General features: G+C 39.8%; 3 protein-coding genes across 5 annotated transcripts; 2 read left to right on the top strand and 1 right to left on the bottom strand.

Annotated features, from left to right (window-relative positions):
* Window positions 1-18,732: 18,732 nt before the first annotated feature.
* Window positions 18,733-25,730, bottom strand: rdh8a (retinol dehydrogenase 8a). Its single transcript, XM_040047933.1, has 6 exons — window positions 25,353-25,730; window positions 22,962-23,123; window positions 21,517-21,696; window positions 20,638-20,731; window positions 20,355-20,538; window positions 18,733-20,248 (listed from the first exon to the last, which is right to left on the bottom strand). Exons 1-6 carry the CDS (start codon window positions 25,456-25,458, stop codon window positions 20,021-20,023), a joined length of 954 nt encoding a protein of 317 aa, XP_039903867.1. The 5' UTR covers window positions 25,459-25,730; the 3' UTR covers window positions 18,733-20,020.
* A 9,866-nt stretch (window positions 25,731-35,596) lies between these two features.
* Window positions 35,597-80,056, top strand: col5a3a (collagen, type V, alpha 3a). 2 transcript variants are annotated; one of them, XM_040047911.1, is made up of 67 exons: window positions 35,597-35,878; window positions 45,650-45,814; window positions 46,068-46,281; window positions 46,485-46,647; window positions 50,924-51,046; window positions 52,461-52,874; window positions 53,329-53,448; window positions 53,557-53,673; window positions 53,772-53,825; window positions 53,912-53,953; window positions 54,153-54,215; window positions 55,605-55,679; window positions 55,847-55,930; window positions 56,073-56,129; window positions 56,514-56,567; window positions 56,715-56,768; window positions 56,893-56,946; window positions 57,522-57,575; window positions 57,821-57,874; window positions 58,402-58,446; window positions 59,691-59,744; window positions 59,941-59,985; window positions 60,178-60,231; window positions 60,720-60,764; window positions 61,124-61,177; window positions 61,978-62,022; window positions 62,369-62,422; window positions 62,901-62,945; window positions 63,084-63,137; window positions 63,247-63,354; window positions 63,793-63,846; window positions 64,188-64,241; window positions 64,373-64,417; window positions 64,632-64,685; window positions 64,985-65,029; window positions 65,142-65,195; window positions 65,304-65,357; window positions 65,489-65,542; window positions 65,660-65,767; window positions 66,026-66,115; window positions 66,336-66,389; window positions 66,586-66,693; window positions 67,006-67,113; window positions 67,199-67,252; window positions 67,411-67,464; window positions 67,566-67,673; window positions 67,778-67,831; window positions 71,148-71,201; window positions 72,778-72,831; window positions 72,959-73,012; window positions 73,122-73,229; window positions 73,339-73,392; window positions 73,497-73,550; window positions 73,703-73,756; window positions 73,874-73,927; window positions 74,023-74,130; window positions 74,246-74,299; window positions 74,422-74,475; window positions 74,564-74,671; window positions 74,757-74,810; window positions 75,247-75,282; window positions 75,739-75,792; window positions 75,885-76,185; window positions 76,404-76,516; window positions 76,643-76,711; window positions 77,456-77,689; window positions 77,922-80,056. In XM_040047911.1, exons 1-67 carry the CDS (start codon window positions 35,794-35,796, stop codon window positions 78,066-78,068), a joined length of 5,619 nt encoding a protein of 1,872 aa, XP_039903845.1. In that variant the 5' UTR covers window positions 35,597-35,793; the 3' UTR covers window positions 78,069-80,056. The 2 variants fall into 2 exon arrangements, with proteins under 2 accessions (XP_039903845.1, XP_039903853.1); XM_040047919.1 differs by lacking the exon at window positions 52,461-52,874.
* An 18,382-nt stretch (window positions 80,057-98,438) lies between these two features.
* Window positions 98,439-143,712, top strand: olfm2a (olfactomedin 2a). 2 transcript variants are annotated; one of them, XM_040047899.1, is made up of 6 exons: window positions 98,439-98,856; window positions 127,032-127,181; window positions 134,094-134,249; window positions 139,792-140,011; window positions 140,880-140,986; window positions 142,722-143,712. In XM_040047899.1, the coding sequence occupies exons 1-6, from the start codon at window positions 98,800-98,802 to the stop codon at window positions 143,394-143,396; spliced, it is 1,365 nt and encodes a 454-aa protein (XP_039903833.1). In that variant the 5' UTR covers window positions 98,439-98,799; the 3' UTR covers window positions 143,397-143,712. The 2 variants fall into 2 exon arrangements, with proteins under 2 accessions (XP_039903833.1, XP_039903824.1); XM_040047890.1 differs by lacking the exon at window positions 98,439-98,856 and adding an exon at window positions 117,333-117,786.
* Window positions 143,713-144,179: the final 467 nt, after the last annotated feature.

Below are 144,179 nucleotides of genomic sequence, written 5' to 3'. Positions count from 1 at the left end.
AGATAGAGCTGTACTGTACATGTGTCAGCCTTCAGTGCCAGTGAATCTCTGGGAACTCAACGGTTGATTGTAGGATAAGATAGCAACCTGTCTATACATGATTTTCTATCAGCTTATCTTTATTACTCATCATGCTCAGTTTCTTAAAAACACTAATTCATTTTCTTGCATTCCACTTACTGCCTGATGCTGTTGTTATACGATTCACCACTGTTGGTTCTCTGTCTGAATGTCACATATCATCCCTACACCCAGAGTAGAGTAATTCTCCCAGGGACTGGTTTTCAGCCTTGGCTTTGCTCTTCTATCTGTATCGCAGAAATGAAGGTCTTCGCTCTCAGCATAATAGCAAATATATATCACCTTTAAAAGGCACACATTCCAGTGCTAGCACCATGGGAAAACACATCACATGAGCAGAACATTTTTGTGAGTGAGCACACTGTAGTTAAATCAAAGAAAAAAGGCTGTGAGTTGGTGAAGGGATTGGAGTAAAGAAACAGGACAAAAAAGACTTTGAAGCCTAAAATTGTGAACATGTCAAAAGTGAGAAAAATAAATCCTGTCTTGTCTTTTAAATTAATATAGAAAGAAACTGAGTGAATAAAAAAAGTCACACTGATAGCATATGCATAGTGAGTGTGTCAGTCTCTGTTCTGGTTCTCCTTTGTGGTGCCTGAAGAGGCCCTGTGTGTGGTCTGAGTGGTTCCTGTCTTCGAGGAGTGAACCAGTCTCAGACACTTCAGACTGCAGTCTCACACACACGCACACACACGCACGCACACACAGACACACAAGCGAGCACGGATGCACGCACACACACACACATACACACAGTGATGAGTGCAAAGAGGGAGAGGTCCAATAAACAAGGCCTTTTTGATCCAGCCGCAGCCCAACAGCCTGCCAAGTTGCCTTTGTCTTAGAGAGGACACCACAGCCGTCACACAGACTGCTGTCTACCCACTGCTCTTAGCTGTGGTAAGGGGCATCATTCACATGCTGCTGTGCCAGAACCAGGACTGGAGAGAAAGAGAGACACGCACACAGAGCTGAAGAAAGACAAAGCCCAAAGACAAATAGAGAAATAAAGTACGGAAAACAGTGTCTATGTCTACTGATTTATTGCACAACCAGATGTAAATGTCTGCATTTCAGCTGTTTTCATCACCCAGTGTTCTCAAACAGCTGCAGGCTGTTGTGCAACATTAAGGTGATTAGGTGGCAATGATTTTTCAGAGCTGTTGCACATGGTCTTCATCACTCATATGCCAATACAGTCCACTGATGTGGGGGAGCCATTGGGGGATTCAGATTGCAAGCCCTTGCAGAATATAAAAATGGAAAAGCCAAATCCAAGTAAATTTGATATTGGGGATAAGTGGAACCAGAATACTTGAGCTATTGTTTCTTTGTACAGAATAATTTTTTTTAAAAATTGAACCCATTCTTGTAATAAGACCCAAATGTTAAAGAAAAAAAAAAAAACACTTCTTCGAATGTGTAGAGTAGACTGTTTCCTATTAGTTATGAATGTGTTTCTCATTTTTATGTATTCTTAAGGTCCATCTTGAAGAAGGAATTGGAAATTACCTTAGACTAGAGTAGTAAATTACTAACTGTGGTATGTGGCATTGTCCCTAAAAAACAGTTCTCATTAATGAAATATTTTGTGACACAATAGGACTAACTTTTTGATGTTTCTCTCTGTTTTCTTTACAACAAAAAGTGAGTGAACTATCACTTTTTGAAGCTGTTTTTGTGAATTTTGTGAACTGTGAATTCAACCTGGCTAGTGAACACACCTTACCTACCTGATCCTTCAGCATTCATACAATGAATCTGGCCTGCCTCTTCAGTTTCACGGAGCAATATAGTCAAAGTGTGATACTGGATACTGGAAAAAATGTTCAGGTAAAAATGTGTTTTATGCTCCCTTGAAGAAGCAGTGAGTTGGTAGAGGTTTACTTATCGTAATTAATCATTTTGTAGTGTTGGCCTTCTAATTTGGGTTTTGTGTGTGTTAGATCATCCTGTTCCTCTTTAGACAAGAGGAAACTCTAAACTGAGCCCTGGATCAGGTGTAACCACCATGCCCATTTCCCACAGTTGAGGCCCAGGCTGCAACAGCCAGATATCTGACACTAATCACCCATTAAAAGTATAATGCAGTTCTACGCCAGACTGGACAGAGCGACACTGGCAGCTGCAGCTACTACATCCAACTAATTCTAGAGCATAGCAAAGGCTTGTCGAGTAGACTGGACAATTTCTTTGTTTTTTTTTCTTATTCGAAACCTGTAATGGAAATTTGCTAAATAAGAATTTGAGTGAGTCAGACTGTAAGCACTAAAGACTATATGAACAGAGACAACAGAGGTGGTTGTGAGATTATCAGTGGAATAGAATAATTGGAATTCAAAGTACAAGTTAATAGACCAGAATAAGGATGATTATTTGCTCTTTGCCATAGCATCGATTTTCTTCTTGAATGTTTACTTCATCTTCTTGCCTTTAGTGACTGTCTAGAGGCCTGACCTGATGCTGGTTTTTGCTTTGGTCACAGATTGGGATTGGGTTTAATAGCAAGCTAAAGACAGTGCCTTTCCATCGGCGTCTGCAAGAGGGGATCAACATTTAGATAGGGGTTTCAAGACAGTTATAACACAGCACCTGTTAGGGCTCAGCTCAGGCCAGGATTCTGTACGACCCTGCTGTGCAGCTGTGGGTCCAATCTGAACCTCAGCCAGGAACGCAGAACAGGACCGGCTCTGTCTCCTCCCACTGGCTTCTGATCTGACACCACACATAACAATGAAGCTCCTCTGTGAGTGCTTTGACCTCAGCAGGTCTGTAATCGAATGATATGGAATATGTTTGTGGTGATCTAGTAGACCCTGGAATGTAACTTGCACAATAAGGCCTGGTTTTAAAACTTTGTCATGGAGTTGCAGTATGAGGCAGCACAATTGTGTAACAGGCACAGTTTGTTTCAAAATATTCTGATGTTACAAGTTTTCCTTCTCACTGGAAATAAAGAGGAAGACTATGGGGAAAAAAGAGGAATCAAGAAAAAAAAAAAAGCAAATTAGAACTCTGACCAGGCCTCTGGGGACTACGTGTTTTGGACAGTTTAAATTACTATTGTAAATATCTCAAGTTAAACATACACTGAAAACATAGTGGTGAATTTTTTCCCACTCTCTTGAATGGAAAAATCTGTGCCCCCCAGCACCTCTCTCTTGGAATTCTGGTCTCTTGAGATAGGCAATATTAAAGAGGCTAATGTGACTAAAGGGCTCTGGGCTGTCCTTCTAGGGCTGCCTGCTTTCAATGTCCATTTATAACTAGATTGGTCCAAATAAGCAGAGGAAGCAAGAGCTGCACTTTCCCACAGTACTGCGAGGGGACAACATGACTACTCCTTTATAGTTCATGACTGCATGGAAACTGCACTCCCACTAAGAGCTCGGAATGGGTGGACTGGTGGACCGTAGCAGCCCAGATAACACAGCTTGACCAACACAGAATCTGATTTGCTAACTTGAAACCAACCATGCACACTGATAGCAACAGTGCTGGACAGAATCATGCGAGGAGCCATCGCTTCAAGCATAAGATTAGTTTTCCATTCCACAAAAATCCTTTTTTAGTTCTATGCAAAAAATAAAATATACAATTTTACAACATTGCTATGTATTGTGTGGTTTCAGGTATGCAGACGACTGTTTCAAATGTGTTTTGTAATTATTGTGAGTACATATAGACTGAAGAAATTGTTTACATTGAGTTCAGTCACTTTCTTAAAATTCAGTTAAATGCTGACGATTGTACCCAGGTGCATGATAGCTTTCTTGTGCAGGTAACAATATCTGCTCACCACCTGCCACGACCCAATTGTGCCAAGAAATGCTCTCTAAGACAAAGCCTGGGTGACCTCCACATCAGTACATCTTATGTTCCCTTACTCAACATGACTCCACTGAGATGCCTCATCTGCATGCCTGTGTCTTTGAACCCCCTTTTGTGCTTTTTCTGCAGCAGGTCCATTTTGTGGGTATCTGATTTCTTATGCTACAGCTTGAGACCTGTGGCTGGACTGTGACATTTTCGTTCTGGTTTTTAAAACTTCTGTAGCCATACACTCTGGAGGTTGTGACCTCTGTATGTGTGTGAGTGACAGGAAGGAACAGAGTCTTTTAAGAGGATTTACTGTGAATTAGCACGCTGATTTGATGCTCTTTTTCATTGTGCTCTGTTCTGACGAGGACAGACTAGCCTGGCCCCTTTACAGATGGGTAGATTGCATTTCACCGACTTTTTAAAAGCCATGCACTCAACTGATATTTTTTTGGCAATGTCACTGTTCAGCTGTCACATCTGTCAAATTCATTTTTTTGAAGGAACATTTTAGGAATATGGAAATTCAAAAACTTGCATCATTTTTTCCAAATTTATCTTCTGTGTTTACCGACACATGGTACACTAACTTCACAGACATCAGTCATTCACAAGGATGGATTGTCTGCTCACATTTGATATCCCAAACATAGAAAAGACAGTGAAAAGCTGAACCAAAGCAACCTTTCTTGTGCTTTCAAATTTTCACCAAGCTCAGACTGAACAAAGGAGCACAATGGTTGCTCAATGGTGAAGTGAGCCAGCTCTCTCTAATCAGTTTGGAGGGCAGCTGTCTAGCAAAGACTTGACAGTTACCATCCAGCTGGCTCAGACTCTGGGAACCAGTGAGAAAGGCTAAGATGCACTTTGCACCATTATAAGCATACGTTGTCTCTGTCTTAGTTGTTTTATTATTATTTTATTTTTTTTACTTTCTTATTCCTCACACTATCTCTTTCTCTTTTTCCTCGAACACACAAAAAAGTAGCAAGATCACACTAGCGTTTTTGACTTTTACCCCCTGGTTAAACTATAATCTGTGGTTTTGTTCCAGGACTTCTTCCAGTATTTACAGCGTCATGTGGTTCAAGTTTCCCACATTATAGGGAACTGCATGTGGTGTGGGCTGCATGTGCAGTTTCCTGCAGATTAACTTTGTATGCCTCCCTCGTTACTGTGACAGACTGAATCAGGCTAATGTAAATAAGCATTCCTAACTTTCAACAAACCTATGGCCCCCTGAAAACCAAAAGCCCCTCTTGGTTGAAAGTGAGAGAATTCCATCAGGAGATCTAAACTTCCCTCTCTCCCAGATCTCAGGCTTGCCTTCCCACAGACGCCCGAGGCTCAATGACTTTGACTTCCCACATTTAAGAGTGTCTAAAAAAAGCATCTTTAAATTGCAACCATGAGCTGTGTCTCTTTCCCTCCTCCCACACACATGTTCTTACAATCTTGATGAGGGTCTTAAACGCAAGGGAAATTCTGATCTCCAGTGAAAAGTGTATTTCCTATTCCACCTATCATTTTCTTCATACACAACACAGCAATAACTACTGTTGATCTGGGGGATGCATGCAATAAAACAAGGAAGTGAAGAAGAAAGAAAAGGTGTGCTTAGACAGGAAGCCGTCTGTCTCACTTCACCAAGATGGCAGTGGTCTGTTTCTAAAGAATCTAAGAGTTTTACCCCTCCACACAATGAACTCACTTCCTGTCATTATTTACCGGGTGCCAAAAACTTGACCAACCGCGTCACACAGCATAAGAGAAGAAAAAGAAACTGAACTTTGTATATGTAGCTTGTTAAAGAGATTGAATATATATTTTTCAAAGTTTAGCTGTCAGTGTGTAAGTAATTAATCTTACTGTGAAAATTTTAAAACTCTTTGTAAATGTATCTACTCTGCAAGCTTTATCTTGCTCTGTGAGTTTTTCTTAGGCATGATAGTGTAGTTTGGAACTTGATCTCTGTGAGATAGTCTGTTAACACTCATCCCTTCAGAGATAGAGGGGGAATAGAGTGTTGAAGGTGTGTTATTGTTGCACTTTCAGCAAAACTATGCAGGCTCATTCAGGGGGCCTGTATGATAAAGCTGGCATAAAATAGATTATACCACAACCAAAGTCTTATCATGCATACCACGGAGTAGGCCCACATCAGGGTTCATGAAAGCATCTACAAGCTTTCATAGTTATCACCAGCAGAAAGTAAAGAGCTGAGGTTGGAGATTTCATGGTCAACAGCAAGGCCAATGTGCACCTGGAGAGGGTTGCAGTAACAGATTCAGCGTGAAATGCATAAGCACATTTAGTCATGTGCTGCACTAAAGGACATATTCAAGAAGTTTACTTGAATAGTTTTTCTTTTTACGTCTACTTAACAACTGCTTAAGACCTCTATTCTTCTACAGAGAAGAATTTAGAGAGAAACATTGAGCTTTTAATTTAGCTACATTTACCTGCCAGCTTTCAATTCTACAATAGAAAAAATGATGATGTATTGAAATTAGCTACACCATGACAAGCTGCAACAATGTGTTAGACTGCGACAGGCTGGTGACCTGTTCAGCATGTACCCGCCTCTTGCCCTATGACAGCTGGGATAGCACCCCCACACCCACCCACCTCCCATCCCAGCCCTCACATCCCTCTCAACATCACCCTGAAGAAGAATATGGAGCGATAGATTGGTGGTAATAAGATATAAATATAGATAAATTACATTTTTCCAAAATTGATGTTATGTTGTTATGGCTGTTATGTTATGTACTGAATGTGAATTTGTACAACTATTAGATGTAAAATTCATCTAAGGGCATATTTTCTCAATTGCTATCAGATGTTGAATCCCAGCATTGCTTGATATGTTATCTGGCTCTGCTGTTTATAGATTTCTTTTCCCCTTGAAATAAGATAAAAAGAAGTTATCAGTGACTTTGTTGTGGGTGAAAAAGTAAGCACTTTGATGGATATTTAAATTTACTTTTCCTATTGAAAGTCTGTGAAAGCTTAGTTTGTGGTCAGAGCAAAACTGTCACCAGTCAAGCATTATGTCACACATCACTGCTGCTAAAAGCCCCTGTTTCATCTCACAGACTGCTTTCAAAAACATACAACTCTATGAGGGTCTTAGCCAAACAGAAATATTTAATAAAGTCTGTCATGGTCCATGATTCACAATCCAAATGGCCCTTAGTGACCCTTTTATCTTTCCCCCTCAAGTCATTCATTGACACACACTGTTAAATAATGACAAATCCATGAGAGAGAACTAATTAGGTGTAAATGTTCCCAGTCTTTTCTACGTCTTGATTGCTTAATGAACATGATTATCGCCAATCAGTCTGGGGAAAGCAAATAAGTGTGTTGACAAATTCTACATGAACTCACTGAAAGAATATTAGTGTACTCTATACTGCTGTCATTATAAAACTTGCAGGTTAACAAAGCTATCATCGCTGATTTGTAGGGCCACATACAATTACAGACAAGTCAAAAATGATAGATAGATTGAGTCTGTACTCTTCCTAGCCCTCGTATTGCCAAACTTGCATTTGTATACTAATTTCTGGGTCACCCCTGCAGACAAAGAAAAAGAAAATATGAACAGAAATGGATAATAACCTCAGAGTCTTGGCCCGTTTTAGAAGATATGTGAGAGAAACACTTCCCCAGGGTCTCTCCCATGCCATTATCCCATTTCCCCTCTCCCCTTGCTGAATAGGACAATAACTGTAAATGGCAGCTACATAAAGCTTGCACCAGTACAGAAGTTCAATCTGTTACAGTGAAAGGGTTAGTCAGACCCACTTTTTGAAATAGGTCACAGATATGGATGTTTAGTCATGGCCACAATGATGGTTTGGTGTAAGGTTTTCAAATCCTGATGCAATGAATATTCAGAGTACAGTCACACACTCAGGCATGCAGACAAGCTCACACCCCTCCTTCTCAGTTCCCTGACATAAAGGCCAAAAACAACTATACACGTCCTCTCTAGGGTTTCATTAGATGGAAAAACATAAAAGATAAATAAATGAACTAACCCCAAAATTGTTGTGCTTGCGTGGGAGACTTCAAAATGCTCCAAAATAGTGTTCCGTAAGGCCAGAAGAATGAGGGTCTGCAACATTTCACCATACATGGGCTTGTTCTCAGTTCTCAATTCTCTGTCAAAACCGTCCACCACAGTCACTGCGGTGACCAGGGTCCTGCCACAGACTGCTGGGGATTGTGCATGTTTTTTGTGGGTTTTTTCTTTCTTTTTTTTTGGGGGGGGGGGGGGGGTTGTGCTTTTGTTCTGAAATTCTCTTTTGTGTTTAAAAACACTTCGTACACATACAGCCACATTTGAGCACATGTGTAAGCTTTTTTTTGACTCTCTTGAATAGCATGATTGTCACTGTGTCTGTTCCTGGGGTTCTACTGACTGAAGTGGCTCCTGATAGACACAGATAGCTGTGATGAGGAATGGCCATGTTTCTGTTGTAGGACGGATAGACGGACAGACAGATACACACAGACAAACACACACACACACACACATACACACACACACACACACAAGGAAAAAGGAAGTAGTGATATGAAAAGACAAACAGCAGCAGGTTGCACATGTATCAGTTTCTTGATAACGGGAGTAAATGTTTAAGGAGTAACTTTAGGAGTCATTTATGGGAGGCTGAGAGACTCCCACAAGTCAGACCTTTTAGACGCTAGAATGACTCACACACACACATACACATGCACACATAGACCCACACACAATCACACAATGATCAAGTTCAGACACAGCTGTTTTCATCACCTCAGACTTGCTGTGGTGTCATCGTACGTCCTGCATAATCCACTTTTTCTGTTTGTTTGAATTTATGTGCATGCAATGCATGTATTTCTTTGCGTGCGCATACATGACTATACATGCAGATCAGTGCTTTTGCAATCACAATGAACCCTCTTTGAAAGCTGTGTTTATCCTCCAATAAGCAACAGATGAATCCAAGTGACACAAAAATATATAGTGACAAAGCCAGCTAAAATACTCGTCCTGCTCAAGAGAATCAGTAGTGATAATCCTGTATTCAGGGACCTTCTGACCTCCAGACTTTTAGTAGTGTTGGCACGTAGCAGTAACTGTCAGCCCTGCATCTATGGGAGATCTGTGTTTAATTTGCAAAAGCCAGCCTTGCCAGAGCACAGAGAGAGTGAGAATGAAGGAGACAGAAGGAGCTGGGGAAATAAAGCCAGTACTTTTGTCTGTGTATTTAAATGTTGAGAGAACATTTCTGAATGTGTTTTTGAACACTGAAAAGGGTGAGTTGGGAAATCTCTGCAATATGCGCATAAGATGCATAGAGGCACTTTGAGACTTTTAGTGGTTGTGGTGTTATAAAAGAAATGTGCAAGTGGCTGTTTCAGTATGTGTGAAAGAAAGACGGGGAGTTACTGCAAAACTGCATAATTAATAGTCTGTGTATGTCTGCCGATTACATTGGCACAGGTCTGTGCCCACAAGCTTGGGAGAATCCTTTGCTATCCAAGATTACCCAATTGCAAGAACAACCTATTACAAACAGACATCGTAGCAATCATCAGGAGCTGCTTGTAGCAAAACCATGCACAGACAGAACAACTTACCCTCACGGAGGGTTTTTATGTTGAAATTATTGCTTTACTCTCAGTTCCTTGGATTGTGTGTACAGACTTGTGCAAGTAGGTGTGTAGAACTGGAAACTGTGGATGAAACTGACAGATAACGGTCATTTCTGTCAAGTTTTTCTGGTTCTGCTCAGTCACTGGGACTGTCAAGCTGAGGCATGCCCTTTTCCTTCCACCCTGGGAACCAAAACACTGAAGCTCGCTTGCCTAAGTGCCTGGCTGCTCTTACTGGGAGCTGTTCCCATCCTACTCATCTGTTTATTATTTTCCTGTGAGGGCTTGTGTTGTAAGAGGAGCAAGAAAGGGGGAGGTGGGGATCATATTGGAGGGAATATTCACTCATGTTTCATTGAGAATACCTCTAGAGATTGAGATGACAGATTTTTGAATACGAACAAGCCATAAAAATATCAGGAACCTGGGAAACATGTTCTGTCCAAAAGATTTGGTTAACAACTCTGATCGTGTAATAGTAAGCATTCCTTTTACTAGGTTTGGATTTTATGGAAAGTGGCTTTGTGAGGTAGTCCACTAGTTGGCTATGAACAAGAAAATGAGAACCCCTAACCTCAAGAACCAAGACAATGAAAAGATACAGGAATGTCCCTGTTTGTACTATGTCGTCCTCCCCTGTTTCCAAGATTTGGCTGCAAGTTTCAACACCTAGTATTTCTACATGACTGATGAACATTGCTCATTCGTCACACTTGAGGTCACATTGACAGTTAGGTTACGTGAGCGAAACCCACAACAGCCAGACAGTCGCAAACACAGATGCATTTGTCTATTTGTATGATCAGCATAAGTAGAATTGAGTTGCTAGCTGTGCAATGAGCTGTTTCCACTCCTGCCCCGAGGGCTCCTGGATGGAGTTTCACCATCAGCTGTGGGTTTTGTGTGCTGCAGCGAGTGGGCACTGGGTACATCCAACCTCTGACCTCCCCCCAGCCTCAGGAGAAGAGGGCTTTTTCCTGAGAAAGGGAAGACCCTCTTTCTGGTCCCACACTGTCCACTCAAAGTCACATTCCAAGGGATGCTTTTCCCACCATGAACCAAACATGTTACTCTGTTCATTTTTGAAAAAATGCCAAGGGAGTGGGCGATCACTTGAGTGGGGTCCTGCCCAGTACTCATGGCAGACTCGACCTTTGGCAAATACCACAGTTAGGCCATTCTCCATAGGTCAGGGAAAATATGGAGAGGGCCCTGATCTAGGTGAAAGGTCTGGTCCTTCTAATTTGATATAGAAACATTTAATTATAATCTGGTTGAAGACATTTGGGTTTTTTGGGATTTTCGTGACCAAATTCCTGTACAGGACCTAAGCACAAATGAACACTAACAATAGAGATCCACAGTGAAAAGTATTTGTGCCCTTCCAGATTTTTTTAACAAACATTTGTCATATTTGTCACACTCACATGTTTCAGATGATCAAACACATATTAGAGAAAGATAAGCCAAGTAAATGTAAAATGCAGTTTTTGAAATATGATTTCCTTTATGCCTAATAACCTGTTGTGGCACCCTTGGCAGGAAGAACTGCAGTCAAGCATTTGCAGTAACTGCCAATGAGTCTTTCACATCTCTGTGGAGGAATTCTAGCTCACTCTTCTTTAATTCAGCCACATTGGTGGGGTTTCAAGCATAAACAGCCAGTTTACGGTCATGTCAGATAATCTCAGACTAGGCCAATCAAAACTTTCATTTTTTTAAGATTTTTTTTATGTGTCTCTGATCATTGCCCCAAGCCTGCTTCAGATTCACTGCACAAACTGATGGCTGGTCATTCTTCACGATTTTCTGGTAGAGAGCAGCATTCATAGTTCCATTAGTCATCCAAGCAAGTCATCCAGGTCCTGAAGCAGCAAAACATCCTGTGACCAGATCACACTAATACTGCTCTGTTTGACTGTTGGTATGAGTTCTTTTTATGAAATGCTGTATTAGTTTCACATCAGATGTAATCGGTGCAAGCCTTTCAAAAAGTTCAACTTTTGTGTCCCCAGTCCCCAGAATATTTTCCCAAAAGGTTGTGGGGCTCTTCAAGCTGTTTGGTAGGCCAGTGACTCCTGATAAGGTTCCCCACTGTTCCAAGTTCTAGCTGTTTTACTTTTTTTTCTCACATTGCCATTTGAGGAGTGTTGGGTCTGCCATAATCACACATTTGTCAGTATTGCTGTAATGTAACTAAAAGTAACTAATTACTGCACTAAATTCAGTAATAACATTACAGTTACAACCTGCTTCTGTGGTCTTGTGCTACATTCACTTGTTTTCAGCTTCAGCTCTTTGCAAGCATCTGTACAGACAGCATGCTAATTCAAAGCTAGCCAAGAACCCACAATGATGATAAATCTGAGTCCATTGCCAACCTCAGCACAGCAGCCAGACCCTGAACTTCAACAGGTAACAAAAGCAATGATGAACAGTCAGTCTGCAGCCTCCATTTCTAGCTGTGCATGATTCTAGAGTGGAATCGGTTTGTGCTCGTATGTAAATACTAAAAGAAAGATCCTATGTGTGTCCTCATTAACACAGGGGTTAGCGTTGGGGTGTGGGACTGTAGCCTCAGGCTTATATTATTAACTGGTAATTATGAGACAGTGTGTTTAAGGTCATTTTATGAAGTAATGAGAAAGTAATGTAACTATTAGTGCAATAAAATACTATAACATAGGGTATTGCTTTTAAAAAAAAGTTATGAGTGATCTTAGCAGTCCATCTGCATCTTAAGGATAAAGGACACTCTTTCGAGGATGCCAATGTTCACATTTTGGACAGAGAGGACAGATGGTTTGAAAGAGGAGTGAAAGAAGCCATCTATGTTCACTGTGAGCGACCATCTTTGAACAGAGGCGGTGGTTTGCGACACCAACTGTCTGCCATCTATAATCCAGTTTTGAGTTCCCTCCCCGGACGCCTTAATGCCCACTCACATCCTGGGCCATCTGACCTCAGAAAATTGCATGATAAGGTGGGGCCAGGTTTCACAATGAGCTCATCCGAAACCCTGGCTGATTGGGACCCACACCCAGTTTCACACCTTGGCTCAGGTGATTAGAGAATCATCAGGGGGTCCTTTTGTCCCTCTTTGGGGGGATACTCCCACTGGGTTTAAATCTGGGACTCTCCGCCATTTGACCTTAGAACTGAAGAAGCTTCTCGGAGGGAATATTCTTGAAACGTCTTCAAGCAACTTAAAGAAGTCCAGACGCTTTTCTTTGCAAGCTCCTTTGACTACGATGACCTGGATGACTGAGAACCTTCACAGACTTATGAGTGATCTGTTTTCTTTTCCCCTAACAAATCAAATCATAATTTAAACAACTATATTTTGTATTTACTTGGATTATTCAGAAGAAACAGAAATACCCCACACAGCTTTCTCAAGTTAGTTTTAACTCAGGCCCTAAATATATACAGTATACAAAATATAAACAAATGTAAAGGATATAGGGAAAGTTATTCAAATTTAGTAATTTATTTATAAACGTTATTTATAAGGACATGTTATATGCTGCTATTATGTGCAGGATGAGTGATTAGTCTTTGAATAGTCTTTGAATAGCACTACTGTAGCATACAGAAAGGTTTAGAAATTTAACATAGCCTACATTCAGCCAATGCCACAGTAGTATCTCCCATGCAATTTAGTGAATTTCAAGTATTTACCAGCATGGAGATCTCTTTACCCTTGGCTCTCACAAGCAGCTGTCTAGCTATACATCCATTTTTAACAGCTTATCCAGTTCAGGGGATTCTTTTCCAGTATAAAAATTTACACCCACACTCATGAGCAATTTAGAATTATTAATTAAGAAGACATACAGATTCTAACCCAGAACTTTCTTAAGGCCACCATACTAACATCTCCACCACAGTACTGTCCATCTATCTAATTTATTCATGCAACTGATGTCACTGCACTATTAAGTTTGCAAAGTTAGATAACGAACATTGAACTAAGCTGAGCTTCACAGCGGTGTCTGTTCTGTAATAAATAAGTTATTACATCCAGTTAAGCTAACCTCTTTGTTCCCTACCCTCTCCTAATTTAGTCCATGATAAATATTATACTTAAGTGGAATTTATAGTTCAGCAGGGAGAGTGCATTCCCAGTCTGTTGGCAGTCCAGATACCTGCAGAGAACTGCACCCCTTTTGCGGTTTTGCCATCCCCAGTGAACTCCATTGTTGCTCTTTTACTCATTACAGCCCAGTAAGTATTTGGCAAATGCCTACATAATCTGCTTCTAGCATTATGCAGAAACAATTATGAAAATACCCAAATCCAACTGTGAAAGAAATATTTTAAGTTTAGTCTGGCACAAAGCTGAGATGCATTTTTTTTTTTACCTGTGATATTTAAAATGAACATGTGTTTTATTTTCATTATCAAAAGATTTTTTTCACAACACATCTACACTATCAACATTATGAGCACCTCCCTCTGCCTGAAGGCTTGAAGTTTACAGGGAGAGCAGTTGCAGTCGCGCATATTGTCCTTGCTTTGAAATACGAGGCCCTTCCCAATAAGATTTTAAATATTTAATACTGAAAACTGTGAACTATTTATTTCTGAAAGTGACATTTGAAAATCTAAAAAGTGCTAGCTTTATACATACAAATTTATGTTGTATATACATTTTGGGTTTCAGTGATACTGCCTTAAATTCTGTGTAAATTTTCCTTGTCCAGAGCATTTCTGAGCAGGTTTTTTGGCATTTTGTTTTGATCCTTGCTCATGTAGCTACCTTTACCTGCACTATAAGCTTGAACAAGAGTACTTCTCCCTCAGGGGTGCCCTTTACAGTGCAACACTTCCCCCCCAGCAACCGCAACCAGGCTTTTCACATACAAGCGAAGTTAATGTGTGTGAGGTCTCTCTGTTAGAGCCTCAGGGAGATACACATCATCTAGTAGATTAGATAGAAAGAATGTGAAAGCAAGAAAACAAATCAGAGAGAAAAAGAGAGCCGTGGTGTGATTTTTTTTGCTTAGAGTTAGGAGGAGAAATAATTTAAAATCCAAAAATGAGGAAGCAGGGGAAGCAGAAGAAAGTCATTGAAAGTATCTGTTAATAACAGACACACTGAGAGAGAGACAGAAATGGAGAGGGAGTCCGGCCAAATGACAGAGGCGTGTTTGTATTCTGATTAGACTGAGCCAAATGGAGGTGGCTACACCAGTGGAGATAACAACAAAGACATCTCTTCACTCGGCACAAAGCTATGAACATCTTTTCACGGTCAATCGGAGGAGGCATTCTTTTGTTTTGATAAAATAAATAAATAAATCAAATCGGGGGTGTGTGTGGGGGGGGGGGTGAGGAGAATCAGTCTTGCTGGAGCCATAAATGCCACACAAAGAAGACTGTTCATCTCATCTTAAATGAAGGAGATGATCACATGCCTATTGGTTCTGCATTCTGTGAGCATGTTCCATATGCTTAAGTGAGGGACTTTTTTAAACTATGTTATAATTAGGTTCTTATGAACTTGGATTTTGAATGTCTATTCACTCTCACCGTTGCTGCCAAAATGTGATGCACTCAAGCTGAATAAACAATGATCTGGCCTCTTTGGGTTAAGACAGGCTTCCTGGCGTGGGTGTGCCTGAACCCTTTTAGGTTTCTCATCTTTGGCGACAGTAAATAGATCATACCCATGGCAGGGCTGATCAGAGAGGCTGGGATACAGCCAGGGTTGCCAGGCAAGGGAAAACTTCAACAGCAATAGATTCTCTGATGAGGTAACTGTGTATCACACAGAGAGTAAGGACTAAGGGCTATCTGTGTAGTCTTCTTTCCATCTGACTCATCCATGCATGCACATGAACATCCACTAAACTCTGGCTGCCAGAGGCATAAGGGAAAGCACAACCATCCTCGAGAAACAAATTAAAAGCATCCGATGGTTGGAAATATTCCCTCCTCTGTGTTGGTTGAACCAGAAGGCAAAGCCTGTTGTTATTTTTCTGTAAATTAAAAATATAAATGCTTCACAGCATGAAATTCCCAGACACTAAATTAAAACACAGAGTAAGAGAGACAGGAAGATGTAGTGAGAGATTATAACTTAGAGAAAGAAACAGGAGTTGTCTAAAAAGTATGAAAAGAGAGATTTGTTAATCTAACTGTTCATACTGGTGATTGTGCTTTTGTTCATTTCTCTTTGGACTCATGCTTCTTGCCCTGTCTTGCCCTCTCAAACAGGAGTTTCTGGTTTTGAGTAAGATTTGTGCAATGACGCCAGTGGCTTTGCTGTCAGGCTTATCTTATGGAATATTACACCAGGCTGACCTCACTGTCCAAAAAAAAAAAAAAAAAGCTGATCGTGTTACCCCAGCTCAGATTACATCATCTTTAAGCCCCGCACAATCAACCACCATCCCCTTATTTAAGATGTATAATGCCTGTACACAGATTGAACCCTCTAATCACAGGACGGCAGTCTGTCAAACTGGTAATTTTGAGAATATGAACAAAGCAGAACAATATGACTTGGTAGTAGGCAAACTGAGTCGTGGTCTGGAAATTCCTGACAGAGTGTTTATGTTCTGGAAGAGCTGTGGTGAAAGTGGACAACACTAATGTTATAATGACTGTGACAATAGGAGTTCTGTGTCTGTAAAACAATTTGTATGGCGAGGGCCAAGATTTTTTTTTTATTCTAAATAATCCTGAATGACCTTGAAAACAAGCTCTACTCAGAATGTGAGATAATGACGCCCTCTCCAAGTGACCCATGTTGAGTCTGTAAGAGGTCATTGCACAGTGGAGCTATGGAGGACAGCGGGAAGGGGAGCCAGACAGTGTGGCTCAGATATAACGCACAGGAAAGAGAAAGGGAATGTCAGAAATCAAGAAGTGACAGAAAACAAGGGAGATGGAGAAGAGGTTGTGTTTTTTGTTTCTCTCTGTGGATTATGCTGCCCTAATGAACCCAGCTACCAAAAGTCAGCCACAGGGCAACTAGGGCTTCTCCTGTTTTTATTATATGAAGACAGATAGTTCCCCTCAGACCTCACTTCAACTTTAAGGATAGTAATGTGCCCCATGTGGCTACATCTCCATTCACAGCCTCGTTCACCCTATGCAGCCTCGTTCCAGGTTTTCTCGGCCACTTAAACCCATTTCTCCCATAAGCATTAAACCTTTAAGAACTGTTGCTTTAACTTAAATTTTGTCTAATGTCTACTGCGTACCAGTAAAGCAGTTTCTGACTCCTTTGAACAAATTGCAAATTCTTGGTTGATATGATGATGTTCAATTGTTTCCTGTACACACAGGCTGTGTTGTTCAAAATGAAATAAATTGCAACAATTTGTGAGGAGGAGGAGCTTGCTCAGATAAACTTTTATGAGGACAGCAGCCTCCTGTGAAAAAGGAAGACGAGTAAGGATGTGTGCAAGGAGAAGACAACAGAGCACAGAAAGATGCAGAAGAGTACAAAGTATTATGGCATACACAGTTAATCTCTCAATTATACCTTTCTGTTCCTATGGAAATTAATGCAGCCGTTTTAATTATTTTTTCTGTAATATTATTCACAGATAGTCAAAATGTTTTTAAATAGAAATTGGAGTAAAAATAGAAGTTGGATAATCCTAGCTGACCTGGGATCAAACTGAAGCACCCTGTCTAGACGTCAGCATCACTTTGAGTAGCATCCCACGGCTCTGTCTCTTTCCCTTTCTCTTTGCCTTTTTGCACTTCCCTTCTCTTCCTGTCTGCCCTCATTTTCACAGCTTGGTTCTCACAAATTTCTGCCCTTTGCATCTATCTTTTCTTTTTGATCTTTGACTCTCTGTTTTCTTATTACTGTCAGTTTCAGGCTTAGGTGTGGTTATTTGGTGGTGAAGATGACAGTGAAAGCTGGATGTGGTAAAATGCCCATGCAGACAGATTGAAAAGAATGTATCCCACTAACATGCCAAAGATAACTACTGAGGTTCTCCTTCTTTCATTCAGCTGTTTGTACTCATATATTTTCTGTCCGAAAATGCAAGTGGTTGATTACTAAGTACAGATCAAGGCTGCATAAGGGCAGAGCCAGAGTATGTTTACAGGCTCAGAAATTGTGACAGGGTTACAATTAAGGGAAGACCTAACCACATCGCATTACCCTCATTATATTGCAATGACATTCTCAATTGTGAAACAAAGGTACAAAACAATGGTTTAATAAGACCTCTTGTTTAATGAGACTTTGCTTTAACTCTTGTGTTCATTCAGTTAGTAAATAGGTCTTCCATTCAGGTCTAGGCACCCTAATTCTCATTTTCCCAAGTGCGACACACCCCACCCCCTGCCATTAGCCTTCGGTGTCCCACATTGGGTCTTGGCATCCCCCTGAACATTCAGAACATACAGACTCCTCCCCCAACCTCCTCAGATTCCCTATTCCCCTTCCCCTCCAACCCCTGTACACACACCCATTTGATTGTGATTGACAGTGTCTTTGTTCCATTGTGCTGAGCTGTCGCCTCTGATGAAGACACATACACAGAGCCGAGGCACTGCACTCATTGTACACTGTGCAGAAACTACAGGTCTGCAACCAGTTGCACTGTCCGTGCATTCAGACTAGGTGTGTGTAAACAGCTTTGTGCATGGAAGTGTCATAGCAAAATGTGACAGGGCAGAGTGCGTAGGAAGAAAGGCTAGACTGCTTTGGCCATACTGCAGGCCTCACCCACTGTGGACCAGGACCAGGGGGTCCAGGCCTGATAGGCTAAGAGGGCCAGCTGGAGAGGGAGGCTCGGGGCTGCGCAAAATGTGTCTGAGGTTGTCAATAGTTTTCACCCCTCCTCAGGGATGGGAACCAGGTCACATTCTCTCACACGGCACAAAGCCGGGTGTGTGTGTGAGAGGGTTGGGGGTTCAAGGGAGGGGTTTTGATGGGGAGCAGGCCATGACCTCTTTATATCCATCAACAGATCACTATCTTGGCCCATAGACATGGTCTTATAACACATTCACAAACACATTCACATGCATGCAAACACATGCTAATTTTTGTGCATGAGCACAGACAATTTGTCTCACTGACAAAAATTTAAGTGTGTGCTCAAAAATTGGCCTTATGCAGGAGTTTTTGTTTTGACCTGTGTATGAAATTAAAAAATGATTTTTGAACACATTCTCTTATTATATTTTTTAAACCAGTGTTTTCAAAATATCCATAGGGTTTGACCTTGATACATTTATTACTAATAGATAAATTGTTACAAATATAGCTAGTGAAAAATAAGTGTAATGGCCAGTTTCTCAAATTAATTTAATTAAATATTGTCCTACTTGTCTGTCTCAAGTAGATACCAGTTCCTGGACAACTTCAGCTGCTTCTCAGCAGTAGGAAAACACAGGTGAAGTAAATTTCACTGCACCAGATGTCTCAGTAAACCATACTGGTGAGCCAGAAAGCACAATGTCAGGACCCCAGAACTACTTCAGGCAAATGGAATATTTTGTTGAAAACTGTGCTTTTGTGTGAATAATACTGTAAAAATCAGTGCATGTCCCGTATAATCCACAGGTTCGGAATCAGGGTAAAACAGTGAAATGCCGCCCCCCTGTGGTGTCGACTGAGTCTGTCAGACAGAGAGCTTTCAAAGTCAAAGTGGTCACGTTTTTTGTTATTTGTGTTCTTAAAAAAACATTCAGAGTAAATCAGAATTCACTTTATTTTTTCCATTAATTTGCTTGGTAAAAGTATGTGATCCAGCCCTTTGTAAAACTTGAAAAAAAAAACCCCCAAAACAAACAAACATTCGGTTTATCAAAGATTAGAAATATGATTCAACAGCAGTTATGACCATGAGAACATTATATTAAGGTGAACATAAAATTAAGGGCACTGAAGAACAAAAGATGAAATATTTATATATATATTTATCATATATTCTGACTCTGTCTTATATGTCATTACTCTGATGAGTAATGAAACAATACCTAGGTTGCAACTTATGGTATTGTGATTGTGATATTTATTATAATTTTATGGTTTCTCTCATCATCTTAATTTATTTCTTGTGCTTTGACATCTGTCCATGTGTTTCAATCTTAAGTTCCATCTTTACGTTTTCATTTAACAACATATATATCCAACAACTTACAAAGCAGCTGTTCAGTTCTTGTCATACTACCCAGACTCTGGCATGAGTTCCTCGTCATATTATATATACAATAATCCAATGTGTGTGTTGTTTGTATGTGTGTGTTGTGGTGTATGCATGTTTCTGTGTCAGTACATGAGGTCACCCTATATATAACATCTCTGTGACAAACTTGTGCAGCTGTGCATGTTGTCTTGAGAAGCTTATTGTGGCTCTGTCTTTAAACTAAAAGGTGGCTCTTCTCTCCAGGTTACTTGCTCTAGTCTAGTCTGTTCAGAAAACCTCCGCTCAACAAACTGGGAGGTTAAAGTTAAGTGACAGAATTACACACTCCATCTTCAGTTAGGTGAGATGGTGCGTCTACGCAGGCAGCTGCACGTCAAACACTTGAGGATGCTCATGGTGATGTGCATGAGAGGGCCAAAATTGAAGAGTAGATTGTAGAATGTGTTTACAGACAGGCCTCCAGTCTCATCGGCATATTTCAGGGCCACAATGGGTGTGTAGAGGCTGTTGGTCAGATTCCTGAAGCGAGGGTTGTTTGACTCAATAACCTTTTTAGTGCACTGGAAAAGACAAGAAGCAACAGAACATTTTAACGGCTGCACGCAGAACATCAACACAAATTCCTGAACTGGGTTCAGTGTAGGGGTTAGAAACCAATTCTTTTACCTTAGCTATGTCATCTGGTGTTTGGCCCATGGCCTCAAATATATCTATTGATGATGGCAGGTAAACGTCTTTAAAATAACGAACTGTGTCAGCATCCGCACCCGGATACTCCATCTTAGCCACATCCTCCATCATTTTCGTTTCAAATTCAGTGTGCACTGGGCCAGGCTCAATCATGGACAACCTGGGGTAAGTTAGATACAGTGTGATCAGTGGGGATGGTATTTTCAGTAGAAAATAAAGACACATGTGAAGGAAGAATAGCGGAAAGAGGGTAATCTACCTGATATTGAACTTCATCAGTTGCACAGCCAAACTCTCACAGAAGCCCTCCATTGCAAACTTAGAAGCAGTGTAAACATCGTTGAATACCACACCTGATTAAAGAACAACAAGAGGAGATAAAGAAGCTCAATGCACCGTAGAATGAGATTTCAAAGTACTCAATCAAGAATAGAAATCACTCACTTGATTTACAGATAAAGGACTAGGGTTAAAAAAAAGTAGCAGGCAGGACAACACAAGTGGCAGACATTATGCAAGCTAATTCAGCAGTTTATCAGAAAGCGTCCAACCTGCTTTGCTGGAGGCCACCATTATGCTACTTCAAACAAGTTAAAACAAACACTAAAAATTCTTTGCAAGAACTTGCAGTTTGACTCAAATTACTGTAAGTTGTCAGAGCTTTACTGGAAATGTGAAACAGAGACCAACGAATAATAATATTAATATAATAATGAATTTTAAAAAATCATTTAAATTACCTAACAGTTTCATCTACTAAATCTACAGATATAACCTCAAACCATAAAGATAAAATTGCTGTTAACTTTCCTTTTGGATAAAACAATTTCAGCTTATACCAAGCTAAAATTTTGGAACACGTACAGAGTGTTTTGCAAGTCATTATGAGTGATTATGGAGAGTGTTGACTGTTTAATCGTCAAAATGTATATTCAATATGTTCTCTTTTGATATGCAGGAATCCAGTAAGCCTTATACCAACCAAAGTTGCCAGATTTAGAACCTACATGTAGCTTAATAGATTACAATAAACGGTCTATTACACAGTTTATTGTAATTTGTCATTCTCAAAATGTTTTTGACGTTCAGTTAGAATAGCACTACAAATTTTCTTATGCATAACTAATTATACTCATACCCTGAAGACCCATGACGCTGCTCATGACGATAATGTGCCCTGAACGCCTCTTCTTCATGTCTGGCATCACTTCTTTGATCATACGAACCACTCCAAAGAAGTTGGTCTCAAATACTTTTTTCATCTCCTCAATGCTGATGCTTTCCACAGGTCCAAGCAAGCCCACACCTGCATTGTTGACTGGCAGGAAACAGACACACAGATAATGCATTGTCCATAAATGCAATGATCAAAAAACAAAAACAAACAGAAATAGAGCGATATTTGACTTTATTACTTCATTTGACCATTTGTTAGTTAAAGCTGGTTTTATGTCTGTGAAGGTTCTCAGTCATCCAGGTCATTGTAGTCAATCTGGGACTCTCTGCCATTTGACCTTAGAACTGAAGAAGCTTCTCGGATGAGAGGTGAAACGTCTTCAAGCAACTTAAAGAAGTCCAGACGCTTTTCTTTACAAGCTCCTTTGACAAAGCTGGTTTTACTTGATAATGCCACCAGATGTCAGTATGTGACAACAACATGAAGGTCTGACGTAACACCAGGCTGAAGAGCCTTTGGGTCTTGAGTAATTAGGCGAAAGGGGATTTAATGCTGGATTTAGACTAAGATGGAGACAGGTTTATAAATAGATACTTTATCCAGGCTAAAGGTTTAAGGACCATAAGTGAAAAGCGTTACGTATTCAGAAGATCTGGTAAAATGGACTTTACTGCACTATAAAATTACTTGATAAATTCTGGATCACACATTGTGAGATTTTAGTTGTGAGGATTACTATTCAGAAAAATAAAGTAATGCAGCTGCACAGTGCTGTAAGCTTAGCTTCAGCTATCTTTCTCTCGGGATATTAATGTGGTAGCCCATTCAGTTTTGGTCCATAATCTTTCTGACCACTGGAATTTTAAGACTCCGACTCCTCCCTCCACATACTCTAAGTGTCAACTGCGCAGTGCAACTACTGTTTAAAATATTTGTTTCACGAATAATCAAAGCCTTTGTCCTGAACTGTTGTTATAACTTTAGCAATAGCACAGGGCTTTACTTTTTATAAATACATGTATATTATTATCATTCCCACTGTACTTTATGTACATATTGTAACCATCTGTACATATTATAGTGTTTTTGCATACATCTCTAATTCTTGAGCTGCTGTAAACAGTTGAATTTCCCCAGTGTGATTAAATAAAATCTATGTCTATGATATTATATTTATTGAAATCAAAAGCAGCTCTCCCCAATAATAGCATAGACTTTGTATTGAATACGCAAAACTAAAAAATGAAGCAGAACGATAGTGTTCCATCATATGTTAAAAAAATAATTCTGTGTATAAACTCTTGTAAAACACATAATAAAAAAACAAACATATGCTTATCCAAGGACAGGGAATCGATCATCATGACCTGCTTTTTAAAGAGATATACACTTTGTGTCCCACTCACTCAGAATATCAATATGGCGGTCCTTAACGTTATTGACGCACTGCCTGACGGACTCATCGCTACACACATCTAATGGAAGCAACGTCAAGGTCTTTCCATATGCGTCTCCAGCTGCCTCCACCAACTTGTCCTTCTTCTTCAGGTCCCGCATCGTGGCAATGACTGATAGGGAGACACAGAGAACTGTATGGAGATAATGTGGCTTCAGACTTTGCAAAAATAGATATGATAGCGGAAAAGTGTCATCTAACACAACTTGAAGCGGCAAAGAAATGTTTAGGAATGTGAGGAGCACTTAAAATTATCAGTACTGGAATAGTTTATTATTTTAAGATATTAATGCATTTACACATTTTTCTGACTATCACTGTTGCATTTAATATGAAAGTATTAATGCAATCATTATATTTTTAATGCCGAGGAAGTGACAGAGGACTCAAGTGACGTTACTAAATTAACTTTTTTTCTTGGACAAACACACCAGTGTAAAAACAAACAAGCACCCACACATGCTCAGATAGTGACACTCAGACGTGTCGGTCAGAGTTCCTGGAAAAGACCACGCCTGTTAGTTTACAGGGGACAGAATTGATTTCCTCTGAACTTTACCCGCTGGGGAACATTAACCTACATAAAGCGGCGGAATCTACCATGACCAACAACAATGAATATAAGCGCCGCTGACTTGGCTTCCACAGCTTCTTCCTTTTTGTGTGCTCTGCTTACACTTGGCAGACTGGCGTTATGTAACTGAGAAAACAGAGGCACTGGTGTTGCACAATGGCAATAGGCAGGAATAAACAACCTCTTATTCAAACATTCACCTAAGTCTACCTGTTGTCATTGGCAGACAAAAGCAAATCCTCACCTTATTCTCATGTGAACAGAGATGAGGTTGGATAAGTAATCAGATTTGGACCACTTTGCTGTGGAGGCTTGGACTGCTGTGCAGTGTTACTGATGCAACATGATGTATAACAATGTCTATCTATCTATCTGTCTGTCTGTGTGTCTGTCATATATGCTCTATGCATAAACAACATCTTGTGAAGAGTAATTGGGTCTACGTGAGACCAGGGTGTCCAGGAAGGGTTTCAAGGAAGCAACAGAAAGCTTTGCGTTTTGATTGAGACATGAACAAGAGGTCTATTGTTCTAAATGCTCCTGAAGGAATTACAACTGGGCAGCTTAACTATTCTTGAATGAACCACACTGCAAACACAGGGGTATTTTAAGGCCTTCTCTGAATTTCATCCATGTCACTGCAACTAATTCCTACTTTATGCACAATGCAATATTTAATCTCGGTTGGATTTCCTAAGGAATAGAGCAGATCAATGCAATCGCCAAGATGTGGCCTTATTGAAAGCAGGTCACACTGTTCAAACCAAACCAGTGTTGGGAGGGAGGGAGGTTTTGTTTTCCTCATCTATTTCGCAGTAATAAATCCCATCATATCCCAGTGGCCCCTAACAAGAGACAGAGAAAAAAAACAAACAAAAAAAAAAACAAGGTTTACTGAACCCTGTCCAGTTGTTCATACCATGTTAATAATGACAATTCTAACTGTCCATAACCTGTCAAAGTAAGAAAGGGCTGACTGTAGCTTTATGGCAAATTACACAGTTTAGAGTCATAGCTAAAAACAAAATCTGGTCACAAGGCTCTTGGTACAAACCCCTCTAACATAATTCTGTCTGAGGCTCCACAGATTGACACAGGAGGATTTTTTGATTCAGTTCTAATTCCTCCAGTGACATTAATAATAGCTGGGAAGCAGGAGAGGACCAACAGTGTCAAAGTGTGAAACCTTAACTCCACTGCCTACCAATGAAGACTTCAAACAAGGCCCTTGCTTTAGAGTGAACCCTCGCTTGTACAGGTCTCAAACTTTGTCCCCCTTTCAACACTCGCTCCAGTGAGGGGACTATGGGCACATTAGACACGGCACTAAACCGGAGCAGGCGGTCTACAATTCACTGCAATAAAAGGGGGCTTTGTGCTGGAGAAGTCACTTGAAAGAGAACTGACAAGACCTCTTTTATGAATCCTGCCTGGCAAGCGGCATCCTTGCAGAGCCCTACCCTGGAAACTGCGCTTTCAGATGATAATAGTCGAGTCAAAGGGGCGACTGAATCCCAGTGCTTACAAAGGGATATGGATCCGATATTACAGGGGTTAGCATTTTAATTTAACCCACGCTAGATCACGTATGAGCGTTTAGACGGAGCGTTGCGCATGAAACTTGATCAAACTTTATGCGTAAAGGAAGCTTGCAGCGTGTTGCAGGGAAAAATAAGCACGAAATTGTATTTCAAGCGAACCACAATATTACAGGCTTGTTACAAACAGGTCCGATCAAACAAACAATGTAGAAGAAAGCGCATTTACCATGGTAACGACTCTTTTCATCTTTGGCCAGGATGACGGCAATTCGTAACCCGATGCCGGAGGAGCAGCCGGTGATCAGCACAACTTTCTGCCCACTGTTCGCCATGATTTGTCCGTATACGCGCAGTGTTTTTCAGGGGTCTTCTGCTCCAGATGGTCCCAGCCGAGGGAGCTACCGATAACCGAACTTTAAAAAACTAAAGCCGATCATGCAGCCACAGCAGCCATATGAGCGCCTAATTCAGTCACATGTTTCATAAAAATCAGTAAACACCCCCCCTCAAAAAAAGACGTGATACCGCAAACACCCCTTGCAGTTACTTGATAGGTGCCGACTGCCCTAGAAAAAGTAGCCTAGTTAATTTCCTTAAAAATGTGTGGACGTGCACGCGCGTGCGTAGAGGGGGCAGTGCTTATTTGATTTCTGAGTTGGTGACCCCAGCAACTGTAACAGTAATCATGGAGTTAATCGTCACAATGCTCCAGATAAAACCTTGATCAGGGCTTTTTCGATAAGTTGCCTATCCTATGATTCAACACTGTAATACGTTAATTTAATTAGAATCTACTTAGCATAAACTAAAAATAAGCTAAAGCACACTATTTAAACGGGCTTTTAAAATAACAGGTCCACATATAGCTTCACACACAGACACACGGAGAAATACACACACATATACTCTCCAGCTTTAGGTTATTTATAAAACATTCCAACCTTTGCTGAAATTTAGTTTGAAAGGTATTTACTTAATGCTCTGCGTTCCACTGACACCTAGTGGTAAGGTAGGCGCAGCGCACTGAAATAGCACTGAGGCTTTCTGAACTCATCGTGCCCCCACAAAATAACATAAACAATGTTAACTGCGATATTGTTGTCCATTCAGGTAATAAGGCTATTAAAAACATAGGAAGAATATTCAGAGTTTGTTTTTCAGCAGTGCTGTTACCAAATGGCTGTTATGTTGACCAGTGGACTCTGTTCTTGGCTCATGTTGTGAGGGGTCAAAGGTGCTCTGATAAGACCTCAAATGAAACTTGCTTCTGTTTTTGATGAAATACTGTAGTGCAGTACTCAGCGTCTGTCATGTTTGGGCCTGTTGCTAAATGTGATGCAAGCATGTGCAAACTGTTACACTGAAAAAGGAATGATTCTCACACAATGGTAGAAGAGTAAACATTTATGCTTTTTGATCAAAGTTTTGACTGGTTGTTCAGGAAGATGGTGTATGATTGGGGAAGAGTGCACACATAAAATTAGTGAATTAGTGTTTGTAATACGTCTGTTCAGAGGTTAATGTCGTTTTGTTTGGTTGATTAGTTAAGGGTCATTATTTGATGTCAGCTGCATTTGTTAATGTCAAGAAAGATTTGTCAGCTGTGATAGTCAGAAGAAGAGATGCTGAGAAATGGTCATTTGGTGTCATTCTGTGCTGCTTTATATGGTCTGACATATATGGTGGATGCTTCTAGCCCTTGCTCTAAAGAGTAATCTAAGGTAATTATCCATCCATCCATTCTCTTCTGCTTATCCATATCAGGATCACGGGGGCTGGAGCCTATTTTAAAGTGACTAATAAGTGAATAAGCTATTGAAAGTAATCAGTATTTCACATACTTCCACTTACAATTCTTATGGTTACATTTCCCTTTTACAAAAGTCTTTGCATTTATTTAACTACTATGTGGACCTGGATGGTGTAAACTTGTAGCTGCCTGTAGCTGCTTGTTTCCCCTGTATTGCTGGTTCAGCTAAGAAATAGAATTAGCATTTTTCCATTGACAACAATTATTAAATACATGAAAACATGACATTAGGGATTGCTACTGTATTTAAATAAATCAAATAAGAACCTTAATTCAACATGATAATTAAGGGCTTTTGGCACCTATTGGCACTCAGTAGCATTTTTTTTTGGTTTAGTCCCTACAAGATTTGCACTGCTGAAATAGAACAATTTACCTATTTTTACACAATTTTACACTTTTTTGGCAAATCCTGTCAAAGTTAATCTAACTGATTCAAAAGCAGCTGCGAAGTGCCATGTTTTCTTTTAGCTCTCTAATCACCCTGTTCCCACTGCTGCAAAGCACACCACAGTTTGATGTTTTCACCACCACACTTCAACAACAGATGATATTAGACAATGATGTGCAGTGCCTGGTTTTAAGCAAATGTAATGTTTTGAGGTCTGCTCAGATCAACATTTCACTCACTGGACAAAAGAAATGTCATCTGTGTCATCTGTCAAATGCTTTAAAATGCTGTTTTGGAAATATACCTTGAGGCCTTCTGCTCAGGGACTGTTCAACCGTAAAGGCCAGACTGGTTAAATTCAGCTAACCTTGTTGAGGTGCTGGCATGTTCTTCCAGGTCCTGAAGCTCTTTGAGAGTGATTTTTGCGTTCTTGGTCACCTCCCAGTTTGCTCTTTTACTCAATACAGCAGGACAACCAGTAGCTTCAAACCTCATCCATTACTGAGGCTACTGCGCTACAAACAATACTTAAGAAATGCTTCTGAATTCCTGGTTTTATTTGCTTTACCCTGATCTATTCGTTTCTTTCTAAATTATTTAGTTTGAAACAGGTGGGCTCCAGTAAAGCTGTATATACATCATGAGGATATTTAAAGCAAACAGGATGCACCCGACTACAGACCAGAGTGCCACAGCAAAAAGTATAAAAACATCTACATACTGTATGAGAGATTTTCTTTTTTTTTCTCTTTAATAAATTTCTAATCCTTTCTATAAACAAAATTGCACTATTATCATGAGTTCATAAGAGTACATTGGGAAAATGCCAATTATATTCATTTAAAATGATAGTGGAAGGGGTCTGAATGCTTTCTGTGACTGTTTTATTCAAAATTAGAACACACAGTACAAAAGTGATTGTCATAGACTTCTAGTCATCACTGCTTGTGATAAAGACCATATTTTGCTGACAACACAGAGCAGACTTTCAGCCTACACTGATTGAGACCCAGTTTTTTTCTTGCTGTCTCACAAAGCTAATGACAGCTTATTTAAAACCTAATTGTCACAGTGAAAACAGAAATTAAAATTAGATCATTAAAGTAACAGAATTTGCATTGTCAGATAAACCAGACTTTTACAACAGCAGGTGTTTCAGTGTAAATTAAGCTTATATACTTGGTTATACTCGATCATTTGGCTTACTGATATTTAAGTGCCAGAACAGATCAGTAAAACCATAAGCAACCAAAAGTAGTAATATATGAAAAAAAATGCCTATATATTATTCATGGTTCTGCAAAATAAGAAAAAAACTGTGCAATTATTAGCAACAAATTAATGACCTTTTATATTATTTATGGCCCATTGAGGCCTGAGCATATATATAATATATAAAATTGAATAAAACATCACTCAGACGTTAGGAGAAACTAGTCTTAAAGCAAGAGTCGTCTTCACAAAAGTAAGTCACCACATAGGCTACTCATTAAAATACATGGACTTTCCAAAATGCATTATTTTTATGTTACAAATCAAATTCAATGAAGCATATATATGGTTCCCTGTCTGTTTATGATATATATAAATGTGTATATAAAAACTACCTGCAGAAACTACAGGAAAATAAATACATATAAGTTTAAAGGAACATTTATTTATGAACATTTTCCTTGATTCACTCTCATAAATATAACACACAGATCAAAATGCAAAGTACAAAAACATTTATACTTTTCTTTAAAGCTTTAAGTTAGTTCACTGAACTGAGCACACACATATAGCCTAATACAGGCTGAGCTATTCTATGACATAGCACTTGATGGGATGGCTTCCATAAAAGAGCCAGGTAGACAGCTGCAAAAGAAAATTAAGTGGATTTTTGGGTCAGTGTCCAGCCAAATTTAAAAGAAAACAGTGAAGTGTAGATCTTCTTACAACCAAAATATATTAAGATCGAAATTTTAAATACATAACAAGAACTAAAAAATAGCATTATAACTACTGGTGGTACCCCTTATTGTTTTTTTTATACATAATTAAATCAAGGTGAAATTAGTTACAAATAGTGAATTATAAAACGAATAGGTCTTATTAAGAAGTGATAAGACCTAAAGAAAAATAAACACCAATATATGCAAAATAATTAGGATTTCTTTTTAATTAAACAGATGATAAAGTCAAAAAACATACAAAATCCCCTAATTTCCTTCGGGATTAATAAAGTATTCTGATTCTGATTCTGATAACATACTCCGCTATTTCTTGCTTGAAAATATCTATAAATAGGTTACATTTTGCATTGGATCCCTGCATAGTGATACACGAAGTTGTGGCAACATTTAATACACTATTGACTACTACGTTCTACATTCATAATATCTTTTTTGTTCTTTTATTTTTTACAAAAAAACATTGCCTTCTAGATACATCTGCTGCACATCTAAAAACTCTACCATCAGTTGTGCTAGTTTTAGGTCAACGATTGAATTTTTCTGCCACAAAATTTCTTAATTTATATAAATTGCTTTCCTTTATATAAATCCAACACAAACAACACCTATCTCAACATTAACTATATGATGCATGGGTTTCATCAAGTTACCACAGTTTGATAATAGGTAGGGGTATTGGGAGTAAAACCCAAATTCTTGCCCATTATTGATGGTTGGATGCAAGAAAACAAACATGGTTCCTGACCAATTAAACTGCCGTTAAAGGTGGTTGTTAGGGGGGGAAAGTGTCCCGCATCTGTTAAAATCATTTGTCTATATTTTTTATTTGTTATTTTTCTTATGGAGTCAGTTGTGCTCCTCTGAGAGAGCCCAGATGATCATCTGCCACTGGATACAAGAAGAACTGTACAAGAAAAATTAATGTAAATGTAAATTGCTGGAGTAATGCCTGGACATTCCTCGCATGCTTTTTCTTGTGCCTCTGGACAAAATGGGCAGGTGTAGATGCAGAAAAGGAGGTGTACTGGACAGTCAGTGATGTCCGTCAGCCTCTGAGCTATTTGTGTGGAATGTCAGAGGACTGAGGTGCTAAGACAAAGAAGGAATTAGGAGAGACAAAGGGGAAGGTATAATGCAAGCCCATGCGTGCGTTTCCATGCCATAGGCTTTCTCTGCTTTAAATGCCTTGTTGTAAACCCTCCTCCTCATTTAACCTCAAATGTTCTCCTCTCCACCTTCTCTTCTGCACATCTATACTTGTATGCCTGCAGCATCAAATCTTCATTTCAAGCAGAATGGTTTTCATTATACTTGCTGAGAACTTTTCACCTCACTCAGACACCTCTGAGCACAGCTGTGCCCTAAAGACCCAAATCATCTCTAACCTCATTGCCAAAGTCCAAGTCATGAAAATGGCACTCCTATTCCCTCTAACCCTAACTTTTATAGCTTAATAGTCAATTTCCTGTATACAGACTTTAAGGATACATGAACAGATGCTCCTTGAGCTTCCACTGTTTTTCCAGCTGACAGTATAAAGTTTTCCTCCTTCATAATTGAACATACATTTAGTGATTAGAGACACTGTTCTAAATGTACAGTGAAATTTAAAACTTGTTATAACAAATTAATAGCAAAGCATTTAAACATTTTCCTCTCATTTTTTTTAATTTTATGCTTAAAATGTACATTTCTTTCTCTCAGTAATATTTTACGACTCCACATCAAACAGTACCAGGCGTACTTTAATCGTTTTAACCCTCTGTTAGTTGTATCTCAGTGCAGTAACATTAAAACAAGACAGCTCTGGCTGATGCTCCTGAATGGATAATGGACTCTAGCTGTTTGTGAAAAGGTCTAGAGGACTGGAATGTTTGCTACAGGTCAGGAGTGGCGCTTTCTGCTCTTTTGTGTCCAGTCTGCAGAGGAGGTGTGGAATGCAAACTTCATGAGAACAGAGGCGAAGAAAGAGAAGAAGGGAAAGAGAAGCTAGGGGTCGATGCACGGGAGGGAGACTCGAAGAGGGGAAGAATGGGTGCAAAGAAAGCAGTGAAAGTGTTTGTGGGCTTCTGGGGCAAAAAAAGTGTTAATTGAAGTGCTAAAAGAAAAGCTCACAGGCTGCACCAGAAGAAGTTGCTGCTGTAACAGATGACTCAATGAACATACAATGAACAACCTTGACAGCAATTCTAAAAACAAAGTCACAACTCTAAGCACAAAAAATGCCCTTTTTTATAACAGCTCATGATTCTGCATAATTTGGACATCAGCATTCAATATTCAAAGATCAAAAAAATTGGTTCACAACCCTTTTTTGTGTAGCTACATAAAAAAGAAACATTTACTATGGCCCTTAATTTCTTTGCATAAATTAAAGGAAAACATTGTCATGCACCTACAGGTTAGTAAAAGGACGGTCAAAAAAGAAAGCAAAGACAAACAACAGCATGGTGCCAGCTGCATCTGATTCTTGCCAAGAAAGTACACAGATGGATCCCTGCGAGGGCTGTTCACTCTTCCACTGTGGAACCATGCTGTAACTCTTTAGACCAAATAATTTGCTGATTTTAAATGTCCTCGTGGACTGTGGATGACTGCAGCTTTCCAGATATGTGTGGAAGAATTTCATTTGGTGTTGAAATTTTCTTTTTACCGTACCAATTTTCCTCTTAATTACTTTTCTGTCTAGAGAAGAAAGCACAATCATGGTGGCACGGCATAGACAAGGATACACAGGAGGGTAAGCATGAGTGTGGCCATTGGTTCAGCTCATTTAGCCTATTTGTTTGAGCAGCTCATTTAACAGACATGGTCCTTAAATGTTAATTAGTTTAGTCCCCCCCTCCCATCTCTAATGTTTATAATTATCACCAGACTGGCGGTTTTCCTTTAGTTGCCAGCCAAATGCAAAAGTGAAAATTTCCACATACTTCCTTAGAGTCAGAGGAACAATGTGGAAACTGTCACTATAGCAGGATTTGGTAAAGAGCTGTGTAGAGTAGAGTTATATATGTTTAATGAAGCAATCCTGCATCCATTCGTTGTTTCCATAAGACAGGGGCAAAGAGCTCTTTTTTAAATTCCAAAAATGATAGCTGATTAACCAACAGCAGTCTTACACCTGTCAAACGTGCTAGTTCTGTCCTCTTGTAGGACAGAAAGGCAAAAGAACCCACTATGTGATGATTTGGTATGTAATTGTGGTTATGTGAACACTCTTATGTAAGAGCACATGCTGTCTGATATATTGAAGTCCTATCATCAGCAGACAGTGGGTGGCACGCTCACGTATCTCTTGGGATGCGTTGACAGATCAGGGGTTTTACAGCCTTTGACAGATTAACCTACATTTTTCTCCACAAGTAGAGGAAACATCAGTTGATCAGATAGGGATGTCAGTTGTTTGTTTTTCTTGTGAACTCGCCAACATCCAACCACATCTTTCATTGTTTTAACTAAGAGCACCGAATCCGCATTGCTTCTCTGTGTAATTTGTATTACAGACAGATGTTAGCAGTCTGCAGAGAAAAATGCAACACTTTTTGTCCAAGGCTTAGTCATAATTCTTTCATAAGTAATGGTAATTAAGTCACAGTGGATTAGTTAACACAGTGGCTAAAGTGAATAACATTGTTTTTATATCATTCGTAAATGAATGACACTGAAAGCCCATAAGGAAATAATGTTGTGAGATCCGAGATGCTCTGTAATTCAACTTTTTCATAATGACTGCATACTAGAAAAGAATACTTTAAAAGTATCTTTGATCATAAATCATATTTTGGCATTTTGAGAGAGTCAGTTGTTGTTTCCTTCTGAAAACATACATATTTCTGTTCCTGATTATTGGCCTCTTGTCTTGTTATAGCAAGTTCTCCAACACTGGGAGCAGACAGATCTTACTGAAATCTCGTCTTTGTATCTCTAGTATGTAATACTAAGTGTTCATGTGCTCATCTTGTGGATTACTTGGGTTTTGCAGTAGAGTCTAATACATGATAACAACAGATTTCTTAACTTCCACTCTCTGTGATAATGTAATAAAAAACACTAGACAGTTATTTATCAGCAAAGAGTGACCTGCAGAGGGAGAAAGAGTTGCTTCCAGTCTGTCACATGCCTTTAACTTTACACTCCACTACTGTGTTTATAATTTGATCATTTCCAGGAAATAAAAATGTAAAAACAGGAATGTCAGTGATGAAAACTAAAACAGAAACAGATTCTTCATTTGTTTGTTTTTTCTTCTTCTTCATTTCTTGCCAAACTAAACTTCATCTCCAATTTCCTACTTTTAAACTAATAAATGCACACCAAACAAAAGTCTCTGTGTTTCCTCGTGAGTTGTAATTTGTAGAAAAAGTGGCTCCATTAGTTCAGGATAAAGAGAATAACTGATTTGGGAGTTTTTATAAACATCTGTGTGTTTATTGTAAATTTCTTGAAAAGGTAAATCTATTTAAATCATCAGGCTGTTTTATGGATTCTGCTTCATTGAAGATGACAAAATGCTGCAATGAGTCAAAAGGATCAACCTAATTTTAGTTATCACATTATACGAATAATTATAAATTATGCTTGAGTCCCAATTGCAATTCATGTAGTAAAGTCTGGATAATTAATGTCGTGTTTTTCTGTTTGTTTGTTTTGAATAAAGGAGAAACTGTAACTTCTTTTGTCCATCGTTATGTAATTTTTAGTTACACAGGACAAAGGTACATAGCACACGCTCTAAAAGTATTTCTCACTCAAAGTTCAGACTACCTATTAGACTCTTAGTAACTATCTGCTAAAAGCTACCAGGAATGTGGCCCTAAATCAGGCTAAAGCTAAACTACTGTGGGAGGTCAGGGAGATTGTTGTTTACCTAACAAATCAACATCAATGTGTCCAGTCATCTGTTTCTGTCAACGCTCCTCTAATCTCTTGCTACCACTAGTTTTCTGTACTCTTTCTAATTAGGCCCACACTTATTCCCACAATTTGGACTATTTCACTTTGAGGAAATTCAGGAAATACATTTATATTTCATATTCCTAAAGGTTTTCTTATTTTAAAGAACTTGAAGGAAGATTATTAAATGATAACAAACTTTAATGATACTGAACTTAACAGTTTGAATTTATTTATTTAACCATTAAGAAAAAAAAGAACATATTCTGGATTCAGATCATAGGTCAATGATGTTGAATAATTTGGGGCTTAGCATTTGGCTTGGACTGAAGTGATATGGAAACGCTCTGTTGGAAAATGACTGAGTTGAGGCCTTCTACATTCTGTGGTTAGAGGCTCTTTTCCCTTGAGATATTATGACTTGGCTCATTTTGTCTTTAATATTCTCTGGGATTTCATCTCCCAGTTATTTTTACAAAAGCCTTCTGTAGCTTGGATTCTAGAATCATTATCTTTGGTAATATTCCAATTAGACAAGGCCTTCACAAGTCTTATCTTAAAGCATGTCTCAACTGAATACAGTTGTCTTGGAATTAATTAGACTTTTGGCAGAATGTATTCAGCTCCCAGAAGTGATGATCGCTACACGTTTGAGCTCAGATGACTGGGAAAGATGTCACCTATACCTAAGACATTTCTTCTCATTCATCTTAGCAGCGTTAAACAGAAATTACTTCTTGATATTTTAAGTCAGATTAACTGGCATTTAAAAATTGCAAAAAAGTGAGATAATGTGGATGTTTGTGTTTGTGCACATAGAGCCCTGCTATTTTCTCGTGGGTTTGACTAAATTAGAGACATCTACTATGGGATAGCCACTAAAATTAAAGTTAGGACCCGCCCAGCCCCTTTTATTAATTTCTAAAATGATGACTCTGAGCTGTGGTGGGCTCATTCTCTGAGTTCATTCAGCCAATAAACAAACAGTGTTCAAGCAAAATAACAATAATGAAATACTGACACTTACATATATTTAAAACTATATCTATATTACCATCAATATGAGCATAATTAGGGTCATTGTTATGTAAAAAAAAATCACATTTTTACAAGCGCAGCATTTCCAGTGATCCATTTTAAAAAAAATCTTGTATCTAATTGACTCAGGTGTCATCCTGTTCTAATTTAGTTCTGCAAAAAAAATCTATATGACAAGTTACCAGGTAAATTTGTTGTACTTTACACGCTGTCTGTGGGTAATGACAACCTCTCAGAAGTGGGAACTGACAAATTACGCGAGTAATAAACGTGATTTATGATGGAGTCCCTGGAGGCGCACCGCGCAGCCATGCGACGCAGTACACCGTCCTGTGGGAGGGACAAGGCGGAGGAGGGGAGAACACAGGGAGGGAGGGAGTGATGGCGAGAGGGAGAAATTGAATTAGAGGAGCAGAGCGAACCTCAGAGAAGACACCACAACAAAACTTCTCAACGGTCAAGCAAGTGGAGCTGCACACTGGCTTGTCTCCTTTTCTTCGCACATGGCTGCCTAGTTCCAGCAGCAACAACGCCTGCACTCTAAAGTTTTGGGTCTGGAAACAGATCCCCGCATTGAAAGATGGACCATTTAATAAGGACCTGGTCGCGCTGGAGACTAACACTGTTTCTGTTTGTTCTGCTTCATGTAACAACGACACAAGCGGGTAAAGTATTTAGCTGGACACTCAAATGTACAATACAGATCCTTGAAAATGCAAAAAATGTTTTTTATGCCCCCTTATAGCCTTCTATTGTCTGATTGACGCTTTGTCCCCTTCATCTAAGTTTCCCTGACTATTTTTAAAGATCACTTGGCCTTTAGCCAACACAAAGTTATTAGCGCAGATCTTCACACCTTCATCTTAGAATTATTTTGGTTCCTGGTGTGTTAGACTGATTAAAATCTTTGCAAATGGTTTGTTGATGCTGCTACTTGTTCTACAGAGTCGCTTCGGGCTGGGATTAAAATTGCAAGCTGACTCAAATGACTTTCAGAAGTTGTCGGAATGCTTGAGAGGTGTGCAGATGATTGTAATATAACCCCTTCTTGCATATGACAGATTAATTATCCGCCTCATTGCACTGGGAGGGTATTTAGCAGCTTCCTCAGCTTTTCCTGTTCTTGTTGCATTTTAATCAAAGATATTTCCAAGATTTGAATTGGGCTATGTCCTTCATGCGTCAGGTGTAAATCAGCGATTTAAGGAGATGTGTGATGTCATGTTTGAGTTTGCTTGTGACCGGCGTCGGTTTACTGTGAAAGAGGGTTTGACGTTGGCTTGCGAATGGCTGAAACACTGCAAGTGGGCAGATTAAAATTCCTTCCATGGATCTGTTTAATGCACACAGATCTTAAATTAATGCACATATTACTACTGCCTTCCTGATTCTGGCACACTTTTATAGTGATGTATTTTTATTGCAGACTTGAATCTCAGATCACATTTGCACAGTAACTGATATGACCCACTTCCACTATGGTGGAATGTAATCATTGGACACATTTTCCAGTTATCCACCTGCAAAAAAGAAGACATCTGGTGACTATCAAACAGCTGTATCTGTCTGTCACAGTGTCCAGGCCTTCACATTTGTTGCACTTTCAAAAATAAATAAATAAAAACCAGCCATTGATGCAGCCATTTTAAGAGTTGCTTGTTGCCGACATGGCAAGTAGCTCACTTCTAATTGTCACCCACGCAGGTCTCTGGCACAAGTATCATTAACTGATGCAGACTACTTCTTTACAAGAATTGCAGTTTACAGATTCAGTGATGGAGGGATTTTGTGGTCTTTCCAAAGTAGTTACACATATTTTGTTGTCAGTCTTGGTTTTTTGGCTTCACCTACTTTTATGACTGGCAAGATTTTTGGAATTCATTGGCTCAAACAACATCAAGAGAGGAGGAAGTGAGCCAATAGACACAAGTGGCATTCAGGTGGCACAGCGGTTGTCCATGGTGTCCATTGCTTTCTATTGAGGGTCTGTGAAGTGAGAGCCTCACATGATTAAAAGAGTGAATAGGACATATGGTGGTACAGATATGACAGTCTTAGATATGCACATGTGGCTGATAATGTGTGTGTCTTGTGCCTGTGAATTTAAGCATGCATGTGTGTGTGTGTGTGTGTGTGTTTGTTGTGTGTACTGCAGTTCAAGAATGTTTTCCCATATGCTTTCTGTGTGTGTTCGTGAGATGAGAGAGTACTTTGTAGTCATGTTTGCTAACAGGAAGTGCGATGTTCTTGGACATGTGCACGGTTCATTTCTTTTAGAATCCTCTGTTGTGCTGCCTCGATGTGTTTCTGCTCAGTTTTGTTTTCTTTGTTTTCTTTTTTTAGTCTGCTCAAAGTCTGGGTGTATGGGATGTTTGTTTTTATTTTATGTGCCTTATCACATCATTTACATCATCTTGCTCCTCTTGCTTTTGCCTGTGATAGGGGGCAAATTGTGCATACAGCCCCCTCACTGTGTCCCGTTTGATTCAGTCTTCTTGCCGATCCTTCACCAGACTCCCAAAGGATGGCAGCAAAGCTTGTTCGCCTTTGATCCAGCAACAAATTACCGGCAAATGAAAACACATGAAAAAAGGCTGCTGCATTTATCAGCATAGAGAATGAGAAAAGAGGCATTACAGCTCTAGTGTTAGTTCCTGTGAAATGAGTTTAAGCTATTCTAATTGAATCATTAAACATGAGAAGTGTTAGATATGCTGATGTCTGTCCTTACTTGCTGATGCTGCAGGTATCACATCAAAACTGCTTCTCTGACATTGTGATGAAGCAGACTGTTTGGAATTCCCCCAAGTGTTTAATCTTTAGATATGATGCCTATACACTTTGTGGTGCCAAACCTCAATCTATAGTATTCAATGGACATCTGGCTTCCAGAAACTCCCTTCCCCTCAGGCTTCTATGACTCTGAGTTCCTGATCACTGGATGCTCCAAGCAGCTTTTTTGGAGACTAGCTGGAACGGCTTCCTGTGGACTTGCAATAAACAAACATCAGATGAGTTTCCTTTCTGTCCATGTATCCTCACATGTCATTTGCTTTAATATCCACATTTCTGAACTTCAGAAAAGTTATTTCAAAGTCATCCATCACGTGCACCATCTCTGAATAATCGTTAAGAGTTCCTATCAAAGTCATTTAAAACCATGTACGACCACTAACATTGCAGTAATCTTGGTCTCTGAGTTCCACTTATACTGTTTCTCTGGAGCAAAAATGAAATAGTCATGTCTGTACCTGTATTACACATAGTTTGTGAATATTTTATTTTATAATACTGTGTTCTGCTTTGATTTTGGAAACGCTGTTGCTCTCCATAAAGCTGCCTTAATGTTATGTATCAAAGTCTAGATGACAGCTTGCGTTTGAAACTAAAATGGGCTTGGTCATGCATAGATGTGCATGTTTTTTCCTCACTATTGCCCAGGGCTTGATGATTTGAATCAACAAGGACCATTGTGAGCCTTGCAGTAGATAATGGATCTACATTAGTGAAAGAAAGTCCTGACAAGCCTAGTAGTATAAATGTGTGTGTTTCTATGTATGTTTGTGTGTATTGCCTGTCCAGTTATGGGCCTTCACGGGCAGGTGTTTTCTCTATGGGCCAAACAGCTTTTGGCCTGTTAGCCTGTCGTGCTGTGAGCAAACATGAGCAAAACTAACTGTGGAGACTGAAGAATGTGGTACTGATGTGAACTGGAGCAAAATGTGTAACTGGATTCCACCATTTAGTGTCAACACAAAAAGTATTACTGATGTGGGCATTAGCCCAAACAACCACATATGCCCAGTGACCTACATTGACAATCAGCAATGTTGTTGTAATATTTGTTTCCGTTCACCTGTTTGGATTATTTTGAGCGTAGACTTGAGATAGATCAAGTTCTTATTATGAAGAGAGCATATGATAGATACCCGGTTTACATAATACAGAACACTTAATATTCAATTAGGTTGTCCTGTTTACTCACATCCTTGCTTTGATTGACCCCATTAATAGGACTTCCTAACTCGTTACCCCTGAGAAAATGATTAACAAAAATTCCCAGCCACCATCTGTGCAACTGCTGACTTGACACGCTCCTAAACTGTCAGTGATAACCAAAAGCAGATCTATAAACACAACAAATTCAGTGTAATAAATATCTCTGCATTTTTATGCACTGCAGGCTTTCAAAATAATACTTTGACTTGACTCCGACCACACCCATCATATTGACAAAATCCGGCCAAAGACATACAGACAGGCATTGAAGCTTCTGCCAAAAAACCAAAATGACAATGACGTTCCCCACCCCCAAGGTGTATCTTAGAGCAAATTTTGCCATGATGACACTGTGAAACACACTTTCTTAGACAGTCACATGCTGTGGAAAAAAAGCACTTAAGTTGGCACGGCAGGGTAACAATATTTATTCATACATCTGATAAGGAGGACTTTGGGTGTTTGTTTCTGGTGCCCTTTACTAAAAAGTCTCTTTGTGGGCTGTTACACATTTCTCTTCATAGTCAACCTTTATTTTGGTCACCAGTGTGATGACTTTATCTTGCCCACAGACAAGCAGCCAGACAGACAGACATAATCCTATCACCCACAACATTTAAACCATTGCCATGTTGTGTAAATGACACAGATCATCTTGTTCAAATGCAGTAGTCTTCTGCAAAACCTTGAGTCCTTGGTCCTGGCATTCGTGTGGGATACTCTCACCTACACATTGCTCCAGACCAAACACAACCCCAAAGGCAAAGGCATTCTCTCAAAACAGCAGCTTCCCCAGCATTAAACAGCGCACCCTCCACAACTCAAAAATGGCACAGGGACAGCTTGAGGAACACAACAAAAAGCCCAAGGCACTGATCCAGCCTCCAGATTCCCCGGATCCTAAGCTCAGAGAGATTCAGCTGAATGTGCCAGAACAAGCCTGATCCACACATGCACACAGATCTCTAAAGATCCTTTGACTATGACTGATGATTTAATGTCACGAGATATATTTAGTCAATACTAGGTTGTTGTGGCCTCAGTATATAAGCAATGTCCAAAGAACGAAAAAAAAAAATGCTTTTGCAGTAGTTTGCACAAATGTATTCTTGTGCTTCAGTTACTTTTATTTATAAGCAAACGAGTAAAGTGTTTGACACAGTAATTAATATAGTGAGAGAGAAATTGTTACAAAGGCAGTGTTCCAAAGTGCTTTTCTCTTCCTCTGGGAATGTTAAAGCTAGAACTGAGCTATAAACAGTTTTTGTCTATTCTGCTGTGACTAGGTGTGCAGACAGTTTATTATTCTTTTTCTGTGCTTGCGTGTCTCTTCCGCATGCATTAGCTCTCTGCAGCTCAGAGAGTTCCTGTCCACACACAGTCGTGACCCAGACAAAAGGTCACACCAAGTCTTAATTAGATTAAAGGCTATTTTTCTTGCAGCCACGGGTGAAAATGTGTCTGGATTTATTCGACCACTGTGTCTGTCATCATTTTCAATACCATTCAATATTTTACAACATTTCCCATTTTCTGAAGAAATTCTGTCACAACAGCAGATTTTGTGGTGAGTTGGATTTTAATAAATAGATTTTAGATGGATTTCATATACCCATCTAAAAAGAATAATTCACTGGCTGTGTATTTCAGCTTCATGTGCACATGTTTCTGTCTCATTTGTTATAGGCTACATCTGAAAAGTATTTCAGTCTTTAAATGTGAGATTCTCTTCCTCCACTCATCTCAGGGTGTGGCCCAAGATACTATGGGAAGTTCTTATTGCTGAGATTTCTTCCTGGCTGCATTTCCTTTTAAAAGTCCCCAGTTTCAGGATTCAGTACTTTTTGACAGAGTAGTGTGTGTGAGAGGGGTATTTTCAGGGATGGTTGTGAGCGTAGGTGGTATGAGTCATGGAGAATGTCTTTGGAGACATTTGCTTTTCAAACACAGAGAACACATTATGTCTATCTACGACTGAAGTGGTGCTAAGTTGTATGACCGCAGGCGATGGAGAGATTATGTCAAGTGTCACACAGCCAGAGAAGGCACAGAGAGATGTGGATTGTTTGGCTGTATTTACATGGGAACTCTGAGTTGGACTGCAGAGCTTTTTACTATGAGGAAAACTGTGCCTGTCACTCTTGTGGGGCAGACATGGTGTTCTCAAAGATAAAAGTACAAACAAACAAAAAAACAGACTGACAAGTGTCTTACGGCATTGAACTGTATGCATTTATATGGATGATTATGTATCATCATATGGTGTTCAGTGCATGTTAGCTGTGAGTATTCTCAAAAAATGCCTGGTGTCTGTGCAATTGCTGGACATTTCAGCCCTTTTCCAAACAGTCTGACCTTTTGGTGTGATTGGAAAACATTCTGAGTCATCAGTCCTTTGAGAATTTCTGATGCTGTTTCACAGCACATTCAGCCAAATGGTGGGGACCGTTTTGTTTATCAGTAGCCCGTACCAGATGTTCTCTTTTATGCTCAGCTACTCTTCCCAAGTTTCTGTAGAATTAACATAATTTGAAGGGTGAGGTAAGGGCACGAATACTGCAAAGCATAATGAGATGCGAGCAGAACCTGTTCAGACAGTCAGTGCTGCAGGATAGGTAAGGAGGATGCAAGAACTGACACAACTCAAGGTGACATAAGAGACTCCAAAGCAGGGAATAGATAACATTCTTTCACTGATCCAGACTTCATTTGGCAATCTTCCACCACTCTTAGTTCTTCCTTTTATGCCAGATAAGGTGTGAGGTGAAATAGGGATAGTCATCCTTAAATCTATCAACCTGTAACAGCAGTGAAAGTTTGATAGATTTAAGGACATAGGAAGTGACTTCCTATGCCCTCTGAGTCAGCTTACCAAACAGATCCATGGCCATTTCTTTTCTCTTTCTTTCAGTGTAGCCCATTAAATTGATGGATGGATCCTTTTCGAAGGAGTTCCTGCTGCTTGTCTCAGAGTTTTCCCCGTGGCATTGTTGTGTTTTTCCACTTTTCTTTGTTGTCTTGTGAAAGTCAGAGGTCAAGAGTCTCCTGTCAGTCCATACTTAAAAAAATGTTTGGAATTGGTCAACAGCTTTAAAGCTCATAGTGATTAGAGGAAAAAAAAAATCTTCCATGACTCAGTAGTTGCATTATTAAATGAATCTGTGGATGGTAATTTAACAATTGTGCTCAAAAGCAAATTATATTAGCTTACATTGGTCATTTTGTCAGGTGCTGGTCTAAATTCTGCTGACAGAATGTTACAAATCCTCTATAATTAAAACCACAAGACTTTAGTTTAAAACATTATTCAGACTGTTCCAAACATCATTGCCTCATGACCTCGCATCCTCAGACAGAGGAACATTGTGTGTATACTGGATTTGGACTTACGTTTGCAAAGGAAATTGATTTGCAGTCAGGAATCAAACAAGGCCACACCAGAGCAATGAAGAACTCTCTTGGGATTAGACAGAGAATCTACCAATTCAATGAAATACAAACATTAAGGAATAGATCCCAGACATGAGAAGAAGTCCAAAGTAAACTTTTGTTAGAAATAAAGACAGAAATGTAAACGCTTAACTATTTAGTGAGAATTTAGCTGGATGAAAAAAGGGGACTCTAGAGTGCTATGTCGTTTGCTTCTCCATAGGCAGTCAACAGAGAGTTTTTGGTCATCCATCCATCTGACCATCAATTTGCACCATGGTGTGGTGGTTATAGGTTGTCATTGATGTCGCGCGGCAAGATGTTTTGGTTTTGACTTTACTAGTCGGCTGTTCTGTACATGGATTCACTTTGGCTTTCTATCACAGTCCAAAGACACGTTAGGCTACTTGGTGGTTCTGGATTGGCCATTAGAATGAATGTGAGGATGAATTGTTTTCTGGCATCATATGCTAGACTGGTTGCATGTTTAAGGTTCAGCGTGCCCTATCTCTTCTCCTATGACAGCTGTGATTGGCTCCTGCAACCCTGAACTGCACATGCAGTTAAGAAAATTCCTAGTTTTTTTTGGTGACTTGCTTATATTAAGTGTCACAAAGGTGAACTGGTTATAACAAGTTCATTTTGGTAGCAAATTTAACCAGCAGGACAGCCCATATAATTTTTTATTGATCACATCTCAATAATAATTCAAAGAGTCTTGCTATGCTTTTCCTATCCATCTGTTTATTGCGTCTCTCAGCACCTGATCCTGTAATATACGTAATATGTGCTTAATTTATTATGTCACTCTTCTCTGCCTAATTATGCTCACGAGTTCAAATTAAAAAACATGTTTTTCTAATATTTCTTTCAAAGTAAGCAAAATCTTTAGAAGGAAAGCTGAGCTTAGTAAATATCAAATTTATAAATTAAAGGTACAACTAAATGCATTTTTTTTGTGTATTTTCAATAGTAACTATGGCTATAGATGTTAGTGTGCAGGGATTGGTAGAAGAGAAGCTGTGTGTTGTAATGAAGTCATTTAATAAGTTTCAGTATAAATGTATTTTTGCAGGGAATAAATAAATAAATAAATTGATTAAAGCATTATTACGTGTGTAATGCTACATGTAAGGTTTACATACATACACTTACATACACTGCCATTAGCCATTTGTCATTATTTTTCAACCTGATGGTTGTACGCGGCAAAGAGACATACAAGATAATATGAAATTAATACAATTATAGTGTTAACTCAGGTACCTCTAACATATCTCTGTGATACTATTGTTGATAATTTTGAGGTATTGAGGAAAACTCTTAAAACGTTGCACAGTGAAAATAACAAGAACTAACACAGCCTCCCTAAAGATATGAGAATATGAGAAACTGAAAACCACAACCAGAAATTTGCAACAGGAAGGAATGCCAGTCCTCAATCAGGTTATAAGTGTGGGCAGTGTGTGGGAGTAAAACAGTGCAAAGTTTCTGTTGAAAGAAGATAGGACCTTCTGTAACTACTTAATTTACAAAGCTTGTTTAAAACTGCGCATAAATGCAAAATTTAATCTTTGAGATCTTAAACACTTTTAAATCTGTCCTTTTTGTTTTACATTGTTCAAGCCTGGCTACTAGCTTTACAACCCTGTTGCCATGCTGGCTTTCTGAGAGGGTGAGCTCCCAGAGCTTATTTGAATAAAGGATGTATGCTATGCAAATAAATAATGGCATAAAATGTAACACAGTGTGTTTTCGGTAAGCACTGTCTGGACAACAGTAAACTCATTCCATATGTTTAATTAACAAGGAGATAAAAGGAGAGTTCTGTTCGAGGGACAAGAGCTTCAGGAGGCAATTTGGGTTTAGGATCCTCATTTCAGATGCCTGGAATGCTAAGTGCTGAGTGGCTCTCTCTAGCAGCTGGTGGGGGACTGGCTGCACACAAAGCTCTGATCCTGGCTAATGCTCATAGCAGCATTTTATCAGCGGAACATCTAAAATTACACGAACAGCATACTGCAAATACAGCACAGGCTCATTATAATGAGAGAGACTTTATACTGGAGTACATTTCATATCCGTCAGGCCAAAAGTTGCTCTGCTTATTGCAAATAAGTATAATTTAATGATATATGCGTTTACATGAAAACAAATTCTTACTTTCAAGATTTTTCTTGCTTGATGTAGTAATGAAGTTTAGTCCATTTAGATTTCAACAGCTTTGGAATGAGTCATTTCACTGTGATCAGGTACCGTCATGGTATTAATTTGATTTCTTTGTCTATTGTTCAGAGAAGTGCAAAGGGAATTTCATGGGATTAAAAGAAGTGTCACCCCGTTACCATAGATGTTACATTTTTCAGAAAAAAATGAATATTAAAATTAGATATCTTACTTAAATATGTTTAAGTAATGAATCACTGATGAACTAATTTAAACCAGTGAATTGTTCAGTGTGATAAACAAGATGGGGGGCATATTGCTGCTAGCTGCTGCAGGGTGAGTGGTGTGCAGGTGTCAGCTGCCAGGTGTGCTAGAGCAGGATTATGGTTAGGCTTTGTACTACCCCAGTCCTATAATAACACCCACAGTAGTCTGGCCACCTGCCGCCACATCTCAGAGGAGCTTTTCTCTTCCGACTCCTAGGAAGCAGGAAGGCTCCACACTTTCAAACAAGCTTCCAGCCTCATTAAACCCTGCCTTTCAGCTTGGTAGCAACCAGCACTTAACTCAGCCAGACACAAAAGTGCTGTCACACTGGCAGAATTTAAGTTTTAAAGTGACAAGCAAAAACACAACCTCCACTCAGCATGTTTATTATAGTTCTTTATACGAGAATACAGAAATAAAGATAAAATATGGAAGTCAGGCAAGTTAACATCACCTTGTTGAAAGAGAGAAAATTAGCTTCAGTTTATGAGAAACAAAAAAACCCACTAAATTGTTTTATCTGATGTAGAACTATAGACTGATGGCTAATTTCTTTTCTTTTCTTTCACTTCCAGCTAATTCCATTGATGTTCTGCAAATGCTGAAGCTGTCAGAGAACATGGAGGGGGTGTCCTTGGAGGCTGGTCTCTGCACCAGCAGGAGAGACACAGAGGAGACAGACCTGGCCTACAGGATCAAAAAGATCCAGCTCAGTGCTCCCACCAAACAGCTCTTCCCTGGTAATGGGCTATTTTTTTCCTACAAGACCTTATACAGAGTAGTTTTTCAATGTAATATAAAGAAAGAAACTCCATGAGAAATATGAACAAACTCCACGTACTGCTCCTCCTGGGCTGACGGCTTTCATTGGCAATAGTTTTTACCATTATTATTTCTACTTAGTTGTCACTATAGTGAGGGTGACGGGTCCCTGCTGTGCTCTCTCTTGTATGACTTATCAACTCTCTCCTGTTGTCTCCTCTCTCCCTTCAGATACCACATTTCCTGAGAATTTCTCCCTGATGACTACCATGCGAGCTAAAGAGGGCTCCCAGTTTTTCCTGCTTTCGCTGTATGATGACCAGGGAGTACAACAGCTGGGGCTCGAAGTAGGCCAGTCACCTGTCTTCCTATATGAGGATCAGGACGGGCAGCCAGCACCAGAACTGTACCCCATTTTCAAGAAGGTCAACTTTGCTGATGGAAAGTGGGTAGTTTGAGGGCTGATATCTTCTACATAAGACCTATAAAAATTTAGAGTAAAGGTGATTTGTGTGTTTGGTAGATCAAACCAGCGCACCAGCATAAATACATAAATGATATTAACTGCATTTGCAATAACTTTCTTAATCCTTCAACAGACAAAGGTTAGCAGCTTGTTAAGTTTCCCTTTATCTTTGTTTCTTTCAGATGGCACCGGATAGCCTATAGTGTGCAGGATAAAACTGTGACCCTTTACTTGGATTGCAAGAAAGTAGAGACCGTTGAACTGCTCCGAGGGGACAATGCTGTAGTCAGCACAGAGGGTGTCACTGTGTTTGGGACACGGCTGCTGGATGAAGAAATATTTGAGGTAGGGCATTATGAAAAAATAAAGCTCAAATCTAAATGTTTCTATAGTTTTTCAGGCAGTACAATTTTCTGGGTTTTTTTTATTTGTTTGTTTTGGGTTTTTTAGTATTCACTCAACATTTCTGCACATCTGTTTAAGCAGACAAAAAATAAAAGTTTGAATAGATTATTTTTATGTTGGCTATGAATTGTTCCTCTAGTCTCCACATGCTAAAATGTTCTTGGGCAAAACATTGCATCCCAGAGTTACTTGAGGCAAACCATGCAGTCAATTCCTATCAAGTGTGCATTCTTTGTGCATTAATTTATTGAGGTATACAAATATCTAGTTTCACTGATATGCAATGCAATGCAGGGCACACTGAATGATCTGACAAGATGACCTTGTTTTCATTTGTATGAGTTGTTCGTGTTTGTGAGCCTCTCGAACTTCTTAATGTTTCATACTAATACCAATTTAGCTCTTTATTGCCTAAGATGAGTCTACCTATCTATCTGTCTGTCTGCCATAATATAGCATTCATCAGCCTGTGAAACAGGACAACAAAATACAAACTTTACAGTATAAACTGTAAAAAAAAACAACATTTTACAGAATAAAAAGGGGAAAATGCAGAGAGAATGGGATGACAGGGCACTAATGTTAATCAAGTGCTATTGAACAAAAAAAATATATAAAAAGAAATGTGTTTCAGAGGAAGTAGCAAGGAGATATGACCAGTTTAATCAAGCCCACCTCAAATCCAATAATTATGCATTTCTTGAGGGGGGGTTGCCAGCATATAACTACCTGAAACAGCTGGTGATTTAATCCTTGTTCAGTTACAAAGATTTGTTCACATGTATCAATATTCATGGAAAAAAGGAGAAGCCAAAAAAGAAACCCATAACAAAAAAAACTTGTGTTTTTTTTTTATTCCTCTGTTTTGTCATAAATAATTCTGTGTGCTTTCCATAACAATACACAACCCCTGCCCCATTGTCATTCCCAATGAAGCTCCACTCTAAGTCTGTCATCCACAGCATAAAACAGAGATGGGCTCAAGCCCCTTCCCCTGCGATATCTCCAGGGCTTTGTCTCTATTCAGCGATGGAGCAAGAAAAAATTTAAAAAAGAGAAGGTATAAGATGTTAATTTTAGTAGAGGTATAAGTTATACAGTTGGGTTAATAAAATAGTTTTCCTTCTCCATCAGCGACACAGTCTGCAAAAAGGAAGACTGCATCTGAAATTTTGAACATCCAGAGGAAGGGTTATTATAACTTCACTCTGTCTTTTTTTTTTTTTGACCAATAGAAACAGATTTCCTCATATATAATCAATAACTAATTCCTTAACCCTGTCCATACATTTTTTTAATCTTTCCTGTGCAATAATCTAGTTGACCATCTCATGTTGTAAGTCACTCTTCCCTTCCTACCCTTTCCTCTCAGGCATTCCAGTTGTTAAATTATTTTATATCCCCACTTCAGTTAAGAAATGTGTCTCCTTGTGGGCTCTATAAATTTCCCTGTTCAGAAGCAATGGAGACTGTTTAATCTCTGGCTTTGCTCCAAAAACACTCCCATGCTCTTATTTGTCTTCGTTTGTGAAAAGTTATGATGATGATACCAAATGTGTGGTGATGACTAATACTCTTCAGACCATCCTTAATCAGATCCATCCTTTACTTTAATACATGCAATTTTTGTGGTCACGTGTAAGGAAGTGTGCAATCAGCTTAGTCTATCAGAGTCTTTAAATCTTGTTTGCTGTAGAGCGTTAAGTAACCCAAAATAGTTTGTTCAACTTTATATTTTTGTTGATACAAGTGTCGATAAAAGACACATTTCTCACATATGTTATCTGATTATCAAAGTTGTACACCTTGGGTGAGGCTGGTGCCACAGGGGAAAAAAAATTAAGTAGGCTGACCTTTGGCCCTCTGTTCCCAGACCCTGGTTCTGGGGAGGAGGTCAGTGTTCCAGCCCAGTTTTCCCACCGTGGGAGCTCAGCGTGGGAGCATGGGGACTTTGGCCAGCCACTAATGTCTCTATTGCTTCCAGATTGCTTACAAATGACTGCAGAAGTTTTGCATTCATACCCTGCTCTTTATAGGAAAGCAAATTTTAGGTCTGACTGGACTCCTTTTTGGCTGCTATGTGCCCTGTTTGTATGTCTCCAACATGCTGACTGCGCAGATAAAATCCAGCCCAGTATTTATTTGTTAGGAAATTCTTTCTGTCTCGCTTAGTACAGGAAATAAGAAATATTTTTGGCTCTGCTTGTAAGGCATGTTGAAACAAAGTTTTGTCAAGCATATCTTTAAAGTTTAGCTTTATTGAAATGCATACATAGATTTACCATTAAAAAACTAGAGAAGTATTAATCAAAGTCTCTTTAAGTCAAAGTTAATTTTGTCTCGCTAATGACTCATAGCTGATGATAGTCAGATGTTTTTGGTTAGACGTGAGCATCTGTTAGTGTCAAAATGCAGTTTTATTGCAGTGAGATCGCTTATTATATTCTAGCTCCTTCACTCACACAAGATTATGACTCACACAAGAAATCTGATTAGGCGAAGGCTGGACAACTCCACAGAGAAGGCCTAGTTACTTATGATTTGGTGAAGATTATTGGCTATCTGGCACAACACACCCTATATGAGACAGCAGGGGGAAGTGGAGTGGACTTTTAAACATTAATGAGCCTGTGCCCACAGTGACATGTGTGACAACATGAAAGAAGATTGGGCGTCACTGGAAATTTGCAGGTTCAGCTGAGGTGTACTCCTTTTTCAACACGCCCTCACATAGCCTCTTTAGATGTCCTTGCCCCAATCTAAATGAATAATGGCAGCGTACACACAATTTGGTGCAACACTCACTTGCTGTGTTTTTCAAGAAGAGAGGGCTCCTGCTAGGCAAGAAAAACAGGAAAACTTGTCTGTGGAAGCATTTCCTTTGATCTTGAATTGAGATTGGATTAGATTGGATTAGCTCCTTTTTGCCTTCTCCCGCTCTCTCTCCATCTCCCTGCAGCTCTCACTCTCTCTCTCTATCACACCTTAGAGTGCAATAATTTTCTTTGCTTGACATGGGCTTTTGGCCAAAACAGGAAGAAAAAAGGGATAAATGGATAACAAATCCTTTCATGTTTAATACATTAAAGCATAAATGACTGTTTGAACAGTTCCTAGGATTACAGTTTTGTTCACGATGATCAAGGCTTTGCATAGACATGCGCTGCTGATTTGAGTTGTGCTGGAAGAAATATGAGGCGGTGGGTAAAGGAGAAGTGATGTGTTTAGATCTATTTCACCTCTGGCAGCTAAATCTTAATTAAAGAGATTACAATGGGGCTACAATTACCACAAAATCAAATGCTTAATCTAACTTAATTTATTATAAATGGTTGCCCAACTGTCCCTGGACACATTTCACCAGGCAGTATGTTTGCTATAGCGTGTCAGTTACATAGATTTGTATCACTAATTCAATCAAAACCTTATCAGCCACTGTCCTGTGGGGCTGGCAGCACTGTGTTTTTTTTGTCAATTACTCTCTGATCCATGTCTCACAGAAATTAGCCCCGCAGCTCCTATTCTTTTACTATGAAGCTTGTATTTGTTATTTTTGTATTTATTCATCCTTTAAAATGTTGTGATCTCAGCCAAAAAAATAGTTAAAATATAACATTTTCTTAAATATACTTTTATATAATTTTATTTAAACATTATTTTTGATATTTTTCTTGATAATATCTGTATGATGAGTATTCATTGGCATTATAAACTAATTAACCTTGTAATTTCAGTACAAGAAGGACTGATGTGAAATATGATGTTGATAGAAGTTTACAGTTGTCTTGCGTTTAAGGCCGCTAAAGCCAAAAAAGGCTCTGGGTTCAGTGCTGCAGGGTACAGCCATGCTGTCTCTCTGTGTGTCTATATATACACTCTGGCATTGCCCACAGGGCAGGATGGGAAGTGAAAGGTCCTGACGGGGGGCGGCGGTAGAGAGCTGCTTGACTGTTTCGTGCACACACTTGGGCCCCTCATGGGGTTATGGCCAAAAAGAGGTCCAATAGTCAGTAACAATTTTACTGTTGCTGACAGTTTGTGGCACTCCTTTACAACCCTCTGCTTTACATTTAGCAATGTAGCCAGATGTTCTCATAGCATCTGTCAAGTTGGAGTGTTTAATTTCTATTGTCTGTTCCATCCCAAATGTCATTTCAGCATGCAGTAGCAGCTGCATGATTTCTTTATTTTTGATTTTTTTTTTTTTTTATTTCAGGGAGATATTCAACAACTGCTGATTGTGGAGGACAGCGAGGCTGCTGCCAACTACTGTGTAAACTACATACCAGACTGTGACTCAGCTTTGCCCTATCACAGCCAAGCTCTGAACCTGCAGGAGGTCAGTACTGCCATTGAGAGGAGGTGATGCCTACTGGAAAAATGTTTGACACTTCAAACATTACAGTGAAGCCAAGCTTTTGGTGACCTTAAATAACCGTAGAATCCAGGCTTATGTTTTTGTCTGAACATGAAGGCCTGGAAATTTTAAAATGCTGTACATATTGTGTCATTGTCTTTTTTTCATAGTAGCCCAACATTGTGTATTAACGCTTAAGCAGTATCGTGAAATTCTCCTTCTTGCCCTAATGGCAGGTCTCTCTGGCTGCCAAACACTTAATTCACAGCCAATCAGTTAAAGAAGCAAAAGCACACAGCTACATGTTTCAAAGGTTCTGAGGGCTTTTAAAAAGAGACTTGGACGATTACCACAGAATAGGGCAAGTAAGTGTATCTTCTTTTAAATACAGCCAGCAGTGGAGCAGTTCTATGGTCAGATGCTCTTTTGGCAAAATAGACGGTGCCAGAAGCCCATAACTCAAATATGATATAATAGCTCTTCCTTTCCTTAAGGGATGTATCTGTCATAGACATAAATTACTGTATATGTCTTTGGTGCTGTATGAAAGATAGAGATAAGATGAAAGGAAGGAAGCAGCTGTGTGTGTGGGTTTCATGAACCACACGCAATGTTTTCTGTGTTTGTCTATTTTTTGTGCATATGCCACATGAACATAGGTGAAAAAATTATGAGTGCACAACTTGTTGAGCCAAGCCACTGATGATCATGTAAGAACGGTTCATTAATGGGACTGTGTGTCCATTTCGATAGTCATCCAGCTGGCTTTTAAAGAGCTACAGCTGAGCAATGAACTCTTGAGTCCAGAATATGTCAGCATCTGTCACTTCACTGACCTACTTCCCATCATTCTCCCTTACACGCTGAGCTTGTTTAAAAGTGGATCTAATTCATGTCGCTGATGTCTTTTACAGACTTTGCCTACAACATCATTTTCAGGCAGGGGCCATTCCTAACACTGACATGTAACGGACGTCAGTCTGGAGCAGGGGTGGGCACTTAATTTTCCCAAGGGGCAACATGAGAGACTACGGCTGCTGTGGAGGGTGCAGTCCTTCACATTTGTTCACTTAGTAGAGAACACTTTTTGCATATAATTAACAAATTTGTAGCATTAAAGGCACTGTGACCTCTAAGCACACAAGTAAATATCAAGTAAATGTGTTTTTTTAGAATCTATATTTGTGTATTCCTTCTCATTTCATATTTTGCGTCAGGCTTTTATCAGCTCATTGGAACTTACAGTGGGCATCTGTAAGGGTGTCATGGGACCTGATTACATTTCTTGGCTTTCCTGAAGCAGGCTATTTCTATGATTTTCATTTACAGCAGTGTTTGTTTTTTTTCTCCATCCTCCATCTATGTCCTCATCTTGCATTCTACTTTTTCATAAAAGACCTCCCAATATGGGTCTGTTGCCTTGATGCAAAGTGACCAGCCAGCTGAACCAAAGGAGGCCCCCAAAAAGGAGAAGAAAGGAAAAAAGGACAAAAAGAAGAGGGATAAAGGCTCTAAAGGCAAACGTAGAAGGAAGGACAAGGGAGAGAGGGGATCCAGAAAGAAAAAACACGAAGAGGAAGCTCTGGAGGAAGGCTTCCTTAGAGTTTCCACAACACTGCCTCCATATCAAACCCAGGAAACTTTTCAGGCAACTAAGTTGCCAGAAATTAAGAGTACCCTAGAAACTACCATTCCAACTGATGTTTTCTACAAGACCTTCACGGAGATACCAACACATGAACCTGACTTCACAACTGAAGCCTCTACTTTCATACCTAGGACATTGCCTGTGTCAAAGGTTACCGAGGAGGTAGACAAATTTGCCTGTAGATGCTGTCCGTTCCAATCCCTCCCACTATTTGCAGCTCTAACCAATCACTCCCCTAATATTTAGAGAGCACCTCTTCCTCCTCTCACCTCCGCAATCACTTACCACCACTATGTATTTGTCTGTTTATAATTTGCACATAAACTAATTTGTCACACTCACACTGCTTCTGTTGCTGCAGCAGCCTCTCTCATGCTGTCACATGAATCTGATGTAGTCTGTCAATTAATAACACTGTAAACACTGTAATTAACTGCACACCTGTAAGCTTTTATCTTGGTTAACCAGTGTACTCCCATGTAATCCACCTGTTTTGCTAACATCCATGTGGTACAATGCAGTGTTTTTATTAGGCAGTGCGTGGCACAGAGACATGCCCAGTGCTGCCTGGTTAATCTCTGCTCTGACTCACTTAAGTCTGTGTGCTCGCCTGCAGGAGGACACACCTGTAAGGGAACCAGTGGTGGAAGAGTATGAAGATGACCTTTTAGAAGACTTTTATCATAATCTCTCAGTTTCCACAGTAACAGTCGGCCCAAATGTTACTGAATATGAGGTAGGTTAAACGCAAACGCAAGAAATGTCTTCTGCACAGCATAGAAACACTGTGAGGTTATTTGGCTTTCACTACACCAGTCGCTAATAGTTTGTTATTCCTTAACAGATTCTTGAATATGAGGATTTCAAGAATGATACAGAGTTAGAGTATGAGGAGTATGAAATGTACGAGGATGGCTTTGACTTTGCAAAGCAGGAAAGGGCTCAGACATGGGATGGAGAGGTAAATCTCACAGTGACCTCATACATCAAGTGAGTGGTCATGCCTGTGTTAAGTGATTTCTGACAGTCCGCATCTTTTCATCTTTTACCCCTCCTCAGGGTAACCTCAGAGCAGAGAAAGGCCAGAAGGGAGAGCCAGCTATTCATGAACCGGTGAACTGTTACAGACTTTTAATGAATAGGCTAGTAGTTTGGCTATGAGTATGGAAAATAACTTGATACTCTCCATGTTTTTCTAGGGTACTATAGTGAAAGGACCCCCAGGGCTACCAGGGCCAGAGGTAAACAAATTCCACCTGAACTTTTCAGATGAGGTGCAAAATGCTGAGATTTTCAGTGTTAGACATTGTTATGCCTAACACTTGCACCTTAAGTTTTTGAACAGTAGTTAGTATGTAGAATTGATATGTATAGCCGATTATCGATTAAACGATTATTGCGTTTATGTAAGCAAATATGGACTAAATGTATCTTCCACAGGGGTCTCCTGGACCAGCTGGTCCAGTAGGACCTCCAGGACCCAGGGGAGATCCCGGTGACTTGGTGAGTGAGGTTTAGGACTTGGGTTCACTCATTAAATGTAGAGTGAATTAGTTTGACCTCAGTCTTTTCCATCACCTGTGAGACTCAACTAACTGTGACCTTAATGTGAAACACATCCGCAGTATCAAGATGTCCTGGCTTGCTGAAATGAACCTGCAGGAGTTCAGGGATTCATTTTGGCTCACAAATGTTGTTGTCTATGATTCATCATAGAAAATATGCCAAATTACATACAGAGACACCAGCAGATGCTCTGTCATTTCCTAGTAGCAGAAAAAAACCAAATTGAGTGGATGAATAAATGCTACTGCAACCACGAAGGAAAATTATCTTGCAGTTTTAGAGATAGAGTCGCACCTGAATCTTAATGACACAAAGGCAAACTGACAAGCAGCACTAACAACATTCCTCCACCTTAGTGTTCACCTTGGCTTGATCTTTTGAGGAACTGCATCTGAACAGTTATTTAGTATTACATTTATTCCTATCACAGGACAATTTGACACTTTTGTAGAGATAGAATATTTACTGGATTATTTTAATAGCCTAATGTAAATGAAACAACCCTTCTTCTTCACAGATTACTTATCAGATCTTTACTTATCACATATAATGCTTTTGGATAGCTTAACTTTTATTCTAAGTATTACAAATGAAGATGTGAAAAGCATTATAGTGATACTCTACTGATGTTTATGCTCCAGCGTTTTGCCATGCTTTGACATAGACTTACACGAACATTATCTTTAATGCACTATATAACACCTACTCAAGTCCACTTTGTCGACATATACTTCAGCAAATCATTAACACTTATTTTATTGGCTATTCTGAGCGTGTTGTTATAAGCAAAGTTATTTACCCTTGAGATCACACAATTGTAAATATTTCTAATTATGTGTCACTGTTGGAAATGGTTTAAAAATTCAAGACTAAAGGCAATATTTGGAAAAATATCATTGATTTATTAAAATATTCATTCAGTAGTCAGAAAATATAAAACAACTCACACAATGTGTATACAGAATATAAAGTCTTGTGTGTGGATGTGCATGTGTGCGTTTGTGAGACAAGCTGTAGAAACAAAGCAACATTTATTTTTTCAAAGATTGGATTGTTTTCCTCTTCATCTAGCTTCCAAGTGTTTCTCTTACTTTCTCCCAGTGATATGCTGCACACACCATAGAACTTTCATGATTTCACAGGACATCTTCTTGACTTGCATTCATTTCACAAGCTAAGTCGCAACTGGATCTTGTGACATTTTAACCCCTAATCTTAAAAACAAAACCCATCCTCTTAAAATTCTCTCAATCTCTACTCTCTCAATCTTACTCACTCACTCACTGCCAAGCTATTTTTATTCCCTTTCCTGTCTTCACTTTTCAGGGTCCCCCAGGACGGCCTGGTCTTTCCGGGGCTGATGGGATTCCAGGCCCTCCAGGAACACTGTTAATGCTACCAGTAAGACCTTAAACACACTGAAACATGCCCACACAAACCCACAAAGAGTACACTTTTTCCACATGTGGTGTAGTAGTAAGACCACAAGGGGGGGCTGTGTGACTGAACTAGCTTTATGCTTGGGAAATCTGCAGTGAGTAGTGACTTCTGCTTGTCATTGCCTCCAGTTTCAGTTTGGAGGTGATTCCCAGAAGGGGCCAGTGGTGTCCCCCCAGCAGGCCCAAGCACAAGCTATATTGCAACAGGCCAAGGTATAGTTCAAAGAAGCAAATTCACAATACAACATTACTGCATACTGAGATTTAGTTCTCCATCAGAATATTTTTTAGCATGTAGCAAGTCAGTAGGTACATTATTTAGCTTACATAAAGCATAATGTTGTTTTTCTTTCAGATGTCACTCAGGGGGCCTCCAGGCCCGCTTGGTCTTACAGGGCGACCGGGCCCATTGGTATGAATCTCTCTCTCTGACCTTTATCAAATTTGCATCATATCTCAAGGGCTCCTACGTCCTCTACCCCCAGCTTTAAACTCTATCTGACCAAGCTCAATCTCATGTCACTCTTTCCCACCCTAACCTCATCATTACGCTTGCTCGGTATATTTAAATTGAGAAATTTGTCTGTATTTCCAAAAAAAACCAACCCAAAAAACAACCAAAAAAAACCCAAGAGATGGAAAAATGAGACAATTTTTAGATGATTTATTTTCAGTTCATTCTTAATTTTTTGGTTTGGGTCTATATTTGAGGAGTATGTTTGTATACGTGTATATACATTTGAAAAAGTTGAGTTTCCCCTCTTTGTCATGTCATGCTTGACCTTTTATTTCCCAGGGTGATCCAGGTTCCTCTGGGCTCAAAGGAGAACGTGGAGAAAGTGGCTCTGCTGTAAGACTAGACATAATTTTTACCTCACGCCTACCTTGGATTATAGCCTCTTTATCTTTTTTGTCATGGTATTGATTTCCATTTGTCCTCTTGCCTTCCTTTTAACACCTTTTCCTATTTGTCTTGCTCTCTTCATTTGTCATGAAGGGACCACGCGGGTTGCCAGGCTCCCCTGGAATTAATGGGAGGCCAGGCAAGAGGGTGAGATATCTTAAATATTGGACATTTAAGTGCTGAAAACATTTATGTCTACAGCTTGTGTAAAAAGTATATTGTAGCGTAGAGTGGCCTACGGTGAATCAGATCTGGATGTTGTATCTCATAGGGTCGTGCTGGAGCGGACGGTGGTCGTGGCGCTCCAGGTGAAACTGGCACAAAGGTGAGTTTTTTTGTAAATATACTGAACTGCCCTTCAAATGAGCTACACCCAGTACACACACATTTGGCTCTTCTACAATCTCGTTTAGATTGTGTGTTTGTGTGAATGCTGCATTGTAAGTTGTAGGACGATATTATTGTTGTTCCTGTTAACTTTACTTGAATTCATTGTCCTGTTTCCATGAACACAGTAACACACATGTTTAGGTGGCGAGGTCTTAAACAATAACAAACTATCTCCACTTGCAAGAGTAAGCCTTTAGGTGTCGAGTGTCCCCCAGCTTATTATACGTTACTGACAACAAGGCAACTCAATATATAAGAGCTGCAGGAAGCGCTTAGTAAATAACTCAGTCTTCCCTGATGTGTCTGACAGAACAGCAGAGTCTTTATCAGTCAAAGCAGCATTTTAGCAGACCTACAGCTAATCTTCACACTTTCTCTTCCCGATGCACAGTCTGAGCAGATGGGAGGCTCTGCCAGGGGAGACTTTCACTACAATTCTGCTAATGTTTACACATTACCATATGTGTGTGTTTCAGGGTTTAATGCACTTGGTTCTCTATTACTTTGCAGGGCGACAGGGGTTTTGACGGCCTCCCAGGTCTCCCAGGAAACAAGGGGCACAGAGTGAGTTACGTTTGGCTACTTGATACAGTCACTGTACTTCAAGCACTTAGTCATTCAGACACCAACATGATAACATAGCATGCATGAATACCTTACACATCGTATAGCAGATGTTTATTTCCATTATGTGACCGTAATGGTTGTTGTGACTTCTGTGATGACAGGGTGCACTAAAAAAAGCATTCGTTATAAACAGAACATACCTAAACATCTTGAGGCTTGTCGCTAATGCTTTTTTCTTGTAGGGGGACAGAGGAAAGCCTGGTCCTCAGGGGCCTGTCGGGGAACCAGGAGAGAGGGTAAGTGTGCAATGCCTCTCAAAATTTAATTTCACGCTGAAAATAGTTTTTCTAATTTTTCTGTTATGGAAAGTTAAAGGGAAGGTCTTCACAGAGCATTAAATAAAACCATTTATTCAGTTAACCACGACATGTCGAAGCAGACTTCACAGTAGATGAAAGGTCTATATTATAACTTCCTGCTTTTCTTATTTCCGCTTGGCTAGCCTGAGTTCATTTGGTAACTACATTTGCAAAATACATTAAAAAGCTAGCTAATACAACCCTGCAATAGAATTGAAAATATGAAAGATAGAAGCTCTGTCAGGATAGTATCAATTTATGCAAGCTGGCGGGTAAGGTTTGAGAGGGCGGTCTATTAGTCTTTGCTCAAAGATAGTTGAACCTTATCTGTCAGGCAGTGAATTTCTTTAATGAGCTATTTCCACAGATTATGTCTCTGGGGATATAAATGTATCCCTGCCTAAGGTTGAGTAAGAAAGGCACACAAAATCTGTGTCGAATGTGTGTCCTTCCTTTTATTTTAGGGATCTAATGGACCTGTTGGGCCACGAGGGCAACCAGGCGAACCTGTGAGTATCCACATACAGAAAAATTAAATGTGATGTTGTTTAATTATGTAGTTACACATCACAGCATGTCTCTAATGAAAATATTTATTTTGTAGTGTTCCTCGACGGGATAAATTCTTGATTCAAAGGATGCATTAATCTATGCATTAGTCTGTGCTTTAAACGCTCTTTAATACAGAAATAAAATAAAAAACTAGTAAAACAGAAACCGATTTCTCCAGCAAACCCAGAGGGGATTGCCGGTGATTACTTTATTTAGCAGCTGACTGAAGTTTCTGCCCAAAGCATACAGCAGAACTTACACAAGTATAAACTGTGCTACTTGTATTTCTCATGTACAGAAACACTGAACAATATTTTGCAATACACAGCGCCTAGTTAAAAACACTAGGACAGTCACACCTTATTAAAGTAACACTGTCACAGGGTTCACCTTTGCATTATAAAGGAAAAGGTCACTGAAAAAAAGGCATCTCAAATACAAATGTATAGCATTCTAGTTCTGTCATAGAGATTATACCTAGAGATTACTATAGGATCCCTGAAAGATTTTAACAGCACCACTGAAGAGGCTGTCGTTTTTGTGCATCTGCAGTGAACATTGGTTAATTGGTTATGAGTCACACTGTCTTTCTCCCCGTAGATGAGGTTAGGGCTCAGCAGGGTTCTGTCCCTCCAAATGGATCACTGAGTGCAGGAAGAAACCGAGCGCAGTAAGACATGTTGGGAAAACTGTGCTCAACTACAAAGTCGTAGGAGAGGAGAGGATTTAACTGTTGATGAGAGCGAGGAAGATAGAAAAAGTGACACAGTAAGAGACAAACACAAGACAGAAATTTGTTTGGTGGTGAATGAGATAAGAGAGATGGAGTGAGGAAAGTGGAAAGAGAGAGTAGGAGAGAGAAGAGATAAAATCCTGGCCCGAATGATTATATTTCCATATCAATCACTTCCCAGGAGATCACAGATGTGGCTTTGGAACAGGTGGCTTGGCCAGCCTACAAAGAGGGAGGCTGACAAAAACAGAGCACACAAACACACTCATGCTAACAGGCTAGCACAGTCTCCGTGGCTAGCACATACAAAGCAGATGCATGCACACACACACACACCAAAGTGTATTATGTCTCTCCTTGTTTTTCTCCCTCTCCTTAGTTTTTATTCATGATTTAGTATTCCACTCTCATTCAGTCTCATCATGAATGCAGGCTAGCTGCTGACTATTTGCTGTGTTTTGTCTCCAGGGTCCTCGAGGTCTTGTTGGGCCAAGGGGGCCACCTGGCCCACCTGGGCAACCGGTAAGTCAACATCGACTGAATTACAGGATCAAAGCTATTCAGCTGCTTCAACTCTATAAAGGCCTCTCTAGTGCATGAATCATCGATATGCTTCTAAGATGGACAAGAAAACTGTCGAACTATCTCCATATTTTGATCAAACTTTGACATTAAATTTGCTGTTTTCTAACATTTATTGACATGCATTTTTTGTCAGGGAATTCAAGGAACTGATGGAGTACCAGGGTCAAAGGGCAACCCGGTCAGTCACATCTTCTCAAACCTACTATTATGTACCAATGATTACTGGCTTTATTTACACTAGAAAAATCATAGCAACTTAGGTTTAACTGCTAATGGAAATATTAACCAATCATGTGATGTCAGCATACAACCATTGGACCAAGATCAAGTGAGGACAGACTGTATGATCACCAGGGTTTCTTGTTCTTAGGGTCCAATTGGAGAGATGGGGCCCCCAGGTCAACAGGGGAATCCTGGAGTGCAGGTATTTCATCATCAGAAAAGTTACTTTGAGAGTAAATCACCTCAGTATTACACAGTTGGCATCGAGAATGCATTTTCTGTGCATGAAGACTTGTTTCTTTGCATCGTTACTCCATCTCACGGTTTACTTGCTCTTCTCTAGGTTTAAAAAGTATCTTTGGCCTTTTGGGCATATAAAAATTAATCATACATTTGCATGACTCAATAAAGGATTCAATATAAGAGGCTGTTTTGTTAGTTAACGAAAGGACTGTTTCAGTAGAAACAACATTTTGTACCCGACAGCAACAAAGTGTCATTTTAAAATGCTGTCAATGACATTACAGTCATGTAAAGAAGTGTTTGTCATATTTTCAGATAGATCATATTATTATTCACGGCTCTTACATAAATGCACCATATTAAAACACACAGAGTCATGCAAATCTAGGCTCCCAGCCATCTCCTAAACGCAACACTTAACTTGATTGATGCTTTGTTTTGGTGTAGGGCTTGCCTGGTCCTCAGGGTCCCATTGGATTGCCAGGAGAGAAGGTAGGTAGCATGTCTCTCACTTAATTTTAAAATTAAAGCTGTGCCCTTATGAACCCTGTCATCACACACTCAAAGGAGACAGGCTGAACATGACCAAGCCACTTCTGGCTCCCATTCAGGCAATGTGGAGCTAGACAAGAAATCAATACACAAGAAACACACACAGGCATAACAGACACCTGGGACAGTCTTGGGTGCTGCACATCATAAAGCCAGACTGATAAAAGAAATAATAAAGACTTGGTCACAAATACAATATGTAGCAGCAAAGTGGAAATTTTGTTCACTCAGTGATGAGTTGAGGTGTTATGCATCTGAAGCTTGACTCTAGTATTAATACCTCTTTATGTCCCATACAGGGTCCCCAGGGGAAACAAGGCATGCTGGGACTGCCAGGCATTGACGGACCTCCCGTAAGTAACACGCAAACCTGTGTCTGTGCACATCTTATATTCAGTATCAGAGTTTTCTACTGATGATGCACCAGTCACCATCAGCTGATGTACTGCAATCAGTTTAAACATAGCATTTATGTACAGATTGTAATAAATAAGCCTATTTATTAATTTTTAATAGTATCTAGACAAAGATACTAGCTTATGAAACAGAGAGAGTTGTTTACCCACTGCATCTGTTTCATTTTTAAGTTTAAATTCTAAAACTTCTTTTTTTCCCATTTTAAATCATCCTTTTTATATGTTTTTATTTTTTAATTTCTCTGTAAAGCACTTTGAATCACCTTGTTGTTGAATTGTGCTATATAAATAAACTTGCCTTGCCTTGCCAATTAAGCAAACTGTGTATGCATGCAGCTGTTTGTATGTAGACACACACACACACAATGCAGAAAAGTAGGCAAGGATTAAATTGGCTAACCTACACTTTCTGTGGTTTGCCGGTAGGGGGACATAGGAGGCATTTTCTGAAATGGATCCAAGGATCCAAGGCAAGGCATTTTGAATAAAAGTCATTTTACAGTGAAGCTTTTCTCATTTACAAGGATTAATTTTAGACGGAAGTCAAACACATTTTTATACATAATGGTTCTTGTATTACTTTTTTGCCATAATTGGTGAGATATAATGGTGCTTCACTCTCAGCCCTGATGCAGCTTCCTGTTTTTCACTTTTCAAACAGAAATTCCTATGTTGAGGTGATATAATAATCATGTATTTTACTGATAAGTCAAACGGGTACTTTTGTTCCTGCTTAGGGTCACCCAGGAAGAGAGGGCCACCCAGGAGAAAAAGGCATCCAAGTGGGTATCTGCATGTCTGAAGCTTGTCTATTGCAGTAATGGATCAAGATATCAAAATGCCAATGTCATATTTTTTTTTCCAAATCTACATCTGTGTATTAACATTAAGGCTTATCATTATGATCATTGTGTCCCAACAATGCCATCTTTATTATAAAAAAGCCTAAGTCCATTAGTGTAAGCAGCATGCACTCAGATTCATCCGCTTGTCTTGTTTCCTTTTTGTCTGACAAGAGAAAAAGTCACTGAGTGCATTGTTTATCCATATCTAATAAGAGAATTGCCTCTTTGCTGGCTACTTCTTATTTTAAAAAGAGTACTATAATAATGTTATATTTTCATGTAGGGTTTACCAGGGGCTCAGGGACCAGTTGGTTACCCAGGGATTCGGGGAGTAAAGGTGAGACAATGATGGACAAGCTACGTGAGTCTATGACTGACAGGTGACACATGGAGGGAGAGCACCTCAGTTCTCAAGGGGACTGCCAATAGACAAATGAGAAGCATTTGATGGATAGAACAAATGTTACATACAGTAGTAAAGTAGTCCATTTTGACTGACTATGCTTTTGAAAGAGTGGAATAAAATATGGAGTTGTCGTAGAAAGGCTTTCTGCTTGGGTTTGGGTTTGTTAAATCCTCCAGGGGAAGCCCTTGTTGGATTTTTTACCATGAAATGAATGTAATGCCAATAACTGCTGGAAAATGGATCAATTTTATGTAAAGAGAAAATCAATAGAGATTTACAGTTGTTTTATTTTAAGTTGATTCATTTCTGATAATACAGGTGAGTTGCATAATATATAAAGTCCAGAGTTTTTTTTTCTTGAATGTTGGTTTCTTATTTTTCTTAAACTGGATGTTTTTGTTTTTCAAAGGGAGCAGATGGAGTTCGAGGTCTAAAGGGGAGCAAAGGAGAGAAAGTGAGTGACATAGATTGTGAACTTCTCTTTTTCTGCTGATGCCCAAACAATGGATTGCAACTATAAGGACACTTGACAAATTTTATCGTTATGATGGTGTTTAAAGTCCAGTTATTACCACTTCACAATGAATGACAGGGAGAAGATGGCTTCCCTGGGTTCAAGGGTGACATGGGTGTCAAGGGAGACAAGGTGAGAGTGACATCTAATAACAAGCCTCTATGTTGTTTTCTCTTAGTTATTGTCTTTTGACTAAGATACATTTTTCTTACTTGCTTTCTGCTCTCATTCATGACCTCAGGGTGATAATGGAGCTCCTGGTCCTCGTGGAGAAGATGGACCAGAGGGATCAAAGGGTCAAGCTGGACTCTTAGGAGATACTGGTGCTTCAGGGATATCTGGCGAGAAGGTGGAGCTATTAAAAAAAAAACAAAATACAAACATTTTTCTTCAAGATAGACTGCCAAAGAAGAAAACTTGTATCTAACTGAGCAGCGAAGTTATGTATTAGTTTTGCTTAGTTTTCAGTTATTTAATGACAAAGCTTTCCTATAAAATCACAGTTTAAAATTTCACAAAAATACTGAACATATGGATTTTAATGGCCTTACATTTATTACGACGCATTATACCCCAGTCCTGAGGCGAAATTGCCACTGCACCGGTGTGCATGTATTAGCTATTAATCTTTATGTCGTCACTTTATGCAGTAATACAGACATTGCTTGCTGGTTTGGCACAATAATAATGTGCAGTACATTATAAATATCTTGACTGGTTATGGGTTTTTCTATTTAATACTTGCCTTATTTCTTCCTTCTCTATTTTTTGTCTTTTCTCTCTCCAGGGTAACCTTGGAGTGCCCGGTTTGCCAGGATACCCAGGAAGACAAGGTCCTAAGGTGATTTAGTGTTGATGGGCTATTATGATCAGTTAATGTATCCCCTGGTCCTTTATCAGAGCTTTAAGAAGAAAGATGTGTGTCACTGGCTGGACTGTTTCCTGTCTGATTAAAAATAAAGGATGATGAATAGCATATTAAAAAAGGCTATTTTATTTATAGTTCATTAGTGACATCAATTCATTACATGTTGATGAATGGTGTGTTTAAGGCTGTGTTGAGCTCATGGATTAGATTTGCTTTAATTTGATACAGTAGTTAATTATAAGTTAATGAGACATTAGGGGTGATGTCTGATAAATGGAGGGCTGAGGCTGATTAACCTCTACTTGTGTCTCCAGGGATCACTTGGCTTCCCTGGTGTGGCCGGGGTCCCAGGAGAGAAAGGACGAAGGGTGAGAGCTATATGAACATTTTAATACACATTACATTCTGACTTTCACACGATATGCATTTACATTTATTATGTAGGGGATATGTATTGAAGTAACTGACTGATGAATACTTGTTACCCTTTACAATGCAGGGCCCAGCTGGTCAGCAAGGCACCGGTGGGCAAAGAGGTCCTACTGTGAGTACAGCTTTAGGTGCCCTGCCTACACACCATTTTATTTTAATATAGAAACCCAAGTATACTCAGTCTAATTATATATGGTATATCAATGTGATAACTTGTGACTCACACGGTTACATCACTACAATGTTTTCATATTACAACATATTTGTGTTCCACCTCCTGATAATTCATCAATGTGCTAATAAGCCTGCTGTTTGTTTTCCAATAGGGAGCCCACGGGGGAAGAGGAGGAAAGGGACCAACTGGAAAGCCTGGAGAAAAGGTACATGTAGTGTCATAAACAAAGATTATGTCCATGCACACATTTACACCCACCTGGCTAACTCATAAAGTATGGATTAATGCTTTGACAAAGTGCAAACTGGTTGTTGCTTTGCAATTCTTGATGGCAGGCCATCTGGCACGCTACTGTCTAGAAGGGGATACTTCAATTTATACTCTCACCCTCAAAGAGCAATTTGGGAAAGCTAAAAATTTGTTGGCAGTCCGAAAACTAAAAATGTTTGAGTGTCTGATTTCTAGCTATACATTCATTTGCCTTTTGCCTTTTTAATTTGTTAGGGTGCTGCTGGACAAGATGGTCCTCCAGGGTCCCCTGGAGAACAGGTAATGTTTTTAACTACTTCATAATAAATATGATACATTTAGCACCTTTTTTTTTTTGTGTGTGAAATCTTGGCATCATAGCTACGTTTTGATAACCTGCCTTATCTGTTAGGGTCCTCGAGGACCACAGGGAAGACACGGTGAACCAGGACCTAAAGGGCCTAATGTGAGTGGGCTACAATGTGTTTGTCCTTTGGTTTACTTTACCCAATATTTATATTGACCTTTGATGATTTGTTTATTATAGTCATATCAGAAAATTCTTCTTTTGCAGGGTCCACCTGGAAAGGATGGAATACCAGGCCATCCAGGTCAGAGGGGAGAACCAGTGAGTCACTTTTGATCTACTGTAAACAACTGATAAAAACACAATGCCTTTTGATAATCAATCATCATATAAAAGGATCAGCTCCCCTCAATTGTGACAGAGGGTCACAACTATCACTTCTTTTTCTGTAGGGCTTCCAAGGAAAGAATGGGCCCCCAGGCCCCCCGGGTGTGGTTGGACCACAGGTAAGAAAATCAACAATTTTTAATTCAATTTTTAATAAACTGGTTGTTTTTTTACAAATGACATCTACAATAACTACCTACCATCTGCTATGTGCTGTATGCTATGGTTGCTTTTAGGGCAAATCTGGTGAGACAGGACCAACAGGAGATAGAGGTCATCCAGGTGCACCAGGGCCACCAGGTGAGCATGGTTTACCAGGAACTGCCGGAAAAGAGGGTGCCAAGGTGAGTACTTTTCATCATGATGTTTGGCTCATAATCACCTACCAGTATTGCCTTATCACTGTTATATTAGATAAAGCCCAAAGACTCTCTCAGCACTGCCAGAATATCTCTTGGATCTCATCCTGTCCTCTAATTTTCTAATAAACAACACATGAAACCAGACAGTTTCGAGTGTATGATGGCCTATAAGTGATAAATGTTCTTCCTTGGTGTGACTGTCTGGTTGGTATATGAAGGCCAATTATTTGCTCTTTCTAGGGAGACCCAGGTCCATCAGGTGCCCCTGGGAAGAGTGGCCCTGTTGGGCTTAAAGGCTTCAGAGGGAGCAGAGGGACGCCTGGCCAAACAGTAACAAAAATTTTCATATACCTAATATCTATACTGTGCTGACTGCTAACAGCAATTGATGAGTCTGGTTTTTGCACTGAATTAGAGTACTTACATTTACTATAGGTACTCTAATTCATGTGATTGCCTTTAGATCCCAAGTTAAGAATTTTGCAAATTAAAGGTGTAAAAAGATTTGTTGTCCCAGGATTGTGAAGGCTGTTTGTTTCTGTGTCTCCAGGGTCCTGCAGGTTTGAAGGGGGGAGAAGGCCTACCTGGTGTCGCTGGACCTATTGTACGTCTAATTTGTTGAAATTGCTTTCCCATCCTATTCCCTGCTCCATTTTCTGCTGCTATGTTTTATAGAATGCTAGGACATATGAAGCAGGAGGCTGTTTCCATGGTGACCAGTGATCGTGACCGTTGCGTTAAATCAAATAGTGAATCATGTGATATAGTTCTCTCACCTCGCTATCTCTTCTTATTTCCAGGGTTCCACTGGAGAGAGGGGTCCCGCTGGGCCGGCTGGCGCTATTGGCCAGCCAGGACGCCCTGGCGGCATTGGTCCTGCTGGGCCGATGGGAGAGAAAGGCGAGCCAGTAAGATTTGGAACATTGCTAATTTTGTTTCTTACGCAAGAATGTCCACTAACACGTATGGTACAATCACCTCCCACCACTGGGTAATAAGCAACGTGTGCTCTCACTTTGGAATGTGATATTATGAGCCAGAGAGCAGGAGAAAGGTAAAGAAGACAGTGAGAGGATATATAAGTGTGATCATGTCTGCTTTCCCGAAAGTGTTTTTTTTTTCCTGGTGTGACACATTAATCAATGTGTTGTGTTGCTTAATGAGAATAACAGTTATAATATATAATATAGATATATGCTGTTTTGCTATCTGTTTGCTAGGGAGAGAAAGGACCTCCAGGGCCAGCTGGGCGAGATGGAGAACTGGGACCAAGAGGGCTGCCAGGGGCTGCAGGACCTCCTGGGCCTCCAGGGGAGGATGGAGACAAGGTGTAGTGAACAGTTAACATTTGCAACCTTTGTTCTTGCTGATTTTTGGACTTAGTTTTTCATGTGTTTGCACTTACCTTGATAGGGAGAAACAGGAGTACCAGGCCAGAAGGGTAGCAAAGGAGACAAAGGGGAAGCTGTGAGTATGCGTTTTTAAGTATAAGCATGACTGTGAATCACCAGGAGGTGGGGGATAAAGGGTTATGAATGATTTGTCATAATTTAGAAAGCCTGAGCCTTTAATCGTGTTCTTCCATCAGTAAATATGTATTGAACTATCAGTCCGCTCCTTTATAGGGACCCCCAGGACCTGTTGGAATTCAAGGACCTGTGGGTCAGCCAGGACTGCCGGTATGTGCCACAATTTAAAAACAATAAAAAAAACCCATAAAGGTTGGCTTGAACTGTGCAATTGTGCAATGCGGACTTGTCTGTGTCTGTGTTTGTTTTAGGGTGCAGATGGTGAACCAGGTCCTCGTGGGCAGCAGGGCATGAATGGGGCAAAAGGAGATGAAGGACCTAGAGGCTTTAAGGGAGGATCTGGTCCTTCTGGACTACAGGTAAAAAAAAAAAAAGCACTGAATTTCAAGAGTGACTATGTCTCCATAATTATAATAGAGTATTTTCTTTCCCTTCTCATGCCTATCACTATACTTCTTTGTAGGGAATGCCAGGACCACCAGGGGAGAAAGGAGAGAGTGGGCATGTTGGCTCAATGGTGAATACTGCACAGCAATCTCAGCACATACATCATTCATCTCATGTCCATTAGGTCCACTGCTGCTTTCAGGTTGCTTCTGACTCATCACTTCTCTGAGATCTTACATCATTATCTTTTTGACTACCCATAATCTTTTTCAATATTAAACACTATTTCTCACTTCATCTAAAAACCTTTAAATATGTTTCTTTAATTTTTTCACTTTATCAAAAACAGTTTAATCTCTTTGAAATTCAAACATGTATGTATTTAGTAATAGGAAACAATTATTTACAAGAACGATATTAGACCATAGGATCCGTAGCCTTTGCAAATAGTGTGTAAATTTACACTTTACACATTTACATGATATACATTTTTCCTCATCCATGATGAGGAAATTGGGCATTACAGTGGTGCAGTGGTTATCACTGTCACCTCACAGCAAGAAGGTTTGAATCCCAGTGCAAAGACATGCAATTATCTGAGTTATATTATTTGGTGATTTTAAATTGGCTGTAGGTGTGAGTGCAAATTTCAGGCTGTCTAGCATGTCCAGCGTGTAACCCTCATCTCGTCCTATGACAGCTGGGATAGGCTTCAGCCCCACTCTAGCCCCGAGTTGGATAAGTGGAGGAAAATGGTCTTATTAGCATTATTATGTGTGAGATTATAGAAGTTATTGCCCAGCTCATACAAATGAAACTGCTTTTTCTTGATCCCAGCATTCCTTTTGACTTATTACTTTTGCATTTTCCCGCGGAACAACAAATACCATCCCCTTTCTGTGGGACTAAAAGGAGATGGAAAGACAAAGCTGGCAAGATTAGAATAATTCATTAAAAAATGAACCACTATTTAGTTCATTATGTTTTGTTACAATTTCTGTTTCTGGATAGATATACACAGCTGCACAAAAATAATAGAATATCTATGAGTATGATAGTTTTCTCCAGGACAATAAACATAAAAAGAATTAAAGAAAGAATAAGTGATGAAATTCAGTAAGTGTATAATAGAATATGCCTTTATTTTAGAGAGATGGCTCCAATGAAAAGATGTAATAGCTAAATGTTATTTTAGGATATACATTTTTTCTTTAAATTGCTTATTATGGGAAAAAAAAAGACTTCTAATGAGACAACAAAGGAGGCAAAATTGTTTTATTTTTAAGATTCTGGTGTTTGTATTGCACAGTTTTAAGGTATCTGCAGTCAATAGTGGGTACACAGACGCCCCACCTGAGCTTTAATTAGTACTACCTATTTAGTTCATTAGCACCAGCTGTGCTGAATCTGCTGCGGCGGTTTAAACTTGTGAGTCACCCTTTCCTCTGCCGATAATCATTAACATTTACCACCCTGAAATTGGGGGATGTGTTGTTGAGTGGGGCTGGTTTTTCTGAGGTCAGTGATTAGTGCTGATGTTTTTACAAGAGGTAAGACTGATATCCAAAGAAAATCCAGTCTTGGCTTTTCCAGTTTATTGTGAGCCAAATGCACACAAATTAAAGAGGAGTCAACTACATCCTGAAATAAGGCTGTTCTGCCAAAGCTTGTGTAGGTTTTCTGTGGATACACTGGTCTCCTTTCACTGTCGAAAGAAATGCACATTAGATTAAGTGGTGATTCTAAATTGGTTTTATTTATGGATGTGAGTGGGAATCACTGTATGTGTCCCTGCAATGGACTGGCAACCTTCCTAGGATGCCCAACACCTCCTGGCCAGTGATAGCTGAGCTCCAGCTGCTCTGGGACCTCATGTGGACAAGTGCTTAAGAAAATGCCTCCAGTAGTGTTCCCCTTAAAACATGCTTGAAAACCGTAATAACTGACAAATTCCACCTTGGAGGAATTTATGAAAACCTAGCTATATTTGTGTTTTCCCAATAACAGACATTTTGATACGCAGGCAGTGTGACTTGTCATAACAGCAAAAGCACAAGTGAAACTAATAATGTTAACTACGGTTCCGCTCCAGGTAATGATCCCAGTAAGCCGTGTCAGAGAGCCAGCATGCACAATATCATAGCGAGCAAAAGATTTTAGTAGAGACATATCACAGCAGTGACATAATGACACGCTTAACAAATGAGCAATCCTTAAGACTTCTTATAGTCCCTCATTAGCTCCATAGCAGTCAATGTTATGCTGACAGGTCAGTCATTAAAATCTGGCATGTAAATTTGGGCATTTGGTTATATTTTATAAATAATTATTATTAGTAGAAAGAAAGTTATTTAAATGCATTAACCTGTAATATCGCTACATCATTTTTAATCTGTGATTTAAGGCCAAGATTGAAAAGTAGTAGTACCCAATAGACCTTGGCTTCATGTGTAAGAAAGATTATCCCAGGAAATGAATAGGTCATTCTGTATGTGAAAGAAAGAAATAAGATAAATAAAAACAGAAAAAGAAGCAGTGACAGAAAGGAGGCAGTGGAGCAATGGAGTGGAAGGAAGAGGCGGGGCTCTTATTGTGAGCAGGAAGACGGTGTGACAGCTGCTAATCAGATTAGCCTCAGCCTTGGCCGTCTAATGAGCATCCTCCTTTGTGACAGTCATCTCACAACGCTGTCAGCCATGAACACACGCTCAACAAGATTCTCTATAGCCCCTCTTCTCCACAGCCAGATTAGGGAGGGAATGCATTAAAATGGAACCAAAACAAGAGAGAGGGAGAGAAGAGAGATGCTGAGGACTCAGTGGGGAAGTTTCATTCATGTGTGAGTGCCGCGGATCACAGAATTCTTCCCCCTAATGCCGAAGTATTTCTCCACCAGAAGGATATGTGTTTCCTCTAGTCCCACATAGTCTCTCTCTGGGCAGATTGTCTGTCTTTCTGTTTCAGTGTCTTTGCAACACAAGGTTCCCTCCAAGACTTCAGAGTGATTCAGAGCGCGGCTCAGCATCTACTCAACTGAAACTGAAGCCGAGCACATTTAGGATTAATTGCTTGGCGCTCTCTTGAGCAACACAGAAGAGTCAAATCACATGCTGTCCCTGGTTTGAAGAATATGGTCTTGCACATCACAGGATAGATGTTTCTTATTAATAAGAGAGAATATGAGAGAGGATGTTTGGGGAATTTGAGAACGAATCGGAGCCTGTGTCATACTGAGGATAACTGTCTGACCTGTGTGGATGTCTTCACCGTGTCACTACGATAGCAATCATAGATACTTAGTTCCATTTCATAAACAATTCAACATGGACTTTAATTTAAAAGCACTAGCTAATGCACTACTTACATTCAGTTACATTCAGCTGCATTTCTGTTGTTATTATTATCGTTATAATTTTTAGTTAAACATGTCATTTCTGTCTTCACAGGGGCCTCCAGGACAGCCGGGTCCACGCGGTTCTCAAGGGCCAATTGGGGGAGAGGTCGTTTTTTCATTTTTTTAAATATCTTTTTTAATTACATACCTAGATATAAATACTGCACTATTATACTACATTTATTACAAAGGTAGTTTCAATAAACATAAAGAAAGAGACAACTATACATGTACAAAAAGTTCCATCTCTTGCCCACAGTCTTGAAAAATCTCAAAGCACTCATTGTGGAGCATGATCTAAATTCATTTTTATTTCATCTAAACTGATTTTAATGTCAGAGGCATTTTCTCCTGAAAGTTGAAATCTTTTTTGGCTACAAAATTCTCTGATAGATTTTCGTTCAGGACTTAGTCTTAATGTTTATAAAGCTGTTCATATGCATGCAAAACATGGACTGGAAAATGCACAAAGTGAAGAAACAAGTGTTAAATTAGTTAAAACAATAAATGCACCAGCACAGTTTGCTTGATTTAGTGATGCTAATCAGCATAATCAGTATTACCAGATATTCTAATTTGCCTCTCGTGATGAATAGATGTGCATAACTTTTCATAATTACTCTGCCATGATCCTTTAACTTTTCAGATCATTTTCAGAGCTTTGAAAATATTTATTCTTTGTTCTTGATCTGGTCTTTAGGAAAATTAGTCATTAAGATTTCATTAGCATTTTTGTCATTTAATACATTTTAAAAGTAGAAAGTCTGTAAATACTGAAGTAACACACACCTTGTGCAAGCATTAAAATAACAGAAACACAGTACTATCAAAAATACCAATGTAATAGCTCGTGCGGTGAAATACAAAGCACAATGCTTTGTATTTTCCAGCCCTTCATCTATACAGTCTCTTTTCAGCACTTCCTTCCACGCTGCCTTTGAAACTTGAATTATTAAATAGAATTAGGATATAATCCCTGGGAGAGAGTTATATTTACTGCTCTATGAATCATTAAGAAGTATTAGACTATTATCCTTGAGAGGCAGTTATATTTACCTCTAGTAATGGCCGTCCCTCTACAGCCTCTCATGCCAGTCAATTATTTAGCAGTAAGTTGCAGAAAGCATATGAGCCACACTTTTGCTTCATCACAGGAAGCTTGGAAATACAGCGGTGCAGAGGTGGTTGGATCCATAAATGGACCGGTACATGGAATAGTGGGAAAGAGTGAAATGGGGGTGAGACAGCATGTGAGGAAAGCAGTTGACAGCAGGAGTTCAGTAGTAGTGCGTGGCTGTATTCAACTCCCAGGCTTGTGCACTCTACCAAAAACATGTTTTTTTCTGGGTTTGTCTCTAGACACAGGGCAAAGTACACTGACATATGTGTGTGCATAATAACATACTTGCACAAACAAACAAACCAAGTGATAGAAAGAGAGGAAATAGAATATCCACCCTCTGTGATTTAGACAATATCCACACAGCAAATCTGACAGTATTTTCTTGTGTTGTGAAAACTCTGTTCCAGTTTCTGCCTTCTGTGGGAAAACTGCTGACAAACAAACACAAAATACTGCAGAATGCTGCAAAAATTGATTTTCAAAAATCAGATGAATATTTGAAACTCACTCTTGTTTTATGATGCTGCAGTTCAAGCTGTTCTCTCTCCTCCTGCCACAGGGCCCACCTGGAATGCCTGGTGGAGTCGGACAGCCTGGACTTGTTGGAGAGAAGGTCAGCGTTTCCCATTAGTAAAGACACGTGTGTGCATATGCACATACAGTAGAATAGTAGTGGTTTGTGTGTGTGTAAACTTGAACTTGTGTGTATAGAGTGTTATCAATTTTTCCCTCACCATCAGGGTGATGATGGAGAAGCTGGAGACCCTGGACCAGCTGGAGAGCCTGGCATTGCTGTGAGTCACATTACCTTTATGCCATCTTCTGGTCTTTCTAAGTTCATTTTATCTTTCTTTAGGCTCCTTAACCTTTCAAGGATTGTCATTACATTTGCTGGTGTCTCAGGGTCCCAAAGGCGATGTCGGAGAAAAGGGGGATTCTGGTCCTCCCGGTGCAGCTGGCCCCCCTGGACCCAGAGGAACACCAGGAGAAGACGGACCCAAAGGCAACCTTGTTAGTCTCTGCAGATCAGTGACATTTTATTGCTTTCTTGCTATTAGGCCGGCTAGTCCTTTAGTGCCACATTTGATGCTTTTTTTTAACTCACTGCTTTTGCCTGTAGGGTCCTATTGGATTCCCTGGAGATGCAGGGCCCCCTGGTGAGCTTGGTGTCAAGGTCAGAGCTAATGTTTCTATTTACTGTCGTATTCTGTTTTTTTTTTGTTTTTGTTTTTTTGATTTTTTTTAGTCTCTATTCTTACATTACATTGATTTGTTCAGGGAGTCGATGGTGCATCAGGACCTAAAGGAGATAGTGGAGATCCCGGCAAAGCAGTAAACCGCAATGTTTCTTTTAACATTCATTTTTTATAAGATTAATTGAAATCTTGTTCATTTGTTGACACAGTGACATTAAGTAAAGGTTGCCAGTTTCTTTCCAACTGATGGGAATTTCTCTTTCTTTTTTTTCCCTCTTATTTCTGCAGGGACCGCCAGGGGCTTCAGGAGAGCCTGGTCCTCCAGGACCACCTGGAAGGAGGGTAATCGTAGTTTACAGTATATATATTGTATATATTTTTTTTTGCATGTATAGGTATATGAAGTGTTTATTTGCAGATAATACTCATGCTCATGCCATTTTCTGCTGTTTTTTTCAGGGCCATGTCGGTGCTGCAGGAAAAGAAGGAAAGCAAGGCATGAAGGGAGCTAAGGTAAGCTCAAAAAACAGTGATCTCTCTGAAGAATCCTTTTTTGATCTATTTTGCTATTGATGCCTTGCTCTTGCATCTGTCTCCTGGCTCTGTAGGGGACAAGTGGACCCCCGGGATCAGTGGGGAAGACAGGCCCAGTGGGACCCCAAGGACAGCCAGGAAGGTCTGGTCCAGAAGGGTTTCGAGGCATTCCAGGTCCAGCGGTATGTATATGGATGCAAAATTGTATTTTTATTCAAAGGTGGCATAATATTAGGAAACTGAAATTGACTTTGAATACCATACACATTGATATTTTGTGTGTGTGTTTATTTGCAGGGTGAACCAGGATTAAATGGACCGCTAGGGCAGACTGGACCACCAGGACCAATAGTAGGATTCTTATATGTGGCTAATATTTGAATCGGTTTTCATAAAATAATGAAAACAGAAAAAATTATATTTTGTACACCCTACATTACTGATGTAAATAATACATTTGACTGTGTAAACAGGGGCCACCAGGACTCCCAGGATTAAGAGGAGATCCTGGTAGCAAGGGCGATAAAGTGAGTGTTTAGCTTTCGACAGAGAGGCCATTTTGCACCAGTCTAAATATAATGACACAGTGATGATGAACCATGTCTCTATTTGCAGGGTCATGGTGGGCTGATTGGTCTAATTGGCCCCCCGGGAGAACCAGGTGAGAAAGGAGACAGAGGCCTGCCAGGAAACCAGGGTGCACAAGGATCCAAAGGAGATGAGGTATATATGGTTGCAGCAAGGAACACCAATACATGCAGAACGTCAGTCTACAAACAAGATATGATAAATCTTTGCTTATATCCAGGGTATGAATGGTCCTCCTGGACCCACTGGCCCACCAGGACCACCTGGACTCGCAGTAAGTGTTACACAGCAGCCCTTAAGACAGTGTCCTCTTTTTCATCTACTGCATGCATGTATAAATAATCGTTTTGAGTGGTCATACATGGTGGATCCTTAGATTTTTGCTTAGGCCAATACATTAGTATTTGCATGAGCATTTGTATGCAGCTATGACAGTAAATTTAGTCTTGTTTATACTTTTTCGTAAAATAATTTCCAACAAATTAATGTAAAACACACCTCAACAAGCTTGAAATGCATAAATAATAAATAATAACTTATTATGACCCAACATAGCAGCTGGCTTGCAGATTATTGTTGCTATTGAGAAGGTGCCTGATTAGTATTTTGCAGTGCTTTCTTGAGTAATTCGATCATTTTCTAATCTTTAATAGCTGCTAAAAATTTATGTATGTTTTTAGTACTAACATACTCATCATCTCCTCTCTTAGGGTGCAGCTGGCCAGAAAGGATCTAAGGGAGAAACGGTGAGCTAAGTAATTTCTCTTATTTATACATTGCTCTTCCTGTGTTCACACCTCTGCTTCGTAAGCAGCTGCTGGGAACATATGCTGGGGAAGAGAGAGAAAGTACCTTTGTTGGCTTAAATGTACCATGCTTCATAATCATAATACTCTGCTGTGTTTACGGCATGTCTTTGGAACTAAAAGCCTGCTGTACAGCCATGCTTGCCTTGTGTCTGATTTTTCCATTGGGCCTATTTAATAGGATTTGGCTCTGGTTTGTGTGATGTTATGAAAACTAGTATAGTGTGTCTTGAGAGTGAAGGCTTTGACCACAGCGTGCTGATGCACACAGCTGGATAATCCTTTAAAGCGGCATCCATATCTGGCCGGATAATGTCAGAATTTAGCCTAGAGGCCCTAGAGAGGCTACAGGTGAGACGTGATTGACATAAAGTTTTGTCCCCTTCTATTTCCCAGGGTGTCGTTGGTCCCAGAGGAGATCCGGGTCCTGCTGGTCCCCCAGGACCTCCAGTGAGTACCTGCAATAATCCACTTTGTGACCTCAGTTCTGGTTTTATCCTCTTTCTTTTTATTTGACCCCTTTTTGACTCTGCTTCCCTTAGGGACTGCCTGCAACAATCATTGAGCCCCTTCCTATCATGGAAGGCAGGCGGAAGAGAAGAAGGCACTCGGAACGGACAAGAAGAGCAGCCCCACCTAGGGATGACAATATAGAATTGGACATGGAGGAGCCCCTCCAAGGAGACCAGCCTCTGGAGGAAGTTGAAGGAATGGAAGAAGTGTTTGCCACGCTGTCTTCTATGAAAAACGAAGTGGAGCTCATGAGACGGCCTCTTGGATCCTTTGAGAGCCCTGCTCGGACATGCAAAGAGCTCATGATGGTTCAACCGAAATACAAAGATGGTTAGCAAGAAATATGCTTAGTAATTAATGCTTCTTTCACCACTTGCTGCCAACAAATATTTAATCAGAAATCTACTTCAAAGAAAAGTGATGTGCATCTTCTTTAACCCTCACCCTTTTAAGTCAAGAGGCTGCTCACCATTTTGTTACCTTAGTTGTTTTCATTATATCAGCATTTGGTGTAATTGATTGATGCCATTATTCTGTGGGTTTTGCAGGTGACTACTGGATAGATCCTAACCAGGGGTGTAACAGAGACTCCATCAAGGTGTTCTGTAATTTCACTGCTGATGGACAGACCTGTCTCTTCCCTGACAAAAAGGCGGAGATGGTGAGTCTCCAGTCTCTTGATAGAAGTCTTTGAAATGCACAAATCAGACAACAAATTGCTCACTATATCCCTCGATCCTTATAATTTTGCACTACAAACAGTACTTGTGTTCTTCTTTGTATCTAGGTGAAATTAGCAGCATGGAACAAAGAGAAACCAGGAAGCTGGTACAGCCAATTCAGGAGAGGCAAGCAGGTACAACAAAAATAAACATATTATTAAACCTAACCAACCCCACCTCCTAGCATTAATCTCAAGTAGTTCCAAACGCCTGGCAGTTCTTTTCAGGTAAACTACTTATCCGAGCTGCTGTTAGGTAATTTACCTGAGTGATACTAATGTTTAGGATTATGTTCATGTGATTCTGTAGATGTGCGTTTGTGTGTCCATCCAAGTGCACCTGGTTGCAAACATATTTTTGTGCTTCTCTGTAAATCTCTTTACTGTGTAATTTTATAATAATTTAGTAGATCACATGCAATGACATAGCTAATATGATATTGCCAGCCTTTGATTTCAGCAGTCAGAATGACTCACACAGTCACTGGCAGCTGTGTCTCATTGACTAGTATTCGTGGTCTCTCATGTGCACCTATTTAGAGGTCTCATAACCCTCTCAGATAATCACAGAGCTGCCAGTTGTAATTCACTGACTCATTCACACCAGGTCATTGGAATAGATTTTTTTTTTTCCTTCCCTTAATTCCATTGCTTTCTAATTTTCCTTCACTGTCATTTTCACCCTTGCACATGTAAATGCCTTCATTATAATTTGAAATTATTTAATAACAAGTTATTTTTTCCTAATCTCAGTGAGGTGCAGCCTTATTGTTGGGGTGAAAGTGGAGGGTTCCGTGTACTCTGTGAGATTTGAGTGATGTTTTGAACATTTTTTTTGCTTAGCTTGGACACTAATACCTGTGTATCTGTGGCATTCAGTTCTCCTACAATGACAGAGATGGGAACCCTGTTCATGTAGTTCAGCTGACCTTCCTGAAACTACTAAGTGCCACAGCCAAGCAGTCCTTCACTTATAACTGCCAGAACTCAGCAGGCTGGTTTGACAGCACTTCCCTCTCCTACCAGCATGCCCTCCGCTTCCGGGGGAGCAACGATGAGGAGCTGACACAAGCCAAAAGCCCTTTCATCAATGCAGTGCATGATGGATGCCAGGTCAGTGCAGTGACAGTGCCAGGGAAAGGGACTAGCTGCACAAATGGGAATTAACCTTAATGAAGCTAATGTGTTTGTCAATTGTGTTGCTGTTGTCGGCTAGTGTTTGATTCAGTACATGGGTGACTACCAAATCAGTGACTTGAATTAGGATTAAGAGGAAAGTGGAGAGAGGTAGTAGTCGATTTAAGCCGAGCAAATTCCATTAATTGCTTTCATTCTTCTCTTTCAGCTTCGCAAAGGTCAGGAAAAGACTGTCTTAGAGATTGACTCCCCCTCAGCAGAATTACTTCCTATTATAGATGTTGCTCCTGCAGACTTTGGCGGCAGCAACCAGAAGTTTGGATTCCAAGTTGGAAAAGTATGCTTCAATGGTTAACGCCTTGGCAACGACAAACCCATACAAAGGCCTGCGCAGCAAGTTTTCAGCAAGAGAAACTAGGCTTTAACTGCTGCCCCAAACAATATTTATTATGTTATGATCCTGTATGTGGTGGGTTTTATTTAAGACTCTTCAACAGCCAATGACATGGTTTCTATGGCTTTCCAGCAGCGGGAATAATAGTAAGAAAGGAGATATGCAACAATGAGAACAAAGCACGTTTACCAAAGGGAATTATTTCAGTTAAATATATTTAATTTGTTCTTGTGTCTTTGTTTTTTTCCTCATTGTTTCACTATGCTGTAAATGATCCTCTTGAATTTCAAGGACTATGCCACTTGACCATGACCACTTTCATAAACAAGATGGATCTCTCCAATCACACAAAGGAATAGTCTGTATTTTACTGGTAATGGTCACTTGAGTGGTGCTTCGTATCTCATGTTTAACAAAGACTGAGACTGAAAAAAGTCAGAGATGTTGCCACTCTTGCATGCTTGGATTTTACTCTAATGCCAATTGCATAGCAGTTGTGAACTAGCCTTGCATATTAATTACACAGAAGCACTATAATTAATTTCTTGTGTGCAGGAATGATAAATTATCCTTTTTACCCTTCAACTGCAGTTTGCTCAGTGAATTGCCTTGATTTGTATTCATTTGGTGTAGCTAGTTATTGAACTCGACACTTACTTGAACAAATAAGGTTGTTTCCTTGATTGGACTGCTTTTTGAGCCCATGTTTCTACAGACCAGAGTAGTGTGTAAGTCATCGTAATATTGTCCCTACTGTGGTATACTGTATACTTGCTGTGGCATACCTCAATACCTGGATTGAGGTAAGGCACAAATTGAGAATATGCTGTTTAAATGCTCTCTAGTCTGAACTGCAGTCCTTCAAACCACAAGACATTTCAAGCTTCTCTTAAAGGCTTTTAGAATTGCTGACACAACCTGTTTTCATTTTTCTGCCCTGCTCAGAGGTTTTTGTTTCTCTGTATTGTTCATATCTTGCTATCTGAACAAAGTGCATTGCTGTTCACTTGGAACAATTTGCTCTTCAGTGGTGCTAAAGACGATTTTGTTATTTTTGTGTCACGATGTTGTTTGTTTGTATCTTTGGGCAGGATTATAGGACTAGAGAGTGAGAGGGTTACTGCTCTTTCAGCAGCATGAACCATCCTCAGAGGATGGGGACTAGTCTCCTGTTTTTTGCACATCTTCTGGCCAATTTCACAGGGCCTGTAAGAGGAGGTTAGGAACAATTCAGAACACTTAGGCTTTAAATGGAAAAAACAGCTTTAAACCAAATTTATATTTTGCTATTACAGTTAGATAGCAGCTTAATAGCCCCTAAAGTAGAAATTATAACATCAAAACTGGAGTTAATAATGTTGCAGAAGTAGATCCATCATACATTTTCCGTGGAGATTTTTTTTTTCAAAATCCTTTTTATTGTAGAGCTATGCATCAGAGATTGTCACGTCTCAGTAAAATTACCATGGGTGCACTTGTAGTGTCACAAGTGTAATTCCATTATTCACTGTCTGTGGAGCAGCTCTGGGATTTCGCTTTAGATAATGTTATTACTACAGTCTGTCTCTGTACGTTGGCTTAAACAGTCTTCTTCGAATTAACAAATGGAGCTGTGAAATATTACAGAAGTTAGATTTCTGTGCAAGTTTTATTAGTTTTTCCTTTAGCAAGTTACATTTTTTTAATCCTCCAAATACCTCCTGTAACATAATTAGTTGACTAATTGTATCTAGCATGTTTAATTTGCTCTGTTTTTTTTCCTAACATTTATACAGTGCCATCATTAACGCCTCTCCTCCTGTCCCATCATGCACTGCCCCTCCTATGTATAGTGTTTGTTGTACTAATTTTATATACTGTACAGAACTTTATGAGCAATAGCCTGTTGTGTGAATGAAAAACGAATGCATTTGTCAAACGTTGGTGTCCAAATAAAAACAAACAAAAATTAATTCAGATTTTTTTTTATTTGTTTGTTTATTTAGTTTTGTTTTGTTTTCCTCTCCCAACCTGACAAGCAGGTTAGAACAACGGCCATGATTACATGTCACTGTCTGCAATGACTGGTCAAAGTTTAATACATAAGACATGTTCTTCAATACAAACTAGTTCTGCAACATTCGCCTAACAAGCATTCAGTCAGAATCCACACAGAGAAGATGCAATCTACTCTGATGTGTTCTCCAGTTCATTTATTTCAATTAGCGCTCTTTTGGTTCTCAAGAGGGAAGGTGGAGATCAGACAGAAAGGGAATGATGAAACAGTGGATAGCAGGAATAAGAGACGGGGTCAGTAAAGAAATAGATGATAAGCTGTGGAAATGTAATCATTTCTGTTAGGAAAGCGAGAGCTGTGAAAATGACTATTTATGTGAAACAGACTCAAATGACTAATTGTCACAGAATCATTCCAATACACAGCACTCACATATACACACACTCTAAAGCCCATTTTGTTGCTCACATTAGAGTACAAGTTTCTCATCCCCTTTGGGACCATTGTTCAAGGTTAGCATCAATGGCAGAATAAAGGTTACCATGTTTTTCTCCTTTCTGCTCTCTTCCACTCAATTGAATTTTAACCACACTAAGCTCTTGACCACGAAAGGTCATCTGTTGCCACTACCTCAGAATAATGATCAAGCAGAAGAGCAATGTGACTGTCAATATGGTATTTCCACAGTACTGTGCCCTTTTCTTTTGTCCACATTCCATCTTAGGGCCCACCACTCCTGTGACATTGTTTCCAAAATTTTGTTTCTGCTGTGTGCTAAGCCTTTGTTAGTGCTGTGCACAAATACCATCTCTGCTGATAGATGATAATGTTTCTGACATGCTGATATAGCCAAATAAATCCTCATAATTGCGATGTCAAATATGACAATCATTTGGAAACCACTGTGATGTGTTTTTTACCATCACACACAGATGCACAGAGCATCGAGAGGAGCTCTTCATCCGACTGATCTGGGAGCTCAGCTCTGTGAAAGCCTGTGAGAATACCATGGAATTGCTCTTTCGTGTCAGGAAAATGGCATTTTAAGCATGCAGATATGAACATACCCAATACAAAGAGTGGTGCTTAAAACTGTGGATGGGAAAACAACGTACCATGAAATATGGATTTACTATTTCTTTTCAGATGTGTTTCATATTTAAAAAAAAATACAATGCAAGATATTATGTTGAAAAGAAAGGTAAAACTGTATGTAAGCAATTGTTTTCTACAATTATAATTCTGCATAAGATTAGCAAACAAAAAACACTAAAACAAAAACGAATTTATCTTTTATTTTTTTTTAAATTTCATATTGCTGACCATTACATCATGTAAATGTTATACTGCTAAAGGCGCAATTTCCACAAGATGGTACAGTGGTGTTTTGTTTTTTAATTAAGTCTGCACTCTAATCAAAAACCCTTATCCGTGTGATGCACAAAATATCACCTTGTAAGCTTTGGTCTTGGCTAGCTTTGCATTGCATCTACTCCATGAACAATCTGATAAGACCTATGAATGGTTGGAGCTGGTACAAATGAGTTGACCCAGGTTTACATTTGTAACGCAGCTGCAAAATTCTTACATACCACATACTGGGAAAGAGAACATGATGGCATCTCCTGAACTATCCTTTTTGTCTCTGTTCTCTCTTATCTCGCTCCCTGTGGCTGCTACTCTCTTGCGCGGTGTCTCATTATTCTGGAGCTGAAAATGTTAGATATTTTTCTATTGTTTGTTGTCGGACTGTCTGGTCGTCCCACTTTCTCCCTCTAGTTTTCCCTTCCCTCAGCTCCTCTCCTGTGACATTGATTCTAACTAAGCTGAACGTGTCACAAAGTCACAGTGAGAAATGAACAAATTAAACAGATGTTACGATTAATTAGAGAGAGTCAGTGGAAACATCTACATTTCTGGGAGAACGGGGACGTATCCTTGGTCTCAATGCGTCCAGCCAAATGCGGATGTTGTGTCACAGTAGATAACAGCAGACATTATTTTCCAACCCACTGATGTGTGTGCATGTGTGCATGCTGCTCTCAGTTTAGCATCTTGTACTGTACATTTGGTGGGGAATAACTTGGATCATTTCAAGCTCGAGCATGGTCCTTCATGCATAGGCTTGGATGTGTGTGTCTGTGTGGGCATGTAAAAATCACGAGCATTTGCCGCTGAGCAGGGGTTCTCTTATTAGCGTGCATGCAGGCACCTCGCCTGCCAGGTCCCATCCACAGCTCCTTTATCTCATGAAGGGTTGGGGGAATCATTTCCACCGATGCCTTTTCCGTCAAGCGCTTATCAACAAAGCTAACATTAGTAAAGCAGTTTGAAAAAATGACTTGAAGGCGAGGGAGGGAAACAGAAATCCCTGGGCGAGTGGACAAACAGCTCAGTGATGATTCGGAAGCCCAAGGCCCTGTGTGTCTGAGAGTGTCAGATGATTATCTGGCAGACAGAGAGCCCAGATTTAAACACACAGCTTGAGAACACCCCCGCCACCTCCAGCACACACATCCTATTCGTAATTTTCCATCTGCTGCAACTCTCAGCACCACCACGGCTAAATCCGCAAGCACTGCTACCGCCATGCCAGCCTCACTTAAGTTAACTTAGTCCTAAGTAAAAGGAAGACAACGTTTTTTGCTGGTCTTTCCTGACAGCCAAAGTAATCAGTGTGTCTTACTTACAAGATTAGGTGAAAGACAGAATGAGAAGTAGAGCAATGCAGAAAATCAGAAAGATGGGAGAAAAAGAGAGTGGTAGTCATTCACTAGACAGGCAAGAGTTGGATGAATTACTCAGAGCAATTTAAACATGAACAGATGTTCATAAATTCAAGGCAGACAGTGTTAATGAACAAACTTAGCCCTGATCAGAAAGACATGAGGAATAATCAGAGGGGGCTTGTATTCAGCTATGTTTCACATGCATGTGTGCTTCTGACTTGTTAGTGAGCAAGAGTAAGTGAGAGAGTGGTAGCTGCATGACCCCATCGCTCAATACAAAATGATTTTTTGCCATAACTCAGACAAGGCTGTGAGCAAAAGAGCGAAAAGGAAAGACAGAGACCGAATGATTCTGAGAACACATTGGCTCAGACTTCAGTTGAAAAGCGAGGGAAACAAATTGTTTCCATTCACCTCAGTGAGTCCTGTCTCCTGTCTGTGGACCTGAATGCAAAGAAATCCTCCACCTCTTACTCAGTCACACCCCTTCCATCTTTCCCCCTCCTTTCCCTCTGTCTTCACTTCACTCACTGAGTGATCAATGCATCAGTAGTGGCACTAACAAGGTTGTTATTCTATCAGAGAGAATCAGAAGTGGCAGCATTTCATGGGCACCTGGACACTTTTCATAAATCTTGCAAAGCAGAAGTGAACTGCAAAGACAAAATACTCTGCTTGAAGTGTGCGGGTGCTAAACATCATTCAATGGTAGGAAATAACATTTTCCCTGTTGGTTGTATAAACCTGCCAGTGGAATGTAATCTATATATTTATACCAGCTTATATTTATACTACCTAAATGGATAAGTCTAAGTAATCAATACTCTTTCTAGAAAGATAAACTGCATCATTTGCTCCTGGCTTGACAGCGCAACTGACAGCATTTGAATTATGCTTTCATGTGTTTAACAGTAATGAGTACAATTGGGCCTGACTTTGTCGCTCTTTAATAATTTAGAACTAACTGGAGACATGAAGCAATATTCTCAGACTACAATTGGGAATTAGTCTTCTTCCAGGCACTGTTTTTTTTACCCGTCTGTCTTACTCACTTACTCTGATTCCCTCTTTTCGCTACATAATCGAACACTAACGCTTAAAAGCCCCATGCTGTCTTTACTGTGCATACGAATGGAGTGTGTTGTTGGCTTTGGTTGCTACAGTGGGAATTCTTTGGTGCAAAAGCATCCAGGAAAAGTTGATAATGAATAGCATTTCTTTTTTTGGTGACAGAATCAGTGTCTGTTATAAATTACACTTTGCAATCTAAAGAAATCCATGAAGAATTCCAGCTTTTCGACAAAGTCTTCTGTAAATTCAACCCCTCAAACATTAGGTTATTTTTTATTTCATTACGCATAGATAAAGGTTCCTGTCTTTGTTACTGATAAGTCCTGACCTGTTTCTCTGGGATATAGTTGACAAAGACATAGCAAACAGGCCAATGTTCAAATAAAAAACACATGCTGGTGTTTCGCTTTCTTTCACTTTTTCTTGTATGAAGGGAGCACAGACAGAGGTCTATAGTTAAACCCCCAGCTCTCTATTCATTTCCTCCAGGGCACACCAAACAGAGGTTTCTAGTTACAGTAAGTCTCAAATGTCTGCTTGTTTCAGCATCTGATGAAAATGCAATGATGTTCTGATTGAATTCATTGCCTCCTGAATAAACCTACTCTTCTAATGCACAATGCTTCAATTTGAATTCTAATGAAGATCCAGGCTTCATTTATGCTCTGCGTACGGTACATCTTCTTTTTTATGTGCAAGTACAAGTATTACAGTCATGATGTAGACTGAATGTATCCTTGTGATATAGAGACTTTTGATGTGTTTCTTTGCTGCTGCAGTACTAATGAGAGACTAGGGGTTTCAGGGTTTCAGGTGCTGGTGCGCTGAGAGAGGAGGTGAGTGACAGGGCTCATGAATAGTGATGGCCGACAGCTGCTCATTAACCAAGAGACTGTCTGTCAGCCAGCAGACTGGAAAAGCAGCCCTTCCTCTATGTTTACACACACGTTTGCACATAAACACATACCAATATGAAAATACACACACATATGTGCAATCCTATGGAGATTTGGTGAACAACATGAGCACCACACAGACATCCACACAGTTCATATCCCCTTCATCTGGATCCCTTGTGCCTGCTGTCGAGTGGAGGCCAATCATGCCTTTCCCTCTGACAGCATGAGCACCGTGTGCTATTACCTGTATGCACCTACCACTCCCACTGGGGCAAGACCCTTGCTGAATATGGAAAAACCTTCTAGATGTAAATTCTGAATGAGGTCCACAGTGCAAAAGGCACAAAAGATTTCAGCTAAGACAGAACAAGTGACATTCAGGACTTTTTATGCTGTTGTTATGAGGAATTGTGTGCTACCTCCAGAGTCTGTCTCTTTCATTTTAACAACTTAAAGTAAAAATTCCAAAGAAAGGTGACCTAGATATTGGACATACATTCATGTTTCATTACATGTCTAATGGTGACATGCTGTTCTTCCAAATAATTCAGTCTTAAACATGTAATAATCTGAAACTGGAGCTCCTTGAAATCAGAAGGCAAACCCAGGAGGATACTGAAAGCATTATGTGATATATGACATGGCATGTCAAAAGTTAAGTAAGCTTTTTCATTTTCTTCTTTTAAAACAACATATCCCATTTCTGAAAGCTGTCAAGACATAAAAAATGAACACTTTTAAAAGAAAGTCTCTTTTTCTTCTTTCCTCACAGTTTCTTTAGCTTACTTGGTGGGAAAAAGAAACGCAGAGGGCAGCTGCTGATCTTGTTTCTCTGTTCGGACAAAGCCAGAAGGCGAAAATCTGTCAAAAGCCTTACTACTAACTTTCTATCTATCAAAAAGTAAATAGCAAAACAGCTAAATAAGACACAGTCTTAAATCAGAGTTCCTGTCTCTGGATGTTCGCTTAACATTCATTACTACAATCAAAGATAGCAAAAGGCCCTGAGACCTCAGTGACACAGAAGTGAATGCTGAAGTTATTTATTAAGCATGATAAAATTATTAGAAATATAATAGAAATATTAACATCCACTGCCCTAATTCCACCCCTATCTATATATGTGTGGAGGTGTCCGTGTGCTGCAGCTTTTGTAATTATATTAGTTCCTAGAAACCCTCCATTCACCCAAAATGCTAGTTCCTCCTCTATTGTGCAGGAGCTATAGCTGAATGATGACATCATTACTCAGTGAGCACCACCCCACCCACACAGTCTCACTTCCAGAGTACTTCCAAGCCCATTATTCACCCGTCTCTATTCACCCAGTCACTTAAGCCCCTGTCACCATTTCATTCCTGGCCCTAATTCAAGCTTTTGTATCTCAACCATTCTTATAAACTAATTTGTGCATGTATAATAGTGTAGTCTTTGATCTTAGATATGCATGGCTTGCTTTCACACTCTGTGAGCTCTGAAGGGTTTATAGTGGAAATCATGGAATTATTGTTTGTGTGGAAGTCAGTTGTTTACTCAGCCATTGCATAACTTTGTGTAATACATGGCGTATGTTTGAAGCTTGACTGAGCTGATGCTTGATGTGTGAAAAACAAATATGGTGTGAAATGTGTTGATTTCAGTGCACTGATCCCTGTTTTGAACTTATTTTATTGGCACTGTCAGCTAAGACAATTAAACTCAACAAGCATGAAATGCTACCTGTCCTGGTAGAAAGGTGAAAAGAAATTACAACTACAAATAATCTGTCATTTAGAAAAATATGGGCCATGGAGTACTGGAAATGTATTATCTAATCAGTATTAGAGCTCTAAAAAGAACAAAAACAAAACAGACTATGCATAATAGTTGTGAAATTCAGTTAAAGCATTATTGACTAGATTGTATGATCAAATGAAAAGATGTCAGTAATATGTAAGGGGTGCTAATTCCTGCTGAAACCTCAGACAAACACATCACAAAAAACAGTTTAGTGAAAGCTTCAAACACAGTGCTCATTAAGTGAATGATTATAAAAGAAAATAAAAGAAGTCAATACATATTTTTCAGGCATCAAATGCCACTAGCATTAAATCTCAGATGTGCCGAGAGAGAGAACTTCAATGGTGTACATGTTGCTCTCTCTTTCATTTGGATAGCTATGCTCACAGTAACTGGCAACAGGACACATGCTGGACTCAAATGCTTTCAAAGGACTTGGCAGCTACAGTCTACTTAGAACCATGTTCAAAAACAGGTTTTTTCAAAGAACAGACAGGCGGATAAAGGACAAAATCACAAGAGCTAAGACAATCATAATGTAACAGGTAAACTAATGTAGGCTACAGACATTTTGGCAGAACTGCGCAGAAATAACAGAGATTATCTGGCAATGAAAACATCTGGATTGGGCATTATGTTTCATAATTGTTTAGATTCATTCACATTTCATACACTGTGTTGCAATATAACTAGATATACTATAATAATATAATATTTGAAAAGTTTTGAATATTACAATTAGTCTACAGTCAATAACCTAGAACCACAAAATAATGACATTTTTATACTGATCCACTTGAGGGTAATGGGGTGGGCTGCAGCCTAGCTGTCATGGGGTGTAAAGTTGAGTTACCCTCTGGAAAGGTCTCCAGTCTATCACAGCACTAACAAAGAGACAGATAACTGTTCACACCTATAGCCAATTTAAAATAACCCATTAACCTAGCATGCACATAGTTAGATCATGGGTGATAGCCAGCAAATGTAGCACCCCAGTTGACCAGATTCAAGTCCAGGACTGTCTTGTGGTGAAGCTACAGTGCTAACAACTGCGCAACTGTTCTACCCTAAAATTAAATTTCAAAAGCTAGAATCTCAGCTTTAAGTATTCAGATCTTTAATTTAGTGGAAATTCATTTTGCAGCACTTAAAGCTTCCCAGAGACTCAGCTGGCTTTACAAATGCGTATTAATCACATTCATCTTTAACGGATCATGCCGAGCTTTTCAGACAAGAATAGAACCATCTATAAACTGTCCACAGATGTTCAATGGGGTTTTAATGTGAACTGTGGCTTGGTTAATTACCAAAAGTTAGAGACTTGTCCCTAAAGTCACTAAAGTATTACTTTATCTGTATGTTGTAGCTGTGTTTTCAGGTTATGAAGCAAGTTTTCTTCAAGGACATTTTTGTATTTGGCTACATTTATTCTCCTTTATTACGGTAATGTAATGTTATTAGCAGTGCTCTAACAGATCAGTTTCTAACTGGCTAGACCAAAGAATATTTCTCTCCATGCTCTCTGAGTTTGTTTTAGGAACTTCCAGCGGTTTGTCATATACTTTCAACTCAGGGTGGCTTCTTTCTGCTTTGTCATAAAGGCCTGGTTTACTGAAGTGGATGGTATTTATGAAGTCCTTTAAGAGAGATCAGTGGATTCTTGGTCATCTCTCTGGCCACCTCCCTGTTTCTCAATTTGGCTGAAAGGCCACCTCCAGCCATGCTGGTTTTAAAACTGCTCCCCTCTCATAATTATTGAGTGCTCTTTGATTCTAGGAGCACATCTGATATCTCTGCGTTACTGTGTTGGGCCAGGACCAACTTTGCGACTGATCAGTTGCTGTGTTTTAACCTAGTTATAAAATAATAAAAAGCCACTTTTTCCCATTCAGAAGGAACCAAATCATAAACTTTAAAAAGATTTTCTTTAATAGTTTTCTTGTAGTAGAAAATTTGAGGGCAAATATAACTGCCTTATTCAGGATTCATTGTGGCCAAATCATTCATTTTGTCTCGGTTAGACTCACTTAGGTGCTCTTGATTATTAATTAGCAAAGATGTCTAAAATTATGTTTTTACTTTGACATTTCCCCTGGTGAATGGCTGAATACCATTCACCAGGGGAAATGAGAACTTTATTCATTTACATTTTTATAACACAATCAAGTTTTTTATAAGAAGTGTGAATATTTTCTTACACTAGTGTGCATTTTGTGTTGAGAATCACTCTTACCTGGCCATCATGATGCTTTCACTCAGTTCTAATAATCATGCATCAATGATAGAATAAATTAATTTACTTTGAAAGGTTATTTGTGACACATACTACGTTACTCTACTTTCATGTCTAATTCTTTTCTTTGTCCAAATGTCTCATGTTTATGCTTAGTACACACAAAACAGTACAGAAACTAAGTTGCATATACATTAATATTCAATTTCTGATCAAAATAATGTATCTCCTGAACACTTCTTTAGATCTTTTGAGTAATTAGTACCTGCTTTCCGTGAGAGAGAAACTGCAAAAGACTGCTTAGTCCAATTTCAGTTTTATACTAAACATCTATTTAGGTGGAAAACATCCATTTTAAAATCACTTTCTCTGTATTCTTACAGCCCAAAGATTCAAAGCTAAGGAACAATAAGGGAGTAAGCTATAGATGACCATGCATGCAGCTGTATGCCAAGTTAAAATACTCTGATGGAATGCTCCTTTTGTTTGTAATCGATTGAGAGAGAAAGGCATCCACCGTGTAATTGTAGCCTCATTTGATCTCAAATAAACCATGCTGTCCTACACAAGGGAGAGAGCAGGGCAAGGATAAGCTGGAAACACCTTCATTACACCAAACACACACTCCAGCACACTTACTTCCTTGGCCTAACTCTTCCATGCGCGTGCACATACACACACAAAAACACTCATTTGCACTTTCCTTTTAAATTATATCCGCCCTCACCTCCACCCCTCACTCCCTCCCCTGGTCTGTCTTTTTCTCCAATCTTGCTCTGTGTCTTATCTTCAATCAAACTCAACACACAGCTAGATAGAGGGTGTATGAACACACCAACACACACACACACATACACACACACACTCACTCTCTCCGCACATCTTGGAATGAGCCTGGGATTGATTCTAGTCACACAAGAGTGGGGCGAAATGAGCAGTCACTCTGAATAGGCAAAGGCATCAAATAATACAGATATGAACGTCAGAGGGATAATTGAAGAAAGTGTTTTATATGTAAAAGACAGAGGAGGATGGAGTGGAATTGAATCTCAGAGAAAATGAGGAACTGGTTCTGGTCCCAGAAGACTGACTCACAATAAACCCAACTATTTCTGAAGAAAATAGGGTGTAATTAGACTGGTCAGGGGGTTCCACTGGGTCTAAGACCATTCACATTCACTCTTTCTCTATCTCCCCTGCATTCGCTCACTCTCTCCCCATTTCTTAGCCTCTTTTTAGCATCTCTAAGTCAAATGTCAGTATGTTCATGTGAGCCCAAGCTTCTTTTCTCTCTCACTGTTGCACTTCCTTTGTTATTTCTTTCATCCTGTCCTGTTCTTTTCTATGTGTACTTCCCTTTCCACCATTTTCAACCTTCTCTCCCTCTCTCTTCCTGCCTGCCTCCATCCGTCTATCCCTCCCCCACCCAGCAGGCGTGGAGCTACATCAGTAGAATTGATCAGATATTCCAGGCACATATGGGCAGCACTGATGGGCATAAATCATGAGTATTTTGAAGTGCCCATGCAGGGCTCTTCAGACTGCTTATAGTGAGCAGCCAAAGCTCTGTGGAACCAGTGGATGAAATCCTCCTCTTCTAGCTCCATTTTCATGCCAAATTTCTTTCTTTTACTTTGCTTTCCAAAGTGTGTAACATCTTCCTCAGCAGACTTCGAGACTCTTTTTCTATGTGTCTCTCATCCTATGTTAATACTGATGTAACCTCCAAGCCCTTCTTGTCTGAGCTGTGTGCATTCACAGCCTGAAAGATGGTCTCCTCCCTCACCCCGTCCCTTATATGCTACCTAACTTGGCAGCATTACAACAACTTGTTTCTATGGCAACAGGCTGGCCAGCAACAATAGTCATTATTGTTTGAACATGTCGTGTTGTTTCAAGCGTTTTCCTGGTCACATGGTGAAAGGCGAGCAGATGATAATCAATACCTCCTTCTGAGCCATAAGGGGTTAACTTGCCCTTTCCTTCTCTCACAGACACACTGAGCACCACAGTAACACACTATGAAGACTTCCCATCTAACACGTCTTTGTATAAGATTATTGGACAAAAACAATAATTAATCCTCCAAATAAATGCCAAACTTTCATTGTTCTGTTTTCCTATTTGCAAGTCTCATTATATACTAAAATTGCCTCTGAATAAAATACAGCTAGTCAATATTGTACAGAGATGAAAACCACTACAAAATCAATTGACAGTCTCCATAATTGCAGGGGAGATTCCTGAAGCTTCCCATATGCATTTGTCTCCCTGTGTGTGGTCACAAACCACCGGGCAGCAGAAATAAATCTCCACGCTTTGCTCTGTCCTTGTTCCCTCTCTCTGCCTCTCTTCAGATGACTTGTCCTCTGTCTCCCTCTCTCTCTCGCTTCAGGTTCCAGGTTATTGATTGGGACTCTACTGGAAGGTGCAGGGATAAGATAAATAAAGAGTCAGTGGCCATGAACAGCTCTCTCGCTCACCCTAACATGAAGGGAAGGATAATCATCTGCCAGGCCTGAGGAAGTGGTCATGTATTTTTTTCAGGCTACTTTCATGCAAAGTGCCTCAACTATTGCCTTCACCACAAGGATCCCCAGTGCCAACTGTAACATGCTCCCAAACCTACTAGATTCAGCAACAATTTAATGGCTTGTAGACTCAAGGTAAAACTTGTCGACTCAGTCGTATTATATTTTATGTTTGAACTATAGTTCTTCAATGAAACTCATTATAAGTCTATTCTTTAAAACTGAGATTAAACAGACTGCAGCTACAAAGTTTATGGACATAAGCCTTAATGTACTGAGCATGCTAAACTACATAGCAGAAAAAAGCAGGTGCCTCTCTGTTTTATCTTATGTTATCAAAGGAGTGTGCAGGGCCTGAAGTTATTTTGCACAGATTATAACAGACCATATCACTCTACACCTCTATCAATCAAGGTAGATTTCAGTGAAATGCAGTAAGGATATTTGTCACACATCACTATGTAGCGCAAAACACTGCTATCTCCACGAAAATAGGTGGCACACAGGCATGTATAAAGTCATCTGTAAACACGAGCACACACAGTGGGGTAAATAACTGTCGGTATCTCTTGCTGCATCGAGAGCAGTGGCGCGAGTCTTCCCCTCAGATTTTGAAAGCCCTATCTGTATCAGGAACAGCAAACCGAAAAAGCAATTTGCTTTGTCACACAGAGACATGCTTGACTACACTGAATAATTGCACTGCAGCTCTGGAAAGAGCTGTTTTCCTTTTATCTAATGAAGGCCTTCAGGGGAAGGAGCACGGGACTATGTGTTTTATATCTGTATGTGTGTGCTTGAGGATGTGTGTGTGACTTTATGTACGTACAGGTGTGATATGCAATGTACGCGCTCAAGGACTATATACATATGTGGACATTTAAAACTGCAGAATGAAAAGATAAGCAATTGTAGCAGATATAAGATATCCTTTGCTCTGGTTCTATACCATCCATTCTACCAGTGTATATATTCTACATGTCGTTTCTGCACAGTGTTCCCCTGCAATATAATGATTAATCAAATCTGCATCTTGCCTCTCGGCTGTGTCCAGTTCCACGCTTCAGGCACTTCACTTATTCAATATTGCAGAAGCAGACTGGAGAATAAGAACCCCTGTGACTGGCTTTAGAAACTAACTCCGGAGAAGTGCTGAATCCACACTCAGCTGCCTGTCGGCCTTCCTCTATGGAGCTTGGCAAAGCAGTGCAAAAGCTGGAGGGACAACTTCAGCCCACAACTACCACTCAGAGGACTGCAAGGAGCCCTAGTGATGCAAGCAGAAGGGAAAAAGAGAACCTTTCCATCCCCTTCATTTCTATATTTTTCACCATAAATGTAGCAGAATCAGATGATAAAACATATCAGTGGGAGGAGAAAAGCAAAAAGAAGGAAAAAGATTACAAAACAATAGAGTGGAATAAAAGCGCCGTCTCTGATTTCTCTGATGATTGCATTCAGGAGAAAGGTTTGTGAATCGCCACAATGGCTCTACAACATTTGCACCACTGTGAAACTGTAATTAAGTCATCAGCGACAGTTTGGAGTCTTTGACATCATAATGAGGCTGAATGTGCGCAGTTCGTGCTCTGTGGATAAGCTGCTGTAATCACTTCTATCTGCTTAATTATGTAAAACCATTTTTCTATCCTACTAATGTCTAGGTCTTTATCTCTTCCTCTCTCCCTCTCAATCTCTATCTCTGCCTCATATTTTGAAAATAATGTACAAGAAAATCGTAAAAAAGCAGTAGAAAAGGACACACATCCTTGGACTTATCAACCTGAGGCACATATTTGGGTCTTAATGGATGCTGGAAAATAGAGTACAGTGGATGTTGGAAAATAGAGTACAGTGGCAAATGAGTAATAAAAATGGGCACTGAAGGATTTATACTAGCTGGAGCTACTTTAAAAATGAGCACAAAGCCCTGACCACTTATTGGTGGAGGAGCTTATTGTTACCCCTCCTAAGTACTGATCAGAAGAACAGTACAGCTCAAAAGAAATGTGCATGCAATTTTCATATCTTCTTTCTTTCAAGTTCACTTGTACACATTTCCTACTTCACACTTATGGAAGTGAAGATGTGCGCTGGCTGCTGCGGGTTATTTGCAATGAAGTAAACATCATTCTTTCTGTCCCTAATGGAGAGAACCTGACTGTACTCTTTTTTAGATAGACCCACATCAAAGCGCCCCTTCGATAGTACATCAGAGATCACCATATCGCAGTGTACAAGCTCCACGCACACAAACACATGCTCGCCCTTGAGAGTGTGGCAGTGGAGAGTGAAATCTTGTGATGCTTGGGAACTTTACTGCCAAGACAGGCTGCAAAGGGAGAAAAAACCCTAAATGCATGAAAAAACAGGAAGCTGCCACAGTTTCAATGGAGCAGAAAAAAAAAAACAGCAGAGAAAAATGTCAACAACAAATAGCTGCTGGTTTCTATTGCCACAGGCGACATGGACTTTGGTTCTCTCATGTTTCTTTCCTCCCGCATTATGCATCATCTTTTCATCCAATTAAGCACAAATACAGACAACAGAACAACTCAGGGAGCATCTCACTACTATTCACTCTGGGAGAAATAAAAAGCAGAGCAAAACAGAGGAAGACTTGTCAATGAAACAATGAACAACAAAAAGGATAGTACAAGATAAAACAATAGGAAGATTGTGCGTGTACATAGCTTTACTTAAGGATGGAACTCTTGGCAAACAATCCCTTTCTATGTTTGATAGGTCAGCCAGCGCCTCCTCTCATTTTTTATGTTGCTGTGAGTCTGTGCTGGGCAGCAACTCGCCGTTTTGATTCTGCAACATGAGCACACTGCCATACAGTTCTTCTAGATGGTGATTGATGATGTTTGCTGATTTCTGGCGAGGCGCAGACAGGAAGAATGGCAAGGCCTCTTTGCAAAAAATCCAACTGAACCTGAGCTGTCCTTGTCTTCGTTGCCTTGGTTATGATCAGGTAGTGAAGTGAAGCAGCTTAAGATGAGTGTGAAAAGCCATGTTAAATTCTATCTTCAGGCAGACACTGAAGGTTTCACACCTCTCCCTTTGGGCACTCAGCCGAGAATTGCGTCGGGCACATTGCACTCTTAACCTTCTGTCCTACTGACTGCTTTAACTTTGCCATCATTTACGTGTTTCTCCTTATATTATTTGACATATCCTGATAAACCCAGGCTCTCTCCTAGGTTTATCAGGATATGAGAGAAAGATGAGATTTAATAAGCTGTCATTGTTGGATTATTAATCTTTAAACATCAGGATAATAGATTTTATGACTCCACGTTGCCCTTTTCACCAAGCCTAGACTTCTGGAACTAGATATTTGAAAATTTCAAATTCAGATTAACAACGATTTTCCCCTAGTGAAGTGAAAAGGAAAACTCAGCAGGCAGCTGAGTGTTAGCAGTGGCAGTCTTCGGTTGCACAAAGACACTGTACTTTTGGGACTGCTGAATAAGATGTTTCATGCTGTTTAGGCATTAGAGATTCATTAGGTAGTATGAATGTGAGATGCATGCTCTAGGAAGCTGTGCACTTTGCTTTTTTGTTGCTAGATATCTGTGTTATGTTTTCTGGAATGCCAGGGTTACACTATTTGTACTATTATCAACTAGCTGATGTTGTAGTGAAGTAACTTACATTATTATTAGTGTCTGCTCATACATTCTAAGCCAGATACTAAGAACTCCATAAACTTTACACTTTCCCACATGCCAGCTGAACATACTATATATAGACTAAAGATCTGGATACTTTGAAGGAGCACATGATCATTCAGTTCTACTGCATAATAACTCAGCTGCAGTAGCAGCAGCAGTAACATTACAAAGATCAATGAAAACCACAAGCTCTGTTATGGGACAGACTCCAATGTTTTCTAGATGGATGGAGCCACTCATGTACTCCAACGTCACACAATCCAATTAGACTGTCTGTGTATGCCTGTGCTGCGCTCTGCAATTTAGTCACTCCCTGGGTCCATGCACCTGTCTTAGATTCACTAGAACCACAAACAAAGCGTAGTTACTCTTTCTCTAGCGCTTCTATACCACAGTTCATTCTCAGAGTATTCTTAATATTCTTCTTGCTTTCCAATTGTTTTAAGAGAGTCAAGTCTTGGAAATTGAAAATCTATATAATAATAGGCTTGGCAACGGTGGCTCAATACAAATGGCCCCATCTGCACAGCTGTGTTTTAATGCTTAAGAATGCTTTGACAAGCAAGATGCCTGCAGGCAGTCACACACACTCGTGCAAACTCGTACTTGCACACACATACACCTAAGCACCAAGATGCCATGGTTGTTAAATATAGTCCTTAGGCCACTTTGAGTGTGTTCCATTATTGCAAATATTTTAGCAATGCACACACTAACTCGGAGAAAAGCACCGCAGGTAATCCTAGCTTGAACCACAAAGCATGAAATGCATTCACACAACCAATCAACTCTATTCTGATGAAATGTTTTGATAAGCTGGTTCGCCAGTACATCAAAGACAGCTTCCTACCAGTTTGCATTGCATCCACAGAGGATGCCATGTTGAATGCCCTCCTCCCTGTCTTCATACTGTCTGGAAAATAACAACACCTAAATAGAAATTCCCCATGAAACTGACTGACAAATTAACCTCCCTGGGCGTGGATACTGGACATCCCAACAAAAAAAAAACCAGACAGTTGAGATCGCAAATCAAATCTTCTCAGCATTGAAGCTCCCTACAGTTGTGTATTCACCACCCCAAGTACAACCGCACTGTCCAAATAAGGAGAGAACTCTACTCTTACAGATACAACACCAGATCAATCGACTGTTCAGTAAACAAAACTAAGGAGCTGACTGCTGGTTTTATAGAACAAAGAAGGTAAAGACACATTTCCCTCCATGAAGATGAGGGAGAGTAGGTCAACAGCTTTGGGTTCTTGGCAATCAATATCACAGAAACCTGTTATGCTGATCACACAGTTCTTTTTAAGAAAACTAAAAATGGCTAAATCAGCTATTCTGGTTATGTGAGGTGTCTGAGCAAAGCCTAAAGGATGCTATAAACAATATCTGGCAAGCAATATAGAGCTATCTGTCATACCACCAAACTTTTATCACAGCCTGTATTCTCCTCAGGCTGTGAGAATACATTATTCCTTCACCACAACAATATCACGACATTTCTTAATAATTATTTATTCATCCATGTAAATATATCTATTTGTTTTTTGTCAGTAGTATGAAAGAAGTTTGTACTTAACTTACACAATTCTATATTCCATGATCACAGTCAAATTGATCCCCGAATCTTGAATCAGTCATCTAATAAGATAATCACTGAGAGTAACCCTGGGATCATCATGGTTTTAGTGCTACATCTGCCTTATACAGAAACACAGAGAGATTATGCCTGCTTGCCTGAGAAGACATATAGTGGCTCTGGGGGTCTCATTCTTCTTTCCCTTGGCCTTTTTGGCCTGACTTGAGGATAACAAGAGAAAAATAGTGCAATTGTTTGACAAATGGGTCATGCTTTGTTTGCATTTACCCAAGAAGCAGTCCCACAATTTTCCCAATGCCCCAGGACTGCAAAGTGTGACAGGGGATGGAGATGGAGTAGAGCAACCAGGAGAAGGGATGAGTCTGTTAGTAGAGTGTACAGTATTTCCTCAGTAATAACAGTGGCACCCTGGCCAATGACTTATCACCAATTTTACACACTATGGCAATCTTGGGCTTCTCATGCTTTACTGTATGTATGAGCAAAGACAGCATCCAGAATGAAACACTAAAATACAATAACACTGGTGAAAAGAGCATGACTGGAAGGAGGAATCTTTCATGCATTCTTATGTTTGTCTTTCTCAGATATCACCATTGCCTTTCGCCCTCCTCTAGCTACTCATTTCACCTCCTTGTAGTTTTTCCTGCTGGGAAAATAGAGGGGTGTGCACTATGTCACCGAGGGCAGCAGCAGGGGTGGAGAAAGTCAACCCTCTCGCGAACCATACAGGGGCAAAAGGGATAGTAGAAACAACTCATCACAGTTGATATCCTTTATTTGAACTATTCTATGCTATTCTAGCTTTGGAAAGCTTTGAACTGCAGCCACGGGGTTTTGTTTTCAAGAGTAATGTTTTATGGAATTAACTACTGTGTCCTTAGAAGAAAAATAAATAAGAAACACAACAACACTGCCGTATTGTGTGGATTTGACAATGAAAATTATAAACAGGCATGTTTTATTCAGTAGCAATACACCTTTCGTTTCATGTCCTGCCTTTGCAGCTTTAGCTGTCTTAGCTTTGGTCAGTCAAGAGATTCCAGAGCCACAGATGACACACTTTGCATTTACCTCAAAGACTTTTTAAGCCAGAACATCCTTAAGAGGTTAGGACAAGATGGAAGCAGAGGCTGAAATATATACTTTTTTTTTTATACCCAAGAAAGCATCACCATCACCACAAACACAACCTGTCACAGCTTACATGAACACACACCAAAGAAGCTGTGTGCACACCCATTCTATCTTCACCTGGCTCGGACAATAGGTATTAAATGAATGTCAGCAGAATCAATCAATTATCTCTTAGATAATTGAGTGGATAAAGCTTGGAGCATTCATTATTTTAATTGTAATCGGAACAATAATAATCTTTATCATTTTCCTAAACCCAAGAGAATCCCTTTGTTTTGGCATGTTGTAATTGGATATATGTCAGAGCTGAATGGATGGTATTAATGTTGATCTAACAGCCTTTCTACCTATCATTCATAATGAGCAGGAAGACATTAATGCTAAATGTCGGATTCTGTCGGTCCTATCTATCTATCTATCTATCTATCTATCTATTACACACACACACACACACACACACACACACACACACACACACACACACACACACACACACACACAGGTGCACAGCCAACCTCGGCTGCATCAAAGAGTGGTACTTCGTTCTCTGGACTCCTGGCACGTAGACGTGCTGCTCCTAGTGTCGGCACCTTGCAAGCACAGCAGTCACCTTCCAACCTCTGGCCCCCACCCCCCAAGCTCCTGGCGCTCAGTCGCAGTTATTTTGCAGGACGGAGGGGACCGCTGTCTGTTCACTTTGACTCATTACAGCATCTCAGGAGTTTGCGCTCTATTTCGCTCTCTCTCTTTCTCTCTCTCACCTCCTTTCTCTCCTTCTCAGAGATAGGAGGTTCAGCGTTCGCTTCCCGCAAAACTGTCTATGCTCCACAAAAGACACGCGACTGGTCGCTTTACCGAACCACATAGGGCTGCCTTGCGTCCCGGTGATGAGGCTGGTGGCGCACAGCCGATACAGCATTGAAGGAATCCCTCTGTATGTGAAGAAACCGCCCCAGTAACGATAAAAAAAAAAACACGGAGGAACAGCTGCCGGAACCGGTGTCGGCTGGGACGCGAACATTTCGACAAGAATGCATCTCTTCAGTGCCATGTTCCTACTTGTGATGTTAGCTGTCATGCCCGGTGAGGTAAGGACGCATGTATACGATGAATAAGCATTGCTCAAAAGTTCCTGAAGGACCTATTTACGAATCTCAAAATTGACATTATACCTGTGAACCAACGCTTTGATTGGAACAACATCGCAATTTCAAAGAAGGTAAAATATGTTAAACGACTGCGAAGACCTATTAATCCGAAAATATCGCAGTTCAGTCTGCAATCTATCATGCTACTGAAACATAGGGAGAAAGTTCAAGCATAACAATAAGAAGGGCTGTAACAGTCGGTGGCATATCCACGTAAACTAGAGCCCTTACACATTAAAAAAAAGAATATCGTCATGCAATTTATAGTCACTGCCTTAAAGGAATGGTAAGAATACATAAAGTACCATCTTCCTCTGACAGTATAGTAATTGATTTGTCGGCGCTCTGATGCTTTTGATGCCCTGGAGGTCGTTGTTTACAGATCTTCCTATCAACCTCTACATCAGTGACAGAGGGGTCCCGGGGCTCACCGAGAATCAGATATTGCGCTGTTTAAGCGTCACGCAACGAAGTGTGATTTGTGGCCGTGAATGCAAGACATGAGTAATTACTATACTGTACCAAACCAGCGCCAACAAATGGTTGTAGTTCCTGGGGATGTGTGCCTGCTTGTGTGGCGTGCTCTCGTGTATGACACTCGAGAAAAGCCGTGCCCGTTTGGAAAAATGACGAGCTTTGATGTGACAGTTGTAAATTAAAGTGAAGGACGGTAAATCATTTGACCCAGAAAAGCTTTCGGCCAAGGCAAGAGCATTTGAACTTGCAAGGGTTCAGCTGGGCAACATACGTGCAGTGATGAGCATAACTCAGATGGATTAGAAAGTGTAACGTCTACAGAGAAGCCAGCTACAATTCTCCACATTTACTAGGACCACACAAACTAGCCAATGGTCCTTGTAGGTCAGAGCTGTTTATACCTTTAGTAACAAGCCAAGCTATATTCAGGACCGTGGACAGCGCTGTGTCGCGCCTGAGTCAATTTAGCACCGAAGACAGCGCCTCCTTATACGTTGGAGGTGAGTATCACCATTTGGCAAAGGCCATCTAGAGGCCTCAGGGTCTTGCAGATATAACACCAAAGATCAAATGACACGGAATATATGTGCATTTACAAGGTCAGTGAAATACTCGACGTTAAAATGGTATGAAAAATAACAGTGAATAATATGGCCGTCACTCATGGATAATAGAATTGCATCAGCTCTCTATTACATTGTCTTCGATTGCATTTCTTTTTCAGAATGGCTCTTTAGGTATTTGCAGTAAATGTATACTGTTAAACTAATGGACTTTTCATCTCAAACATGAGCACAGCCTGTTACTCCATTTAGCTGTCGATTATCATTGTAAAATGCAGTATATTGTTGGAACTGTTCAGATTCACTAATATTTCGCATTGCATTTGCATTAGCCATACATCACTCATTTATGTTTACCAGCTGAGTAAACAATTACAATTGACCTGTAAAAGGAGGGAAAGCTGTTGTGCGTTTTCAATTTATAGGAGATGAGTAGATGTGCCATACACCTGTTTGGTAGATTTAAAATAAATCATGTACAGCACAGCTGGTATTAGAGGAGAACTGTGTGTAACTCCTAGAGTGGTAACAACGTGCAAAACTCTCATTTATTTTCAAGCACAACCCCAGCATGATTAAACTTCCCCTGATGCTTAATTATGGAGTAAAAACTGATATATTCTAATCCAAACCAAAAAATTTGGCCAAAATTGGAGGAAATTTGTAAATTACACAACTTTCTCTGTTCAACAAATACTCACACGGCATCACAGATGCACTTCAATAAATGGTAAACACTTGCAAATGTGATCCTGACAACGTAACTGATGATACAGTTTTATATCTCAACCTCTTCTTCAGTGGGTTTATATAGTAGCTGCCTTTGGGGGACAATTTGTTGTAAGTGTTTACATTAAATATTGAAAGGTTTGAAAGAAAATATGACACCACCCATCGTCTTAAGATTGCATTGCAAACATAAAGTATTGATGAATTCTTGCATATGTACTGCAACGGGGATAACACTCCCTACCAGCAGAGCTCATATCCACAGTCAGCTTCAGTCACAGTTTCAACACAGGCTTTTATGAAATATTTAGACAGCTTTAATGAGACAGATGCACTTGTTCGTTCACTGCGTGTGTTTGTTAAGTGCCCATAAAGCCCAGGGGTCTTTAGTGCCACTGATATAAATGGGCACCTGTTTGACCTTGGCACAGATGTCTTGCTATAATGTGCACACCAAGTGACGCATGACAGAATACAGGTACACTCAATCAAGTGCTAGGATTTACCATACATCAATATGTGATACTGCATGTATTGTATACTTTGTTTGTTTCATCATTAACAAGATAGGGAATGTAATGTATTGCAGCTTGGAAAATTACTCTAATGTAATATATTAAAAATAATGAATTATTGAATTGAAGTAAAGATGAATAATAAGGTGACTTCTTCATCAATAGTTATAACTTTATTGTTACAATCAAAGACTTGAGAAGAATACTATATTCCTGCTCGACAATCAAGCTCTTTTAAAAAGCATGCAAGGGGCCTGATGGGGATGTAATGTGTATTTTGTTCCAATTAAACAGATGATTTATTTGTTTCATTTTCTAGAGCGGCACAATTACTGGTTAAGGCGTAGTGATTGGTTCATGTATTTTCTCTCTTAGGGTTTGGGGGCAAGGAAAATAAATAAATTGATAAATAAATAAATAAATAAATACAAATTCTTCTATCCCAGACGAGTGAGTGAGTGCCAGAGAAATGCCGTTATTGGTTTAAGATTCCTCACCTTGAAGCCTGCCGATAATAGTGTGGTTGAGACTGATGGAAATGAACACTTGCTTTGGTGTTTTGCCATTGAGACACAAAGTGCATTGGGGGAGAAATCCTTGTTGTTCTCAAAGAGGGAGACAGGAGCCTGTGTGAGCAATTGGCTAGATTCTTCAGTAATTTTCTTGATCCCTTCTGTTGCCAGTGATCATGATAAACAACCAATTTGAAAATACTACCCTGTAAGACCTTGTTAAATTTTGTTTCCTCATTCTAGTTTGGTGTCATGATTGTAGGAGGAACTTGCCCAGCCAGGGCCAATTTATAGCTGAAAGGCGAGCAGTGTAACAGAACAAGCACTTGTAAATCAGGCTGCTGTTTAAAACATCATTTGGCACAAACATTATGTTTATTTACATTCAGCTAATTATACAGTAGTTTAGCGATGCAGCATAAGTGTCAGAGAAACCAGATGCTTTTAGTAACGCAAGTGCAAAAAACAGTAACGATAATGCTGTAAGCTGACCTAATGTAAAGCTGTTTACAGTGCTTCTACATGTGAGGACAAAAAGGACAGACCTTTGATCATTCAGAGTCAGACAGGACAAAAAGCTTGGTTGGCGAATGTCCACATGAGACAGTTTTAAATAATCCACCCCTCTGGCATTGACCCTTTGGAAAAAAATGGCTTTGCCTGGTGCCAGCTGAATGAGAGCAAAGCTGCATGATCATAATAAAAACCCTTCCCTAGACACGAACGTGACAGAGCCATGTTAAATCTTCATCCTCGTCTCCACACCAAAAGCCTATTACAGTAGAAATCTAAGAGAAAAAATTGTATGTCAGAAATATTTCTTTATAGAAATTCTCCCACTGCCATTATTATCATAGAACCCACTAGGCAAAGGTTTATATAAATGTTGAGAAAACAGACGTGTAGCTGGATAATGTTCTAAGAATAGAGATGTGAATCTATGTTTTCCAGGAAGAAGGGCACTAAGTAGCACACTGGACAGAGTGTGCTCTGCCAAGCCGCATCATAACCTCCAACTAGAGAATTAAACAAATGAAAAGCTGCAGGAGCATGGGTGTAAATCTGCCAGCGAGAGGCAAAGACACAGCTGATAAAATCACCTTGCTGGACTAGACAGCTCCAGAGCTTGAATGAATTATTAACACTGCATGACCACACAAGCCCATGTAATTAGAAGGTCAAGCAGCAACAAAGATATATCTTCATACGCCAAGAGCATTACATAGTATGGGTGTAGCTTACACATAACTGATGAGTCAATTGACTCACTGCTAAAAAATGTGGTTTTAAAGACATATTTTGCGTTACATGGCAACAATATGTAAGTTTACTGTAAATTTCATCTGTTTCTTGAATAAAACACCACATAATTACCTATGTGAACTAATACCTGTGTTGCCTGTGACTCAGAAGCAATCATGTTTAGCATGATGTGGGTGAGTAAGTGAGCAGGCAGGGTTATATTAGCCTCTGTGCATCCACTTTCATGTGCTCCCCATCAATATACAAAGGTGCTGCTTCACAATCAGCCACAGATAATGAGGTTGCATTATATCTGATTCACTGCTGCTTGGAGAGATTGAATAGTATGTGCTTGTGTCATGACTGATTAGGGTAGGGCCTGAATTAGGGCACGATAATGATACCACATTGTGTGAGAGATTTGTTTTATAAAAGAGATACTGCTTAAGAAAGGGGCTGATGCACTGAGAGCTATCGAGCCTTTGTGCTGTCCAATGTTCACTCCCTCATCTTAATGTTTGATGTGCTTTCATGTAGCCTGCTGCTTAATCATCAGAGGCGTTTTTATGTGTGTGTGATCGCGTTTGCAGGGACAAATAATCTTCACAAGCACCGGCACTGTATGGATTCACAGCTAAGAATGGAAATCAGGACTTGAAGAGGTTATTTTTTTTGCTGTAAGACTTTTTAATTAAAAACAACCTTAAATTCAGTTCGACTCAGTTTCCATTGTAAGGTAAAGACCCCACAATAAAAAACCCCAGCAATCAGATGACCCCACTATGAGCAAATGAGTTGTAAAATTAAAGTTGAACGTTGGGACAGCTGTGAATGATGCCGGTTATATTTAGATCAAGTAGTACTGTGCAGGGACAGATAAAGGAAGGTTATTGTGCTTTTTGAGTTCTTAATGATGATTTACCTGCTCTTCATCATTTTGTTCGCAACTCACTCCTGGGTGACTTAGGTTCTGATGATGCTGGGGAGTTTATTTGAGGTGTGTCTCAATGACAAAGTGAAACGGGTAGCTGATTTTACTACTGCGGTGCCTTGGATGAGCCTCACAGGCAGGCAGTGGTCTGCATGGTAATTGGTTAACGGGTGCACTGCTGAGTAGAGAAGCATGTGAGGTCAGTGGCCCGACTCTCAGTCTAATACTGCCTCCCTGTCATGATTGCCTCCAGAGGTAGAGCTAGCATAAGCTTGGCCATACCTCTTCATATGGAATAACCTTTTTACATAGGTTATGTGTTTGTTTTGTTTGCTTTTGCAATTGCCAAACCAAAAAATATGTTTTGTAAAACCTTCAACACACTTGGCAGACATTTAAATATTACTTGAAAAGGGGCTTGCCAGCATCAAATAGAACATTACAGTTTAGTTTCACTTTAAATGACCGCTTACTCATTCCGAGTCACAAACTGTCCACTACATTTGCTCAAGGCATGTGTGGGCCCTAAATGACCTCTATTGCTGTTTTCTGTCGTGTTGAAAATCCAGCAGCCTGCTGTCGTATAACGACCATTAGGATTCACATGGACCAAGCTGTCTGACTGGAGGACAGATTGCAATCACTATTAGAAAGCTTAGCTTTGTCATTTCTACATAAATGGTTGGTTAACCTGACATTTAACCAGGAATAACTGGATGATTAAAAAAAAAATCATACAGGAGATCTAAAAAATTGCATTGCATGTATCATATTTTGAAATTATGTCCCCCTCCTTGACTCCTGATCTCTCTTCTACAGCATTTACAATGTTTGACTCATGCATAAATAATTTCTCAAAACATTCTGGCTGCTAATATAACGCATAGGATGTTATTTGTATGCTTCCTGTCGACAGAGTATAGAAGCATCGGCTTGACTGGTGGGATGAATATCATCCCTATATCGCATTCTCTACCCCACTTTCTCTCTTTCCTTCTGTGTGAGTGTGCTCGAGGGTGCAGGACTCCCAGAGGTTTATGTCTGTGACTCTAAGCAAGAGTGACATTTCTCTGACAACACCCAGCACAGACACACATGCACCTCTACGCACACTCTTTCTTCTCGCAAATACACATTGTCTTTGTCTCCTTTTCTCTCTCGCCTTTGCGCTCTAGTTTCCAAGCATGTCAGCAATCGGATCCACAGTAGACAAAGAGCCAGACAATTCACAGAATCGATTCAAACAAACACGGCTAAAGCTATTAAGGCTGCTGAAGTGCATGGTCTAAGTGACAGATGCCAATTAGTGCACAGACGTGCTTGATCATTTGGTCAGTGCTGAACACACAGCTGCCTGTAATAAGGATAACAACACATGTAGCCCTAGTAACAGTCACTATGGGAGTGACCCAGTGTTTTGGGGTGTACGTGAGTGTGGGTTTGTGTGTGCCAATCGGCTCTTTTTTTTTAAATTTATTTATTTTTTTGCATTGCAGTAGGCACCTCCTGACCAGCTCTCTGTACGACCTTGCTTTCCCCTGCTCGATGAATCTTTTATGAGCCTGGCAATGTGGGTTTCTGTGTAGAAGATTGGAATATAAATATGGCTGTTGCGCCTAGAGCTCCTCTTCCCGCTCTGATACAAAAGCTTTCATAAGACTGAGCAGATTGGGCAAGCTGCTACTTGAACGTTGCTCTTTACATTTCTTCACTTTTATTGGAAGAAACACATCAAGGAGCGCTGTGCATTCAAAAACACCAGTCACAGATTGTGCTTCTACCTGCTCGCTCGTTAGGCAACATACAAACTTGTTTCTTTTAAAAGCGGTTGGTTTTCACGTCAGATTCTCAGTCGTGGATTTTGATTTCCTTTTGAACGTCCTAGTTAATTGCTGACATCCATCGTATGAAGCAGAGAGCTGTAGCAGTAACTGACACTAAATGAGGGGTGATAAACAAGTGACAGAGTAAATGTTGGTTGAATTGCTCAAACTGTGCTATCCTTCGTCTTCTCTCTCATTTCCCTTTCATCTCCTCAGTTTTTCGTCTCTTCCTGCTTCTACTTCTCGTGATCCCTGCTACCTTTGTTCCATCAAATCGTCTGCTCGCCACCATGTGTAACTGTGACAGCATTGCCTCCCATGTTGAAAGCTAACTCAATTGCAGGGTGATCATTTTGGGTAATGAAGGATGAGAGCTATACAGCACAGTAGAGGAGGAAGTAGAAGGCAGGAGGAACCATTTAATCGATGTGTTTTCCACGTGGCACTGTCACAGCCACTCAGTAGGGCCATTGATGAGGGAGACTCACTTTCTCTGACTGCGCCAGGGCTTAAAGGCTCCAGTCAGGGAGGCGTGGGAGCCCAGCAGCGACCAGACACTGCTGCATATCAAGCAGGCTGGCAATGCTGCTCTTTGCAGCCCCACGGTGAGCAAGGTAGAAAGGTCCTTTGATAAAGACACTACATGCCGGAGAGGGGGCGATAACAAGATGATCCAGTGGAAGGAACTCCAGCTTGCATTACATTATGATAGCTGAGCCTAAACCCCCAGGATTTCTCCAACTCTATAAAACATACATGGACACATTAGTGCGCAGTACTGGATGTGAATGCAACATCTGGAAGTAGAGACCATGATGCAGCTAAAAACCAAAACATGAATATATATTAACCAAGAACTATGATATGCACAGGACATTGCTTTATTTCATGACACTGCTGAATGTCCTGAAATAAGTAGGGTCATGGATAACACAATGCTAGATTAGAAAGCTCAGGTTTAGATAAGCCTGTTAGAGCAAAGCAACTTTTCATAACAAAAATGTTTTCATCTTTTTCTTTAAAAAAAATAAAATAATGGCAGTCTCAGAAACACGAAGACATCCTGCACAAAGGACAAAATGTACTTCAAGTACTGAAAAGAAAGCATCCTTTCCCCCCTCTTGTCCCTTAGCAATACTCTTGGAAATGCGTATGCATATTGCATCTAAATTATATTAAAGCTACTCTGTGTGTGTGTGTGTGCGTGTGTGTGTGTGTGTGTGTAGGTGTGTGTGTGTGTGTGTGTAGGAAAAAGTGTAGTTCCAAAAGCTAATCCACTATAACCGAGACCATATAGTGTGCATGCATACGTTTATGCCACACAGGCACACACACTGTGGACAGATGCTGTGAACTAAAGCTGCTGTGTTGATCAGGGTTGGTGGGCAGTATCAGTACAAAGTGAAAGGATGTGAACTGAGTTTGAATTAGTGCCCAGTGGAGTAGCCAAGCAGGGCAGCATGGCTGGTAAGTGAGTGTGTGATAGAAAGAGAGAGAGAGAAACTGAAAAGACAGTGAAAGACAGAGTAGAGTTACTGAAAATGAAAACTCAGATTGTGAGCAGGGACAGAAGGAGAAATAGTCGGAGGGAGCCTTACGACTGTGTCTGCAGGGTTTTTATCTCTCGCATCTTGAACGAGAAGAGAATAATAATTAGAGGCCTACCACTTTGTCATTGTGATTTTATTCCCCTCACTGGCAACGACACTCTTTTACAGATTGTCTTTAATTAGCTTCCCATCGCTTAATCAATACGGCCATGACCATGACAAAACAATGACATGTGCATCCTGTCGCTTGGGAGGGAGAGGCACAGGAAGCAGCAGGATGGAAGGATGAGTGTTGACAGACAAGATGCGACAAGAATGTGATGTAGAGTGGCATTTTTGTTGGAGGAGGGAAAAAAAGGCGCCATGCTCTGATAAAAACCTGCTCTCATGATGATTAGAGTCCGCACTTGTTTGTCTACTTTTGAGTTTATGTGTGTGTGCATGTGCGTGTGTGTGTGTGTGTGTGTGTGTAGATGAGCTGCATGATAACTATGTCTGTATCTCGTTGCATAACAAGGTGAGAAAAGCAAGCAGGTTGAAGTACTGCTGTGTATCAGGCAGCAGTGATAGTCATGTCAAACTATGAAATGGGATCTAATGCAGTATTTCTTGTTATATGGTATGAGCAGCAGAGCTGAGTGCTTTAGCCACACTAATGGTGATGTGATGAATAGGTATTCAGGAGAGGTCTCTCTCTTTACGCCTTAGTGCCTCAGGCTACCGGCCCTCTCGGCCCAGCTCTCATCTCTTACTCTTCTCAGTGAGAGTAACAGCTTGCAATGAGCTGGTGCAAGCATCTTCACAGAAGAATACATCTCACATGTCATCCACATTTTTCTACTTGGCGTGTCAGGATCAATATCTGCAGCTGCCATACTTAAAATCAGGGTTAAACTTTTCCAAACAGCCCAGAAGGAGGGTATTACATGTGAACTGTGGGACTCCTTTCAAAGTAAAACTAACCGATACTGCCCATACATAGTTTGATGAATTAAGAGGTCATTTAAAATGAGGAAAAAAAATCTAAGCATAAAGGATTTGGATTTTGGTAACTGCTTATAAGTGGAAATGATCAAGGAAATTAGAAAATGTAATTATTATTGACTGCATCTCGGAAGGGCCATCTTTAATCACAAGTCTTTCCTTTTCAAAATGACACAAACACTCAGTTGTTGTTCAGAGGTGGGTCCTTGCACGGGTGTCGTTAAAATTTAAATGAATGATTTAATCTATGAGGAGAAAAAATATCACCAGAATTCTTTTCCCTGTTATTAGAAACTCCTTTGTTTAAAGGGTAGATGTTTATTTTGAATGCATTTTACCCATGGCAATCAGCTAAAAGTCAACAATCGTTTGTCCAATGAGGATCGAGCAGTAGAGTAGGAGACTGCCATGTCCTAAAGACCACCAATGAAAGTAATTATGTTATCGATTAGCAAAGAAAGGTGGTGCTTGGTGCTGCATGGAATATTAGTGCAAAGAATGACCTTTCTCTTATCCTATCTGAACGCAGACATTCGCTCACGAGTTGCACTGCAGATCTTGCAGTGTCTTCATTGTGAAACGCAGGCTGCACAACATCTTGCATCAACAGAATTTCTGCAGACAAATCCACAAAGCTGCTTGTCTTTGTTTAGCACACAGACAAACTCACATAAATCCTGCAGTGTAATTCATATGTTTGAAGAAGAACTGACTAGAGACAGTAACATAGCAAATGCTACTACAGTTATTAGTTTACGGCTTTGTAACTGCTAAACATTACATCTTTTGCTGAGAGATCCAGACTAATGTCCCATGTGGTATAGCAGAAGACGTTATAACTACTCTTTACCATTAGGGCCTATCCACCCTCCTCCCACTATCACCTTCCCACTCACTTAACTCACCCAATCTTCTCATCTCACACTTGACTAACTCCACACAATATTACCGCTTTATAATATTTGTACAAACTTCTCATTTTTGCACCGCATTGCAGTTTGCTGATATTTTCCTGTCTGTTTGTTTGTGTAATCACTGAATGGATCAGTGGCTCCTCATTTTGATGTGCAGCACAGACACTGCAGATTATAGTATATGGCTGAAATCGGCAGGGAGTTGGAGGAAGGCAAAGGAAGAACACAGGCTATTACAGGACTGTTTATTCTAATAAGCCTTTTTTTTTCAGGCTTTTTCTTCCCAACTCAAAAAAGTGTAAAGTGACAAGCTAATTTGTTTATCTACAAGTTTCTGCTAACCTTTACCCTCATAATTCCATGTGGCTGTAAATGTAATATTCAGTTAGGGGCTGTTTGGGGATTTCTCTCTGCTGCACACTGGGCCTGTGTTGTACTAATAATGTCTCCCTAATTAAATGTTACAGCTTCTGTGAGCATTAATGACCTGAAGACAGAGGATACAAATGGAGGCTTCAATGTGAGCTCTGACAAAGAGGTTGGACACAAGACTGCAGGCTGGTTCTGTCCCTTAATTACTAATATACGGTACATAGCTGTTAGGTTCTGGTCATTGTTTGCTCCTTGTCTATGTCAAGCATGTTTTTTTCTTTTCTTTTTTTTAGTATCTGACTGCTGCAATCTCTCAGCAAACCAAAGTACAATTGGCAAGACCTCACCACTCCTCTCTGGTCCTGTTAGTTTCACTGTTGCAGACATGGCAGAAAACCGACAAAGATGTAAATTCATCACCTCAGGGAGCTTCAAAATACATCTTACACCCTTCTCCTTGTCTTGCTGTCTTTCTCTCTGCCTCTTATTAGCATCACAGTTTCCTTTATAACCTTTTTGTCTGTTTCCAGAGTTATCTTTGGCTTACTTTCCTCTTGTGTAACCGACCACGGTGCTTAGCTAATCACTGTGATACCTTCACTTTGTGACTCGGTGACATTTGTAAACAATGACTCAGACAAAGACCAAACACAGCCACTTTGTCCACTGGCTGTCTCTTTGGTCATCTAACAAGGTGCTATCTAAGAATAGCTACCAGCTCTACTGCAAACAAACATGAACAGAACATTAATGAAACAAAGCAGTTTGAAAGTAAAGTGATAAGGTGGTGGAATAGCGCTTATGCTGCATGCTAAAGCAGATTTGAAAATGCTCTTAAGACTAAACAGAAAAATTGTATATAGAGATCTGTAAATGTTATGTCAATTACATGTATTTTATCAACTGAAATGTCTTAAAGTGGTTCAATATCTGAGGGTTTCTAACACTCGGAATAAGACAAGTGAAAATCTGGATGAAAAAAAATCACATTGTAAGTTCAGTAAAGGCTGTTTTGAAGAGGCAGATAGCTATGGGGGGGCTGTCTCAATTAGGAGGATTTCTTTGAGCTTTTGTTACCTTTCTGTTGTGAAGAAGACTTCCAAATTGCTGTCAGTAATTACTCCATTTACAGTAATAGCTTTCGCTATGTTACACAGAGAATCAATGATTAGCTTTGAGAAAAGGTCAATATGTGGCATGCGCTCTGCTGTTGGTCTGGTGTGTGGGACATTGGTAAACAGGTCACATATCCAGAAAATGACTACAGTATTACAGTATCTGTAAGTGTCAATGCATGTCTGCACGCATCTACATATGTGCAGTGGCTCTGTGTGTGTGTCTGGCGGGGGGGGGGGGGGGGCAATTTAACTGGGCGTATCAAGCCTCAGGAAGGGCTGCACTGAGTCACATTCAGCTGGTGATGAGGGCACGAGAAGGAGCAGAACATAGAGCCATGCTGGGCTGCAGAATGCATTGCTGCTGATTGCCACATGTAGTCCTTGTGTATTGGTTTGATCAAGGCTTTTCTTTTTCCAAGCCCAAAGCAAAATGTGGAACCCTGCTCGTGCCTGATTGAGCTATCTAAGATTCAACCAAACACATACAGTTTATCGTATCCTACAAATAATACTGTATAAACCCCCATAGACAGTTAGGATTGTAATCAAGGGAGCAATCAGGAGCAATCAGTTCTTCTGTGAATAAATTTGAATGCATGTTCCAGCAGTATATTCAGAAAGCTACCCGGTATATTATACAAGATTGTTTTTTTTTTCATGTCATGTGTGCTGGGTAAAAGAGAAATACTGTCTGCGAGTTTGGCTTGGATTTAAATGCTTTACTCACTCTCTGCACAATAGTTCTTGAAATCTTACTGTAAGTTTGACCATTCTGTGAGCTCAGTCGAGAATATTCAGAGGTTCAGGAGCCTGATATGTGTATTCAATCTTCAGTCTTGCTTTGTCTGTGGATGGATCTTCTTACTTTCATTGTGACTTGATTAGATGGGATTTATGGGCTATATTGTAAAGACAGTAAATAAGCTCAGCAGTAAGGTATTGTGTTGGTGTCAATATAGCCATGCAGACACACTTACCAAATTAATTTTCTTTACTACATATTCCTACAGCACAGGTGAGAAGAACAAATTCTCACCTGTTCATAACTTTCATTTTAGCTAAGCGCTTTTAGCCTGACGCTAATGCTGTCACGTTCCTTGTTTTATTTTACTTTAACCCGCATTGCACGGCTTAACCAGGACTGTCACGCAAGCACCATAAAAGGGTAATGCAGAAAAATTCACAGCTCAGTGGAGAAAAAGTGCTGTTGCTCATGGAAGTGGACACAAATGTGAAAAAGCCTTGACATACACAGACAAAACTCAGCATGCATATGTGAACACACCCACACTTAAATCGAAACGTAGGAGGAACATAACAAATGGGCTGTACTGTAGCTCTCACGGGCAGTATGTACCTAAGGTTACCTAATTGTCATCAGATTAATTAAGCTTAAAAGTTACCCTGATGCAAGTTCAAGATTAACAGACTCCCATGCAAGGTCTGAATGCAAGCGTCATATATCCTGCCATTATTCATACTCATCATCGTCAGTCATCTCTGCGGTCAGAGTGCAACAAATGCCCTACTTTATTTCTGGTGATTGTTCACTACTTGAATTATTGACCATATTCTTCAGAAAAGGGCGTGTCCTCTGTACTTTATGCACGCAAATCTTGAATTGTGTATACAGTCCTCACATGGTCTCTGTCACTACTGTAAAATGTAAAACGCCAAATGAATTTCCTTAATCAGAGGCCTGCAGGAGCAATTAATAGATTAATCATTCCATGTTGCAAATACCAGTGTGTCTGTTGGCCTGAACCTTGGGGTACAACCTATTTACGGGATTTAAATAGTTGCCATGGTAATGAGGTCACACTTTGTTTAAGCTGATTTTGATCTTGATACATTTAGAAGGAAGTGGGCCTCCGTGTCCATCAGCTAATTAATGAATTATGACTCAGAAAAATAGCCAGTATTCTTAGAGCCAGATGACTCCGCTATCGTTCAGCGCTCAGGCGGGGGCTTTATTTCTGTGAAGCCTTGCTACTTCAGTCATAACAGTTCTGCATCATGATGATAGAGGTCTGTGTAATTAGCTGAGGTGTAATTTGGTTCTGTGTTTTAGCTGTGAATCTGTAGCTGGCTGTGTATTTATGCTTGGTGACAATGTTGCTTGTGCTTGGTGCTTTCTGTTCCCTAGTATTGTAGTCTCACCCAAAGCTTGTCCCTATAGCCTCTGGACTTTGTAGCGCTCTACTGCCACCCATGGGTGTGCACAAGTGTTTCCATTTCTGTAGTTGGAGGGCAGCTTCACCATTTGAACTGATTAAAAATGCCCTTTATATCCACACCCACAGGCAAGAGCAGAATGGCCTTTTTTTTTAGATGTTTATAATAACAACACAAGGCCATGTTGGTGTGACTGTGCTGCAAAGCTTCGCAACATGCATCCCTCCACAGTAATGTATGTATTGCCAGAACAAGAGTTAAACATCATGTGCATCTTTTCTCATTGCCCAAAAAACAAAGAGAAACAAAAGGGAGACAGTGAGGGTTGTTAGAGGCTGTATAAAATTTACAGTGAAGAAGAACAAAAGGGAGGGACAAAAAACTGCAGACAATGACACAGCAGAGTTATGCAGAAAATTATGCTGGCCAATTATTCGAGTCAAAATGATATGGAATGGAATGGCAGTGAAAATTAATCAAAAAGGATTAAATTAATACAGGTTAAATGGCTGACTTCCTCTCTGGCTAATATTTAATAAAAGCTTGTTCCGCCAACAGACTTTGTGATTGGACAGTTGATTGGCAGAGGCTGGAATTCTTTGAAGTATAACAGATTGTCCTCATCACCCATTTTTGCCATCATTTATTTAGTCCATCTAGTCACAAAAGATGGCATATGACCCATAGTCTGTGAAAAGAATTTTAAAGAGCTCAGTGGAAACATGATCTATATAGCAACCGCTAAAGCACCACTTATCAACAGCGGACTTTGATTGAGTGATGCTTCAAAAAGCAAGATAAATGTGCAAAAGTCAAACGTCGGAGAAAAGATATGAGGCTGGATCTTAGATGAGCCTCCTTCAATATTGTTAACCAGCACAATTAGCAGGCACGGAATCAATGTGGTTTTGTTACTGGCACTAAAAAAAAAAAAAGAATACATAATTGTGTACACTGCTAGTAGAAAATAGAGGGCTAAGAAAACTCCTCCCATGTGAAACTTGATGCATTTTTATTCAGCCATAATCTTTCATCTAAAAAAATATGTTCCTTAGAATGAATCATTTCTCTATTTGAGGTTATGTATATCAAATCTACTTCAGTCGTACCGTTCTGCACACCAAAGCAGCCATCACAATAACCTTACAGGACTACACTATTTTATGGCTAGTTTGACCTATTTGGACTATTACTTCTGAGAACATTATATGACAATGTCTGGGGCTCTGTTTAATTGCTGGAGCAGTACATAACTAGTACAGAATACTTCATGGCTGCTGACTGTAGATGGTTATATCAAAACTCTGGTCATTTTATTTAATTGAGCATAGCAATGGTTCAGGCAGGCCATTAAATCCAGCTCAGCCATAGACCTGTGTCAGCCTACACCAGCTGAAGGCTCAGTTGATACCCTTCTACTCATCTAATTGGCAAATCTCAGAAAGGACATGGTCTTTAGGTTGCTTTAGCCTTCTCACCATTACTATGTATTTGCAGGCCGCTCTGCAGCCCACCCACCACCACAGCGCCAACTTTTATGTCTGACATACCTAATGCCACATTTCTCATTCTGCTGGTTCCAGAAAAGAGCCATGCTGCCAAATATAAATTACAGCTGATGGAAATAACAGTTTTCTTTGAACTGACCTAAAAGATACCAATTTGGTTTATTTTGAGATCTAAAAATAGAAAGTTCAGAGCTTGAGCTTGATGCAAAGATGCGTCTGTGATTTTAAAAAAAGACAAATTATAACTACTTTTATCTGTGTATGTCCTTTTATGTTTTGTGAAATTTTGAGTATGACATAGTGGAAAAACTGAAGCTGTATTGCCTTATTTTCATTCACAGGAGGAGATAAGAGTTTGTTTTTACTTTAGATTGGCATGATGCCAGTCTTTCTGATGATGGAAATTGTTGAGTAGGGGCTAGGAACAGCAATCTGTCAAAACATCCTTGGAAGTGTAGAGTAATGTGTGTGTTTTTACTTTCTCAGCATTTTCTGTGCTATCTTGCTATTGCATAATGCATTATTGAACTCTTATTCAGCAGCCAAACTGCACAAATTGGAGCCACAAAAAACAAAAAAAAACAAAAAGAAAACAAAACAAAAAAACAAGCAAAAACAGAATAAGAACAAAACAAATAAATAGATTTTTTCTTTGAATCAAAGTGAAATATATTTTACTTCTTCTAGTTGCCACATCTGCACATTGAATGTTTGATCTCTATATCTATATCTATAGTAAGCATCATCCTAAATTTCCTTTTCGCTCAGGCATCTTTCGTTGTTACCAGCTTTTCTTTGAGAAACCTGAGAAGATTGGCTCATTTTATTACGGAATAAAGACTCAGAGATGTCTGTATCTATGCTTAAATCTTTGCTGCCACCCTGTGAATATGATCAATACTGCATGCTTTACAGATGATGTGTTCAAGGAAGCAAACAGTAAGGGAATTTGTAAAATATTGCTTCCCTCAACCTCCATATGTGAACAAAACCTTCTGAAATAAAATTAAACTAATCAAAAAGACTCAGCTCTAAAAAATATAATTACATTAGAGAGCTGTATATGCACATTATAATCCAGAGATAAACAGATATAACTGGTTTGTTAGAAAACATAAAAGAAGCAAACTGTTATATTATTAATTTAATAATAAAAGATGAATACAAGAGTATATTTTTAAAATGCCCGTGGGCTCCATTAGAATAACCTTTTTAAGAAACAGGTGAAAGCATGTATGTGTATGTGCGCGCGGTCACGTGTGAATGCGTGCGTGTGCTATCATGCACATTACATTTTACCTTTCTCACTAAAACCTCTGTTAGACATGGAAAAGTGTGACTCTAAACAGTGCTGCCACATTCACCCTCATATCTCCTTGAAGAATTTTCACAAGGTGACAGCTACCTGCCAACAAATTCCGTGTTGCTCAATAACAACGACAGGCAGTGGCCATCACCTGCTGTATGTTGACGGCTCTTGTTTACAATTCCACTGGCTACCACAAGGGGTCAGTGTTGCCACATGTAGGGCACAAACAAGCACGACTTGGGCAATAGCAGGTGAGCTGAGGATGGCTGACGTGTTTTGGATGGGGCTCAGAAAGCTGTCTCTTCTGATTATTACTTCACTGTACACCCCACACAGAAGAGCCCATATCATTCACCCAATGTGACTGTTTGAGAAAGGGAGCCCAGCCATGGCAGACAAAATGAATAAGTCAGCAGACCAGGAAGAAGGCAAGAAAAGGGGATGACCTGGCCGTTTTGCCTGAGCAAGCCATTCTGTCATCATTTAGGGCATAAAATGACACGGCCAGTCGTCAAATACCTTTCCAGTAATTGCTGTGAGCAGAGGCTTCAAGGAGAAATTTGAGACATGGTTCAATTTTCATACCGCTCCATCTGGTCCATTGTAGAGGTGAGCGGAAAATTCAAGCAGCTATGATCTCAAAGACAAAATGTTTCCACGAAATCGGTCTAGACTTCAGAACATGCTGGATGTCTGGCCTGACACAGGCTCAAACCAGACTTTCACCAAGGGAAATGACAGTAAAATGAGACAGAAACAGTTGGTAAGCTATCTGATACTGATTTACCTTCTGTTTGATCACAACAATAAAACTCTGCTACTTGAAAAGTAATCTAAGCATAATTTTCTCAGCAGGTCATCTCACAGCACCACGATGAGTAACAAAATGCAGGTTTATTATAACTTTAAGCCAAAATTCCAAGTTGAAAAAAAGCAGTCCTCTTGCAAATGTTTGCAATTACACGGCGTAACATCAGAGTAAATTAACACAGTGAGCGTCAAGAAGTTAGTGTCATTTGATACCTTTCTTATCACTCTGACATCGATTCTTTAAAAGTACAAGCTACAGGCTAATTTAGGATATGTCATGAAGCAGAATGAAAGATGAGCTGTCAGAAGCAGCCGTGGGTTGGAGCACCTGCATCTCTCCCACATCATGTCTCCCACTTTGCCAAACCACCTGCCCATATTCACTGATGAGCTCCTAGCCAACCTTTTAATCTAAACACCCACCGGTCTACATTCTCAGTCCTGTCTTTAGTACAAACACGATGATGAAACTGCAGGATGGTCTCCTGTGCCTAGCATTGCACTCAGTTGCCCTGGGCATTCACATGTCACTTAACATAGAGCACAGATCAGTCCTATGAAATCAGTCTCAGATCTCTCTGCTTAAGAAATAAGTGCACGCGCGCACACATCAAGATGTGAGTCATAAAAGAACAGGCAAATGTCAGCGAACGAGAGGGGAAGGAAAAAGAATGGATACATGCATGCAAAACAGGGCTGGAAAGAACAGAGGAAGGGCTGATTGGGAGGGGATGAGACGGAGAGGCAGCCAATGCGCAGCTCTGCATCTTGAGGAAGAGAGGAGGGGAGAGAGAGGGAGAGAGCTAAGAGGAGAGTAAGGAAGTGAGAGAGGTGGAAAGAGAGGGAGAGAGAGAGATGAGAGCGAGAATGTGGGGGAGGGAGGGAGAGGGTGAAGCTAAGGCAGTCACTCTGAGAGGGAAGGCTCCAGTGTGGTGCTTTTGGATGTGAGCTGCTCTCCTCTAACCAGCCTCTGCCCATTCCTTTGACTGAGACAGTGGTGTGTGGGTCTAGTAATTGTGCTGTACCAGCTGTGGGGGGTGCTGCTGCTGCTCAGGCTCAGGCACAAGCTGACTGGCTGGTTCCCTGGCTAGGCTGTCTGAGGCAGAGTGGGGTTGACTGGAGCTGAGGTCTAGGGAAGGGCAGGGCAGGGCTGGCTGTTGGGCCATTTGTGCCAGGGCCCCACAGGAAGCAAACATGAGCGTTCCTATGCTAAAGATCGGGGCAGTTCTCAGCACCATGGCCATGGTGACCAACTGGATGTCTCAGACTCTGCCCTCTCTGGTGGGACTCAACGGAACCACCATCTCCAGAGGGGGCACATCAGAAAGGATTGTCAGCGTGCGTATGAATTCTTTTTGCTTATTTGCAAGTGCGTGTGTAGTGTTTTTGTTTGAGCATGCTGTTGTGAATGTGAGAAAGAAAGCGAGAATGTGACAGATTAAAGAGAGTGACACAGCAGCAGACAGAGGGAGAAAGTGAAGAAGCAGAAGAGAGGTTTCAGAGAGACGTGTGAAGACGCGAGTAAGAATAAAAGAGCCCACGTTGTGTTAACAGAGAGACGATGGAGACAGATACGCATGTGAGAACAATGTTTCAGTGAAGCATGAATGATGCATATGTTTGTGGGAGAGTCGTAAGTATAAGGATGCAGAATTGTTGGCTTGTGATTGTGAGTGATGGTGAGTGGCGGACAGTCTAAGTGTGGATGTTTGCAGGAGACCATATGTTTTTGCCAGGGTGACAGGAGGTAGAGAGCTGTCCTGACTGATGCTCAGGCTGATCCTATCTGTCAGTCCCCTCCAGGGTGGGAAGGAGGTGATGAGGAACACCGAGAGGTTAATACAGTTTTACAGCTTTGAGTATGTCTTATTCCTCCCTTGCTATGTCTATCTTTAAGCATTTTAGATTGTTATCTCCTCAAATTAAACACTGAAACACCTCATCCTGAAAGGTCATAAGGGCAATTAAGGTGTTTTATAAATAAAACAGCAATTTATTTATTAATTTGAATATTTTTTAGTGGTTAATGCTTGCATAATGTTGTACTCTCTTTCTCATGAGGTAACACAAACAATGAGACAGACAGGGAACAAACAAAAACAAAAAGAAAGAAATGAATGTAAAATTTTCCGGATCATCTGCAGTAAGTGATCGCTTTTCCTCTATCCCGAGTGTCTTTCTATGGCAGCTTACCCATTAAGTAAATGTTCTGGTCTGTTCAAAAAGACAGAATGAAATTGAAAGTCCCAAGAGGTCTGTGACCATCTGGATGTGTGGTTTCGCATGCATGTTTGTGCATGACAGTGTTTGTGTGTTCAGACATGTACACACGGAATGTTTAGACATTCTTGTCTCAGGGGTGAAGGTCCATCTGTGGTAAGAAGAGTTTTAGGATGTAAAGTGGCTTGTTAAAACATAAATCTACCACTTTATGTCTTCCTAATGTAGCAGTGGTGTGCCAGTGGAAATGTTTCCCCTTTAAAGAACACTTTCAGACAGTAATATCTTTTTTGAAAATGTCAAGCACCTGGCAAATTGCTTCAAACTGTTAATCTTTCAAACAACTTGCGCATATGTCGGATAATTTAGAGCAGAACTCAAGGTAAGAAATGTTTGGATTATAAGTCTTTTATATTATTCTATTATTCCAGTTTTCCTCAGAGGTTATGGCTTAGTTAATCGCTGATTTCTTCTCTATACCAACTCATTCTGCTCAGGATCAGATGGGATAAAAATAAACATCGCCACGTTTATTTTCAATAAACTCTTCCCAAACAAGATTTGAGATCAGAAGCTTAATCATTTGCATTTCAAAAGACTGGATACAATAAAATACAATAAATAGTCATGAGTGGATATTTTCTTTGAGGCAGCCCTAATTCACTGCCAAAGGAGGAAAAATGTTGCTACTGAAGTTCATTTCATCAAAGTTTTAACAAAACTGATGAGCCCGTTTGATGGTGCCACAAATTATTACTGTGTAACAGTCTGTTGTGATGGGAAATGTCTTCTCTTTGAGACAGGGATAATCTCCGCTCATAAACAATGGCAGCAAATAAAACTTTAATGTAAAACCTTGCTTCAAAGTCCCGTCACTATTAATGAGACTTTTGCCTGTGATGATCTTAGAAGCAGTCATGACTCACAAATTGTTTAGAGCTTGAATCAAAGACAATCTAGCTGTGGTCTTGTGACACTCTGGTGCTAACATGCCAGTAGCTGTTGCATGCCTGCTTTCCACCCTGGCACCCATGCATGCTGCATTGCATATTCTCTAAGCTCAGAGCTATTTTCCAAGTCTGCTTCACTTGCTTTCTATGCCTGTCTTCTAACCAGCTGATCCAAGAACACAGCTGACTGAATTCATGTGGGCCTTTCTGTGATGGCATTGAGCACAACACTGCCTGGGTGCTTGTACACATCTGTGTAGTGCAGAACCATGTTCCTTAATGAGCAGACGAGACCCTGGAAACACTTACACAGAAGAAGCGTGGCTATAAAGAATTGCTAAGACAAGTTAAAGCTATAAACCTGCCAGACAGAGTGTACACACTAAATCATCTTTTTTATTATGATAGCAAAATGATTTATTAATCTATAAAGAGTGTTATACGTTTAAAAAGAAATGTTCTTAAAGTGCTGTGTGGACACACAGCAGATACCAGGGGTATATCTGATACATTTCTGCACTTTTTTCCAATTATATATCAAGTTCTGGTCAATGAGACATAAAGGCATGGATTAAAAATGAGTTTTAATTTCTTAGTATAGCATATATATCTTCTCTGTCTGACAGCAAGACAAACAAGTGACAAGTGCTACTCAAGTAAAAGAAGTAGCACGATGTTCAAAGCTGAAAACAGTGTCAAGGAGAGCACTTATTATCTCGGGCAGAGGTTTAGGAGAAATAATGAGACTTCCAAATTTGCCTTCCAAAAAGAGTAATTACCATAAACAACTACTGCAATTCAAACATTACCTGCTATAAATTGCGAGACACAAGATACACCAAGTCTCTAATGCAGTTTGGCGTTCTTCAGCTTAGTATGTTCAACCTACAAAAACTGTCGTTGAAAAAAAAGAGAGCTGTCTGTCCTTAGTTATAGAAATAAAAGGACACATTCACAGTGCGAGACACATAATAAAAAAAGGCTTGTCCATGAATTGAACCCTGCTGTGCTCTAAGTTAAAGCTGAAAATCTGTTGAGATGAAAAATGCTTGCTTTTCTACATAATAATAATAATCACTGAATCTCTCAACACTTTCAGTGAACACAGCATAAGTCAAGGATAACTGTCTCATTATAGATAAAAATAAATAAATAAATACAGGTATGTGTGCACAAGACTGGCATAGATAGGTTCCTCTCAATAAAACTGCAGCAGGGTGCCTGGATGTGTATGCATGTGGTGACGCTCCCTTTGATATCTAAATTAAGAAAGCTGTGAGGAAGAAGTCTGAATAAAATATTCTCACCATCAGAGGAGAGAATGGAACAACAAACGTCAGTGTACAAAGAGGCAGGACACAGAAACTGATTGGGGTCACGCAGCCTCTGTCAGGATGTGAGACCGTAAACTTTATCACTTCCACTGCGGAATCCAATAAAGTGTATTGTAAAAATTGATTCTCAGCTATGGATTAAAAATTAAATACGACTGCAGGCTTTTATTTGCACACTTTATTTTTTACATTCATTGTGCTGCTTTCGATTAAATTTATCTCAGTTGGGATTCTGACAAGTGTAATCTAACGTCAGGTTAATGGGATGCAGTGGGAACAGCGACAAGCTCGGCCAATCTATAAAAGATCATTTTCAATTGTTTTAAACTTTAATTAATTATGTGATCGTCTAGCATAAAGCATTGATTCCAGAAAAGGGAATCAGGGTTTTGACATGGTTCATTTGTCATTATAAGAGTATAATTCCACCCTGCAGGACTCACGCCTGTTGCAATTCCTCCATTTTTCAAAAGCAATTCTGTAATCCATATTTCTACCAATGAAACACTAACTGTGTTATAACAGTTTACACAGTGTTTTCTCACATAAGCCACCCTGGCACTCTCTTGCCTGTGTTTAGCACCAGACATGATAGAGCTATCTTGCATCGCTGTAACAGAAGAGCAGAATCCAAATGCTTTTCACTACAGCACCTGGCGTGGCGCTGGCTGGAAAAAGTGTAGAGTTGCAGTTGCGCACTCATGCCGAGTGCCAGTGAGTGTCATTTTCTTTAACCTCTCCAAGAACTCCCCCCCCCCCCCCTTCAAAAAACACTTGATGCATATGCCCACCCCCACTGTCACTCAAGTGTGAGGTGGATTGGAACAAGTTGGGTGCAGATGGAAAGCGAGCAGGACGCCACTGAGAAAGGTGGCAGTCATGAGGGTGATGGAGAAAGATGGAGAGAAAGGCAGTAGGGAGCCAAAATGAGGCAGTAGGGACAGGGCCATGATGAGTTTATGACTCATATTATTGACTGGCAACCATGCTGAGCTGATTGTGTTAATCACTTTCCTTGGGAGCAGAGGAGACCTGGGACTTCACTTGGTGTCTTTATTATTTTAAAGCCCAGCAGCTGGCTTTGGCATTAGGGATTTACTGATTGTTCATTTGAAGAGTGAATGTGTGCATTGACATGTTTATCTATATACACTCAATTATAGCAATAACTGGCAAATCTGAAAATGAGAACCGATTGTTTGGGTATAATATAGATAAAATCGAACACTGTGCAACAGAGACAGATGTCTAGTTTTTTGGGGACAAGTACTGATGGATGTTAATGCCTGGCATAAAGCATCATTCCGCTGACAGAGAGGAAAGGAAAGTAAAGCATTTTTTATGAAAGCTGGCACTGCTGGATGACAATGAAGGAAAGAAAAAGATTATTTAGGTAGAACTTCATATTTTATTTCCTGAATAAGAATTCCCCTTCTCAATGACGTCTAGATTTTATCTTCTTCTATGTCTTCTGTCTTTCTCCGTGTACAGCTCGACCTCTCCTCCTCTTCTTAACCTGTCCATCCTCGGTAGTGTTGCAATTTCTCAGCCGTGTTGACAGTTCACAGTGTAGTGGTCAGCTCTCTTCCATATCTCACAACTTGTGCCTGCCTCTGCCTGTTTGCCCCTTCTGCCTGCTGCTTATGAAAGTTATAATAGACTTCCCGTCATGCTCATAAAGTAGGGAGCTGTAGATTTATGATCTCATTTAACTCTGGCTTTACAGCAGCAAGCTCCAGGGTTGGTTTAATGAAACGCCAGAGGAAGTCCATCCTGCAAATCAGCAGTGATACCACCAGCTCAAATGTCTAATTGGATAATACCTCTAAACTTTGCTAATCATTAACAAAACCAAGCAGTCTTAGTTTCTTTGTGCTACAGAGAATCACGCAGATAATGGTTTAACTTAGTAAGGTTTTTTTGGTGGAATCAGCTCTGATTTCTCTGCAGCAGGAAACAGTGGAGAAGCATCTAATCTTCACCTATCTCAGCACAGATTCCCCTAAAGTTGTCAATCAGCATTGTAACTGGATACCGATTAAACCAAGCTAGAGGAAATTAGAGCCACTTCTCTCTTCTCCGTCAGCCTTTCTGAAAGCACAACTTCTCCTTTTCTGCTTATGAAAGTAAGCAGTTCCTCCTTTAATCAGTTTTCCCTTGGGAGGATGGGAGTTTGTGGTTTGAAGATATGTTTGCAGCTGATGGTGATGGGACGTCATGCATCCAGGCTATCTGATATGAGGTCATGGAAATGGAGGAGACTCTGAGTTGGCACAAAGTGGGAAATCCAGAAATATTAACGAGTAATTTTCATTTTAGTGAGCAAACCCAATTGATTTTTAATTTCTCCAACCCTTTGTGGTTTCCTGTTGTTTTCATTGCTGCTGTCTTCGCCATTAATGGGCTTTTACATAGCAGCCATGTTACAGTTTCAAACCTGTCCATTACATATTTTATTTCATCCCATACATCTAATGGATAAATTTCTGGTACAGGGAGCTAAACGCCTCCCCTCTGCTGAAACCACCATCTGTGTCTGGGAGAAAAGGATCATCCTTTAAACCTTAGGTACTCCAGCTAGCCGCACTGATAGCACGGCGACAGCTCAGGTTATGTTATCGTCACTACTCAAGTGTAGCAAACTAATACACGAGCTGCATACAGTATGCAAACATTACTCACACTCGATTTCACTCTGCATATCTTATACATACATAATTATGGATAAAGGAAGATATTGAGAAATTAGCCTTTTTCATTACTAATGAGATGTTTACTAGACTACATAGTTTTGACTGTCTTAAATGAACCAATGTCAATGACCCATTCTGTAGAGATGCCTCATATTAATATCATATTAATACATTCCAAAACATATTTAAGTTTATGACACTATGTTCAATGTGAGAGATCACTAGCTCTGATATAAAGATCCGTCTGGGCACAAAGCATATAGGGGCAAGGCACATTTGCATTTAAGAATTACCTTTTCTCTCCTGTTCCCTAAACTGCCACTGTGATGAGAACAGTGAAGTTAGTGCTGAACGGATAGGTGGGTGGTAATGAAACTGGAAGTGATTCAAATAAGCTCTTAATTTCAGCTCAGCATTTATGAAACTTTAATGAACAGAAGAGAAGATTGGTTGCTGTGAAAGCTCGCTGGCTTGGAAAAGCACAGGAAGAGCACAGCGTGATATTAAACATGTTGGAAAATGAAGAAAGTATGATAATAGGCTGACATGGCTCTGATATTAAAAGAAGCTACTTTCAGCTGCTCCCTTACTCGCAAGGGGTCGCCACAGCAAGTAGCTCCACATGTTTTATTTGGCAAAGTTTTTACAGTAGATGCCCTTTCTGACGAAACCCAACGTGCCTCTGATTTTATTTTGCTGAATTTCTACTGCCCGCTACGTAAGATTTCATTTGGGAAAGAAAAAAAAAGTTGGTGCGACACCGACCGTGGCTCCCTTTGAAGCTGATAGCAATATGAAAAATTAATGCACACTTGTGCATCCACTGGCAAAAATCTAGCTAAGCCCAAAGTGAATATCTCGTGCATAAGCGGACAAGCCCTAGGTGTGTGGATATGCAGTTATTTTACCGAAGACTGCAGACACCTTAAGAATTAGCAGCTTAAGTAGATTTTGCAGTTTGTATCTAGAAAACCTCCACCTGTTAACACTGCAGGGTACCAGTTTTAATGAAAGTGCTTGTAACCAGCTGTGACTTCACATTCTAGTATTTTACACACATTCACAGTAATATATCAGCCATTACATAGACTCTATAGTTGTGAAGTAAGCATGCATTACAGCTGCAGGAATTTCCAAACATAGCATCTTGAGGGTGTGGATCAGATGTGTAGTTGCATTTCAGTGTGATCCCACAATGTATGTATTATTCCACAAGAATGTATGTAAGTACTGTATGTTGAAGCATACTCATACTGATATACATAGACATTATGACAGAACAAGTTATAGCACAGATGACCGCTCTCACACACGAGAATAGCCACAGACTTCAGCACATACAGAAACCTGACAGTGAGTGAGACGTGAGCAGGGAAGTAGATGCTGAAAAAGATGCACCCCCCACCAAACACACCCACACCCACACACATACATACAAACTCCCTCATGCCAAGGCAATGGCAGAATGAAACAGACCATCAGACAAAGCTGAAAGGTTCTGCTGTGGCGACTGGCTCTTTTTTACTTAACTCTGGCTTTGGCTATTGTGCCTCTGTATCACCATATTATAGACTTTTGATGGTCGATTGCTTCGGAGAAGGAAGACTAATGATAAGAAAGGCACTGAGTGACAGAAAAAAGTGCAAGTCACTGCAGGGACTGGAAAATATGCAGCAAAACTGATAATACTGTAAAGATATTTTAACCAGTGTGCCAATACGTTCCACGGTGAGTCTTTCACATGGAAAGTAGAAATTCAGTCATCCTGAAATATAGCTAATATATCTATTTAATACTATATGAACAGAATATTTCTCCTTACTTAGCTTAATTAAATTTAGATGCAGTCATATAAATAATTCAAGAGTCTATTTAATATGCATTGAATATAATGAAAAAGAGAAAATGTGATAAGAATTACGCGTAGAACTTTATTGTTGCTATTGGCACAGGATATTTAAGTCTCTCACATAGCTATAGTCTGTTTGCCATCCCTCGATTTAAAGTAAGTCAGATTTAAGATACGCTCTTTCTGCAACTGCAAGGGAAGAAGAAGGCAGTGAAAGAGGGAGCAGAAAGAGTGGAGAGGGGGTGGAGTGCCAAGGGATTGGCAGGAATGACAAGATGTGACAGTGAGCACATTGGCTCGCAGGGTGGTTGCTACTTTACACTCCAATCACACAGTCCCCCTGTCCCCCAAGACATTTTAATCTGATCCCCCGACCCAAGGAGACGAGATCACAGCATAACACTGCTCAGAGGAAAGCAGGAGACAGGCACAGAGCTGAGACATAACATTTTATTTCTAGACTTTTCCGACCTCTTATATGGATGGGTCTTAATTGCATCTCCAAAAAGGCTCTTTCTTGTCTTATTACAGCTTGCGTCATATGCTGGCTATGCTAGATGCAATGTAAATGAGCAAATCAGAATAGAAAAACCTTTGCGTAAATTGTGTAATGCATACATGTGTGATTGCAAGCGCACAGCGCTGCTTTTGATTGGATTAGACACAGAGAGAGAGACATCCATCCTTTTAGCCTCTCCCCTCCTTCACTGGTAAGGGGCTGCATTATCGATCGTGAACAGCTCCATTTCCTTTCTGTGTCCAAACTTATTAGATGCTGTGCTTTTGTACAGCCTGTTCTGATCCCTTTTCCTTCCTCTTTTCTTTGAAATCCCCATTTTCCACCAATTTATCTTTGTCTTTCTTCATCCTCCACAAAATTCTTGCTCTGTCTTTGTCACATCAATGTGTTCTCCATCCCTTTGTGTATTTTCCACCAGTCTGTCTTGTCTTATCTTAATCGACACCCATTTCAGCTTTCACCCTCTCCATTATCTTCTAGATGACTCTTCTATCCTCTATCTCTCCCTGCTGGTGTCTTTTACTACTGTGACTACCAGCTCTGTCAGTCTCTTCATCTCCAGTTAAAACTGAAATTAAACTGCAAATGGTTTTGAATAGTTGGGAGTGAGCAATTGTCATTAATTTTCTTAGGAGAGGATTCATTTCTGAAAGAGTCACAAAGAAAAAAGTAATGCAATAGAGAAATTATGACTTTGCAGCTAATTTATGGTGACAGAATAGGCTCAACCAATCATGATATAGGATGTATAAAAGAGTCTTTTTTTTTCTTCAAAAGGCTTTATGCAACACTTTTAAGTATTAGATAAATTTATTGGCTTAGACACGTTTTATAAGGGTGGAACACTTTTCAGATTACCGTTGATGCGTGCTGGCAGAATAAAATATCTTGTCTGCCCTCATGCATTTTGAAAAGCCAATTTGGTAGTAGCACAGATAAACAACTGCAGACAGAAACAACCATATTTTATTTTTTATTTTATGCCTCTAAGATATATGTGTCTCTATATTTCTGCAGGCTCTATACCCAAGACCAGAGGAGGGCTGGGAGATCTACAGTTCAGCGCAGGACGCAGATGGGAAGTGTATCTGTACCGTCGTTGCACCAGCCCAGAACATGTGTAACCGCGACCCACGCAGCAGGCAGCTTCGCCAGCTCATGGAGAAGGTGACAGCTGTCAATAACACACCCACACTGGGACACGAGTATTACCCACACAGACATGCAAGCACAAACTGCCACACTGGGCTCGTGTCTGACGCCGTCTGTCACATAAAGGCTGCTGAAGTGAACGGTTTTCCTTTACGCCGCAGTTGATCAGTTGTGCATATGAACACGACACCAGTCAGAAGTCACCAGTCTTGATTCTTTTGCTTTGATGTAGTTACTTATCTAAGGTGGAAAGTTTTTTTTTCTTTGTTTTTTTGTTTGTTTGTTTGTTTGTTTGTTTGTTTGGTTTTTGCTTTGTTTTATTATTTTCTTCAAGCCCTGTGTACAGGAGCTGCATACAAAAAGATATTTTGTGAAAAGGGTTGGCGTAATAAGCAAATGCTTCAGCCAATACCTTTTGATTAGCCTTGTCTCATGCTTTCTTTCTTTATGGTAGATTTTTGTTCTGTTTTCACTGTTTGTTTGTTTTTTCACTGTTTTCACTGAGATTTGAATTTGAATGCTAATCAATAAAATCAAAATCAAATCAAATCAAAATCAAATCAGAAGACTGTTGTTGAGCAGCTGAGTACCTGAAAATTAATGAATTATGAATTGCTAATGAAAAATATCCAAAAACCAACCCATGTAATTGAATTCACTGAACCTTAGCCTTACAATGTTTCTATTATAAATATAAATTTATGAGATGAAAATTAATAAAATTAACTGTTAACAAGTCAGTGAAGATTACAAGTACTTTAGGTGGAGACTTGTAAATTAAATACTGTGTCACCAAATCTGGGTTGATTAGGACATTTCATTAGAGCTTTTGTGCTTACTTGTGATATTGATAGCATTTAATGATGCAGTGTGTATTATGAATGCAGTTTTCAACAGGCAGAGAATAAATCTAGGCATTATTTAGATGCAGTAAAGCATTACTGACTGACACGTAGAGCATGCTAATACCTAGTGCACAAACACAAACACACAACTAAGGTCAGGCAACAGGTAGGTTCATAAATGATCCGCAGAGGCTTGTTAAATATCCAGATCTACAGGCAGCACACCTGTCTCTTTTTATTTATTTAATTCATTTAATTTGTATTCATGTCTGTTTAAACAGTAGAAACCAGAGAAATGATGTTAAACACCTTTCAAGTACTTGATGGGCTATGGCAGAGTATCTTCGGTCTGCTCTCCAGTTCATTCATAGCACAGTTGATTTTTTTTCTTGGACAATCAAAACCAGTGAGTAGGTGAAAGAGAGGCTGGCTTCTCCGAGTAACTGAAAGCCTAGGAGCAAAGAAGCAGAATGAAGGAGAGGAAAGACAGGAGGGGTTGACATTGATGTGGTCTTGTGAGGAGAGGTGGTGGTAAATTGAGATGCTGAATAAGCTCCGAGGCCCTGATGGATCAATGAGACACCTGAATTCACATATTGCATTCATTCTCATTGAAGTTTCCCTTTTCCCCTGACATTCTCTGTCTGCTCCTGTTTAAAGCACATGTTCACACTAACAAAATCCACACTCATCCACACTTAAAACGAAGCATATTCTGACAGAAAAGGAAGAGCCTTGAACATAAAGAGACAAACTCAGTAAAACTGGTGAGAGAAGTTCACCTACACATTTGTGCGATGCAAAGTATATATTCCTTTATAGTCTCCATATTTGCTCTTACTGTGTGTGTGTGTGTGTGTAAAGAATAGATTTTTATATATATTAAAAGACTGCAAGTTCAATTTTATAATAATGCACTATAAAAATGCACTAGTCTGTTTGCATGTTGATGTTTTTTTCCCCTCGTTTTTGGTAAATATAATTCTTTGGGAACTGACAGGATTCAGTTCATTTTCATTCTGAACCTTTGGGAAAAAAATAACCTGGTAAAATGTATATGAAAAGTGCATATTATAAAATACTGCTTGTATTTGGAAAACTTTAGATTAATTCTGAATGCAAAGCAAGTGCACATTAATAGTATTTCCTCATCCCCCTCTTTTGTCTGAGTTTTTTCCTTTAATTCCTTTAATTCCATGTTCCGGCATGTAGAGGGCTGCTCGATTTTGGTGCCACCCATTTAACGAAAGTGAAGTCATTTTCAACATATAATTTTTGGTGTTGTACTTTGCATACAGTTCTTGAGCACTTATCTCACAGCCAGTTGCACCGGTGTTGTTAATCCAGGTTAGAGGATGACACATTTTATTAAAATAAGCTTGTAGTTTCTTATAGATTTTTTTTCTTCAGTAGCATGCCATTGTACAAATTATAATTAGCATTTCCGACATAGATCCCAGTGTGGTTTCTTTCAGTGGTTTCCCTTTTGACCTTTTATTTTTTGATTGTTTCCAAATATGTCCTGGAGTTCAGTATAAGCAAGGTGTCAGCTTTTTTCCCCGCTGGCCTCCTGCCCTGCATACAAGTACAAACACCCCTTTGTTGCTGACTGGCTGGAGTAGTGTTGCATGGATTGATCAAGTCAGTTTGTTTATTGCCCGTCTCCAGATTTTTATTTTTCACTGTTGTAACAAAGCAGCCTGCATTGATTAACAGTAAGCGATTAATTAAATTAAAATAAATAAATGGCTTACAGTACTTTGCCATTTTTTCCCCTTAGTGATTCAAATGAGTCATACAATCATATATAAATGCAGTCTTCTGAAAAACTAAGTACATTGCTTCTATAGAAATGAAGAGGGTAAGTAGCAGACAAGTCAAATGCACTTGATTAATTGACCATCTAATGTGGCCACCTCTATAACGGCAGAGGTAGTTTCCTGGTCAGGTGTGTGTTAACACAATGCCATGGAGAAAAGACAAAGGAATGATCTCAAAGAAGCAAATATTGGTGAGAATGGCTCTAAGGCTCTTTCTAAACTATTTAAAGTCCATTATTCTACAATGAGAAAGATTATGCATGAGTGGAAAAGATAGTTGCCAATCTTCCCTCGAGTGGATGTCACAACAAATTCACCCAATGTGATGTTCAGTGAAATGGCAAAAAAACCCGAGAGCTACATTTCAGACTCTACAGGCATCAGTTAGCATGTTAAATATTAACGTTCATGTAAGGCCACCTGTCTGACAGCTAAACCTTGGCCAAAATGTGTCCATGCAACAAGACACACCCAGCAGCAAATCTACAGCAGAACAACTAAAAACTGAAAGAATCAGCGTTTTGCAGTGGTCAGGTCAAAGTCCAGACATCGACCTGATTGAAATGCTGTGGTGGGTGAAATGCTCAAATGGAATTATGCAACATTGTAAAAAGAAAAAAAGAAAAAACTAAATTTCTTCCATAATGATGTGAGAGACTGATCACAATCACATTTTATAGCAGTTTTTAACTAAGATAAGCCATAATAACTGTCTTTGTGACACCTTTAATGTTATTTGTTGATAGGTTGTTATACACCTGTAAATTTGAACTGAACTATTTGCATTGGTTAATTGCATTACATGTGATCCCTTGAAACTAAATACAATTTATTATATAAAATAAGGATTTAGAAACTACAATAATAGTCAACACCTCTCACACAGTATCAACTGAGCTTTTACAAGCTCTGGAAATATTACTATTATGGTATATTGCATACAGTGTGGATGTTTATGCTACTGTGTCTGTGCCCTCAGCATGCACACAACTTGTAAGACACTAGTTATTAGAACCGAACACTCCCATCTACTACTGTCCACAGCCCAGCATAATGAGGACACCTGGGGTCAATGCTGTTTCAGCTGCACACAAGACGTTAGTTTAAAGACTACGTGTTATTCTCTGTGTATAAGCACATTATAGTTCCATGCCCACCAAGCATCCTCATTTGAACTCAGAGCATGCGGGTGAAATGTTTGATTGGACCAGATCCACAAAATCTCTCTCTGACAAAGAAAGCCAAGGATACAATAACAATGTCAAAACAGCCCCTCTGTTCAAAGAATTTAAAGTAGCCTTGTGCAAAATCTCTATTCAGCTTTCTGTAAAGCCAGACAAAATGCCATTTAATGCAGAGCTGGCCTGAAGAATACTGTGCAAGAGTGCTCACAACAGACTTTTAAACACCTCATGGACTCTTTTAACCTCTCTATGTAACTGTGTTGAGGTAAAAAAAAAAAAAAAAAAGTGATATGAGGCCAAAGTCAGCCATACACATAAAGACAGTTTTTAGGATTTGGTACAAAGTGAGTCATCGCGCTGGACAAGAAGCAGATACACCTGTGACTGATTCATCTGAGCTGGTGAGGGTAGAGAGAATCTTATGTGACCAAAGGTAAGCATGAAATGCCACAACTCAGAGGACTGAGTGGTCCCAGCTGTCACCTGCCCTGGAGGGTGGTGACACTGCATTTGTTTAGAGTCCATCCTGCTGGAACATTTTACTCTTCCACATTCTTCCATCTAATGCACATGTAGTGCTGTAAAGCAACTTTTAATTAGTGAAGGGATATATTTTCTGACCAAATATAACCAGAACGGTTCATGAAGCACATGAGGAATGAACTGGTTGTAGAAAACAAGGGACACAAAGTAATTGAGTGGGTTGTCAGAGAGTAGGCAAGCAAAGCATTTGGTGCAAAGTAGAATTTGTTCCAAACGCTGACCTTTGAGAGCTTGGCCTGTTTTTTGTTTATGTTAGGAGTGATATGAATAAGTATATTTTGCTTGCTTGGAGTTTTGATTGCGCATGTCATTGTGGGTGGGCGTCTGTTGCTGTGGGGAGTTGTACATATGTACCCATACGCCTCCAGTATACACGACAGCCCAGTAATATTTATCAATGTTCAAGTGATTTCTGGCCAGTTCAGTGCATCGTGCAGGAGATGAGGGGGTGCATGAATCAGTAGGTTGGTTATGCAGAAACAGAGTGGGCTGTCAAAAGTGAATAAGCTGAGTACTTAGTAAAAATTAAACATAGTGCAAAACTGAGTGTTCAATAAACGCCTACTTAACAGCATGTTTGCTCCTCCACGAGGTTCGTTTAGTAACATTTCATAGGCATCCATTACCTTTTGCACGCTGTCATGATCATGAGCTTACTATCCTTATTTTCATAGCTGTAGCATTTTTATGTTGAAAGTCATGTATAGCTGCGTTGTTTGTTTATTACCTCGACAGATTTTATAGGACTGTGCTGCTTTTTAACCTCCCCATGCTGCCAACTTTCTTTTTCATTACTTATTTTTATTAATATGTATATATATATATTAAAATTGACAGTAAATAAAAGCATATATAACTTTCTTCTGACCTGTAGTGTTTTTTTATGTGCGATTTGCACACCTTCAGCTGTAGAAATGCCTGCCTTCCCTTGAAAATAAATAAAAGAAATGGAAAAGACCTTGTGGTGCTCAAATTGCCAAAACGCACATTTAAAAATGTTTAGCAGCACATTAAATGTATTAAAGTCCACAAATCACACAGTTAGCAGTTATAGACTAAATCCTACCCCTATATCACTTCTTTTGAAAAATGACACATTTTAATGTAATTTTGCCTCTGCACACCATTGCCATGGATTATAGACCAGATAGTGAAAATGTGATTAAAGTAGAGACATTCAGCTTTAATTTTGATTAGTTTTATTAGATTAACTGTACATAGTCCCCCATTTTCAGAGACTCAGCTGAAAAGCTACATTCCCTCCCTTGAGATGCCCCACTAGGCATTTACTGCAGCCACCTTCATTAGCCATTTCTTTATGTCTTTCTGCAATCAGGCTTGTCTTGAGTAACTGAAAAGCAAGCTCTGTTGGATTGATTTCAGGTTAATAATTTGGCCAGTAAAGAATATCCTATTTCTTAACCTGGAGAAACTCCTGGGTTGCTTTTCCAATATGCTTTGGGTCTTGCATTAGGAAGTGCTATCTGACAATTTTGCACCATTTGGTTGAATCTGAGCTGAGCATATAGCCCTTTAAATTTTGCAATACATCCTACTACTTTTATCAGCAGTCACATCATCAATAAACACTAGTTGCCTTGTTCCACTGGTCAGCACGCATACCCATGTCACAACATTGCCTCCACCATGTTTGACAGACGGTAGGTAGATTTTGTTTTTGTTTGCAGAGCTTTGTAGGCTCTTTGAAATGTTTTCTGATAAAGCCAAGTCGAGCCTTCCTGTTTTTGATTGTACCAATTTTGTAACATTTTGTAAACCCTCTGTATTTCCTATCGTGAAGGCATTTCTTGATTGTAGACTGTGACAATGATGCAGCTACCTCTTCGAGAATGTTCTTAAATTTCATAGATTGTGAAGTTGTATTTCTTAACCATAGAAATAATATTGTCATCACTGTTGAATATTCCTGTCATCATAATTATTTAAACTGAGAGTTGTATGCCTAATTCTATAATTCAGTGTGATTAGTGTACATTTTAAAGCCCATTCTTTATTTCGGTAATTTTTACAGCTTATGAATGAAACAGTACAGATTATGTAGTTTCAACCAACTTCTTTAACTTAACATATTTAAATTCAAAAACAGGGCCACCTCCACATTCTTCTTTGGCTGTAACATTTAACTTGGAATATGAACGAAATGGGAGCAGAAGTTTTTTTTTGTTTTTTTTTTTAGTATCTGCACATGAGTACTACAAAAAAGATGCCTACAGACAAGTAAAAGACAAGTTTATAGACATTTCACATTCACAGCTGAGGCCACAAAGTTTTCAGTTCACCCCACCTGTGTATCTGGAAAACCCATGCCAACCCCAAACTACGAAGGCTGGATTACAGCAGGATTTTTTTTCTTGCCTGACTCATTTACTGCAATTTAAACTAAATAACGAAGAACTGTAAAAATGAAACTTAAAATAAATGATCTGTGATTGAGGTGTAAAATGAGAAAAAAACTCCTCCTCTAAGATAACCCGCGATCATTAGTGTCATTGTGGGTTTGTTTTTGTGGCGCAGGTTCAGAACATCAGCCAGTCAATGGAGGTGCTGGACCTAAGGACGTACAGGGATCTACAGTATGTCAGGAACACAGAGAGTCTAATGAAAGTGGTAGATGGAAAGCTGAAGGTGGCCTCTGAAAATCCCCGCAGCCTCAATCCAAAGGGCTTTCAGGTAATTGGCTCTGTGTCTCCTCATGTACAGTGTGTGTGTTGGTGTTTATATGTGTGTATATTATTGTCAAGTGAATGCAGACACTGTTGATTTGGCACTGCTCGCCAAACTTATGCATTGCAATCTCTTTTGCTCTTCACAGACAATAAAATTTTGTATGACTCGCGATGCACTGCAGCATAAACATAGGTACACAAATTCATTTCCAGTCTTATATGAGTTCTTTTGTCATGCACAGAGAAATCCAAGTAAATCGCACACTCATGAGTGATTAAATTCTTGGACCTAGAAAAAGTATGGGGGTTTTTTATGGGGGGGAGGGGGGTTGCATTTGTCTCTTTGTATCCATTTGTTCTCTGTCTTCAGTGAGCTTACTACTTGATATACTTAACATTCTGCTGTCTGCCTTTAGATAACAGGCACATACATTCACATTTATCTCTACCTTATCTGTCTACAAGCTAGGGCTTAGCTGCCATTATTAGTAAGCCTTTTTGTCTTCCTGTCAGCAGGCTGTCCTACTGGGGTTTTTTAACATTTCTCACACTCTTACAGATATTAGATGGACCATAAAATAGTTTGATTAAAAGATGGCTTGATAAATGATAAGTGTGCTTTACTGCTGGGTCCATACTGCAGCACAAGGACAAGCACGGATGCCTGTGTTTTGCTTTCAGTGTGTTTTATGAAAGCCATTCCAAAGAAGGTAATGAAGATGTTTATAAAATTAACCAATTCATCAGCACTGCCTGAGATGACTAAAATATGCAGAACGAAATGAGTTATATCTTCTGATCTATCTTAATTCAACAAAGAGGGGAAAAAGCTGGATTTGTCCAGACCAGGTTGGCTGATGAATGCGTGCAGCTTAAAGTTGCCGATGGCAGAGTGCGGGAGATTAACGAGAGTGAATTTTCTCTTCTTGAAAAAGTGAAAATGAGATTTATGATGTGGCGCCACAGGGCTGAGAGCTGCTCCATCACCAGATTTACGATAAACCTTAACAAGGAGGAAACAGCCCCTCCTGTGGCGGCCACACTTTATTGATACGCCCATTTCTCTCTTGAGCCCACTTCTCTCCACGTAGGCAGCCAGGTTCTCCTGCAGCTTCCTGTACTCCTACCTAAGGACATGTTGTTCTTTTAACTTCTAAACACACGATGAGTCACAGTCCAAGTTTATTTACAACTAGCTCTGCAACTGCAGCAAGTAGGTGAAGTTTCATCACCCAAAACAGATCACAGGCGTTTGGCCAATTTGAATAGTGTTTCTCATATAGGTGGCTTTCCAATCCAAAATATTTTCAAAGGAAGTAAAACTGTATTTACAGACATGGAAAAACAAAATATTTGCTTTTTAAATAGATAAAATATTCCTTTTGTCCTTGAAAGAAGATAAAAGGACATCTAATTTCAGGGTATTCAATTCAATTCAATTCAATTCAATTTTATTTATATAGCGCCAAATCACAACAAAAGTCGCCTCAAGGCGCTTCATAGATACAGAGAAAAACCCAACAATCATATGACCCCCTATGAGCAAGCACTTTGGCGACAGTGGGAAGGAAAAACTCCCTTTTAACAGGAAGAAACCTCCGGCAGAACCAGGCTCAGGGAGGGGCGGCCATCTGCTGCGACCGGTTGGGGTGAGAGAAGGAAGACAGGATAAAAGACATGCTGTGGAAGAGAGACAGAGGTTAATAACAGATATGATTCAATGCAGAGAGGTCTGTTAATACATAGTGAGTGAGAAAGGTGACTGGAAAGGAAAAACTCAATGCATCATGGGAATCCCCCGGCAGCCTACGTCTATTGCAGCATAACTAAGGGAGGATTCAGGGTCACCTGGTCCAGCCCTAACTATATGCTTTAGCAAAAAGGAAAGTTTTAAGCCTAATCTTAAAAGTAGAGATAGTGTCTGTCTCCCGAATCCAAACTGGAAGCTGGTTCCACAGAAGAGGGGCCTGAAAACTGAAGGCTCTCCCTCCCATTCTACTTTTAAATACTCTAGGAACAACAAGTAGGCCTGCAGAGCGAGAGCGAAGTGCTCTAATAGGGTGATATGGTACTACAAGGTCATTAAGATAAGATGGGGCCTGATTATTTAAGACCTTGTATGTGAGGAGCAGAATTTTGAATTCAATTCTGGATTTAACAGGAAGCCAATGAAGGGAAGCCAAAACAGGAGACATATGCTCTCTCTTTCTAGTCCCTGTCAGCACTCTTGCTGCAGCATTTTGGATTAGCTGAAGGCTTTTCAGTGAGTTTTTTGGACATCCTGATAATAATGAATTACAGTAGTCCAGCCTGGAAGTAATAAATGCATGAACTAGTTTTTCAGCGTCACTCTGAGACAGGATATTTCTAACTTTAGAGATGTTGCGCAAATGGAAGAAAGCAGTCTTACATATTTGTATAATATGTGCGTTGAAGGACATGTCCTGGTCAAAAATGACTCCAAGGTTCCTCACAGCGTTACTGGAGGCCAAGGTAATGCCATCCAGAGTAAGAATCTGGTTAGATACCATATTTCTAAGATTTTCAGGGCCGAGTACAATAACCTCAGTTTTATCTGAATTAAGAAGCAGAAAGTTAGCGGCCATCCAGGTCTTTATGTCTTTAAGACATTCCTGCAGTTTAACTAATTGGTGTGTGTTATCTGGCTTCATGGACAGATAGAGCTGGGTGTCATCAGCATAGCAGTGAAAATGTATGCTATGTCTTCTAATGATGCTGCCTAAGGGAAGCATGTATAATGTAAACAGAATTGGTCCTAGCACTGAACCCTGTGGAACTCCATAATTAACCTCAGTGTGTGAAGAGGACTCTCCATTTACATGCACAAATTGGAGATATGATACAAACCACTGCAGTGGTTATACCTACAGCATGTTCTAATCGCTCTAATAGGATATTATGGTCGACAGTATCGAACGCTGCACTGAGGTCTAGCAGGACAAGCACAGAGATGAGTCCACTGTCAGAGGCCATAAGAAGATCATTTGTAACCTTCACTAAAGCTGTTTCTGTGCTGTGATGAGCTCTGAAACCTGACTGAAACTCTTCAAATAAACCATTCCTCTGCAGATGATCTGTTAGCTGTTTGACAACTACTCTTTCAAGGATTTTTGATATGAAAGGAAGGTTGGAGATTGGCCTATAATTAGCTAAGACTGCTGGGTCTAGAGATGGCTTTTTGAGTAAAGGTTTAACTACAGCCAGCTTGAAGGCCTGTGGTACATAGCCAATTATTAGAGATAGGTTGATCATATTTAAGATCGAAGAATTAATTAATGGCAGGACTCCTTTGAGCAGTTTTGTAGGAATTGGGTCTAAAAGACACGGTGATGGTTTGGAGGAAGTAATTATTGAAGTTAACTCAGAAAGATCAATTGGAGAAAAAGAGTCTAACTTAACATCAATGGTACTAAGAGTAGCTGTAGATAATATTACATCTGTGGGATGATTACTGGTAATTTTTCCTCTAATGATAAAAATTTTATTTGTGAAGAAGTTCATGAAGTCATTACTAGTTAACGTTAAAGGGATGGTTGGCTCAACAGAGCTCTGACTTTTTGTCAGCCTGGCTACAGTGCTGAAGAGAAACCTGGGGTTGTTCTTATTTTCTTCAATCAGTGATGAATAGTAAGATGTTCTGGCTTTGCGGAGGGCTTTCTTATAAAGCAGCAAACTATTTCTCCAGGCTAAATGATGATCCTCTAAATTTGTAACACGCCATTTCCTCTCCAGATTACGAGTCATCTGCTTTAGGCTACGTGTTTGAGAATTATACCACGGAGTCAGGTACTTCTGATTAGAGACCTTAGTTTTCACAGGAGCTACAGTATCCAGAGTCGTACATAGTGAGGAGGTGAAATTATTAACAAGGCAAGGCAAGGCAAGGCAAGGCAAGGCAAATTTATTTGTATAGCACAATTCAACAACAAGGTGATTCAAAGTGCTTTACAGAGACATTAGAAACAAAAACAAATAAAAAGCATGATTTAAAATTGATTAAAACAAGCAAACAAACAAACTAACTAAACACACACATTTCACACCTGTTCGCGCGATCTGAACCCTTATCGTAAGGGGAGCTACCAGTCCTTCTGTGGACGAGCTACTTTCTATTTTAAATTCCCTGAATTTAAAATACTCTCTAGACCCAGCTGGGGAGCTACCCAGAGCTCTAAACCCACTTAACAAACAGACAAACAAACAAAACAGTATATAAAATCAAAACAGATAAAATCAGAACAGTAGATAAAATCAGTAGTTAATGTAACAAGATAATCGACCTCTGTTGGGGTAGCGTTCAGATAGCTGCTCTGCTCTGTGTTGGTACAGGGCATTGAAGATGATAACAGTGGGTGGATTATATTCTTAAACTTAGTTACAGCGCTTTCAGAAAGACATCTACTTTGATAAAGTCTACTCTCCACCGCTGTGTAATCAATTATTGTAAATGTAAATGTTATCAGGAAATGATCAGACAGGAGAGGGTTTTCAGGAAACACTGTTAAATGTTCAGTTTCTATGCCATATGTTAAAACAAGATCTAGAGTGTGATTAAAGTGGTGGGTGGGTTCTTTTACATTTTGAGAGAAACCAATTGAGTCTAATAAGAGATTAAATGCCATGTTGAGGCTGTCATTTTTAGCATCTACATGGATGTTAAAATCACCCACAATAATTATTTTATCTGAGCTCAGAACTAAATTAGATATAAAGTCTGAGAAATCAGACAGAAACTCTGTGTAAGGCCCAGGTGGACGATGATAACAAGTAAGACTGGTTTCTGAGTTTCACAGCTGGGGTGGACAATGTTAAGCATCAGGCTTTCAAATGAATTAAAAGTCTGTCTTGGTCTTTCATTAATTAATAGGCTGGTGTGAAAAATTGCTGCCACACCGCCCCCTCGGCCTGTGCTTCGAGATTTCTGGTAGTTAGAATGACTCGGGGGTGTTGATTCATTTAAACTAACATAATCATCCTGCTGCAACCAGGTTTCTGTAAGGCAGAGTAAATCAATTTGTTGATCAATTATTAAGTCATGTACTAACAGAGACGTGGAGGAGAGAGACCTAATATTTAATAATCCACATTTCACTGTTTTACTCTTTGGTTCAGATGTGGATACTGTATTGTTCTTTCTTTGTAATTGTTTATGTTTAAGTTGTTTGTTGCTGGTCTTTAGTTTGTTTTTTGTCTTTTTGGGAGCTGACACAGTCTCTATGGAGATGGGTTTTTGGGGGGGTAGCAGGAGGAGAGAAGCTGCAGAGAGGCGTGTAAGACTGCAACTCTGCTTATTGACATAAAATATTAAGAATAGACGTTGTACATCTGATTAAAAATCAAAGGTCTATAGTTTTGAACAGATAAACCAGAACCTAATGGAGACATAAGCTTTATGAACCACAAACACCAAGGGAAGATTGCACTCACTCTCATGTACTGACTATCACAGGGCAGTTGTGTCCCCTATCTTGACTATTCTCTAAGGGTGTAATCCTCTTCCCCCTTTTCTGTGATAACTATCACAGGAGTTAAAAGACAAGGTGACCCAGCTGCTCCCCCTGTTGCCAGTGCTGGAACAGTACAAGACTGATGCCAAGATGATCCTGCGTCTTCGGGAGGAAGTAAGGAATCTGTCCTTGGTGCTTATGGCTATCCAAGAGGAGATGGGGGCCTACGACTATGAGGAGCTGCGACAGAGAGTCCTGCTACTTGAAACCAGACTCCACTCCTGCATGCAGAAACTTGGTATATATGGAAACGATTGTGGGTGTTTGTATGTGGTCATTGTTACCCAATTAAAAATGTATTACCATATATCATTACAGCATTTAATCAATTTGACAACAGTTGCACAGAACAGAATTAATGATTACACTAGGATCATCGCTGGTCAAAACTCTGTAGCATGTAGTTAACATTTCCACTTTGCTCTGATCTCAAATGATCTGCATAAATTGAGAAAAACTGGCCTAGAAAAATGGAATGAATAATAGATTGCATTTGTGTGTAATGTGTTAGCTTAAACTGATGATTTTACAAAAACCCCACACATATAAACTGATGAGTTAACAAAAAAGACTGCAGTTACAGTTTAGCCCTTAGCTAATTTGCGTTTTATTATAGTTTTACATTTGAAAATGAACCAAGAGAATTATAAGAAAAAAATAATGCTCACTTTTTGAGTACTGGGTAAAAACCAGGACAGTAAAACAACAATGGAAATATAAAAATGATGCCGCAAAGTCAGTCAGTGAACCAGTTTTTGTGTATTACAGATTTCAAAAAGCAAACACAAGATCGCATTGTGGAGAATCACAAATGAAAACAAGACAACAGAAGATGACTGCACAAAATATTTATCTACGCATTTATCTGAGATAATGGTACAAATAGTACATTTTCTTAGTGTACAAAAATTTAAACTTCTACAGTGAAAACAATTGAACTGAACAATCTGAACCAAACCAAATGAAATGCCATATTTCAGATGAGTTATAAAAGAAAAATAGTGTGATCTGATAGAGAAAACACCTGAGTGCATGCGCGTCTGTGTGGTCTCTTAGGTATGTAGGCATACATGCTTTCTTAATTCTTCTGCCTCTTTGACCTCCAGGCTGTGGGAAGCTCACTGGCGTCAGTAATCCCATCACAGTACGTGCATCAGGGTCAAGGTTCGGCTCCTGGATGACAGATACCATGATACCCAGTTCCGACAACAGAGTGAGTTTCTCAACTGCTGCATTTCACCAATACAGGAACACAGGATTATTATTATTATTATTATTTTTGTTATTATTAGTATTATTAGTTATTATTATTATTATTATTATTATTATTATTAGGATAACCAAGCAAAGAGGATAACCACAGTCAACCTTCTCAGTGAGGAAAAAAAAGAAGAAAATATGTGTCAGGGCAGTGCCACTATACGGCACTTCAGTGACTGATGCACTGTTTTCCATGAGAATGACTTCTCATGAGCTTTCAAGGGGGGGAGAGAGTGAGAAAAATGGGAATCCAAAGCTGTGCCACTGATGGATAGCGTATCTTTCCCTCCTCCCTGTCTTCCTCTGTCACTACAACTCCAGCTGATTAATCACTTCATCATCAGTGGAGAAATGAATGAGTTGTTTGGGCAAAAGTTTTCCAAATCACTTGGGTAATTACCATGAGTGTGCTCTGGACCCAAATGATATAGTAATGGGTTCAGCTGATCAGACATGACATGCAGTTTTGTATGGTCAGGCACATGGCAAGAAGCAGCAGGAAAGAGACAAGGGAAGAATAATATAGAAGATTAAGGGTGGTCTATGGTGACTGAGATGAAATGGTGGTGTTGGAAAAGTGGAAGACTGCATTATTAGCCATGTGTAGAAGAGAAGTGAAACTGATTAAGTTTAAGAGGAGAGATGAGCTTGGCCTTTTTCTTTCCTGCAATGAATCATAACAGCCTAAATAGGTGTTGTGGACAGAAAAGGTCAATTTTTGTGACTGAATGTCCTGATCTTTGTCTTTAATCACCTGGCCCAATCACTTCAATCTCTCCGAGTATTAATAGGCAGATACATCAGCAATGCCACATTAACATCCGCAGCAATAATCATAATCATTCTGGGGAAATTTCATTGTTGCTCATGAGCCAAAGGCAAAGGAGGAAAAAATCGGAATGTGCTGCTTACTATTCTAGAGACCCAAATTAGCAGGCATAGGAGAAACAACGCTTAATGCTCTATAATCTCCCCTCCTACATAATTCAGCCGCTGTGTCTCTTCACCATCAGCTCCTCCCATACCCTTCCTTTCTCCTCTGTGCATTTGAAAATACTTACTCTACAATGGAGAAGGAAGCAAAAGTGGGACAAGAAAGAAAAATTGCAGTAACAGAATCAGAAAAAGCAGTAGATCGTAGCAAAGCTTTCCTTCAAATGTTCAAGAGAAAAATAACCATCTAAGCCAACTGCAGTTTAATTGAATCAATTAAAAGCTGAACTGTGCCTCAGTGAGAGCACTGAGGGAATGAGATGGGAAATGCAGCCAGAGAGGGGCCATGTCAGTGGAGAGATCCGCTGAGAGTGCTTGAGGAAAAAGATAGAGTTGCTAAATGGATTGATTTTCTGTAAATGTGGACTGGAAAGGGCAAGGAGCACAAGCAGTGGTTGACTGCAAAGCGCAGGCAACATCTTCACTCCCACATGCCTGGCAGATCAGTAGCTCTGCACACACATCGATGCATGCACAACTCAGAGAATCGATATACACACACTCAAACAAGCACACTTAACATTCTTATTTTAGGCCATTGCAGCTACTGATAATGAACTGTGACTTACAATTTCTTACAGAAAGGTCAAGTTTAACACAACAATATTTTTCTCCAGTAATCTCGAGACCTTCTCATTAACCTATTTTTCTGACCATTTTTTTCCCTATGTTATTCTTTTTTTTTTTTTCCACAGGTGTGGTCCATGGACGGTTACTTCAAGGGACGTCGGGTCCTGGAATATCGCACAATGAATGATTTCATGAAGGGCCAGAACTTTGTGCAACACTTGCTGCCACACCCTTGGGCTGGCACTGGTCATGTGGTCTACAATGGTTCACTGTACTACAACAAGTACCAGAGCAACATTATCATCAAGTACCACTTCCGTTCTCGAAGTGTGCTGGTACAGCGCAGTTTGAGTGGGGCCGGCTATAACAACACTTTTCCCTACTCCTGGGGTGGCTCCTCTGACATCGACCTGATGGCGGACGAGAATGGCCTATGGGCTGTTTACACCACCATCCCTAATGCTGGAAACATTGTCATCAGCCGCCTGGAGCCTCAGAGTCTGGAAGTGCTGCAGACTTGGGACACAGGCTTTCCTAAGCGCAGTGCTGGAGAGTCTTTTATGATCTGCGGCACACTATATGTCACCAACTCCCACCTGGCTGGTGCCAAGATCTATTTTGCTTATTACACCAACACATCAAGCTATGAGTACACAGACATCCCCTTCCACAATCAATACTCCCATATTTCCATGATGGACTATAACCCCAGGGAGAGGGTCCTTTACACCTGGAACAACGGACACCAGGTGCTGTACAATGTCACACTCTTCCAGGTTATTAAGACTTCTGGAGACTGAGGACCCTCAGACTGACTGATTTAAATAACGCTGTGATTATTGTTCTGGGGTGTCAGAGGTGGGGGGCACAGACTATGGGAGGTGTGGGTTGGGGGCTTTAATGTATGGGTATAGGCTTGGATTTTTTTTTTTTAAATGAATTTCAAACTTCATAGAGTGCTATTACTCACATTCTCAAAAAACCATCCGACAGTAAGGTCGGCAAAGATACAAAGACTGAGCGCTTCTCTCTCTTCTTTTCTTTCTGTGATGAGTAAGCATGGTTCTTTTTATTTGTGATGATAAATAAATATCCTCTTTACCATTTATGCTTTTGTATTTCATTGTCACTTTGATTTCAAAAACCTTAGATGAATTTTTGGAAGAGGTGAAAAATCTGTCTGAAAATGTGGTTTCAAACTTGAAAGGCTCAAATAGGAGTAACATTTCCTTTGTCTGTGTTGTTAATGTTCCTGTTATTTCTTTGACACCTAGCTCAGACAGATACAAAGCACAAAAGATGCATTTAGAATAATATTGAAGCAATTTTTCTAGCCTGAAATACTTAAACACACAAAATATGCCAAATGATACCATTTTAAACCAATTAAAATAATGCAAATTTATATATCTACTCTATTCTACCAAATCACAAGATGATGAAAGGACAGCATGAGAATACTGACAAGACCATTTCTAAGGTTGCATTAAATTATAGGTCTGGAAAAATCACCAAAGATTTTCCATCTGAAAACAACAGGGCACAGCACTCTGTGAACGCAGGATAATAAAATTCAAACAGCG

Source organism: Simochromis diagramma, unplaced genomic scaffold, assembly GCF_900408965.1.
Source record: "Simochromis diagramma unplaced genomic scaffold, fSimDia1.1 OVJJ01000321.1, whole genome shotgun sequence".
NCBI classification, from domain to species: domain Eukaryota; kingdom Metazoa; phylum Chordata; class Actinopteri; order Cichliformes; family Cichlidae; genus Simochromis; species Simochromis diagramma.
Note: the sequence above shows the minus strand (reverse complement) of the source record. Positions and strands in the feature narration are given on the sequence as shown.

Coding starts and splice junctions, on each gene's coding strand:
- rdh8a (XM_040047933.1), bottom strand. CDS start 25,458: ATGGCGAACAGTGGGCAGAAAGTTGTGCTGATCACCGGCTGCTCCTCC. Junction 20,539..20,637: donor CTGATGAAGTTCAATATCAG/GTAGATTACCCT, acceptor AACTTACCCCAG/GTTGTCCATGATTGAGCCTG. Junction 20,249..20,354: donor CACCAGATGACATAGCTAAG/GTAAAAGAATTG, acceptor TGTCTTTTCCAG/TGCACTAAAAAGGTTATTGA.
- col5a3a (XM_040047911.1), top strand. CDS start 35,794: ATGGACCATTTAATAAGGACCTGGTCGCGCTGGAGACTAACACTGTTT. Junction 53,954..54,152: donor CAGGGCTACCAGGGCCAGAG/GTAAACAAATTC, acceptor TATCTTCCACAG/GGGTCTCCTGGACCAGCTGG. Junction 74,672..74,756: donor AAGGATCCAAAGGAGATGAG/GTATATATGGTT, acceptor GCTTATATCCAG/GGTATGAATGGTCCTCCTGG.
- olfm2a (XM_040047890.1), top strand. CDS start 117,643: ATGAGCGTTCCTATGCTAAAGATCGGGGCAGTTCTCAGCACCATGGCC. Junction 127,182..134,093: donor TTCGCCAGCTCATGGAGAAG/GTGACAGCTGTC, acceptor TTTGTGGCGCAG/GTTCAGAACATCAGCCAGTC. Junction 140,987..142,721: donor TACCCAGTTCCGACAACAGA/GTGAGTTTCTCA, acceptor TTTTTTCCACAG/GTGTGGTCCATGGACGGTTA.